Source organism: Salvelinus namaycush, chromosome 16, assembly GCF_016432855.1.
Source record: "Salvelinus namaycush isolate Seneca chromosome 16, SaNama_1.0, whole genome shotgun sequence".
In the NCBI taxonomy this organism is placed as follows: Eukaryota; Metazoa; Chordata; class Actinopteri; order Salmoniformes; family Salmonidae; genus Salvelinus; species Salvelinus namaycush.
This window is the reverse complement of record NC_052322.1, coordinates 43221778-43344801: the sequence shown is the minus strand read 5'-3', so window position 1 is coordinate 43344801 and position 123024 is coordinate 43221778. Positions and strand designations below refer to the sequence as shown.

At 46.7% G+C, this 123024-nt stretch overlaps 2 protein-coding genes across 7 annotated transcripts; both read left to right on the top strand.

Annotated features, from left to right (window-relative positions):
- Positions 1–1500: 1500 nt before the first annotated feature.
- Positions 1501–11796, top strand: LOC120061694 (FYVE, RhoGEF and PH domain-containing protein 1-like). Its single transcript, XM_039011588.1, has 5 exons — positions 1501–1512; positions 2112–2240; positions 3426–3584; positions 3686–3832; positions 10447–11796. The coding sequence occupies exons 1-5, from the start codon at positions 1501–1503 to the stop codon at positions 10714–10716; spliced, it is 717 nt and encodes a 238-aa protein (XP_038867516.1). The 3' UTR covers positions 10717–11796.
- A 6969-nt stretch (positions 11797–18765) lies between these two features.
- LOC120061461 (transcription factor E3-like) lies at positions 18766–65630 on the top strand. Of its 6 annotated transcripts, XM_039011286.1 has the most exons (11): positions 18766–19013; positions 19144–19311; positions 28841–28954; positions 32428–32668; positions 32854–33078; positions 40238–40333; positions 48418–48541; positions 49216–49272; positions 49396–49471; positions 52078–52246; positions 64538–65630. In XM_039011286.1, the coding sequence occupies exons 2-11, from the start codon at positions 19163–19165 to the stop codon at positions 64994–64996; spliced, it is 1710 nt and encodes a 569-aa protein (XP_038867214.1). In that variant the 5' UTR covers positions 18766–19013; positions 19144–19162; the 3' UTR covers positions 64997–65630. The 6 variants fall into 6 exon arrangements, with proteins under 6 accessions (XP_038867214.1, XP_038867217.1, XP_038867215.1 ...); XM_039011289.1 differs by having other exon boundaries at positions 18766–19311; positions 48418–48535; positions 52099–52246; XM_039011287.1 differs by having other exon boundaries at positions 18766–19311; positions 48418–48535.
- The last annotated feature ends 57394 nt before the right edge of the window (positions 65631–123024 follow it).

Sequence of the window (123024 nt, the reverse complement as noted above, 5' to 3'; positions counted from 1 at the left end):
CCCCTAACAACCCCAGCATAACCCCTAGCCCCTAGACACTAGCCCCTAGGCCCTAACCCCAGCATAACCCCTAGCCCCTAGACTCTAACCCCTAGCTCCTAGGCTCTAACCCCAGCATAACCCCTAGCCCCTAGGCTCTAACCCCAGTATAACCCCTAGCCCCTAGGTTCTAACCCCAGCATAACCCCTAATCCCTAGGCTCTAACCCCAGCATAACTCCTAGTCCCTAGGCTCTAACCCCAGCATAACCCGTAGTTCCTAGGTTCTAACCCCAGCATAACCCCTAGGCCCTAGCCTCTAACCCCAGCATAACCCCTAGGCCCTAGACTCTAACCCCAGCATAACCCGTAGTTCCTAGGTTCTAACCCCAGCATAACCCCTAGGCCCTAGCCTCTAACCCCAGCATAACCCCTAGGCCCTAGGTTCTAACCCCTAGCTCCTAGGCTCTAACCCCAGCATAACCCCTAGGCCCTAGACTCTAACCCTAGCATAACTCCTAGTCCCTAGGTTCAAACCCCAGCATAACCCCTAGCCCTAGACTCTAACCCCTAGCCCCTAGGCTCTAAACCCTAGCCCCTAGACTAAACCCTAGCCCCTAGACTCTAACCCCTAGCCCCTAGACTCTAACCCCTAGTCCCTAGCCTCTAACCCCAGCATAACCCCTAGGCCCTAGGTTCTAACCCCTAGCCCCTAGACTCTAACCCCTAGCCCCTAGGCTCTAAACCCTAGCCCCTAGACTAAACCCTAGCCCCTAGACTCTAACCCCTAGCCCCTAGACTCTAACCCCTAGTCCCTAGCCTCTAACCCCAGCATAACCCCTAGGCCCTAGGTTCTAACCCCTAGCCCCTAGACTCTAACCCCTAGCCCCTAGACTCTAACCCCTAGTCCCTAGCCTCTAACCCCAGCATAACCCCTAGGCCCTAGGTTCTAACCCCTAGCCCCTAGGCTCTAACCCCTAGCCCCTAGCCTCTAACCCCTAGCCCCTAGGCTCTAACCCCTAGCCCCTAGCCTCTAACCCCTAGCCCCTAGGCTCTAACCCCTAGCCCCTAGGCTCTAACCCCTAGCCCCTAGGCTCTAACCCCTAGCCCCTAGCCTCTAACCCCTAGTCCCTAGGCTCTAACCCCTAACCCCTAGCCCCTAGACTCTAACCCCTAGGCCCTAGGCTCTAACCCCTAACCCCTAGTCCCTAGGCTCTAACCCCTAACCCCTAGCCCCTAGCCTCTAACCCCTAGCCCCTAGCCTCTAACCCCTAGCCCCTAGCCTCTAACCCCTAACCCCTAGCCCCTAGGCTCTAACCCCTAGCCCCTAGGCTCTAACCCCTAGCCCCTAGGCTCTAACCCCTAACCCCTAGCCCCTAGCCTCTAACCCCTAGCCCCTAGCCCCTAGCCTCTAACCCCTAGCCCCTAGGCTCTAACCCCTAACCCCTAGCCCCTAGCCTCTAACCCCAGCATAACCCCTTACCTTATTAACACTATTCAATTCAACTCTTTAGCTTCTGAAATGCCTCCATCTGTGATCATCATATTGTATTTCTCCTGTCTCTCTCTCTGTCTCTGTCTCTCTCTCTCTGTCTCTGTCTCTCTCTCTCTCTCTCTCTCTCGCTCTCTCTCTCTCTCTCTCTCTCTCTCTCTCTCTCTCTCTCTCTCTCTCTCTCTCTCTCTCTCTCTCTCTGTGTCTCTGTCTCTCTCTGTCCCTGTCTCTCTCTGTCTCTCTCTGTCTCTGTCTCTGTCTCTGTCTATGTCTCTCTCTCTCTGTCTCTGTCTCTGTCTCTCTCTCGCTCTCTCTCTCTGTCTCTGTCTCTGTCTCTGTCTCTGTCTCTGTCTCTGTCTCTCTCTGTCTGTCTGTCTGTCTGTCTGTCTGTCTGTCTGTCTGTCTGTCTGTCTGTCTGTCTGTCTGTCTGTCTGTCTGTCTGTCTGTCTGTCTCTCTCTCTCTCTCTCTCTCTCTCTCTCTCTCTCTGTCTCTCTCTGTCTCTCTCTGTCTCTCTCTGTCTCTCTGTCTCTGTCTCTGTCTCTGTCTCTCTGTCTCTGTCTCTGTCTCTCTCTGTCTCTGTCTCTGTCTCTCTCTTCCTCTGTCTCTCTCTCTCTTCCTCTGTTCCTCTCTTCTCTCTCAGAACTGTAATGAGCTGGGGAAGCGTGCCCCCACTCCGATCCGGGAGAAGGAGGTGACTCTGTGTATGAAGTGCCAGGAGCCGTTCAACTCCATCACCAAGAGACGCCACCACTGCAAAGCCTGTGGACACGTACGTTTCCAATCAAGTCATGATGTTATGTACATGTGACCAGATTGTCAATCGGTCTAATGCTGAAGAATTAGACACAATTCAATATTAAAAAATTATTGATTTAAAGAGATTCTCTGGTACTTTTGAATACTTTTTAGTCAGTAGTTCTCAAAATAGGGCTCACGAGCCAAAAGTGGTCCCCGAAAATGGTGTACTATGTCACGTATGTTCAGACACAGTATGTGCACCACGCCCATTGCTTTCTCTCTCACTCTGTTGTGCGTGCATCTTGCTAGCTGTCATTTCAAATGGTGAGGGGTTGAAGCTCATTGGCTAGAACTCGAATTGCTTGGGGGCTGGCCCACGGTTGGGAAAATGGCACAGTAACAGCTTCCAGAAAAAACAGTCACTTTCAAACTATCGATTTCGTGGCTAATTGAGGTTCGACAGTATTTCTGCTCATAGATTATACATGTATGAAATACACATTGATACATCCAGCCCAAAGCGGGAGGTTTTTAAGAAAAAAATTATAAGTCGCTAAAGTTCTGGAGCATGTCTTTAAAAAAACTATTCATGTAATAAAATTTTTGAGTAATTTTGAGGAAGAGTTGAGCTTCTTCTGATGTCCATGTGGTTTTTGGCTGGACCTTGTGTCTGATTCTCTCACTGGTTGAAATGTTGTCCCCTCACCTCCACCCCCCAGCCAGAGAACTCCTCCCCCCCAGCCAGAGAACTCCTCCCCTCCAGCCAGAGAACTCCTCCCCTCCAGCCAGAGAACTCCTCCCCCCCAGCCAGAGAACTCCTCCCCTCCAGCCAGAGAACTCCTCCCCCCCCAAACAAAGAACTCCTCCCCTCCAGCCAGAGAACTCCTCCCCTACACCCCCAGCCAGAGAACTCCTCCCCTCCAGCCAGAGAACTCCTCCCCTCCAGCCAGAGAACTCCTCCCCTACACCCCAGCCAGAAAACTCCTCCCCTCCAGCCAAAGAACTCCTCCCCTCCAGCCAGAGAACTCCTCCCCTCCAGCCAGAGAACTCCTCCCCTCCAGCCAAAGAACTCCTCCCCTACACCCCCAGCCAGAGAACTCCTCCCCTCCAGCCAGAGAACTCCTCCCCCCAGCCAAAGAACTCCTCCCCTCCAGCCAAAGAACTCCTCCACTCCAGCCAGAGAACTCCTCCCCTAAATATTCTCTGTGTTTTCCAGGTGGTGTGTGGAAAGTGTTCAGAGTTCAGGGCCCGTCTACTCTATGACAACAACAGGGCTAACAGGGTGTGTATCGACTGCTACACCACCCTAGTCGGGGTTCCCCCCTCCCCCGCCAGTCTGACCAGCAGCGCATACAGAAGACGGTCAATATTAGAGGTATGTAGTTAAAGGAGAGACCAGAGATTATATGTATAGGTAAGATAACAGAACCTCTATAAAACAAATACTTCAGAAGGTTCTTCTTCTGTGGTCTACAGAAACAGGCGTCGGTGGCTGCAGAGAACAGTGTGATGTGTAGCTTCCTCCACCACATGGAGAAGGGAGCAGGCAGAGGCTGGCAGAAAGCCTGGTTTGTCATCCCAGAGAATGAACCACTGGTCCTGTACATATACGGTGCTCCTCAGGTGAGATGACCTGTTATTACACCCTCTATTAACCTGTTATTACACCTCTATTAACCTGTTATTACACCTCTGTTAACCTGTTATTACACCCTCTATTAACCTGTTATTACACCTCTATTAACCTGTTATTACACCCCCCTATTAACCTGTTATTACACCTCTGTTAACCTGTTATTACATCTCTATTAAACTGTTATTACACCCCCCTATTAACCTGTTATTACACCTCTGTTAACCTGTTATTACATCTCTATTAAACTGTGGTTAGACTTATTATACCACTATTAGACTGTTATGAGACTGTTGTCAGACTGTTGTCAGACTGTTGTTAGACTGTTGTCAGACTGTTGTCAGACTGTTGTCAGACTGTTGTCAGACTTGTCAGACTGTTGTTAGACTGTTGTTAGACTGTTGTCAGACTGTTGTCAGACTTGTCAGACTTGTCAGACTGTTGTTAGACTGTTGTTAGACTGTTGTCAGACTTGTCAGACTGTTGTTAGACTGTTGTCAGACTTGTCAGACTGTTGTCAGACTGTTGTCAGACTGTTAGACTGTTGTCAGACTGTTAGACTGTTGTCAGACTGTTGTCAGACTGTTGTCAGACTGTTGTCAGACTTGTCAGACTGTTGTCAGACTGTTGTCAGACTGTTGTTAGACTGTTGTCAGACTGTTGTCAGACTGTTGTCAGACTGTTGTCAGACTGTTGTCAGACTTGTCAGACTTGTCAGACTGTTGTTAGACTGTTGTTAGACTGTTGTCAGACTTGTCAGACTGTTGTTAGACTGTTGTCAGACTTGTCAGACTGTTGTCAGACTGTTGTCAGACTGTTAGACTGTTGTCAGACTGTTAGACTGTTGTCAGACTGTTGTCAGACTGTTGTCAGACTTGTCAGACTGTTGTCAGACTGTTGTCAGACTGTTGTCAGACTGTTGTCAGACTGTTGTCAGACTGTTGTCAGACTTGTTAGACTGTCGTCAGACTGTTGTCAGACTGTTGTTAGACTGTTGTCAGACTTGTCAGACTGTTGTTAGACTGTTGTCAGACTGTTGTCAGACTGTTGTTAGACTGTTGTCAGACTGTTGTCAGACTGTTGTCAGAATATTATTAGTCTGTTTATTTATTTAACCTTTATTTAACAAAATAGCCCCTAGGCTCTAAGCTCGAACAAAATAGCCCCTAGGCTCGAACAAAATCTTATTTACAATGACGGCCTACCGTTGTTAGACCGCTGTTAGACCGTTGTTAGACCGCTGTTAGACCCCTGTTAGACCCCTGTTAGACCGCTGTTAGACCGCTGTTAGACCGCTGTTAGACCCCTGTTAGACCCCTGTTAGACCGCTGTTAGACCGCTGTTAGACCGCTGTTAGACCCCTGTTAGACCGCTGTTAGACCGTTGTTAGACCGCTGTTAGACCCCTGTTAGACCCCTGTTAGACCGCTGTTAGACCGCTGTTAGACCGCTGTTAGACCCCTGTTAGACCCCTGTTAGACCGCTGTTAGACCGTTGTTAGACCGTTGTTAGACCGTTGTTAGACCGCTGTTAGACCGCTGTTAGACCGCTGTTAGACCGCTGTTAGACCGCTGTTAGACCGCTGTTAGACCGCTGTTAGACCGTTGTTAGACCACTGTTAGACCGCTGTTAGACCCCTGTTAGACCGCTGTTAGACCGCTGTTAGACCGTTGTTAGACCGCTGTTAGACCGCTGTTAGACCGCTGTTAGACCGCTATTAGACCGTTGTTAGACCGCTGTTAGACCGTTGTTAGACCGCTGTTAGACCGCTGTTAGACCGCTGTTAGACCGCTGTTAGACCGCTGTTAGACCGCTGTTAGACCGTTGTTAGACCGCTGTTAGACCGCTGTTAGACCGCTGTTAGACCCCTGTTAGACCGCTGTTAGACCGTTGTTAGACCGCTGTTAGACCGCTATTAGACCGTTGTTAGACCGTTGTTAGACCGCTGTTAGACCGCTGTTAGACCGCTGTTAGACCCCTGTTAGACCGCTGTTAGACCGCTGTTAGACCGCTGTTAGACCGCTGTTAGACCGCTGTTAGACCGCTGTAGGACCGCTGTTAGACCGCTGTTAGACCGCTGTTAGACCGCTGTTAGACCGCTGTTAGACCGCTGTTAGACCGCTGTTAGACCGTTGTTAGACCGCTGTTAGACCGCTGTTAGACCCCTGTTAGACCGCTGTTAGACCGCTGTTAGACCGCTGTTAGACCGTTGTTAGACCGCTGTTAGACCGCTGTTAGACCGCTGTTAGACCCCTGTTAGACCGCTGTTAGACCGCTGTTAGACCGCTGTTAGACCGTTGTTAGACCGTTGTTAGACCGTTGTTAGACCGTTGTTAGACCGCTGTTAGACCGCTGTTAGACCGCTGTTAGACCGCTGTTAGACCGTTGTTAGACCGCTGTTAGACCGCTGTTAGACCGCTGTAGGACCGTTGTTAGACCGCTGTTAGACCGCTGTTAGACCGCTGTTAGACCGCTGTTAGACCGCTGTTAGACCGTTGTTAGACCGCTGTTAGACCGCTGTTAGACCACTGTTAGACCGCTGTTAGACCGCTGTTAGACCGCTGTTAGACCGCTGTTAGACCGCTGTTAGACCGTTGTTAGACCGCTGTTAGACCGCTGTTAGACCGCTGTTAGACCGCTGTTAGACCGCTGTTAGACCGCTGTTAGACCGTTGTTAGACCCCTGTTAGACCCCTGTTAGACCGCTGTTAGACCGCTGTTAGACCGCTGTTAGACCCCTGTTAGACCCCTGTTAGACCGCTGTTAGACCGCTGTTAGACCGCTGTTAGACCGCTGTTAGACCCCTGTTAGACCGCTGTTAGACCGTTGTTAGACCGCTGTTAGACCGCTGTTAGACCCCTGTTAGACCGCTGTTAGACCCCTGTTAGACCCCTGTTAGACCGCTGTTAGACCGCTGTTAGAACGCTGTTAGACCGCTGTTAGACCGCTGTTAGACCGCTGTTAGACCCCTGTTAGACCGCTGTTAGACCCCTGTTAGACCGTTGTTAGACCGCTGTTAGACCCCTGTTAGACCGCTGTAGGACCCCTGTTAGACCGCTGTTAGACCCCTGTTAGACCCCTGTTAGACCGCTGTTAGACCACTGTTAGACCGTTGTTAGACCGCTGTTAGACCGCTGTTAGACCCCTGTTAGACCGCTGTTAGACCCCTGTTAGACCGCTGTTAGACCGCTGTTAGACCGCTGTTAGACCGCTGTTAGACCCCTGTTAGACCGCTGTTAGACCCCTGTTAGACCGTTGTTAGACCGCTGTTAGACCCCTGTTAGACCGCTGTAGGACCCCTGTTAGACCGCTGTTAGACCCCTGTTAGACCGCTGTTAGACCCCTGTTAGACCGTTGTTAGACCGCTGTTAGACCGCTGTTAGACCGCTGTTAGACCCCTGTTAGACCGCTGTTAGACCGCTGTTAGACCGCTGTTAGACCGCTGTTAGACCGTTGTTAGACCGCTGTTAGACCGCTGTTAGACCGCTGTTAGACCGCTGTTAGACCCCTGTTAGACCGCTGTTAGACCGCTGTTAGACCCCTGTTAGACCGCTGTTAGACCCCTGTTAGACCGTTGTTAGACCGCTATTAGACCCCTGTTAGACCGTTGTTAGACCGTTGTTAGACCGTTGTTAGACCGCTATTAGACCGCTGTTAGACCGCTGTTAGACCGCTGTTAGACCGCTGTTAGACCGTTGTTAGACCGTTGTTAGACCGCTGTAGGACCCCTGTTAGACCGCTGTTAGACCGCTGTAGGACCCCTGTTAGACCGTTGTTAGACCGTTGTTAGACCGCTGTTAGACCGTTGTTAGACCGCTGTAGGACCCCTGTTAGACCGCTGTTAGACCGCTGTAGGACCGTTGTTAGACCGTTGTTAGACCGCTGTAGGACCCCTGTTAGACCGCTGTTAGACCGTTGTTAGACCGCTGTAGGACCCCTGTTAGACCGCTGTTAGACCGCTGTAGGACCCCTGTTAGACCGCTGTTAGACCGCTGTAGGACCGTTGTTAGACCGTTGTTAGACCGCTGTAGAACCCCTGTTAGACCGTTGTTAGACCGCTGTTAGACCGTTGTTAGACCGCTGTAGGACCCCTGTTAGACCGTTGTTAGACCGCTGTTAGACCGCTGTTAGACCGCTGTTGGACCGTTGTTAGACCGCTGTTAGACCGCTGTTAGACCGCTGTTAGACCGTTGTTAGACCGTTGTTAGACCGCTGTAGGACCCCTGTTAGACCGCTGTTAGACCGCTGTAGGACCCCTGTTAGACCGTTGTTAGACCGTTGTTAGACCGCTGTTAGACCGTTGTTAGACCGCTGTAGGACCCCTGTTAGACCGCTGTTAGACCGCTGTAGGACCGTTGTTAGACCGTTGTTAGACCGCTGTAGGACCCCTGTTAGACCGCTGTTAGACCGTTGTTAGACCGCTGTAGGACCCCTGTTAGACCGCTGTTAGACCGCTGTAGGACCCCTGTTAGACCGCTGTTAGACCGCTGTAGGACCGTTGTTAGACCGTTGTTAGACCGCTGTAGAACCCCTGTTAGACCGTTGTTAGACCGCTGTTAGACCGTTGTTAGACCGCTGTAGGACCCCTGTTAGACCGTTGTTAGACCGCTGTTAGACCGCTGTAGGACCGCTGTTAGACCGCTGTTAGACCGTTGTTAGACCGCTGTTAGACCGCTGTTAGACCGCTGTTAGACCCCTGTTAGACCGCTGTTAGACCGCTGTAGGACCGTTGTTAGACCGCTGTTAGACCGTTGTTAGACCGCTGTTAGACCGCTGTTAGACCGCTGTTAGACCCCTGTTAGACCGTTGTTAGACCGCTGTTAGACCGTTGTTAGACCGCTGTAGGACCCCTGTTGGACCGTTGTTAGACCGCTGTTAGACCGTTGTTAGACCGTTGTTAGACCGCTGTTAGACCACTGTTAGACCGCTGTTAGACCGCTGTTAGACCGCTATAGGACCCCTGTTAGACCGCTGTTAGACCGCTGTTAGACCGCTGTTAGACCGCTGTAGGACCCCTGTTAGACCCCTGTTAGACCGTTGTTAGACCGCTGTTAGACCGCTGTTAGACCGCTGTTAGACCGTTGTTAGACCGCTGTAGGACCCCTGTTAGACCGCTGTTAGACCGCTGTAGGACCCCTGTTGGACCGTTGTTAGACCGCTGTTAGACCGTTGTTAGACCGCTGTTAGACCGCTGTTAGACCGTTGTTAGACCGCTGTAGGACCCCTGTTGGACCGTTGTTAGACCGCTGTTAGACCGCTGTTAGACCGCTGTTAGACCGTTGTTAGACCGTTGTTAGACCGCTGTTAGACCGCTGTAGGACCGTTGTTAGACCGCTGTTAGACCGCTGTAGGACCGTTGTTAGACCGTTGTTAGACCGTTGTTAGACCGCTGTTAGACCGCTGTAGGACCGTTGTTAGACCGTTGTTAGACCGCTGTTAGACCGCTGTTAGACCGTTGTTAGACCGTTGTTAGACCGCTGTTAGACCGCTGTTAGACCGCTGTAGGACCGTTGTTAGACCGTTGTTAGACCGCTGTTAGACCGCTGTTAGACCGTTGTTAGACCGCTGTTAGACCGCTGTTAGACCGCTGTTAGACCGCTGTAGGACCGTTGTTAGACCGTTGTTAGACCGCTGTTAGACCGCTGTTAGACCGCTGTTAGACCGTTGTTAGACCGCTGTTAGACCGCTGTTAGACCGCTGTAGGACCGTTGTTAGACCGTTGTTAGACCGTTGTTAGACCGCTGTTAGACCGTTGTTAGACCGCTGTTAGACCGCTGTAGGACCGTTGTTAGACCGTTGTTAGACCGCTGTTAGACCGCTGTTAGACCCCTGTTAGACCACTGTAGGACCACTGTAGGACCGCTGTAGGACCACTGTAGGACCGCTGTTAGACCGCTGTTAGACCGCTGTTAGACCGCTGTTAGACCCCTGTTAGACCACTGTAGGACCACTGTAGGACCGCTGTAGGACCACTGTAGGACCACTGTAGGACCGCTGTAGGACCGCTGTAGGACCGCTGTAGGACCACTGTAGGACCACTGTAGGACGGACCACTGTTAGACCGCTGTTAGACCGCTGTTAGACCGCTGTTAGACCCCTGTTAGACCACTGTAGGACCACTGTAGGACCGCTGTAGGACCACTGTAGGACCGCTGTAGGACCGCTGTAGGACCACTGTAGGACCGCTGTAGGACCACTGTAGGACCACTGTAGGACCACTGTAGGACCACTGTAGGACCGCTGTAGGACCACTGTAGGACCGCTGTAGGACCACTGTAGGACCACTGTAGGACCGCTGTAGGACCGCTGTAGGACCACTGTTAGACCGCTGTTAGACCCCTGTTAGACCGCTGTTAGACCGCTGTTAGACCGCTGTAGGACTCAGATAATGAACCACTGGTGCTCTACATATACGGTGCTCCTCAGGGGAGATGAGATGTGTGAGAAGCTTAGCTGTGTACATGTATGTATATATTTATCTTCCACTGAACATCCTGAATTAAGTTTCCTCTGGAAAAAGAAAGGGATTCTCATTCTGACTGTCCACTTTCTGTGTTCACCTTCATCCTCCTCCTCCTCCTCCTCCTCCTCCTCCTCCTCCTCCAGGATGTGAAAGCCCAGCGCTCTGTCCCTCTGATTGGCTTCGAGGTCTCCCTTCCTGAGTCATGTGACCGCATGGAACGCCGCTTTGCCTTCAAAATCAGCCAATCACACCTTACGCTCTACTTCAGCGCCGACGGGGAGGAGCTACAGCGCCGCTGGACAGAGGTCCTATCACGCGCAGGGAGAGGGGAGGAGCTACAGGCTCACGGCTCAATCATAGAGACGCTAGAGGAGGAAGGGGAGGAGACTGCAACCTCGGGAGAGAATACGTGATTGGTTAGAAGGCGTAAAATCAGTATTAGATCATCTGCTGTATACTCATAAAAACTACAAACTACAAACTACAAACTACAAACTACAAACTGTACAGATCATGAGCAGCACATACGCACAGTTTAAAACTTACAAACAAACACACACACACACACACACACACACACACACACACACACACACACACACACACACACACACACACACACACACACACACACACACACACACAGACAGACACGCACCTCTCTGTATTTAATGTCAGTGATCAGTCAGTTGCATGATAATCTGCAGGTCCGTTTCTTTCAGTCAGTGTATTGCTCATCGTCTCATTAGTGAACCAGTGTTTGCAATAACAAAACAATGGCAGTCAGAGTAAAGTGTTGCTCCCCTCCTCCCTTCAGAAGAAATACATTACATGAAGATTAGTGTGTCATAGTGATTTTACATCCTTTCATTCTGAGCACGGAACAGACGTCCTCCTCCGTACGTTTTTTCTCTGCCAAAATCCATGTTGACGATGTCATGTTTAGAACATTGAGTGGTTGCTATGCTGTCTGAGTGTTCTAGGGTTCTAGGGTTCTGAGTGTTCTATGGTTCTAGGGTTCTGAGTGTTCTATGGTTCTGAGTGTTCTATGGTTCTGAACGTGTGTAACTCTCCACAGAAGGAAGTAGAAAGGTGATTATACACTACAGCTGTGTTTCAGTGTCTGTTCCTCCGTGTGAAATGGCTGTTGTTTGGATGGTGATGGTGATTGTTGTCCTATCCTATCTGTTACTTTCTTCCTAATGCAATGAGATGATTCCTGAAGGGCTGGACAGTGTTGGAACGTGATAATGGACTGAGGGCTAACTGACCCCTGGACGGACGGACGGACAGAGACTGTCCCTGAATCCCTGGCCCCCTTTGGCTGAAGAGAAGAGGAAACAATATGGCTGCCTGCTACAGTCTGCTCCTGGGGATGTTAAGCTACAGATGGAGGATCATAATATGAGACAGTTTGCTACAGCTGGAATCCTGCAGAAACAGGACATGTGAATTATTATGTGGATTATAATAAATTAACCTTTTTTTTTTTAGTAGGGGTTGATAAAGAAAATCGTTACGCCAAATCAAGTCTGAATTTTAAAGTGATTGAAATTTTAAAGTGTAAATTACAAACCTTAGAAGCGTTTTTCAACTTTGAATATACTACAAGTTTGCACAAAAGAGTGATCAAATGAAGATCCTACATCTGTATAGCCTTTCACGTCTGCTCTGGGGGAATGTGTTACAGTCTTACAGTCTTACAGTCTCCAAGTGGTATCCTTCCTCCTCAAGCACTCTCTCTCGTCGGGTTCGGCTGTATAGAATTTAGAATATAGAATTCCCAATTTGAAACTGTCCCTTTTTATGGAAAACGGTTTGCTTAGTTCTTGTACGGGGCAAGTTGTTTTGTACAAAGAGGGTGTTGTTAAATTACCACAGGTAAAGACTATTGAAAGAAGATTAAAAATATATATATATATCATTTTTAGAGGTTTGACTCCAATTGAAAAAGTTAAGTTTCTGAGCCCGTTTCTCACTTTTTACAATTAGATTCAGTGTTTTTAACCTTTAAAAAATTCCCTTCGATGCCCATGTTATCTCTAGAGCCAAGAGACCAGTGATGAATAGAGGGATTGAACCCGTCTATAACTGAAAACATTCTTTATTGAAAAGCAGAGAGTTAGTTCCTGACTTGCAGAATCTTTCTGACTCCCTAAAGCTGAACGCTTAAAAAAATAAAAAAACATCGGTCCCAATGTCTTGACGAGTGTTATAACATACCCCTCTGCCACCTAGTGGAGACAGACTGTATTACACTAAGAGCGGCTGTAGAAAGCAGGGAATTAGTTACCGCCTTTTTGTCCCTGGAAGAGACAGGGTGAGGAGGTATAGAAAGACTGATGGAAAGACACGACTGTCCATAAAATCATTTCTCTTTCTAAAACATGGTAATATATGATGGAGCTTCTCATGTCAGAGATGGATTTATAATATTGTAAGTAACGAAGCCCTTATTAGAGACATTGACAACGTCGTCCCAATCTCCGTTGATCTGTTTAGGCTACGGTACTTTGGTATGGGGTTGTGCTGTTGAGTGAGAAAGCATGTTGTGTTGACAGATTTACAATAGAGAGAGAGAGTGAGAGAGAGAGAGAGAGTGAGAGAGAGCGAGAGAGAGAGAGAGTGAGAGAGAGAGGGAGAGAGAGAGAGCGAGAGAGAGAGACAGAGAGAGAGAGAGCGAGAGAGAGACAGAGAGAGAGAGAGAGAGACAGAGAGAGAGAGAGAGCGAGAGAGAGAGCGAGAGAGAGAGAGCGAGTGAGAGAGAGAGCGCGAGAGAGAGAGAGAGAGAGAGAGAGAGAGAGAGCGAGAGAGAGAGAGAGAGAGAGAGAGACAGAGAGAGAGAGACAGAGAGAGAGAGAGCGAGAGAGAGAGACAGAGAGCGAGAGAGAGAGAGAGAGAGAGAGAGAGAGAGAGCGAGAGAGAGAGAGCGGCGGGGGAAGGGGGGGGCGCTAAGAGATTCCAGAAATGGCTTGTGTTTGTATCATTCTAACCAGTGGTATCTGACTTTATGAGAGTGTTTTACTAGTTAATACAGAGTACAGAATGATACAGTATATATGAAACAGCAAAAAAAAAGTTGAGTATTTTAGATGTTTTGATGAATCTGGGTTGTATGTTTGAAAATACTTTTTTTATTTTTTTTATTTTTTACATGCATTTGCATTTGTAAATATAATTTATTCTCCTCTCGGCCCAGTTTTGTGGGTGAGCTGTAATGTGTTACATGTGTTATTGCTGTCATGTTGGTGCTGTCTAGATTGGACTTCAAATGATCGTGGTTGAACTACTTTTGGAAATCCCAGAACTTCTCAATGACCACTAACTACAGTATTAGTCTGAAGATGATGATGTTAAATGACGTAACGTAAAGGGGAATAGATACTAGCCTGGTACCAGGTCTGTTTGTGCTGTCTCGTCAACTCATCCATAACAACATCCATTGAAGTTGTCAAGACAGCACTAACAGATCTGGAACCAGGCTAAACTGCCACGTTGCCTTGGTTTTCACTCCTAAACTAGTAACTCAACGTGGTGATTGGTCGATTGAATGAATTCAAAAGGTATATATGTAATTTTTTTTTTTAAATACAGCTGAACAATTGTTTTTGGATTGCTATTGTTTTGTTATTGTTGCTCTTTGTTGTCTGAGAGAAACATTCGGTATCCCAGCAACAGTATAATAACGCCAGATAGACAAGACCGGACGTAAGGTGACGTGTGTAAATATTGACATTCCAGTGTGTACTTGACTTGCCGTCCATCCAGCCTCTAACCGTACCTAGCCTGGTCCCAGATCTGTTTGTGCTGTTTTACCCAACTCGGTGACAACTCTTGAGTTAGCAAGATAGCACAAACAGGTCTGAGACCAGGCCCGCCCACTTCACGTGCCAAGAACACCGATTCAGAGTGTTGGTTTAAATCTGAATAGCTATACGTTAGGGTTACGTTGATCCCCACGTCCCCTCGTCCCCCCCCCCACGTCCCCTCGTCCCCCCCCCACGTCCCCTCGTCCCCCCCCCCCCCCACGTTAGGGTTACGTTGATCCCCACGTCCCCTCGTCCCCCCCCCCCACGTTAGGGTTACGTTGATCCCCACGTCCCCTCGTCCCCCCCCCCCCACGTTAGGGTTACGTTGATCCCCACGTCCCCTCGTCCCCCCCCCCCACGTTAGGGTTACGTTGATCCCCACGTCCCCTCGTCCCCCCCCCACGTCCCCTCGTCCCCCCCCCCCACGTCCCCTCGTCCCCCCCCCCCCACGTCCCCTCGTCCCCCCCCCACGTCCCCTCGTCCCCCCCCCCCCACGTCCCCTCGTCCCCCCCCCCCACGTTAGGGTTACGTTGATCCCCACGTCCCCTCGTCCCCCCCCCCCCCCCACGTTAGGGTTACGTTGATCCCCACGTCCCCTCGTCCCCCCCCCACGTCCCCTCGTCCCCCCCCCCCCCCCACGTCCCCTCGTCCCCCCCCCCCACGTCCCCTCGTCCCCCCCCCCCACGTCCCCTCGTCCCCCCCCCACGTCCCCTCTATGGAAGAGCGTTCATGTTGAATTACAGCAGTGCCAGATCTACTTTTATCTATCTGCACTATAGAGTGTTGATGAGTGGCAGTCTTGTCTACAAAACAGCACAGACAACAGGACCATGACTGTCTGCACACATAACAACACTGTCGAATAAAGTTTATATCAATTAGTATGCTGGGACAGCTACTTCCTGTCTCGTTACATTACCGTGGTAACAGTTACAACATGCCTTACAGTGCAGTCTTATAGCTTCTTAGACATAATCCATCAACACCGCTTTATGTTACGTCTGCTTTTACCAATGTACACCAATGTACTACGATACGATTGAGGCTCTCAGTTCATATTTTTTATTTCATTATTTGTGTCTATCTAAGCGCTTTTAAAAAACAAAATAAATCTGCGGTTTGTGTTGATTTATTGGTTTTACTCCAAAGTATTGTTTGAATTCGCCTGATAGCCGGTAATATTGAACCCTCAGACAAATCCAAATTCAGGTTAAATAATTTGCCAGGACGATCTCTAGTAGGACATGGTGTACTGCTGGAATATATTCAGTAGTGGAATAAATCCTGGACTTTTCTTCAATCATGAATTCGGAAAATAAATTTGGATTTTTGTTTGTGTACAATTTAACTCCCTTTCCAGCTTTTCCACAACAGTCCCGTTGGAATACACTACGGTACGTTTTATTTATACGGATTCATTTCCCCAATACTTCCAAACATATTGTTGAACTGTAGTGTAAGACATCATTCTGTTTGTTTACAATTGTAAAGGTCATAAGACTAGAGGTACTCACGCGTTCAAGGACAACTGCTGTGTGCCTCGTGTGAAGATCAGGAATCTGCAATGTTTGGGGAATTTTAACAACTATATTTACTACAATATACAAAAAAAAAAAGGCTTTCATTGACATCTACATGAACTTGTTTGAACATTCTGTGAAATAATAATGAGACATACAAACATGCTACACACATGACATGTTACTGTAACTATGGGTGTTACCGTAACTATGGATGTTGCTGTAACTATGGGTGTTACTGTAACTATGGATGTTACTGTAACTATGGGGGTTACCGTAACTATGGGTGTTACTGTAACTATGGATGTTACTGTAACTATGGGTGTTACCGTAACTATGGGTGTTACTGTAACTATGGATGTTACCATAGCTATGGGTGTTACCGTAACTATGGGTGTTACTGTAACTATGGATGTTACCGTAACTATGGGGACGTGTATACAGTACACACATGTTACATGTTGCTCTTGAAGCGCTTTGAAATTCTATAAAATGTAATAAATTATTATTAGTGTTATTATTACATGATTGTTACCTTAACTATGATGGGATACACACAAGTTACATGTGTGTTAGTTTAACTCTGATGGGAGATGTGTAAACAAACACGTTACATGTGTGTTACTTTAACTGTGGTTACAGGTTTATACAAACATGTTGGAGTGTGATTGTTACTGTAAATTTACAGTAAATGGGATATACAGACAGACAGGTAGAAGCAGTGACTGGTGTGTTTACAGTAACGTCCTGTCATCAGCTTAGTGGCCTGTACACTGCCCTGCTCTAGTCTGCCTGGCACAGTAACGTCCTGTCATCAGCTTAGTGGCCTGTACACTGCCCTGCTCTAGTCTGCCTGGCACAGTAACGTCCTGTCATCAGCTTAGTGGCCTGTACACTGCCCTGCTCTAGTCTGCCTGGCACAGTAACGTCCTGTCATCAGCTTAGTGGCCTGTACACTGCCCTGCTCTAGTCTGCCTGGCACAGTAACGTCCTGTCATCAGCTTAGTGGCCTGTACACTGCCCTGCTCTAGTCTGCCTGGCACAGTAACGTCCTGTCATCAGCTTAGTGGCCTGTACACTGCCCTGCTCTAGTCTGCCTGGCACAGTAACGTCCTGTCATCAGCTTAGTGGCCTGTACACTGCCCTGCTCTAGTCTGCCTGGCACAGTAACGTCCTGTCATCAGCTTAGTGGCCTGTACACTGCCCTGCTCTAGTCTGCCTGGCACAGTAACGTCCTGTCATCAGCTTAGTGGCCTGTACACTGCCCTGCTCTAGTCTGCCTGGCACAGTAACATCCTGTCATCAGCGTAGTGGCCTGTACACTGCCCTGCTCTAGTCTGCCTGGCACAGTAACATCCTGTCATCAGCGTAGTGGCCTGTACACTGCCCTGCTCTAGTCTGCCTGGCACAGTAACGTCCTGTCATCAGCTTAGTGGCCTGTACACTGCCCTGCTCTAGTCTGCCTGGCACAGTAACGTCCTGTCATCAGCTTAGTGGCCTGTACACTGCCCTGCTCTAGTCTGCCTGGCACAGTAACATCCTGTCATCAGCTTAGTGGCCTGTACACTGCCCTGCTCTAGTCTGCCTGGCACAGTAACGTCCTGTCATCAGCTTAGTGGCCTGTACACTGCCCTGCTCTAGTCTGCCTGGCACAGTAACGTCCTGTCATCAGCTTAGTGGCCTGTACACTGCCCTGCTCTAGTCTGCCTGGCACAGTAACGTCCTGTCATCAGCTTAGTGGCCTGTACACTGCCCTGCTCTAGTCTGCCTGGCACAGTAACGTCCTGTCATCAGCTTAGTGGCCTGTACACTGCTCTGCTCTAGTCTGCCTGGCACAGTAACATCCTGTCATCAGCTTAGTGGCCTGTACACTGCCCTGCTCTAGTCTGCCTGGCACAGTAACATCCTGTCATCAGCTTAGTGGCCTGTACACTGCCCTGCTCTAGTCTGCCTGGCACAGTAACATCCTGTCATCAGCTTAGTGGCCTGTACACTGCCCTGCTCTAGTCTGCCTGGCACAGTAACATCCTGTCATCAGCTTAGTGGCCTGTACACTGCCCTGCTCTAGTCTGCCTGGCATTACTTTTTATATTGTTGTTATTCATCAACATCCAGGGTTGTGTCTGAAAGGCACCATGTTCCCTATATAGTATATACTGTAGGTATAGTATATATATAGTGCACTACTGTTGACCAGGGCCCATTGGGTCACCCATACAATTCTGTCACATTGGTCAAATGTAGTGCACTATGTAAGGGAACAGGTTTCCCATTTCGGACGCATCCCTCGGTCTCTGTTGAGAAAACCCTGATATGAACCATCAGAACGGTAGGAGGATCTTAGCATCGTTGTTACAGTGAACCAGAACGGCCTGGACACGGAAAAATACATTGGCAAAAAAAATATGCAAATAAATCTTTTTGGGAAATATGTTCTAGTCTCACTGAGTCTAAACGTCATAATGTGGGGTACAGTTATTTCCTCCTTTTTGTGAATGACACAGCGGTATATGTTTTTTTATTGTCGATAGGAATGAGTATCACTGCTATTATAATTATTATTAGGATCATTCTTATTACTAATAATATTAGTGGCAGGCCACTGGGTACCATTGTATGTCGATATAGAAAATTAAATCTGTGCAAGATAATAAAGATGAAATGTTTATGAGTTTAAAAAATAAATAAAAGGAAGACTACAGGTTTATGTGTCATTACGGTGTTTTTGGTTCTCTGAAACATAGGCCTATTCCATATTCAATCTGAATAGATTATCTAATTCAGTAATTCATCAAAATCAACATGACACCTTTCCGATGGGTGAAACTTCTGGACATTTATTCCACGTGTCATCAGTAGTCTTACATGAAAATAACATTTATTCCACGTCAGCAGTAAATAAGAGGATATAGCTTCTGGTATAGTTTTGTGATCTGTGAGCTTTGTGACAAGCAGATGAAATATTTGGTAAGTGAAAAACAACCTCTAAACTGGCCTATGTACATTCGTGGTTCTCTTTACGCAATCCTATTGGCTAAATAATATTCTAGCCCTGCCCACCCGGACCGTTCATTGGAAACCTGGCTTGTCCGTCAAAAGCTCGAACGATCCTTCGTTCGGTGTTGACGGATAAAAAAGGTATACGGACACTCCTAACCTGCAAGACCGATATTTAATTTGTTTTATATTTTAATTTGGTTAAACTTAGGTTAAGGTTACGGTTAAGGTAAGAGTCGTTTTACAGGTCAGGAGTGTCCTTATAGCCTCTCCCAGGTTGACGTCGGCGAGGATTTCTCCTACTTTCACCCCACTTCCCGTAATAGAACGGTTAGCAGAATGATTTGATCACGACTCCCCCCAAATCGAGCCCGCAGCAACACGGTACGAACACTGCTCATTCATTACGGTGTTTGCGCGGTGATAGTCTCTCTCTTTCCCTCTTTCTCTGGATTTGAAGCTGCAGTATCGATTCTTCGGCCCTGCTAAAATACTATCTTTGTTTGCAACTCAGCAACCGACTTGGTAGAGAAATGTCTACCTTTAACGAGGGGCAGAACCGCGAGGAAACGGGGACATTTGAGTCATATCAAAATCGCGTTTTGGTACAGCGAGCGCCTCACGAGCAGCAGCAGACCGTGTTCGTCATTCTAGACACAACCGAAACTCTGAATTTAATCAGGTGAGTCAAATATATATATATATATATATATATATCTTATATATATATCTTATATATATATATATATATCTTATATATATAACAGCTATTCTATTCCGTTGGATATAGCGTGCCATCTATTATCTCCCACTGGTCTACTTATAAAACCAGTAGAACTAACTTACTGGGCATTTTGACCTAATTTGTTGAGTAAATGTTCTGTAATGGCATCACTCTCTGTTATATATGCAGCTGCGGTATCAGAAAGGAAGTGTTCTCGTAGACAGAAAGCTCTCTGTCTAAGCAGGGTAATTAATAGACACACACACATGGGGTCACTAATTCTGCTGAGATGTGTAGGGTGAGTCATCTCCTTCAGCATTGGGCTTATCTGTTGTCTGCTAGACAGGATGACAGGTTATCGGGGCGGCAGGTAGCCTAGTGGACTAGTACCTGAAAGGTTGCTAGATCGAATCCCCCGAGCTGTCAAGTTAAAAATCTGTCGTTCTGTCCCTGAACAAGGCAGTTTAACCCACTGTTCCTAGGCCGTCATTTGTAAATAAGAATTAGTTCTCAACTGACTGTGTCAGAGGAACGATGGGAACCAATACAGCAAGTCAAGAGCAGTAACATGGAATGTGTGTTGTCTTTCATCAAGAACATATGCGTTCTACCATATAGCGTAATTCATTAGTAGGTGGCATGCCAGACAGCCCTGGCAAACTGGTTATCATCTGAGATTGTTTTGTAATGGAGGATTGCCGTTGGAAGTATTTATTATTTTAAGATAAGATCATAAAACAAATATCTGGCATGTATCAAAATAACCTGGGAATGCTATTTCCTGCATAGCACTTTGATCATGCCACTGGTCTGGAGGGGGGAGGAGGAGGAAAAAGGGTGGGTAGTATGTGCATCTGTATACCAATTAGCTACCTTCACCTGAAATGAAAAGCCAAAGTGTATTTGATTCCACATAGCTGTTAAGTTTGCATTCATGTTATAGTTGAAACAGACCTACTGAACTGTTCCTGTTATAGATGAAACAGACCTACTGAACTGTTCCTGTTATAGTTGAAACAGATCTACTGAACTGTTCCTGTTGTTATAGATGAAACAGACCTACTGAACTGTTCCTGTTATAGATGAAACAGACCTACTGAACTGTTCCTGTTATGGATGAAACAGACCTACTGAACTGTTCCTGTTATGGATGAAACAGACCTACTGAACTGTTCCTGTTATAGATGAAACAGACCTACTGAACTGTTCCTGTTATAGATGAAACAGACCTACTGAACTGTTCCTGTTATAGATGAAACAGACCTACTGAACTGTTCCTGTTATAGTTGAAACAGACCTACTGAACTGTTCATGTTATAGATGAAACAGACCTACTGAACTGTTCCTGTTATAGATGAAACAGACCTACTGAACTGTTCCTGTTATAGATGAAACAGACCTACTGAACTGTTCCTGTTATAGATGAAACAGACCTACTGAACTGTTCCTGTTATAGATGAAACAGACCTACTGAACTGTTCCTGTTATGGATGAAACAGACCTACTGAACTGTTCCTGTTATAGATGAAACAGACCTACTGAACTGTTCCTGTTATAGATGAAACAGACCTACTGAACTGTTCCTGTTATAGATGAAACAGACCTACTGAACTGTTCCTGTTATAGATGAAACAGACCTACTGAACTGTTCCTGTTATAGATGAAACAGACCTACTGAACTGTTCCTGTTATAGATGAAACAGACCTACTGAACTGTTCCTGTTATAGATGAAACAGACCTACTGAACTGTTCCTGTTATAGATGAAACAGACCTACTGAACTGTTCCTGTTATAGATGAAACAGACCTACTGAACTGTTCCTGTTATGGTTGAAACAGACCTACTGAACTTGGGATTGAATATATTGTATTTTGTTACACTTTCAATGTCCACATGTTGTTGCATAAAAAGGCAAGTTGCATAATGCTGAGTGATTTAACTATGATGATTTACTCGGGCTATAACTATAGCTGTAATTCAGTAAACTTTAACACTTCTTGAAAGTTACTCAATCTGTATTTTATGTTTTGAATGGGTTTTAAATTCCTGGACGGTTGTTATAACATACTCTCTCCGTGTGTGTGTGTGTGTGTGTGTGTGTGTGTGTGTGTGTGTGTGTGTGTGTGTGTGTGTGTGTGTGTGTGTGTGTGTGTGTGTGTGTGTGTGTGTGTGTGTGTGTGTGTGTGTGTGTGTGTGTGTGTGTGTGTGTGTGTGTGTGTGTGTGTGTCTGCCATGCGTGTGGACCTTGTGTCTGAGTGGAAATGACTCAGCAGAAATCTCCCTCTCAGCTCATTTTTATGGCTTCCTGTGGGTCACATTCCAAATGGCACCCTATTGCCTATATATTGCACTACTTTTGATGGTCCTTGATCTAAAGTAGTGCACTATATAGGGAATTTAGTCCCAAATGGCACCCTATCTACAGCCTGGTCTGGGATGAATGTAGATCTGCTGAGGGGTTGTTATTTAGTATGGTTTGACCAACTAAATGAAAACACATCTCCCCAATAACATCACACTGTGCTGGGTGGACTATTCCTACGATAACATCACACTGAGGGGCATGCTGGGTGGACTATTCCTACGATAACATCACACTGAGGGGCATGCTGGGTGGACTATTCCTAGGATAACATCACACTGAGGGCATGCTGGGTGGACTATTCCTAGGATAACATCACACTGAGGGCATGCTGGGTGGACTATTCCTAGGATAACATCACACTGAGGGCATGCTGGGTGGACTATTCCTACGATAACATCACACTGAGGGCATGCTGGGTGGACTATTCCTAGGATAACATCACACTGAGGGCATGCTGGGTGGACTATTCCTAGGATAACATCACACTGAGGGCATGCTGGGTGGACTATTCCTAGGATAACATCACACTGAGGGCATGCTGGGTGGACTATTCCTAGGATAACATCACACTGAGGGCATGCTGGGTGGACTATTCCTAGGATAACATCACACTGAGGGCATGCTGGGTGGACTATTCCTAGGATAACATCACACTGAGGGCATGCTGGGTGGACTATTCCTAGGATAACATCACACTGAGGGCATGCTGGGTGGACTATTCCTAGGATAACATCACACTGAGGGCATGCTGGGTGGACTATTCCTACGATAACATCACACTGAGGGCATGCTGGGTGGACTATTCCTAGGATAACATCACACTGAGGGCATGCTGGGTGGACTATTCCTAGGATAACATCACACTGAGGGCATGCTGGGTGGACTATTCCTAGGATAACATCACACTGAGGGCATGCTGGGTGGACTATTCCTAGGATAACATCACACTGAGGGCATGCTGGGTGGACTATTCCTAGGATAACATCACACTGAGGGCATGCTGGGTGGACTATTCCTACGATAACATCACACTGAGGGGCATGCTGGGTGGACTATTCCTACGATAACATCACACTGAGGGGCATGCTGGGTGGACTATTCCTACGATAACATCACACTGAGGGGCATGCTGGGTGGACTATTCCTACGATAACATCACACTGAGGGGCATGCTGGGTGGACTATTCCTAGGATAACATCACACTGAGGGCATGCTGGGTGGACTATTCCTAGGATAACATCACACTGAGGGCATGCTGGGTGGACTATTCCTAGGATAACATCACACTGAGGGCATGCTGGGTGGACTATTCCTAGGATAACATCACACTGAGGGCATGCTGGGTGGACTATTCCTAGGATAACATCACACTGAGGGGCATGCTGGGTGGACTATTCCTAGGATAACATCACACTGAGGGCATGCTGGGTGGACTATTCCTAGGATAACATCACACTGAGGGCATGCTGGGTGGACTATTCCTAGGATAACATCACACTGAGGGCATGCTGGGTGGACTATTCCTAGGATAACATCACACTGAGGGCATGCTGGGTGGACTATTCCTAGGATAACATCACACTGAGGGGCATGCTGGGTGGACTATTCCTAGGATAACATCACACTGAGGGCATGCTGGGTGGACTATTCCTAGGATAACATCACACTGAGGGCATGCTGGGTGGACTATTCCTAGGATAACATCACACTGAGGGCATGCTGGGTGGACTATTCCTAGGATAACATCACACTGAGGGCATGCTGGGTGGACTATTTCTACTTCCTGTACTTTTTATTTATTTAACCTTTATTTAACTAGGCAAGTCAGTTAATAGCAAATTCTTATTTACAATGACGGCCTACCAAAAGGTCTCCTGCGGGGTTGGGGGCTGGTATAAAAAATGTAAATACATTTAAATAAACATATAGGCCAAAACACACATCACCACAAGCCTACTTTATTTTATCCCTTTGGAATGTCGACTGTAGTCTACCGCGCTCGCGTCGGCCGTAGTCTACCGCGCTCGCGCCGGCCGTAGTCTACCGCGCTCGCGCCGGCCGTAGTCTACCGCGCTCGCGCCGGCCGTAGTCTACCGCGCTCGCATCGACCGTAGTCTGCCGCGCTCGAGTTGAGTTGTTTTTGTTGTAGTTTTTTATATAATGGTACAGATTAGAGACATCACTAAATGACCAGGTCGGTACAGATTAGAGACATCACTAAATGACCAGGTCGGTACAGATTAGAGACATCACTAAATGACCAGGTCGGTACAGATTAGAGACATCACTAAATGACCAGGTCGGTACAGATTAGAGACATCACTAAATGACCAGGTCGGTACAGATTAGAGACATCACTAAATGACCAGGTCGGTACAGATTAGAGACATCACTAAATGACCAGGTCGGTACAGATTAGAGACATCACTAAATGACCAGGTCGGTACAGATTAGAGACATCACTAAAGGACCAGGTCGGTACAGATTAGAGACATCACTAAAGGACCAGGTCGGTACAGATTAGAGACATCACTAAATGACCAGGTCGGTACAGATTAGAGACATCACTAAATGACCAGGTCGGTACAGATTAGAGACATCACTAAATGACCAGGTCGGTACAGATTAGAGACATCACTAAATGACCAGGTCGGTACAGATTAGAGACATCACTAAATGACCAGGTCGGTACAGATTAGAGACATCACTAAATGACCAGGTCGGTACAGATTAGAGACGTCACTAAATGACCAGGTCGGTACAGATTAGAGACGTCACTAAATGACCAGGTCGGTACAGATTAGAGACGTCACTAAATGACCAGGTCGGTCCAGATTAGAGACGTCACTAAATGACCAGGTCGGTACAGATTAGAGACGTCACTAAATGACCAGGTCGGTACAGATTAGAGACGTCACTAAATGACCAGGTCGGTACAGATTAGAGACGTCACTAAATGACCAGGTCGGTACAGATTAGAGACGTCACTAAATGACCAGGTCGGTACAGATTAGAGACATCACTAAATGACCAGGTCGGTACAGATTAGAGACATCACTAAATGACCAGGTCGGTACAGATTAGAGACATCACTAAATGACCAGGTCGGTACAGATTAGAGACATCACTAAATGACCAGGTCGGTACAGATTAGAGACATCACTAAAGGACCAGGTTGGTACAGATTAGAGACATCACTAAATGACCAGGTTGGTACAGATTAGAGACATCACTAAATGACCAGGTTGGTACAGATTAGAGACATCACTAAATGACCAGGTTTATACCAAGAAAAACATATTCATTAATTGTTTTCTTTGTGATCAATTAAAATAAGACTATAAACACAGATAAAATAATGAGACAGATATTTCACTTGATGTATAAATGTGACACATCCACTTCACGTTTCCACTCACGACCAAATATGGCCCAGTGGCTAGCTGTAGGAGAAGATGTATTTTGGCCAACATTCTGCTAATTTTCTCATTGATGAAAAGAGTTTTCTGTTCCCAAAACTAAAATCTGTTACGAACAGAGTGTACAAAGTTTTGTAGACTACCCTTTCCCAAAGTTTAAAATGTTTTTTGTTGTTTTGGAGTGCAGATGCAAATTGTAGTTATTATTGCACATTTCACAGAGTAGGCGTTCCCTAACGGAAATATGCAAGTATATGCTAGGACGGGCCAATGGGATCTCGCTAACTCGTGTCTGGCTATGCCCCTCCCTCCGTGCTTGTTCTGCCCACTATGACTCATTTGTTCCCGTTTGAAACGACAGACAGTGGTCTATCTTGGTTTAGTTATACAAATCTTTTACCACTAGGCTCCATTTGGTAGGATTTCGTTTAGACTCGGCTATTTTGACGAGAACATGTTATAATGTTTAATCTGCCTCCTTGTCTAATAACAGTAATATTGATACAATCTTTCCCCTGTCTATTGTGTTGTTACAATGGTTACACTACAATGTTCTACAGTCATTAACTACTGTTAGGCTACAATATTATAACGTTTCATTTGACAGAAAGTTGGTGCGTGATTTATAGTAGTCCGGGTAGTAATGGGTTTAGTTCACTAGCTTCCTATTTTTAGCAGCTCTACGGATGCCTGTCATTTTGTCGCGCTGTAGCCTAAGCAACTAATACGATGTAACAAGCCAATTTCTTAGGATGCAAAGGGCATTCTTCGATTTTATTGTCTTAACGGTCATTTGATCGCTGAGGCAAAAACATATATTTTTGGTGGGCCCTAGTTGAATGTTGATGAGGTTTCTATAAATGTTTTGTCGGTTTAACCGTTGAGCGGAGCAGAAGGCTACATTCTCCTCTTTATGATGACAACATGGCTTCCTATTCTATAAAATAAAAAACGACATTTTTGTTTTGACAAACTAATTCTCGTTTTTCTGCATAAACCTAATTGTGAGACTGGAATATTTTCCCACCAAGGACCGATTATGGAATTCCATTACTCGGGTTTCAAGCTAACGGGCTTTCAGTTATTTTTCTCCTGAAGGCAACGGGACTATTTATTCATTTATTGGTGAGTCGGATATATTATTGTTTTCGTATCATAATAGTCATAAAGACTAATATGAGCTCGTATATGGTTCTGTCGTCGCGTGTCATTCTTCGGTGGTAATTCTAGAACAAGACATCTTGGCGGCGTTTCCGTGTTTACATTCTGTGGACGTCTGCTTGGCATCCGGGTTTGGTGTTTTTGGATCTATTTTTCCCCTCAGCCTAGGCTACTGACGAGACCTGCTATAATGTATACTAAACAAAAATATATATATGTAACAATTAAAAATTTGTACTGAATTACAGTTATATAAGGAAATCAGTCAATTTAAATGAATTGATGAGGCCCTAATCTATGGATTTTACCTGACTGGGCAGGGGCGCATCCATGGGGAGCCAGGAGGCCCAGCCATTCAGAATGAGTTTTTCCCCACAAAAGGGCTTTATTACAGACATAAATAGCTTTATTACAGACATAAATGCTCCTCAGTTTCATCAGCTGTCCAGGTGGCTGGTCTCCAGCAGGTAGAGAAGCAGGATATGGAAGTCCTGGGCTGGCATGGTTACATGTTGCCCAGGGTTTTTAGTCTGGTTGTACTTAATGTAAATTCTCTAAAACAACGTTGGAGGCGGTTTATGGTAGAGAAATTAACATTCAATTCTCTGGCAACAGCTCTGGTGGACATTCCTGCAGTCAACATGCCATTTGCGAGCTCCTTCAAAACTTGAGACATCTGTAGCATTGTGTCGTGTGCCAAAACTGCACCTTTTAGTGGCCTTTTGTCTCCCAGCACAAGGTGCACCTGTGTAATGATCATGCTGTTTAATCAGCTTATTGATATTCCACACCTATCAGGTGGATATATATCTTGGCAAAGGAGAAATGCTCACTAACTGGGAAGAGAAATATGCTTTTTGTGAGTATGGAACATTTCTGGGATCTTTTATTTCAGCTCATGAAGCATGGATCAACACTTTACATGTTGTGTTTTATAGTTTTGTTCAGTAAATATACAGCGCCTTCAGAAAATATGCACAACCCTTGACTCTTTCCACATGGTTACGTTACAGCCTTATTCTAAAATGTATTATAGTTTTTCCCCCCTCATCAATCTACACACAATACCCTATAATGAAAAGCAAAAACACACACACATATATATATATATATATATATGTATGTTGTTGTATGTTACTGACCTGTAGTTGTATGTTATTGTATGTTACTGACCTGTAGTTGTATGTTACTGACCTGTAGTTGTATGTTACTGACCTGTAGTTGTATGTTACTGACCTGTAGTTGTATGTTACTGACCTGTAGTTGTGTGTTACTGACCTGTAGTTGTATGTTATTGTATGTTACTGACCTGTAGTTGTATGTTACTGACCTGTAGTTGTGTGTTACTGACCTGTAGTTGTATGTTACTGACCTGTAGTTGTATGTTACTGACCTGTATGTTACTGACCTGTAGTTGTATGTTACTGACCTGTAGTTGTAGTTGTATGTTACTGACCTGTAGTTGTAGTTGTATGTTACTGACCTGTAGTTGTATGTTACTGACCTGTAGTTGTAGTTGTATGTTACTGACCTGTAGTTGTAGTTGTATGTTACTGACCTGTAGTTGTATGTTACTGACCTGTAGTTGTATGTTACTGACCTGTAGTTGTATGTTACTGACCTGTAGTTGTATGTTACTGACCTGTAGTTGTATGCTACTGACCTGTAGTTGTATGTTACTGACCTGTAGTTGTATGTTACTGACCTGTAGTTGTATGTTACTGACCTGTAGTTGTATTATGTTGTATGTTACTGACCTGTAGTTGTATGTTCCTGACCTGTAGTTGTATGTTCCTGACCTGTAGTTGTATGTTCCTGACCTGTAGTTGTATGTTCCTGACCTGTAGTTGTATTATGTTGTATGTTACTGACCTGTAGTTGTATGTTACTGACCTGTAGTTGTATGTTGTTGTATGTTACTGACCTGTAGTTGTATGTTACTGACCTGTAGTTGTATGTTACTGACCTGTAGTTGTATGTTACTGACCTGTAGTTGTATGTTACTGACCTGTAGTTGTATGTTACTGACCTGTAGTTGTATGTTACTGACCTGTAGTTGTATGCTACTGACCTGTAGTTGTATGCTACTGACCTGTAGTTGTATGCTACTGACCTGTAGTTGTATGTTACTGACCTGTAGTTGTATTATGTTGTATGTTACTGACCTGTAGTTGTATGTTCCTGACCTGTAGTTGTATGTTCCTGACCTGTAGTTGTATTATGATGTATGTTACTGACCTGTAGTTGTATGTTACTGACCTGTAGTTGTATGTTACTGACCTGTAGTTGTATGTTGTTGTATGTTACTGACCTGTAGTTGTATGTTACTGACCTGTAGTTGTATGTTACTGACCTGTAGTTGTATGTTGTTGTATGTTCCTGACCTGTAGTTGTATGTTCCTGACCTGTAGTTGTATTATGTTGTATGTTACTGACCTGTAGTTGTATGTTACTGACCTGTAGTTGTATGTTACTGACCTGTAGTTGTATGTTGTTGTATGTTACTGACCTGTAGTTGTATGTTGTTGTTTTGTTTCCAGTGTGGAGCCTCTCCTACCTGAGTCGGGGATAGTAGCAGATATCGAGGTTGAGAGCATCCTCCCTTCAGACTCTGATACCTTCTACCAGCTGAAGAGCCAGCCCATCACTCTGAGGTGAATATATATATATATATATATACACTCACACTCACACAGACACACACACTGACACTGTTCTACACTCACTCACACACACACACTCACACTGACACACACACACACTTCTACACTCACACACACACACGCACACACTCACACTGTTCTACACACACACACACACACACACACACACACACACACACACACACACACACACACACTGTTCTACACTCACACACACACACACACACACACACTGTTCTACACTCACACTCACACTGACACTCACACTGAAACAGTCACGGACACTGACTCACACACACACTGTTCTAGGTCAGACCAGATACTATCTTCATGTCGGTCTAACCTCCCATTCTTGTCCTCCCCTGTCCATCATGTACACGGAACTGTTTTACCAAAACGTGTCTGTGCACTGCCTAGCTCAATCCAATCGAATTGTATTTGTTCACATGCGCCGAATACAACGGGTGTGGGCTTAACCGTGAAACGCTGGCTTTGACGAGCCCTTTAACAAACAAATGCAGAGTTTAAAAAAACCTTTATGATAGAAAGAAAAATAGTAACACGAGGAATAAGGAAATGATTTTCTCTGCTTCACGGAGAGACAGACGATCAGGTTACTGTTGTTTCTCCTCTTGTCTAAACCCCTGGGAAATCCCACAGTGTATTCACAGTGACTCAGCAACAATACACGGACACATCGAGGAGGATGAGAGTTGAAGGCAATGTTATTAGTCTCTTTTTTGGGGGTGGGGGGGGGGGGACGGACGGACAAGAGAGTAGGTGTTTGGAGTAGACAATCTGTTAGGACATTCTCCGGTAGTAATGGTAGTATTTTGTGTGACCTATTGAAAGACAAAATGTTTGATTTGATTGTTACTTGTAATGTGTTCAGTGACAGTGTTGGCATCTCGATAGGGGAACATTTACAATGCTTACAAAGATTTTATACATCTTCATTTCCACTTTGGAGAGGTTGTGTTCGATGCTGAGGGTTACAGTAGTAACTTCACACAACCTTCGTCATGTTGATCTAGATCTTAGACTCGCACAACCTTAGATAGTCATGTTAGTTCAAGCGTGATCATGTTGTGGGAACTTCTGACTGGGAAAGCCCTCCCAGGGTGAAGGTAAGGTCACTTCTGACTGGGAAAGCCCTCCCAGGGTGAAGGTAAGGTCACTTCTGACTGGGAAAGCCCTCCCAGGGTGAAGGTAAGGTCACTTCTGACTGGGAAAGCCCTCCCAGGGTGAAGGTAAGGTCACTTCTGACTGGGAAAGCCCTCCCAGGGTGAAGGTAAGGTCACTTCTGACTGGGAAAGCCCTCCCAGGGTGAAGGTAAGGTCACTTCTGACTGGGAAAGCCCTCCCAGGGTGAAGGTAAGCTGTAAGGTGACTTGGTTTGTAGTTTTGATTCCCTCGTCTCCTTGTGTGTATCCAGGGGCGACTGAGGAAGACGTTAACAGCAGAGGGTTTAGAGTGAAGGGTTTAGGCTGTAGGGTTTTAGTTCTTAGTGACTGATCTGGTATGGCTACTGGGTGTAGGGTTTAGGGTGTAGGGTTTTAGTTCTTAGTGACTGATCTGGTATGGCTACTGGGTGGGTTTAGGGTGGAGGGTTTAGGGTGGAGGGTTTTAGTTCCTAGTGACTGATCTGGTATGGCTACTGGGTGGAGGGTTTAGGGTGTAGGGTTTAGGGTGTAGGGTTTTAGTTCTTAGTGACTGATCTGGTATGGCTACTGGGTGGAGGGTTTAGGGTGTAGGGTTTAGGGTGTAGGGTTTTAGTTCTTAGTGACTGATCTGGTATGGCTACTGGGTGGAGGGTTTAGGCTGTAGGGTTTTAGTTCTTAGTGACTGATCTGGTATGGCTACTGTGTGGAGGGTTTAGGGTGGAGGGTTTAGGCTGTAGGGTTTTAGTTCTTAGTGACTGATCTGGTATGGCTACTGGGTGTTAGGTTTAGGGTGTAGGGTTTTAGTTCCTAGTGACTGATCTGGTATGGCTACTGGGTGGAGGGTTTAGGGTGTAGGGTTTTAGTTCTTAGTGACTGATCTGGTATGGCTACTGGGTGTAGGGTTTAGGGTGTAGGGTTTTAGTTCCTAGTGACTGATCTGGTATGGCTACTGGGTGGAGGGTTTAGGGTGTAGGGTTTTAGTTCCTAGTGACTGATCTGGTATGGCTACTGGGTGGAGGGTGTAGGGTTTAGGGTGTAGGGTTTTAGTTCCTAGTGACTGATCTGGTATGGCTACTGGGTGGAGGGTTTAGGGTGTAGGGTTTAGGGTGTAGGGTTTTAGTTCCTAGTGACTGATCTGGTATGGCTACTGGGTGGAGGGTTTAGGGTGTAGGGTTTAGGGTGTAGGGTTTTAGTTCTTAGTGACTGATCTGGTATGGCTACTGGGTGGAGGGTTTAGGGTGGAGGGTTTAGGGTGAAGGGTTTAGTTTCTAGTGGCTGATCTGGTATGGGTACTAGGACGATGACAGCAGAGTTAGACTCCCTGTGTGAAGCTACTAGGCTTTAGGGTGTAGGCTTTAGGGTGTAGGGTTTAGTTGAGTTCTAGGGGCTTCCCAGTGAGTCACTCAGCAGGATGGAAATATACTGTATCTCTATGTAACGACAGAGTCTTGTGAAAATAGTGTTCTGTACTTTCAGTTGTCCTCGTTGGAAACAGACTTGTAACGGTGCACAGCAATCTGAACCCGCGTACCTTAACCGCTACATATTGTACTATCTACATAGTATCATCGTCATCATCGTCGCTGCTCTTTCAATTCCCTGAGTTCTGCCTCTCTTCATCAAGGAGACTGGTCTTGAGAAAAACCTTCTGGTGCAGCGTTGACATTTAACAAACAAATGTATTTCCTGTTCCTGTTTGTTCTCTCCTGCTTATTTCACTGCATTTCTGTATTCTCAATGTATACATCATGTTTAATTTATGTTTTATATTGTATACAGTTTTTATACTGACCCTGCCCCCCCCCTCCCCCTGCAGCCCGTCTCTGTCCCCTCCCCCTGCAGCCCGTCTCTGTCCCCCCCCTCGCCCTGCAGCCCGTCTCTGTCCCCCCCCCCTCCCCCTGCAGCCCGTCTCTGTCCCCCCCCTCCCCCTGCAGCCCGTCTCTGTCCCCCCCCTCCCCCTGCAGCCCGTCTCTGTCCCCCCCCCCCCTCCCCCTGCAGCTGCCCCCTCCCCCTGCAGCCCGTCTCTGTCCCCCCCCTCCCCCTGCAGCCCGTCTCTGTCCCCCCCCTCCCCCTGCAGCCCGTCTCTGTCCCCCCCCCCCTCCCCCTGCAGCTGCCCCCTCCCCCTGCAGCCCGTCTCTGTCCCCCCCCCCCCTCCCCCTGCAGCTCGTCTCTGTCCCCCCCCCCCCCCCCTCCCCCTGCAGCCCGTCTCTGTCCTCCAATCAAATTGGGCACAATAAAGCTAATCATAGTGACGTGACTCTGTCCCCCCCCTCCCCCCCCCCCCCCCTCCCTCTCTCTGCAGCGTGTCCCAGCCCCCCTCTGACGCGGCGTCTCCCTCCTCCGGCTCGGTGATGACGTCCCGGGTGTTGATGAGGCAGGAGCTGATGCGCCAGCAGGCCAGGGACCAGGAGAGGAGAGAGGCCCAGCAGCAGGTCTCCTCGGCCCAGCTACGCACCACCGACTCCTCCCCAGCCATCTCCGTGGCCCCAGGGCATCCCGGGGCCAGACCTCCCCCTGCCCAGGTTCCTGTGGAGGTCCTCAAGGTAGGTCACGCCCCTGCTGGAGCGCTCTGACCATTGTATTTTGAGGAGGACTTGCGCATGCTCGTGACAACAAACGTCTTATCTGTTTGTGCTTATTAAAACGGAAGTCTTACAGTTCATTTATAACCAGATTATAATGCATTTAATCATTGACTAATCTGACCATCTCTCTCTCTCTCCTGTAGGTTCAGACCCACCTGGAAAACCCCACTTGGTATCACATCCAGGCCTCCCAGAGACAACAGGTTAAACACTACCTCTCCTCCACCCTCGGGAACAAAGTGACCAATCAGACGCTGGGCGCCTCCCCCTCGCCTCAGTCCGTATCCGCCCCCTCTCTCCAGCCTGCAGCCAGCAGCACTCCCAGCAGCCCATTGGCTGTGCTCAGCCTGAGCTCCAACAAAGAGGAGGTATATCACTGTTAGAAACATACAGATACAAAAATAATACTGTCTGTCTGTCTGACTGGAACTGGTCTGTCTGTCTGACGAACTGGTCTGACTGGAACTGGTCTGTCTGTCTGACTGGAACTGGTCTGACTGGAACTGGTCTGACTGGAACTGGTCTGTCTGGAACTGGTCTGTCTGTCTGACTGGAACTGGTCTGTCTGTCTCTGTCTGTCTGACTGGAACTGGTCTGTCTGTCTGACTGACTGGAACTGGTCTGTCTGTCTGACTGACTGGAACTGGTCTGTCTGTCTGACTGACTGGAACTGGTCTGTCTGTCTGACTGACTGGAACTGGTCTGTCTGTCTGACTGACTGGAACTGGTCTGTCTGTCTGACTGACTGGAACTGGTCTGTCTGTCTGACTGACTGGAACTGGTCTGTCTGTCTGACTGACTGGAACTGGTCTGTCTGACTGACTGGAACTGGTCTGTCTGACTGACTGGAACTGGTCTGTCTGACTGACTGGAACTGGTCTGTCTGTCTGACTGACTGGAACTGGTCTGTCTGACTGACTGGAACTGGTCTGTCTGTCTGACTGACTGGAACTGGTCTGTCTGTCTGACTGACTGGAACTGGTCTGTCTGTCTGTCTGACTGGAACTGGTCTGTCTGTCTGGTCTGTCTGACTGGAACTGGTCTGTCTGACTGGAACTGGTCTGTCTGTCTGTCTGACTGGAACTGGTCTGTCTGTCTGTCTGACTGGAACTGGTCTGTCTGTCTGTCTGACTGGAACTGGTCTGTCTCTGTCTGACTGGAACTGGTCTGTCTCTGTCTGACTGGAACTGGTCTGTCTGTCTGACTGACTGGAACTGGTCTGTCTGTCTGACTGACTGGAACTGGTCTGTCTGTCTGACTGACTGGAACTGGTCTGTCTGTCTGACTGACTGGAACTGGTCTGTCTGTCTGACTGGAACTGGTCTGTCTGACTGACTGACTGGAACTGGTCTGTCTGACTGACTGACTGGAACTGGTCTGTCTGTCTGACTGACTGGAACTGGTCTGTCTGTCTGACTGACTGGAACTGGTCTGTCTGTCTGACTGACTGGAACTGGTCTGTCTGTCTGACTGACTGGAACTGGTCTGTCTGTCTGACTGACTGGAACTGGTCTGTCTGTCTGACTGACTGGAACTGGTCTGACTGGAACTGGTCTGTCTGTCTGACTGACTGGAACTGGTCTGACTGGAACTGGTCTGTCTGTCTGTCTGGAACTGGTCTGTCTGGAACTGGTCTGTCTGGAACTGGTCTGTCTGTCTGTCTGGAACTGGTCTGTCTGTCTGACTGGAACTGGTCTGTCTGTCTGACTGACTGGAACTGGTCTGTCTGTCTGACTGACTGGAACTGGTCTGTCTGTCTGACTGACTGGAACTGGTCTGTCTGTCTGACTGACTGGAACTGGTCTGTCTGTCTGACTGACTGGAACTGGTCTGTCTGTCTGACTGGAACTGGTCTGTCTGTCTGACTGACTGGAACTGGTCTGTCTGTCTGACTGACTGGAACTGGTCTGTCTGTCTGTCTGTCTGGAACTGGTCTGTCTGGAACTGGTCTGTCTGGAACTGGTCTGTCTGTCTGGAACTGGTCTGTCTGTCTGGAACTGGTCTGTCTGTCTGACTGGAACTGGTCTGTCTGTCTGACTGGAACTGGTCTGTCTGTGATTGGAACTGGTCTGTCTGGAACTGGTCTGTCTGACTGACTGGAACTGGACTGTCTGTCTGACTGGAACTGGACTGTCTGTCTGACTGACTGGAATTGGTCTGTCTGTCTGACTGACTGGAATTGGTCTGTCTGTCTGACAGGAACTGGTTTGTCTGACTGACTGGAACTGGTCTGTCTGGAACTGGTCTGTTTGTCTGTCTGGAACTGGTCTGTCTGGAACTGGTCTGTCTGTCTGACTGGAACTGGTCTGTCTGTCTGTCTGGAACTGGTCTGTCTGGAACTGGTCTGTCTGGAACTGGTCTGTCTGGAACTGGTCTGTCTGGAACTGGTCTGTCTGGAACTGGTCTGTCTGTCTGTCTGGAACTGGTCTGTCTGTCTGACTGGAACTGGTCTGTCTGTCTGACTGGAACTGGTCTGTCTGACTGGAACTGGTCTGTCTGTCTGACTGGAACTGGTCTGTCTGTCTGACTGGAACTGGTCTGTCTGTCTGTCTGGAACTGGTCTGTCTGTCTGACTGGAACTGGTCTGTCTGACTGGAACTGGTCTGTCTGTCTGTCTGACTGGAACTGGTCTGTGTCTGTCTGTCTGTCTGGAACTGGTCTGTCTGTCTGACTGGAACTGGTCTGTCTGGAACTGGTCTGTTTGTCTGTCTGGAACTGGTCTGTCTGGAACTGGTCTGTCTGTCTGACTGGAACTGGTCTGTCTGTCTGTCTGGAACTGGTCTGTCTGGAACTGGTCTGTCTGGAACTGGTCTGTCTGGAACTGGTCTGTCTGGAACTGGTCTGTCTGGAACTGGTCTGTCTGTCTGTCTGGAACTGGTCTGTCTGTCTGACTGGAACTGGTCTGTCTGTCTGACTGGAACTGGTCTGTCTGACTGGAACTGGTCTGTCTGTCTGACTGGAACTGGTCTGTCTGTCTGACTGGAACTGGTCTGTCTGTCTGTCTGGAACTGGTCTGTCTGTCTGACTGGAACTGGTCTGTCTGACTGGAACTGGTCTGTCTGTCTGTCTGACTGGAACTGGTCTGTGTCTGTCTGTCTGTCTGGAACTGGTCTGTCTGTCTGACTGGAACTGGTCTGTCTGACTGGAACTGGTCTGTCTGTCTGACTGGAACTGGTCTGTCTGTCTGACTGGAACTGGTCTGTCTGTCTGACTGGAACTGGTCTGTCTGACTGGAACTGGTCTGTCTGTCTGTCTGACTGGAACTGGTCTGTCTGTCTGTCTGACTGGAACTGGTCTGTCTGTCTGACTGGAACTGGTCTGTCTGTCTGACTGGAACTGGTCTGTCTGACTGACTGACTGGAACTGGTCTGTCTGTCTGACTGACTGGAACTGGTCTGTCTGTCTGACTGACTGGAACTGGTCTGTCTGTCTGACTGACTGGAACTGGTCTGTCTGTCTGACTGACTGGAACTGGTCTGTCTGTCTGACTGACTGGAACTGGTCTGTCTGTCTGACTGACTGGAACTGGTCTGTCTGTCTGTCTGACTGACTGACTGACTGGAACTGGTCTGTCTGTCTGTCTGACTGACTGACTGACTGGAACTGGTCTGTCTGTCTGACTGACTGGAACTGGTCTGTCTGTCTGACTGACTGGAACTGGTCTGTCTGTCTGTCTGACTGACTGGAACTGGTCTGTCTGTCTGACTGACTGACTGACTGGAACTGGTCTGTCTGTCTGACTGACTGACTGACTGACTGACTGGAACTGGTCTGTCTGACTGACTGACTGGAACTGGTCTGTCTGACTGACTGACTGGAACTGGTCTGTCTGTCTGTCTGTCTGGAACTTGTCTGTCTGACTGGAACTGGTCTGTCTGTCTGTCTGACTGGAACTGGTCTGTCTGTCTGTCTGACTGGAACTGGTCTGTCTGTCTGTCTGACTGGAACTGGTCTGACTGGAACTGGTCTGTCTCTGTCTGACTGGAACTGGTCTGTCTGTCTGTCTGACTGACTGACTGACTGACTGACTGACTGACTGACTGACTGACTGACTGACTGACTGACTGACTGGAACTGGTCTGACTGACTGGAACTGGTCTGTCTGTCTGACTGGAACTTGTCTGTCTGTCTGTCTGACTGGAACTTGTCTGTCTGACTGGAACTGGTCTGTCTGTCTGTCTGACTGGAACTGGTCTGTCTGTCTGTCTGACTGGAACTGGTCTGTCTGTCTGTCTGACTGGAACTGGTCTGTCTGTCTGTCTGACTGGAACTGGTCTGTCTGTCTGTCTGACTGGAACTGGTCTGTCTGTCTGTCTGACTGGAACTGGTCTGTCTGTCTGTCTGACTGGAACTGGTCTGTCTGTCTGTCTGACTGGAACTGGTCTGTCTGTCTGTCTGACTGGAACTGGTCTGTCTGTCTGTCTGACTGGAACTGGTCTGTCTGTCTGTCTGACTGGAACTGGTCTGTCTGTCTGACTGGAACTGGTCTGTCTGTCTGACTGACTGGAACTGGTCTGTCTGTCTGACTGACTGGAACTGGTCTGTCTGTCTGACTGACTGGAACTGGTCTGTCTGTCTGACTGACTGGAACTGGTCTGTCTGTCTGACTGACTGGAACTGGTCTGTCTGTCTGACTGACTGGAACTGGTCTGTCTGTCTGACTGACTGGAACTGGTCTGTCTGTCTGACTGACTGGAACTGGTCTGTCTGTCTGACTGACTGGAACTGGTCTGTCTGTCTGACTGACTGGAACTGGTCTGTCTGTCTGACTGACTGGAACTGGTCTGTCTGTCTGACTGACTGGAACTGGTCTGTCTGTCTGACTGACTGGAACTGGTCTGTCTGTCTGACTGACTGGAACTGGTCTGTCTGTCTGACTGACTGGAACTGGTCTGTCTGTCTGACTGACTGGAACTGGTCTGTCTGTCTGACTGACTGGAACTGGTCTGTCTGTCTGACTGACTGGAACTGGTCTGTCTGTCTGACTGACTGGAACTGGTCTGTCTGTCTGACTGACTGGAACTGGTCTGTCTGTCTGACTGACTGGAACTGGTCTGTCTGTCTGACTGACTGGAACTGGTCTGTCTATCTGACTGGGGCTGGTCTGACTGGGGCTGGTCTGACTGGGGCTGGTCTGACTGGGGCTGGTCTGTCTGACTGTCTGACCCGGGGCTGGTCTGTCTGACTGTCTGACCCGGGGCTGGTCTGTCTGACTGTCTGACCCGGGGCTGGTCTGTCTGACTGTCTGACCCGGGGCTGGTCTGTCTGACTGTCTGACCCGGGGCTGGTCTGTCTGACTGTCTGACCCGGGGCTGGTCTGTCTGACTGTCTGACCCGGGGCTGGTCTGTCTGACTGTCTGACCCGGGGCTGGTCTGTCTGACTGTCTGACCCGGGGCTGGTCTGTCTGACTGTCTGACCCGGGGCTGGTCTGTCTGACTGTCTGACCCGGGGCTGGTCTGTCTGACTGTCTGACCCGGGGCTGGTCTGTCTGACTGTCTGACCCGGGGCTGGTCTGTCTGACTGTCTGACCCGGGGCTGGTCTGTCTGACTGTCTGACCCGGGGCTGGTCTGTCTGACTGTCTGACCCGGGGCTGGTCTGTCTGACTGTCTGACCCGGGGCTGGTCTGTCTGACTGTCTGACCCGGGGCTGGTCTGTCTGTCTGTCTGACCCGGGGCTGGTCTGTCTGACTGTCTGACCCGGGGCTGGTCTGTCTGTCTGTCTGACCCGGGGCTGGTCTGTCTGTCTGTCTGACCCGGGGCTGGTCTGTCTGTCTGTCTGACCCGGGGCTGGTCTGTCTGTCTGACCCGGGGCTGGTCTGTCTGTCTGACCCGGGGCTGGTCTGTCTCCTGCACCTTGCTCTTTGTGTGTTTGGCACCACAGCGTTCTGTTAAATACAACATCGGCCAGTCTAATAACCTCAGCACGCTTCACAATTCATACCAATATCACAGACACTTCAATTAAAGGTGTACTCCACTGCCTGTTGCTGTGTCAGTCTGTGTATTCACTTCTGGAGAAAAAACTCATTCATTTGTCCCTGAGGGGATGAATAAAGTTTAATTGAAATGTAATTGACCTGGAATTTTTAAAGTCAGTGTGTCGATAAAGCTCTTACTCAGACTTCTATGGTTCTAAAGGAGGGCTTGACTTGTAGCAAGGAATGAAATAATCTGAAGAATACATTTCATAATAAGAGTCTGAAGAAGACATTTCATAATAAGAGTCTGAAGAAGACATTTCATAAGGAATGAAATAATCTGAAGAAGACATTTCATAAGGAATTAATTAATCTGAAGAAGACATTTCATAATAAGAGTCTGAAGAAGACATTTCATAATAAGAGTCTGAAGAAGACATTTCATAATAAGAGTCTGAAGAAGACATTTCATCATAAGAGTCTGAAGAAGACATTTCATAATAAGAGTGTGAAGAAGACATTTCATATGAAGAGTGTAAAGAAGCCATTTTCTAGGAAGAGCGTGAGTCCGTTTCATTGTGGCTTGTGGTGCCTCATTCATAAAGTGCTGTGTGTGGAGTGTTTTCAGTGAGGTTTCCTATGAATGACTCACCCTGTCTAACGCGCTGGCTCAATCTGGCTGTATGTCTGGCCCAACGTGCCGGGAGACAAGGGACCATATGTATCAAGCACCTCAGACTAGGAGCACTGACCTGGGAGCACTGACCTGGGAGCACTGACCTGGGAGCACTGATCTGGGAGCACTGACCTGGGAGCACTGACCTGGGAGCACTGACCTGGGAGCACTGACCTGGGAGCACTGACCTGGGAGCACTGACCTGGGAGCACTGATCTGGGAGCACTGACCTGGGAGCACTGACCTGGGAGCACTGACCTGGGAGCACTGATCTGGGAGCACTGATCTGGGAGCACTGACCTGGGATCACTGATCTGGGATCACTGATCTGGGATCACTGATCTGGGATCAGGTTTGCCATTTAGCTGATCATGGAGGGAGGGAGGCTAGATTTTATTTATTTCACCTTTATTTAACCAGGTCTGCCAGTTGAGAACAAGTTCTCATTTGCAACTGCGACCTGGCCAAGATAAAGCATAGCAGTGCGACACATACAACACAGAGTTACACATGGAATAAACATGCATACAATCAATAATACAATAGAAAAAGGCTATATACAGTGTGTGCAAATGAGGTAGATGTGGGTGGGAGGGAGGGTAGATGTGGGAGGGTAGATGTGGGAGGGAGGGTAGATGTGGGAGGGAGGGAGGGTAGATGTGGGAGGGAGGGAGGGTAGATGTGGGAGGGAGGGAGGGTAGATGTGGGAGGGAGGGTAGATGTAGGAGGGAGGGTAGATGTAGGAGGGAGGGTAGATGTGGGAGGGTAGATGTGGGAGGGAGGGAGGGTAGATGTGGGAGGGAGGGTAGATGTAGGAGGGAGGGTAGATGTGGGAGGGAGGGAGGGTAGATGTGGGAGGGAGGGAGGGAGGGAGAGAGATGTGCATCATGTCACCTCTTCCTCTACTGACCCCAGAGCTGTTTGTATTTCAGATGGAAGATGTGATCGATGACATCATCAGTCTTGAATCCAGTCTTAACGATGAGTTCTTTACGTTGATCGATCCTGGACTACAGGTGGCCAACACGGTATGTATTTAAACATACATTATCTAAACCTTATATACTCTCGTCTACAGGGTACGTATTTAAACATAGTACCCAGGACATATGACGATGCGTTCACTCCTGGGGATGAATGAATCATCTGTAAACCCGCTTCTTGAAAATGAAACTGATGTATGTGAATTGATACCGCTGCAAGCAGCCGCTTTATAAGGGAGTCCTCTTCGATCTTCTCCAGAGGCGGTCACTGAAAGGTGACCTTTGCTCTTATTGGGCTTATCAACACATTGTCTTTTGTGTCTCAGTTGAGTGTCCATGGTGTTTTGTGTTGTCGGAGATCATTGATTTGTAAAAAAAAAAATTTTTGGGGGGGGGGAAGCAGGGTAGTTAGATGTCAAGTCAGAGACAGTGGAATCCATCCTGGCGATGACAGTCAACATAGTAGTCTGACAGTGGTCAGGGCAGAGTGGGGTGTGGCCAGGACAGAGTGGGGTAGAGTGGGGTGTGGTCAGGACAGAGTGGGGTAGAGTGGGGTGTGGTCAGGACAGAGTGGGGTAGAGTGGGGTGTGGTCAGGACAGAGTGGGGTAGAGTGGGGTGTGGTCAGGACAGAGTGGGGTAGAGTGGGGTGTGGTCAGGACAGAGTGGGGTAGAGTGGGGTGTGGTCAGGACAGAGTGGGGTAGAGTGGGGTGTGGTCAGGACAGAGTGGGGTAGAGTGGGGTGTGGCCAGGACAGAGTGGGGTAGAGTGGGGTGTGGTCAGGACAGAGTGGGGTAGAGTGGGGTGTGGTCAGGACAGAGTGGGGTAGAGTGGGGTGTGGTCAGGACAGAGTGGGGTAGAGTGGGGTGTGGTCAGGACAGAGTGGGGTAGAGTGGGGTGTGGTCAGGACAGAGTGGGGTAGAGTGGGGTGTGGTCAGGACAGAGTGGGGTAGAGTGGGGTGTGGTCAGGACAGAGTGGGGTAGAGTGGGGTGTGGTCAGGACAGAGTGGGGTAGAGTGGGGTGTGGTCAGGACAGAGTGGGGTAGAGTGGGGTGTGGTCAGGACAGAGTGGGGTAGAGTGGGGTGTGGTCAGGACAGAGTGGGGTAGAGTGGGGTGTGGTCAGGACAGAGTGGGGTAGAGTGGGGTGTGGTCAGGACAGAGTGGGGTAGAGTGGGGTGTGGTCAGGACAGAGTGGGGTAGAGTGGGGTGTGGTCAGGACAGAGTGGGTTAGAGTGGGGTGTGGTCAGGACAGAGTGGGGTGTGGTCAGGACAGAGTGGGGTGTGGTCAGGACAGAGTGGGGTGTGGCCAGGGCCGAGTGGGGGTGTGGCCAGGGCCGAGTGGGGGTGTGGCCAGGGCCGAGTGGGGGTGTGGCCAGGGCCGAGTGGGGGTGTGGCCAGGGCCGAGTGGGGGTGTGGCCAGGGCCGAGTGGGGGTGTGGCCAGGGCCGAGTGGGGGTGTGGCCAGTCAACCTGCATGGTGTTGGAGGATAGACAGAGGGGGGCTGTGTGTAGAACGCTGATAGCTTAACTGTGTAGACTAAAGGTTAGCTAACCGTGGATCAGAGAGAGAGGTGTTTCCCCCCCCCCCCCCCCCCCCCGCCGCTGCTGAAGACGTTTGTCCATTTCTCAACTGTCTGTTCGGAGAGAAAGGAGAAGTTGTCGGAGCGGTTTGGCAGGAGAAAGATGAGGATTTTAGTTGTTCTGCAGCATGATAACAAGAGGTAAAATACATGTCCTTGTTGTGTGGAATCTGTATGAAATGAATTAGAATGGTTTTGTGTTTTGAAGAGGTTAGATGAGATGTGGGTTTTGTGTTTTGAAGAGGTTAGATGAGATGTGGGTTTTGTGTTTTGAAGAGGTTAGATGAGATGTGGGTTTTGTGTTTTGAAGAGGTTAGATGAGATGTGGGTTTTGTGTTTTGAAGAGGTTAGATGAGATGTGGGTTTTGTGTTTTGAAGAGGTTAGATGAGATGTGGGTTTTGTGTTTTGAAGAGGTTAGATGAGATGTGGGTTTTGTGTTTTGAAGAGGTTAGATGAGATGTGGGTTTTGTGTTTTGAAGAGGTTAGATGAGATGTGGGTTTTGTGTTTTGAAGAGGTTAGATGAGATGTGGGTTTTGTGTTTTGAAGAGGTTAGATGAGATGTGGGTTTTGTGTTTTGAAGAGGTTAGATGAGATGTGGGTTTTGTGTTTTGAAGAGGTTAGATGAGATGTGGGTTTTGTGTTTTGAAGAGGTTAGATGAGATGTGGGTTTTGTGTTTTGAAGAGGTTAGATGAGATGTGGGTTTTGTGTTTTGAAGAGGTTAGATGAGATGTGGGTTTTGTGTTTTGAAGAGGTTAGATGAGATGTGGGTTTTGTGTTTTGAGAGGTTAGATGAGATGTGGGTTTTGTGTTTTGAAGAGGTTAGATGAGATGTGGGTTTTGTGTTTTGAAGAGGTTAGATGAGATGTGGGTTTTGTGTTTTGAAGAGGTTAGATGAGATGTGGGTTTTGTGTTTGAAGAGGTTAGATGAGATGTGGGTTTTGTGTTTTGAAGAGGTTAGATGAGATGTGGGTTTTGTGTTTTGAAGAGGTTAGATGAGATGTGGGTTTTGTGTTTTGAAGAGGTTAGATGAGATGTGGGTTTTGTGTTTTGAAGAGGTTAGATGAGATGTGGGTTTTGTGTTTTGAAGAGGTTAGATGAGATGTGGGTTTTGTGTTTTGAAGAGGTTAGATGAGATGTGGGTTTTGTGTTTTGAAGAGGTTAGATGAGATGTGGGTTTTGTGTTTTGAAGAGGTTAGATGAGATGTGGGTTTTGTGTTTTGAAGAGGTTAGATGAGATGTGGGTTTGTGTTTTGAAGAGGTTAGATGAGATGTGGGTTTTGTGTTTTGAAGAGGTTAGATGAGATGTAGGTTTTGTGTTTTGAAGAGGTTAGATGAGATGTGGGTTTTGTGTTTTGAAGAGGTTAGATGAGATGTGGGTTTTGTGTTTTGAAGAGGTTAGATGAGATGTGGGTTTTGTGTTTTGAAGAGGTTAGATGAGATGTGGGTTTTGTGTTTTGAAGAGGTTAGATGAGATGTGGGTTTTGTGTTTTGAAGAGGTTAGATGAGATGTGGGTTTTGTGTTTTGAAGAGGTTAGATGAGATGTGGGTTTTGTGTTTTGAAGAGGTTAGATGAGATGTGGGTTTTGTGTTTTGAAGAGGTTAGATGAGATGTGGGTTTTGTGTTTTGAAGAGGTTAGATGAGATGTGGGTTTTGACTGGATTTCTTTTGGTTTCTCACTGAGTTGATTTTGACATTGTAGCTTTCTACAGGCTCTGGCTTGTCTGGTGGACATGCTAACGTAGTTGTTACTGTACTCTTAACGTAGTTGTTACTGTACTCTGTTAATGAAACAGAGATGTGGACATGCTAACGTAGTTGTTACTGTACTCTGTTAATGAAACAGAGATGTGGACATGCTAACGTATTTGTTCCTGTACTCTGTTAATGAAACAGAGATGTGGACATGCTAACGTAGTTGTTACTGTACTCTGTTAATGAAACAGAGATGTGGACATGCTAACGTAGTTGTTACTGTACTCTGTTAATGAAACAGAGATGTGGACATGCTAACGTATTTGTTCCTGTACTCTGTTAATGAAACAGAGATGTGGACATGCTAACGTAGTTGTTACTGTACTCTGTTAATGAAACAGAGATGTGGACATGCTAACGTATTTGTTCCTGTACTCTGTTAATGAAACAGAGATGTGGACATGCTAACGTATTTGTTACTGTACTCTGTTAATGAAACAGAGATGTGGACATGCTAACGTAGTTGTTACTGTACTCTGTTAATGAAACAGAGATGTGGACATGCTAACGTAGTTGTTACTGTACTCTGTTAATGAAACAGAGATGTGGACATGCTAACGTATTTGTTCCTGTACTCTGTTAATGAAACAGAGATGTGGACATGCTAACGTATTTGTTACTGTACTCTGTTAATGAAACAGAGATGTGGACATGCTAACGTATTTGTTCCTGTACTCTGTTAATGAAACAGAGATGTGGACATGCTAACGTAGTTGTTACTGTACTCTGTTAATGAAACAGAGATGTGGACATGCTAACGTATTTGTTCCTGTACTCTGTTAATGAAACAGAGATGTGGACATGCTAATGTATTTGTTACTGTACTCTGTTAATGAAACAGAGATGTGGACATGCTAACGTATTTGTTACTGTACTCTGTTAATGAAACAGAGATGTGGACATGCTAACGTATTTGTTACTGTACTCTGTTCATGAAACAGAGATGTGGACATGCTAACGTATTTGTTACTGTACTCTGTTAATGAAACAGAGATGTAGACATGCTAACGTATTTGTTACTGTACTCTGTTAATGAAACAGAGATGTGGACATGCTAACGTATTTGTTACTGTACTCTGTGGCTCCCGTTGTGAATATTAGCTAGTGTTGGTCATGTTGACCGTGGCGAGATAATGTAATCAAATGGTGCACAATCAGCATGGTGTCTGTCTTTTAAAGGGACATTTCACCGTTTTCAACTTCACGTTCGTCATCTTCAGCATCACGACAACATCAACATTGTGTGTAAATGGGATGCGCGCCTATTCCTGTAAGACGCCTCGGATAAAAGCGGCTGCTAAATGGCAGTATATTTACTAAATCATTCTATAGAAAACCGCCATTTTAATATGTTTTTCCATGTTTCCGCTCTGTAAGCATGGGCCACAGTGGGGACGACAGGACAAAAGGTTTTTAATCGACACAGGGGTCGCAAATTTCCAGTAATTTCCCCCAAATTTAGCAGCCGCGTTTTCTAGAAATCCAGGTTAGAGTATTCCAGATGTCCTCCTGATTCCCCTCCTGATTCCCCTCCTGATTCCCCTCCTGATTCCCCTCCTGATTCCCCTCCTGATTCCCCTCTTGATTCCCCTCTTGATTCCCCTCTTGATTCCCCTCTTGATTCCCCTCTTGATTCCCCTCTTGATTCCCCTCTTGATTCCCCTCTTGATTCCCCTCTTGATTCCCCTCTTGATTCCCCTCTTGATTCCCCTCTTGATTCCCCTCCTGATTCCCCTCCTGATTCCCCTCTTGATTCCAGGACTCTTCCAACCAGGATTTATGGAGAACCAGCAGGGAATCTGGGGAAAGATATTGGAATTTTGCAACCCTCATCTTGTCTGTTACGTAGACATCTAGAAGGGGGAAAAAAAAGTCTGGAATTCACATTATCAACGTTCCAGGGAGGTTATCAGTGTCCTGGTTTGTTGAGACTCACCAATAATCAATGTAGCTCTTAGACCTCTGATGTCACAACATATTCTGTTTGTACTGCGTGTTCAATGGGCTTCATAGTCACTTTAAAAATGACCTGGATTAACCTGTACCCCTGCACATTGACTCGGTACCGGTACCCCCTGTATAGAGCCTCCACATTGACTCTGTACCGGTACCCCCTGTATAGAGCCTCCACACTGACTCTGTACCGGTACCCCCTGTATAGAGCCTCCACATTGACTCTGTACCGGTACCCCCTGTATAGAGCCTCCACATTGACTCTGTACCGGTACCCCCTGTATAGAGCCTCCACATTGACTCGGTACCGGTACCCCCTGTATAGAGCCTCCACACTGACTCTGTACCGGTACCCCCTGTATAGAGCCTCCACACTGACTCTGTACCGGTACCCCCTGTATAGAGCCTCCACACTGACTCGGTACCGGTACCCCCTGTATATAGCCTCCACACTGACTCGGTACCGGTACCCCCTGTATATAGCCTCCACACTGACTCGGTACCGGTACCCCCTGTATAGAGCCTCCACACTGACTCGGTACCGGTACCCCCTGTATATAGCCTCCACATTGACTCTGTACCGGTACCCCCTGTATATAGCCTCCACATTGACTCTGTACCGGTACCCCCTGTATATAGCCTCCACATTGACTCTGTACCGGTACCCCCTGTATATAGCCTCCACATTGACTCTGTACCGGTACCCCCTGTATATAGCCTCCACATTGACTCGGTACCGGTACCCCCTGTATATAGCCTCCACATTGACTCGGTACCGGTACCCCCTGTATATAGCCTCCACATTGACTCTGTACCGGTACCCCCTGTATATAGCCTCCACATTGACTCTGTACCGGTACCCCCTGTATATAGCCTCCACATTGACTCTGTACCGGTACCTCCTGTATATAGCCTCCACACTGACTCAGTACCGGTACCTCCTGTATATAGCCTCCACACTGACTCAGTACCGGTGCCCCTGTATATAGCCTCCACATTGACTCTGTACCGGTACCCCCTGTATATAGCCTCCACATTGACTCTGTACCGGTACCCCCTGTATATAGCCTCCACATTGACTCTGTACCGGTACCCCCTGTATATAGCCTCCACATTGACTCTGTACCGGTACCCCCTGTATATAGCCTCCACATTTGACTCTGTACCGGTACCCCCTGTATATAGCCTCCACATTGACTCTGTACCGTAACACCCTGTATATAGCCTCCACATTGACTCTGTACCGGTACCCCCTGTATATAGCCTCCACATTGACTCTGTACCGGTACCCCCTGTATATAGCCTCCACATTGACTCTGTACCGGTACCCCCTGTATATAGCCTCCACATTGACTCTGTACCGTAACACCCTGTATATAGCCTCCAGATTGACTCTGTACCGTAACACCCTGTATATAGCCTCCACATTGACTCTGTACCGTAACACCCTGTATATAGCCTCCACATTGACTCTGTACCGTAACACCCTGTATATAGCCTCCACATTGACTCGGTACCGGTACCCCCTGTATATAGCCTCCACATTGACTCGGTACCGGTACCCCCTGTATATAGCCTCCACATTGACTCTGCACAGGTACCCCCTGTATATAGCGTCCACATTGACTCGGTACCGGTACCCCCTGTACATAGCCTCCACATTGACTCTGTACCGGTACCCCCTGTACATAGCCTCCACATTGACTCTGTACTGGTACCCCCTGTATATAGCCTCCACATTGACTCTGTACCGGTACCCCCCTGTATATAGCCTCCACATTGACTCTGTACCGGTACCCCCCTGTATATAGCCTCCACATTGACTCTGTACCGGTACCTCCTGTATATAGCCTCCACATTGACTCTGTACCGGTACCCCCTGTATATAGTCTCCACATTGACTCTGTACCGGTACCCCCTGTACATAGCCTCCTACATCTGTTGTATTCGGCATTTCACGGTAAGGTACCCGTTGTATTCGGCATTTCACGGTAAGGTACCCGTTGTATTCGGCATTTCACGGTAAGGTACCTGTTGTATTCGGCATTTCACGGTAAGGTACCCGTTGTATTCGGCATTTCACGGTAAGGTACCCGTTGTATTCGGCATTTCACGGTAAGGTACCCGTTGTATTCGGCATTTCACGGTAAGGTACCCGTTGTATTCGGCATTTCACGGTAAGGTACCCCGTTGTATTCGGCATTTCACGGTAAGGTACCCCGTTGTATTCGGCATTTCACGGTAAGGTACCCGTTGTATTCGGCATTTCACGGTAAGGTACCCCGTTGTATTCGGCATTTCACGGTAAGGTACCCCGTTGTATTCGGCATTTCACGGTAAGGTACCCCGTTGTATTCGGCATTTCACGGTAAGGTACCCGTTGTATTCGGCATTTCACGGTAAGGTACCCGTAGTATTCGGCATTTCACGGTAAGGTACCCCGTAGTATTCGGCATTTCACGGTAAGGTACCCCGTAGTATTCGGCATTTCACGGTAAGGTACCCCGTTGTATTCGGCATTTCACGGTAAGGTACCCCGTTGTATTCGGCATTTCACGGTAAGGTACCCCGTTGTATTCGGCATTTCACGGTAAGGTACCCGTTGTATTCGGCATTTCACGGTAAGGTACCCGTTGTATTCGGCATTTCACGGTAAGGTACCCGTTGTATTCGGCATTTCACGGTAAGGTACCCGTTGTATTCGGCATTTCAAGATAACATTTGATTTGGATGAATGAGATAGTTGGCTGCATTAGTACTACATTTGGGAGTTGTCGATGACCTCTGAACGCTTGTTTTATAATGTTGTTCTTTACATGTTGTGACTGTTGTGTGTATGCAGCTGCCGGTGTCAGTGAACATGCTGGATGTGTACAGCAGTGGAGGGATGGCTGTTCCTAACGTCACCGTCTCCAACTCCTGTCCTGCTGACCTGCACAATGTCAAGACTGAGTTACCCGGTACCGGTAAATAATTCTAGTCTAAAACACACTTAACACTAAAGATTAAATCGCTCGCTCTCGATCTCTCCTTCTCTCTTTCTGTCTGTAAAAAAGTTCCTCTCCTAAATCACACTCAATATCACCTGTCTGTCCTGTCTATCCTGTCTGTCTGTCTGTCTGTCTGTCTGTCAACTTTCTGACTCTGACTCTGTCCCTGTGTCTGTCTCTCTCTCTGACTCTGTCCCTGTGTCTGTCTCTCTCTCTGACTCTGTTCCTGTGTCTGTCTCTCTCTCTGACTCTGTCCCTGTGTCTCTCTCTGACTCTCTCTGACTTCTATCTCCTCCCCCCTCGCTCTCTTTTCTTTTTAAAGGTCTTACTCAGCATTGCTCACCCCCAACTTCCCCTGTCCAGTCAGTCAGTCACACCCTGTTCCTCATTACAAAGCCTTGCCTTAGAACCCTGCTCACTTATTCCCTCTTCCCTGTTTCACAATTTCATCTCACCGAGTAAAATCTCTGCGGCATATAACTTGGAACTATAGTCTAATAACTTGTTGAACATTCTGAACATATTACTGTTTTTAAATCTGATGTTTTTATTGACGTTTCAAGCGGTCTTTAGCAAACCCCCCTCCCCCCCCCCCCGCAATATACTGATATCGTGGCGCTAAATGTTGATTTTGAAATTGTGTCTTGTAGAGGTGGAGGTTAAAGCTATGATGAAGGAGCGACAGAAAAAGGACAATCATAATCAGAGTGAGTATAGATTTTAAATACTTGGATACCACAATGGGATACCTATACTTTAAATGTACTTTTGTATTAGGGTTTAACAGTTGGTGAGCACCTTGGTGACGATGTTGACATGTTACTTCCTAGTTGAGAGACGCAGGAGGTTCAATATCAACGATCGCATCAAGGAACTGGGAGCTCTCATCCCCAAGTCGAGTGACCCGTGAGTAGCCCCCCCCCTCCCACTGCTACTGTATATACACTGCTCAAAAGAATAAAGGGAACACTAAAATAACACATCCTAGATCTGAATGAATGAAATATTCTTATTAAATACTTTTTTCTTTACATAGTTGAATGTGCTGACAACAAAATCACACAAAAATTATCAATGGAAATCAAATTTATCAACCCATGGAGGTCTGGATTTGGAGTCACACTCAAAATTAAAGTGGAAAACCACACTATAGGCTGATCCAACTTTGATGTAATGTCCTTAAAACAAGTCAAAATGAGGCTCAGTAGTGTGTGTGGCCTCCACGTGCCTGTATAACCTCCCTACAACGCCTGGACATGCTCCTGATGAGGTGGCGGATGGTCTCCTGAGGGATCTCCTCCCAGACCTGGACTAAAGCATCCGCCAACTCCTGGACAGTCTGTGGTGCAACGTGGCGTTGGTGGATGGAGCGAGACATGATGTCCCAGATGTGCTCAATTGGATTCAGGTCTGGGGAACGGGCGGGCCAGTCCATAGCATCAATGCCTTCCTCTTGCAGGAACTGCTGACACACTCCAGCATTGTCTTGGTTTAGGAGGAACCCAGGGCCAACCGCACCAGCATATGGTCTCACAAGGGGTCTGAGGATCTCATCTCGGTACCTAATGGCAGTCATGCTACCTCTGGCGAGCACATGGAGGGCTGTGCGGCCCCCCAAAGAAATGCCACCCCACACCATGACTGACCCACCGCCAAACCGGTCATGCTGGAGGATGTTGCAGGCAGCAGAACGTTCTCCACGGCGTCTCCAGACTCTGTCACGTCTGTCACATGTGCTCATGTGCTCAGTGTGAACCTGCTTTCATCTGTGAAGAGCACAGGGCGCCAGTGGCGAATTTGCCAATCTTGGTGTTCTCTGGCAAATGCCAAACGTCCTGCACGGTGTTGGGCTGTAAGCACAACCCCCACCTGTGGACGTCGGGCCCTCATACCACCCTCATGGAGTCTGTTTCTGACCGTTTGAGCAGACACATGCACATTTGTGGCCTGCTGGAGGTCATTTTGCAGGGCTCTGGCAGTGCTCCTCCTGCTCCTCCTTGCACAAAGGCAGAGGTAGCGGTCCTGCTGCTGGGTTGTTGCCCTCCTACGGCCTCCTCCACGTCTCCTGATGTACTGGCCTGTCTCCTGGTAGCGCCTCCATGCTCTGGACATTACGCTGACAGACACAGCAAACCTTCTTGCCACAGCTCGCATTGATGTGCCATCCTGGATGAGCTGCACTACCTGAGCCACTTGTGTGGGTTGTAGACTCCGTCTCATGCTACCACTAGAGTGAAAGCACCGCCAGCATTCAAAAGTGACCAAAACATCAGCCAGGAAGCATAGGAACTGAGAAGTGGTCTGTGGTCACCACCTGCAGAACCACTCCTTTATTGGGGGTGTCTTGCTAATTGCCTATAATTTCCACCTGTTGTCTATTCCATTTGCACAACAGCATGTGAAATTTATTGTCAATCAGTGTTGCTTCCTAAGTGGACAGTTTGATTTCACAGAAGTGTGATTGACTTGGAGTTACATTGTGTTGTTTAAGTGTTCCCTTTATTTTTTTGAGCAGTGTATTTCACCATCTCATTGTTCCTTTCTCCTCACTGACCCCCCCTGCTACAACATAGTATCTAATCATGCCGCTGTTCCTTTCTCCTCACTGACCCCCCCTGCTACAACATGGTATCTAATCATGCTGCTGTTCCTTTCTCCTCACTGACCCCCCCTGCTACAACATGGTATCTAATCATGCCGCTGTTCCTTTCTCCTCACTGACCCCCCCTGCTACAACATGGTATCTAATCATGCTGCTGTTCCTTTCTCCTCACTGACCCCCCCCCTGCTACAACATAGTATCTAATCATGCTGCTGTTCCTTTCTCCTCACTGATCCCCCCCTGCTACAACATAGTATCTAATCATGCTGCTGTTCCTTTCTCCTCACTGACCCCCCCTGCTACAACATAGTATCTAATCATGCTGCTGTTCCTTTCTCCTCACTGACCCCCCCTGCTACAACATAGTATCTAATCACCTCGCTGTTCCTTTCCCCTCACTGACCCCCCCTGCTACAACATGGTATCTAATCATGCTGCTGTTCCTTTCTCCTCACTGACCCCCCCTGCTACAACATGGTATCTAATCACCTCGCTGTTCCTTTCTCCTCACTGACCCCCCCCTGCTACAACATGGGATCTAATCATGCTGCTGTTCCTTTCTCCTCACTGACCCCCCCTGCTACAACATGGTATCTAATCACCTCGCTGTTCCTTTCTCCTCACTGACCCCCCCTGCTACAACATGGTATCTAATCATGCTGCTGTTCCTTTCTCCTCACTGACCCCCCCTGCTACAACATAGTATCTAATCATGCTGCTGTTCCTTTCTCCTCACTGACCCCCCCCCTGCTACAACATGGTATCTAATCATGCTGCTGTTCCTTTCTCCTCACTGACCCCCCCCCTGCTACAACATAGTATCTAATCATGCCGCTGTTCCTTTCTCCTCACTGACCCCCCCTGCTACAACATGGTATCTAATCATGCTGCTGTTCCTTTCTCCTCACTGATCCCCCTGCTACGGAGACAGGGAGACGCGTTGGAATAAGGGCACCATCCTGAAGGCGTCTGTGGACTACATCAGGAGGCTGCAGAAGGAGCAGCAGAGAGCCAAGGAGGTGGAGACCAGACAGAGGAAACTGGAGCACAGCAACCGTAACCTACTGCTACGTATACAGGTAATACTGACAGTAACCTACTGCTACCTATACAGGTAATACTGACAGTAACCTACTGCTACCTATACAGGTAATACTGACAGTAACCTACTGCTACGTATACAGGTAATACTGACAGTAACCTACTGCTACCTATACAGGTACTACTGACAGTAACCTACGTATACAGGTACTACTGACAGTAACCTACTGCTACCTATACAGGTAATACTGACAGTAACCTACTGCTACGTATACAGGTAATACTGACAGTAACCTACTGCTACCTATACAGGTAATACTGACAGTAACCTACTCCTACCTATACAGGTAATACTGACAGTAACCTACTGCTACGTATACAGGTAATACTGACAGTAACCTACTGCTACCTATACAGGTAATACTGACAGTAACCTACTGCTACCTATACAGGTAATACTGACAGTAACCTACTGCTACCTATACAGGTAATACTGACAGTAACCTACTGCTACCTATACAGGTAATACTGACAGTAACCTACTGCTACCTATACAGGTAATACTGACAGTAACCTACTGCTACCTATACAGGTAATACTGACAGTAACCTACTGCTACCTATACAGGTAATACTGACAGTAACCTACTGCTACCTATACAGGTAATACTGACAGTAACCTACTCCTACCTATACAGGTAATACTGACAGTAACCTACTGCTACCTATACAGGTAATACTGACAGTAACCTACTGCTACCTATACAGGTAATACTGACAGTAACCTACTGCTACCTATACAGGTAATACTGACAGTAACCTACTGCTACCTATACAGGTAATACTGACAGTAACCTACTGCTACGTATACAGGTAATACTGACAGTAACCTACTCCTACCTATACAGGTAATACTGACAGTAACCTACTGCTACCTATACAGGTAATACTGACAGTAACCTACTGCTACCTATACAGGTAATACTGACAGTAACCTACTGCTACCTATACAGGTAATACTGACAGTAACCTACTGCTACCTATACAGGTAATACTGACAGTAACCTACTGCTACCTATACAGGTAATACTGACAGTAACCTACTCCTACCTATACAGGTAATACTGACAGTAACCTACTGCTACCTATACAGGTAATACTGACAGTAACCTACTGCTACCTATACAGGTAATACTGACAGTAACCTACTGCTACCTATACAGGTAATACTGACAGTAACCTACTGCTACCTATACAGGTAATACTGACAGTAACCTACTCCTACCTATACAGGTAATACTGACAGTAACCTACTGCTACCTATACAGGTAATACTGACAGTAACCTACTGCTACCTATACAGGTAATACTGACAGTAACCTACTGCTACCTATACAGGTAATACTGACAGTAACCTACTGCTACCTATACAGGTAATACTGACAGTAACCTACTGCTACGTATACAGGTAATACTGACAGTAACCTACTGCTACCTATACAGGTAATACTGACAGTAACCTACTGCTACCTATACAGGTAATACTGACAGTAACCTACTGCTACCTATACAGGTAATACTGACAGTAACCTACTGCTACCTATACAGGTAATACTGACAGTAACCTACTGCTACCTATACAGGTAATACTGACAGTAACCTACTGCTACCTATACAGGTAATACTGACAGTAACCTACTGCTACCTATACAGGTAATACTGACAGTAACCTACTGCTACCTATACAGGTAATACTGACAGTAACCTACTGCTACGTATACAGGTAATACTGACAGTAACCTACTGCTACCTATACAGGTAATACTGACAGTAACATACTGCTACCTATACAGGTACTACTGACAGTAACCTACTGCTACCTATACAGGTAATACTGACAGTAACCTACTGCTACCTATACAGGTAATACTGACAGTAACCTACTGCTACGTATACAGGTACTACTGACAGTAACCTACTGCTACCTATACAGGTAATACTGACAGTAACCTACTGCTACCTATACAGGTAATACTGACAGTAACCTACTGCTACCTATACAGGTACTACTGACAGTAACCTACTGCTACGTATACAGGTAATACTGACAGTAACATACTGCTACCTATACAGGTACTACTGACAGTAACCTACTGCTACCTATACAGGTAATACTGACAGTAACCTACTGCTACCTATACAGGTAATACTGACAGTAACCTACTGCTACGTATACAGGTACTACTGACAGTAACCTACTGCTACCTATACAGGTAATACTGACAGTAACCTACTGCTACCTATACAGGTAATACTGACAGTAACCTACTGCTACCTATACAGGTAATACTGACAGTAACCTACTGCTACCTATACAGGTAATACTGACAGTAACCTACTGCTACGTATACAGGTAATACTGACAGTAACCTACTGCTACCTATACAGGTAATACTGACAGTAACCTACTGCTACCTATACAGGTAATACTGACAGTAACCCACTGCTACGTATACAGGTAATACTGACAGTAACCTACTGCTACCTATACAGGTAATACTGACAGTAACCTACTGCTACCTATACAGGTACTACTGACAGTAACCTACGTATACAGGTAATACTGACAGTAACCTACTGCTACCTATACAGGTACTACTGACAGTAACCTACGTATACAGGTAATACTGACAGTAACCTACTGCTACCTATACAGGTAATACTGACAGTAACCTACTGCTACGTATACAGGTAATACTGACAGTAACCTACTGCTACCTATACAGGTAATACTGACAGTAACCTACTGCTACCTATACAGGTAATACTGACAGTAACCTACTGCTACCTATACAGGTAATACTGACAGTAACCTACTGCTACGTATACAGGTAATACTGACAGTAACCTACTGCTACCTATACAGGTAATACTGACAGTAACCTACTGCTACGTATACAGGTAATACTGACAGTAACCTACTGCTACCTATACAGGTACTACTGACAGTAACCTACTGCTACCTATACAGGTAATACTGACAGTAACCTACTGCTACGTATACAGGTAATACTGACAGTAACCTACTGCTACCTATACAGGTAATACTGACAGTAACCTACTGCTACCTATACAGGTAATACTGACAGTAACCTACTGCTACCTATACAGGTACTACTGACAGTAACCTACTGCTACCTATACAGGTAATACTGACAGTAACCTACTGCTACCTATACAGGTAATACTGACAGTAACCTACTGCTACCTATACAGGTAATACTGACAGTAACCTACTGCTACCTATACAGGTAATACTGACAGTAACCTACTGCTACGTATACAGGTACTACTGACAGTAACCTACTGCTACCTATACAGGTAATACTGACAGTAACCTACTGCTACCTATACAGGTACTACTGACAGTAACCTACTGCTACGTATACAGGTAATACTGACAGTAACCTACTGCTACCTATACAGGTAATACTGACAGTAACCTACTGCTACCTATACAGGTAATACTGACAGTAACCTACTGCTACGTATACAGGTAATACTGACAGTAACCTACTGCTACCTATACAGGTAATACTGACAGTAACCTACTGCTACCTATACAGGTAATACTGACAGTAACCTACTGCTACGTATACAGGTAATACTGACAGTAACCTACTGCTACGTATACAGGTAATACTGACAGTAACCTACTGCTACCTATACAGGTAATACTGACAGTAACCTACTGCTACCTATACAGGTAATACTGACAGTAACCTACTGCTACGTATACAGGTAATACTGACAGTAACCTACTGCTACCTATACAGGTAATACTGACAGTAACCTACTGCTACCTATACAGGTAATACTGACAGTAACCTACTGCTACGTATACAGGTAATACTGACAGTAACCTACTGCTACCTATACAGGTAATACTGACAGTAACCTACTGCTACGTATACAGGTAATACTGACAGTAACCTACTGCTACCTATACAGGTAATACTGACAGTAACCTACTGCTACCTATACAGGTAATACTGACAGTAACCTACTGCTACCTATACAGGTAATACTGACAGTAACCTACTGCTACCTATACAGGTAATACTGACAGTAACCTACTGCTACCTATACAGGTAATACTGACAGTAACCTACTGCTACGTATACAGGTAATACTGACAGTAACCTACTGCTACGTATACAGGTAATACTGACAGTAACCTACTGCTACCTATACAGGTAATACTGACAGTAACCTACTGCTACCTATACAGGTAATACTGACAGTAACCTACTGCTACCTATACAGGTAATACTGACAGTAACCTACTGCTACCTATACAGGTACTACTGACAGTAACCTACTGCTACCTATACAGGTAATACTGACAGTAACCTACTGCTACCTATACAGGTAATACTGACAGTAACCTACTGCTACCTATACAGGTAATACTGACAGTAACCTACTGCTACGTATACAGGTAATACTGACAGTAACCTACTGCTACGTATACAGGTAATACTGACAGTAACCTACTGCTACCTATACAGGTAATACTGACAGTAACCTACTGCTACCTATACAGGTAATACTGACAGTAACCTACTGCTACCTATACAGGTACTACTGACAGTAACCTACTGCTACGTATACAGGTAATACTGACAGTAACCTACTGCTACCTATACAGGTAATACTGACAGTAACCTACTGCTACCTATACAGGTAATACTGACAGTAACCTACTGCTACCTATACAGGTAATACTGACAGTAACCTACTGCTACCTATACAGGTACTACTGACAGTAACCTACTGCTACCTATACAGGTAATACTGACAGTAACCTACTGCTACCTATACAGGTAATACTGACAGTAACCTACTGCTACCTATACAGGTAATACTGACAGTAACCTACTGCTACGTATACAGGTAATACTGACAGTAACCTACTGCTACCTATACAGGTAATACTGACAGTAACCTACTGCTACCTATACAGGTAATACTGACAGTAACCTACTGCTACGTATACAGGTAATACTGACAGTAACCTACTGCTACCTATACAGGTACTACTGACAGTAACCTACTGCTACCTATACAGGTAATACTGACAGTAACCTACTGCTACGTATACAGGTAATACTGACAGTAACCTACTGCTACGTATACAGGTAATACTGACAGTAACCTACTGCTACCTATACAGGTAATACTGACAGTAACCTACTGCTACCTATACAGGTAATACTGACAGTAACCTACTGCTACCTATACAGGTAATACTGACAGTAACCTACTGCTACCTATACAGGTAATACTGACAGTAACCTACTGCTACCTATACAGGTAATACTGACAGTAACCTACTGCTACCTATACAGGTAATACTGACAGTAACCTACTGCTACCTATACAGGTAATACTGACAGTAACCTACTGCTACCTATACAGGTAATACTGACAGTAACCTACTGCTACGTATACAGGTAATACTGACAGTAACCTACTGCTACCTATACAGGTAATACTGACAGTAACCTACTGCTACCTATACAGGTAATACTGACAGTAACCTACTGCTACGTATACAGGTAATACTGACAGTAACCTACTGCTACCTATACAGGTAATACTGACAGTAACCTACTGCTACCTATACAGGTAATACTGACAGTAACCTACTGCTACGTATACAGGTAATACTGACAGTAACCTACTGCTACCTATACAGGTAATACTGACAGTAACCTACTGCTACGTATACAGGTACTACTGACAGTAACCTACTGCTACCTATACAGGTAATACTGACAGTAACCTACTGCTACCTATACAGGTAATACTGACAGTAACCTACTGCTACGTATACAGGTAATACTGACAGTAACCTACTGCTACCTATACAGGTAATACTGACAGTAACCTACTGCTACGTATACAGGTAATACTGACAGTAACCTACTGCTACCTATACAGGTAATACTGACAGTAACCTACTGCTACGTATACAGGTAATACTGACAGTAACCTACTGCTACCTATACAGGTAATACTGACAGTAACCTACTGCTACGTATACAGGTAATACTGACAGTAACCTACTGCTACCTATACAGGTAATACTGACAGTAACCTACTGCTACCTATACAGGTAATACTGACAGTAACCTACTGCTACGTATACAGGTAATACTGACAGTAACCTACTGCTACCTATACAGGTAATACTGACAGTAACCTACTGCTACCTATACAGGTAATACTGACAGTAACCTACTGCTACCTATACAGGTAATACTGACAGTAACCTACTGCTACCTATACAGGTACTACTGACAGTAACCTACTGCTACCTATACAGGTAATACTGACAGTAACCTACTGCTACGTATACAGGTAATACTGACAGTAACCTACTGCTACCTATACAGGTAATACTGACAGTAACCTACTGCTACCTATACAGGTAATACTGACAGTAACCTACTGCTACGTATACAGGTAATACTGACAGTAACCTACTGCTACCTATACAGGTAATACTGACAGTAACCTACTGCTACCTATACAGGTAATACTGACAGTAACCTACTGCTACCTATACAGGTAATACTGACAGTAACCTACTGCTACCTATACAGGTAATACTGACAGTAACCTACTGCTACCTATACAGGTAATACTGACAGTAACCTACTGCTACCTATACAGGTAATACTGACAGTAACCTACTGCTACCTATACAGGTAATACTGACAGTAACCTACTGCTACCTATACAGGTAATACTGACAGTAACCTACTGCTACGTATACAGGTAATACTGACAGTAACCTACTGCTACCTATACAGGTAATACTGACAGTAACCTACTGCTACCTATACAGGTAATACTGACAGTAACCTACTGCTACCTATACAGGTAATACTGACAGTAACCTACTGCTACCTATACAGGTAATACTGACAGTAACCTACTGCTACCTATACAGGTAATACTGACAGTAACCTACTGCTACCTATACAGGTAATACTGACAGTAACCTACTGCTACCTATACAGGTAATACTGACAGTAACCTACTGCTACCTATACAGGTAATACTGACAGTAACCTACTGCTACCTATACAGGTAATACTGACAGTAACCTACTGCTACCTATACAGGTAATACTGACAGTAACCTACTGCTACGTATACAGGTAATACTGACAGTAACCTACTGCTACCTATACAGGTAATACTGACAGTAACCTACTGCTACCTATACAGGTAATACTGACAGTAACCTACTGCTACCTATACAGGTAATACTGACAGTAACCTACTGCTACGTATACAGGTAATACTGACAGTAACCTACTGCTACCTATACAGGTAATACTGACAGTAACCTACTGCTACCTATACAGGTAATACTGACAGTAACCTACTGCTACGTATACAGGTAATACTGACAGTAACCTACTGCTACCTATACAGGTAATACTGACAGTAACCTACTGCTACCTATACAGGTAATACTGACAGTAACCTACTGCTACGTATACAGGTAATACTGACAGTAACCTACTGCTACCTATACAGGTAATACTGACAGTAACCTACTGCTACCTATACAGGTAATACTGACAGTAACCTACTGCTACCTATACAGGTAATACTGACAGTAACCTACTGCTACGTATACAGGTAATACTGACAGTAACCTACTGCTACGTATACAGGTAATACTGACAGTAACCTACTGCTACCTATACAGGTAATACTGACAGTAACCTACTGCTACGTATACAGGTAATACTGACAGTAACCTACTGCTACCTATACAGGTACTACTGACAGTAACCTACTGCTACCTATACAGGTACTACTGACAGTAACCTACTGCTACCTATACAGGTAATACTGACAGTAACCTACTGCTACGTATACAGGTAATACTGTCAGTAACCTACTGCTACCTATACAGGTAATACTGACAGTAACCTACTGCTACCTATACAGGTAATACTGACAGTAACCTACTGCTACCTATACAGGTAATACTGACAGTAACCTACTGCTACCTATACAGGTAATACTGACAGTAACCTACTGCTACGTATACAGGTAATACTGACAGTAACCTACTGCTACCTATACAGGTAATACTGACAGTAACCTACTGCTACCTATACAGGTAATACTGACAGTAACCTACTGCTACCTATACAGGTAATACTGACAGTAACCTACTGCTACGTATACAGGTAATACTGACAGTAACCTACTGCTACCTATACAGGTAATACTGACAGTAACCTACTGCTACGTATACAGGTAATACTGACAGTAACCTACTGCTACCTATACAGGTAATACTGACAGTAACCTACTGCTACCTATACAGGTAATACTGACAGTAACCTACTGCTACCTATACAGGTAATACTGACAGTAACCTACTGCTACCTATACAGGTACTACTGACAGTAACCTACTGCTACCTATACAGGTAATACTGACAGTAACCTACTGCTACCTATACAGGTACTACTGACAGTAACCTACTGCTACCTATACAGGTACTACTGACAGTAACCTACTGCTACCTATACAGGTAATACTGACAGTAACCTACTGCTACCTATACAGGTAATACTGACAGTAACCTACTGCTACCTATACAGGTAATACTGACAGTAACCTACTGCTACCTATACAGGTAATACTGACAGTAACCTACTGCTACCTATACAGGTAATACTGACAGTAACCTACTGCTACCTATACAGGTAATACTGACAGTAACCTACTGCTACCTATACAGGTAATACTGACAGTAACCTACTGCTACCTATACAGGTAATACTGACAGTAACCTACTGCTACGTATACAGGTAATACTGACAGTAACCTACTGCTACCTATACAGGTAATACTGACAGTAACCTACTGCTACCTATACAGGTAATACTGACAGTAACCTACTGCTACCTATACAGGTACTACTGACAGTAACCTACGTATACAGGTACTACTGACAGTAACCTACGTATACAGGTACTACTGACAGTAACCTACCTATACAGGTAATACTGACAGTAACCTACTGCTACCTATACAGGTAATACTGACAGTAACCTACTGCTACCTATACAGGTACTACTGACAGTAACCTACGTATACAGGTAATACTGTCAGTAACCTACTGCTACGTATACAGGTAATACTGTCAGTAACCTACTGCTACGTATACAGGTAATACTGACAGTAACCTACTGCTACCTATACAGGTAATACTGACAGTAACCTACTGCTACCTATACAGGTAATACTGACAGTAACCTACTGCTACGTATACAGGTAATACTGACAGTAACCTACTGCTACGTATACAGGTAATACTGACAGTAACCTACTGCTACCTATACAGGTAATACTGACAGTAACCTACTGCTACCTATACAGGTAATACTGACAGTAACCCACTGCTACGTATACAGGTAATACTGACAGTAACCTACTGCTACCTATACAGGTACTACTGACAGTAACCTACGTATACAGGTAATACTGACAGTAACCTACTGCTACCTATACAGGTAATACTGACAGTAACCTACTGCTACCTATACAGGTAATACTGACAGTAACCTACTGCTACGTATACAGGATATACTGACAGTAACCTACTGCTACCTATACAGGTAATACTGACAGTAACCTACTGCTACCTATACAGGTAATACTGACAGTAACCTACTGCTACCTATACAGGTAATACTGACAGTAACCTACTGCTACCTATACAGGTAATACTGACAGTAACCTACTGCTACCTATACAGGTAATACTGACAGTAACCTACTGCTACCTATACAGGTAATACTGACAGTAACCTACTGCTACCTATACAGGTACTACTGACAGTAACCTACTGCTACCTATACAGGTAATACTGACAGTAACCTACTGCTACCTATACAGGTAATACTGACAGTAACCTACTGCTACCTATACAGGTAATACTGACAGTAACCTACTGCTACCTATACAGGTAATACTGACAGTAACCTACTGCTACCTATACAGGTAATACTGACAGTAACCTACTGCTACCTATACAGGTACTACTGACAGTAACCTACGTATACAGGTACTACTGACAGTAACCTACGTATACAGGTAATACTGACAGTAGCCCACTGCAACGTATACAGGTAACACTCACACCTAGGTAGACTGGGAGGGAAGTGTTCGGATCGGGAGACTGGGAGGGAAGTGTTCGGATCGGGAGACTGGGAGGGAAAGGGTCGGGAGACTGGGAGGGAAGGGGTCGGGAGACTGGGAGGGAAGGGGTCGGGAGACTGGGAGGGAAGGGGTCGGGAGACTGGGAGGGAAGGGGTCGGCAGACTGGGAGGGAAAGGGTCGGGAGACTGGGAGGGAAAGGGTCGGGAGACTGGGAGGGAAAGGGTCGGGAGACTGGGAGGGAAAGGGCTATTATGGTCGGGAGACTGGGAGGGAAAGGGTCGGGAGACTGGGGAGACTGGGAGGGAAAGGGTCGGGAGACTGGGAGGGAAAGGGTCGGGAGACTGGGAGGGAAGGGGTCGGGAGACTTGGAGGGAAAGGGCTATTATGGTCGGGAAAGGGTCGGCAGACTGGGAGGGAAGGGGTCGGCAGACTGGGAGGGAAGGGGTCGGGAGACTGGGAGGGAAGGGGTCGGGAGACTGGGAGGGAAGGGGTCGGGAGACTGGGAGGGAAGGGGTCGGGAGACTGGGAGGGAAAGGGTCGGGAGACTGGGAGGGAAAGGGTCGGGAGACTGGGAGGGAAAGGGTCGGGAGACTGGGAGGGAAGGGGTCGGGAGACTGGGAGGGAAGGGGTCGGCAGACTGGGAGGGAAAGGGTCGGCAGACTGGGAGGGAAAGGGTCGGCAGACTGGGAGGGAAAGGGTCGGCAGACTGGGAGGGAAAGGGTCGGGAGACTGGGAGGGAAAGGGCTATTATGGTCGGGAGACTGGGAGGGAAAGGGTCGGGAGACTGGGAGGGAAAGGGTCGGGAGACTGGGAGGGAAGGGGTCGGGAGACTTGGAGGGAAAGGGCTATTATGGTCGGGAGACTGGGAGGGAAAGGGTCGGGAGACTGGGAGGGAAGGGGTCGGGAGACTGGGAGGGAAGGGGTCGGGAGACTGGGAGGGAAGGGGTCGGGAGACTGGGAGGGAAAGGGTCGGGAGACTGGGAGGGAAAGGGTCGGCAGACTGGGAGGGAAGGGGTCGGCAGACTGGGAGGGAAGGGGTCGGGAGACTGGGAGGGAGGGGGGGGGGAGACTGGGAGGGAGGGGGAGACTGGGAGGGAGGGGGAGACTGGGAGGGAAAGGGTCGGGAGACTGGGAGGGAAAGGGTCGGGAGACTGGGAGGGAAAGGGTCGGGAGACTGGGAGGGAAGGGGTCGGGAGACTGGGAGGGAAGGGGTCGGGAGACTGGGAGGGAAGGGGTCGGGAGACTGGGAGGGAAGGGGTCGGGAGACTGGGAGGGAAAAGGGTCGGGAGACTGGGAGGGAAAAGGGTCGGGAGACTGGGGGGAAAGGGTCGGGAGACTGGGAAGGAAGGGGTCGGGAGACTGGGAGGGAAAGGGTCGGGAGACTGGGAGGGAAGGGGTCGGGAGACTGGGAGGGAAGGGGTCGGGAGACTGGGAGGGAAGGGGTCGGCAGACTGGGAGGGAAGGGGTCGGCAGACTGGGAGGGAAGGGGTCGGGAGACTGGGAGGGAAAGGGTCGGGAGACTGGGAGGGAAAGGGTCGGGAGACTGGGAGGGAAAAGGGTCGGGAGACTGGGAGGGAAAAGGGTCGGGAGACTGGGAGGGAAAAGGGTCGGGAGACTGGGAGGGAAAAGGGTCGGGAGACTGGGAGGGAAAAGGGTCGGGAGACTGGGAGGGAAAAGGGTCGGGAGACTGGGAGGGAAAAGGGTCGGGAGACTGGGAAGGAAGGGGTCGGGAGACTGGGAAGGAAGGGGTCGGGAGACTGGGAGGGAAAGGGTCGGGAGACTGGGAGGGAAAGGGCTATTATGGTCGGGAGACTGGAAGGGAAAGGGTCGGGAGACCCTTTCATATCTCTTTGGAAGGTAAATGGTAAATTGTCTCAGGGAAAAATCAATCAACTCTGGCGTTCCCCAGGGCAGTGTTCCAGGGCCTCTACTATTTCTACTGTACTATAATTAAGCAATAAGGCATGAGAACCTGTGCATTAATAATCATATCTAAGGGCTGTTTTTAGGCTTAACGCCAATAGTTTAAGTGTTGACTATTTTTGTCTGTTGTTTTTCTCCACAGGAGCTTGAGATGCAGGCCCGCCTCCACGGCCTCTCCACCCCCGCCTCTTCCTCCCAAGGCAGCTCCTCCTCACACCTAAGCCTATCACAGTCCCTGGACCCCAGCACGGGCGACGCCCTCTCCAGGACCCTCCTCTCCCTGAGTGGTGGCCAAGGCCTCCAGGCTGCCTCCCCCTCCTTCCTGTCTCCACCCCCCTCGGCCTCTCCGGTTGGTCTGATGACTATGGGCAGCCCCTTGGATCTGGACTCTCTGAGCTTCTCTGACCTGGATGACCCGTCGGCCGCAGCCTTCCACGCCTCCCTGCTGCCGGACATGGGTCTGGGGGACATCCTGATGGACGACAGGGGGCTGGGGATGTCCTCTGTTGGGGGCAGAGACCCCCTGCTCTCCTCCGTCTCCCCAGGAGTCTCCAAGACCTCTAGTCGCAGGAGCAGCTTCAGCATGGAGGAGGATTTGTGACTGTTATAAACCCTAGACCCTTACACCCTAGCCCCTACACTGCTAGGCAGGAACAGATTCAGCATGAAGGAAGACTTGTGACTGATATAAAGGGACTCTAGATCCTAATCCATAGCCCTTACACCCTAGACCCTACACTGCTAGGCAGGAACATAATCAGCATGGAGGAAGACCTGTGACTGGGCTGAGTCCCAAACCAACTCCTAGACCCTACACCCTAGACTAAACCCTATACCCTTAGACAGTTAATGTAAATCTGAGAGATTTGGAAAATAGTAATCATGGCAAATCATTCCAGCCAGTAGAATCATACCAGAGTGTTTATATCAATCCCCCATCCTTTCAGATTTACAGGAGTGACTGGAGAGTAGTTTTTGGGGGATTCAGCAGAAGAGGGTTCAGGATTCACTGCTTATTGTCTTCTGGTTCTACGAATCTTCCAACTGGGATTTCTGGAAGAAAAAAGAAAAAAACATGGGAATTTTGGGAAAGTTGAAGGGAATTTTTTTGCAACCCTAATTTTAGTTTCTTAGATACCAGCCTATTTTATATTTATTTTATAGTTCTGTGAATAGTAATTATGATAGAGGTAGATATATATAGGGGGAAGGGAACAGGGATACTGGAGTGATGGAGGTAGATATATATAGGGGGAAGGGAACAGGGATACTGGAGTGATGGAGGTAGATATATATAGGGGGAAGGGGACAGGGATACTGGAGTGATGGAGGTAGATATATATAGGGGGAAGGGAACAGGGATACTGGAGTGATGGAGGTAGATATATATAGGGGGAAGGGAACAGGGATACTGGAGTGATGGAGGTAGATATATATAGGGGGAAGGGGACAGGGATACTGGAGTGATGGAGGTAGATATATATAGGGGGAAGGGGACAGGGATACTGGAGTGATGGAGGTAGATATATATAGGGGGAAGGGAACAGGGATACTGGAGTGATGGAGGTAGATATGTATAGGGGTAAAGTGAGTATATACAGGGTCAGTACCATATTAACAATGTACAGGGATACTGGAGTGATGGAGGTAGATATGTAGAGGGTTAAGGTGACTATATACGGGGTCAGTTCCATATTAACAATGTACAGGGACACTGGAGTGATGGAGGTAGATATGTATAGGGGTAAGGTGACTATATACAGGGTCAGTACCATATTAACACTGTACAGGGATACTGGAGTGATGGAGGTAGATATGTATAGGGGTAAGGTGACTATATACAGGGTCAGTTCCATATTAACACTGTACAGGGATACTGGAGTGATGGAGGTAGATATATATAGGGGGAAGGGAACAGGGATACTGGAGTGATGGAGGTAGATATATATAGGGGGAAGGGAACAGGGATACTGGAGTGATGGAGGTAGATATATATAGGGGGAAGGGGACAGGGATACTGGAGTGATGGAGGTAGATATATATAGGGGGAAGGGGACAGGGATACTGGAGTGATGGAGGTAGATATATATAGGGGGAAGGGAACAGGGATACTGGAGTGATGGAGGTAGATATGTATAGGGGTAAAGTGAGTATATACAGGGTCAGTACCATATTAACAATGTACAGGGATACTGGAGTGATGGAGGTAGATATGTAGAGGGTTAAGGTGACTATATACGGGGTCAGTTCCATATTAACAATGTACAGGGACACTGGAGTGATGGAGGTAGATATGTATAGGGGTAAGGTGACTATATACAGGGTCAGTACCATATTAACACTGTACAGGGATACTGGAGTGATGGAGGTAGATATGTATAGGGGTAAGGTGACTATATACAGGGTCAGTTCCATATTAACACTGTACAGGGATACTGGAGTGATGGAGGTAGATATGTATAGGGGTAAGGGGACAGGGATACTGGAGTGATGGAGGTAGATATGTATAGGGAGAAGGGGACAGGGATACTGGAGTGATGGAGGTAGATATGTATAGGGAGAAGGGGACAGGGATACTGGAGTGATGGAGGTAGATATGTATAGGGGTAAGGTGACTAGGCAACAGGATATATGATAAACAGAGTAGTGGCAGCTTGTATGTGAGTGTGGGTGTGTAGAGTCAGTATAAATGTATGCATATTATGTGTTGGAGTGACAGTGTGTAGACTAAACAGGGCCTTGTGACATTGTGCATAGAAACTGAAATAAAAGGGTAAACTCAATCCGTGTAGCTATTTAGTGTAGCTATTTATTTACTTAGCTATTTAGTGTAGCTATTTAGTGTAGCTATTTAGTTAGCTATTTAGTGTAGCTATTTAGTGTAGCTATTTAGTGTAGCTATTTAGTGTAGCTATTTAGTTAGTGAGCTATTTAGTGTAGCTATTTAGTTAGTGAGCTATTTAGTGTAGCTATTTAGTGTAGCTATTTCTCAGTAGTATAGTATTGATAGAAGCTGTTCCAGAGCCTGTTGGTGTCAGACCTGATGCACCGGTACCTCTTGCCGTGCAGCGGCAGAGAAAAAGAGTCTGTGGCTTGAATGGTTGAGGTCTTTGATGATTTTCCGGGCCTTTCTTTTCAAACCGTCTGATGTAGAGGTCCTGGATGGCAGAGAGCTCGGCCCCAGTGATGTACTGGGCTGTCCTCACCACCCTCTGGTATAGAGGTCCTGGATGGCAGGGAGCTCGGCCCCAGTGATGTACTGGGCTGTCCTCACCACCCTCTGGTATAGAGGTCCTGGATGGCAGGGAGCTCGGCCCCAGTGATGTACTGGTCTGTCCTCACCACCCTCTGATATAGAGGTCCTGGATGGCAGGGAGTTCGGCCCCAGTGATGTACTGGGCTGTCCTCACCACCCTCTGTAGCGCCGTGCGATCGAGGGCGGTGCTATTGCCATGCCACGTAGGGGAAGAGGTACTGTCGCGCCTTCTTCGCGACTGTGCGTGTGTGTTTTGGACCATTTTAAGTCTTTTAATGATTTAAATACCGAGGAATATGAAGCTGTCTACCTGCTCCAGTGCCGCCCCTGTCGATGTGGATGGGGGCGTTCTTGTTTCCTGTAGTCCTACGATCTGCTCCTTGGTCTTACTGACACTCAGGGAGAGGTTGTTGTTCCGGCACCACACTGTCAGGTCTCTGACCTCCCTGTAGGCTGACTCATCGTTGGAGTCGTGCCCTGGCCACGCAGTCGTGGGTGAACAGGGAGTACAGGAGGGGACTAAGCACACACCCGTGTGGGTCCCCCCCCATGTTGAGAGTCAGCATAGCGGAGATGATGTTGCCTACCACTCACCACCTGGGATCGGCTCGTCAGGAAGTCCAGGATCAAGTTGCAGAGGAAAGTGTTCAGATCCAGAGTCCTGAGCTGGGTGACAAGCTTGGAGGGGACAATAGTGTTGAACGCAGAGCTGTAGTAAATGAACAGGATTGCCATTTTATAACGATTAAAATGAAGCACCTTTTATTGGTAAACATGTTGTATAATCCAGTTGAACGGTGTGTGTTGGTATGCTATTAAAGTGTGTCAAGAGTCACTCGGGAAAACGAGGTTGAGCAGCCAGCCGTACCGTAGGCTAAACAGTTACAATACTGTGTTTTGTCGGCACATTGTTCTATAGTCCTCAATAGCAAGACCGTTAATAGTGGCTCTCAACTTTATCTACGAGATTTTATCACTCTGTGTTCCTGCCTCTCTGTGTTCCTGCCTCTCTGTGTTCCTGCCTCTCTGTGTTCCTGCCTCTCTGTGTTCCTGCCTCTCTGTGTTCCTGCCTCTCTGTGTTCCTGCCTGGGTCAATTCAGTTCAGGAATTCAGGAATACATTTTTTTTTAAACTCACAGAATGCGATGCGACATTTAAAAAAAAATATATGTATTAAAGCTGCAATATGTCACTTTTTGGGCCACTTGACCAAATTCACATAGAAATGTGAGTTATAGATCTGTCATGCTCGTTGAAAGCAAGTCTAAGAAGCGGTAGATCTGTTCTATGTGCACTATTTCTATGCTTCCTATTCTTACATTTAGTTTTTGCATCTTTTACATTCATTCATACTATGACAGATACTTAACATCGTTTTATGTTTGTTTAATTTAGTCTGTTTCCAACCTCATATGACGGCGTTTCACCCATAGAGTTAGAGGACTCTTGATAGATATAACCCGGAATGACACAGATACAGAGATGAGTCATCTATCTAACTCTATGGTTTCACCATGGGTTCACAGTCTGTTATATATATATATATATATAAAAAACAGACTGGCTGAACCCATGGTGAAACCATAGAGTTAGATAGATGACTCATCTCTGTATCTATATATATAACCCACGGGCTGGATGGTCACTGACTACTGTGCACACTTTACTCTTGTCACTTATTTTCATAGAAAAGCAATATGTAGGTGGTTGAGTAGAATTGACTATAGTCACTTATTACAGCCCTGTAAGATACAGTATATGGATTAAGCATTAGGGAATGATGGTGAATAATATGTTTTATAACTGACGTTTAGGTTCTGCCATATGCATATTAAATCTGTATTGTGTTTACTTTATGTATGTATGTAAATAGAAATGGTATATAATAACTCGATTATAGCATCATGTTCTGGAACAATACATTTATTAACAAATATTTTCTGTGTAATGTACACATTATATGCCATATATTATGTAAAAACATTGCATATATTTGGACTTAATTAGTTTTGTTTTTTTAATGAAATATATACTTTCTTTTACCGGTAATCATTTTCTCTTTTAAATATATGTGAGTCTGAGGGTGTGTGTGTGTGTGAGTGTATCATGCGTAAATGCTGCTCATTTCAACTCATTTCTTTATATCTCCCCTGGTAGAGCGATGCAGGTTTATATCTCCCCTGGTAGAGCGATGCAGGTTTATATCTCCTCTGGTAGAGCGATGCAGGTTTATATCTCCTCTGGTAGAGCGATGCGGGTTTATATCTCCCCTGGTAGAGCGATGCGGGTTTATATCTCCCCTGGTAGAGCGATGCGGGTTTATATCTCCCCTGGTAGAGCGATGCGGGTTTCTATCTCCCCTGGTAGAGCGATGCGGGTTTATATCTCCCCTGGTAGAGCGATGCGGGTTTATATCTCCCCTGGTAGAGCGATGCGGGTTTATATCTCCCCTGGTAGAGCGATGCGGGTTTATATCTCCCCTGGTAGAGCGATGCGGGTTTATATCTCCCCTGGTAGAGCGATGCGGGTTTATATCTCCCCTGGTAGAGCGATGCGGGTTTATATCTCCCCTGGTAGAGCGATGCGGGTTTATATCTCCTCTGGTAGAGCGATGCGGGTTTATATCTCCCCTGGTAGAGCGATGCGGGTTTATATCTGCTCTGGTAGAGCGATGCAGAAGCCAATAGCCATTCAGCAGTAGTCCGTTTTTCCCTGGTCACTTTTACTGTTCAGTGATTGGCTAGCAGCTCAATACAGTCTTGTAGCTCTTTTGTGAGGATATGACTGCATGGATACATCCCAAATGGAACCCTATTCCCTATATAGTGCCCTACTTTTGACCAGAGCCATATAGAACCCTATTCCCTATATAGTGCCCTACTTTAGACCAGAGCCCTATGGCACCCTATTCCCTTTATAGTGCACTACTTTTGCCCAGAGCCCTATGGCACCCTATTCCCTTTATAGTGCCCTACTTTAGACCAGAGCCCTGTGGGGGAATTAGCCTGGAGAAATCCAGTCAGTTTTGAGCTAACATTCCTCTCCTTAACACTCCTTTTGTGGGGGAGGGGGTGGGATTACAGGAGTGTACAAGAAGTGGAATGTTAGCACAAAACAGGTTCTGTATTTCAGGTTTATGGCGGATTGGGTGTCATTTGAGACATAGTCCATGTCTTCCCTCTCTACACGTGTCCTACTGGCGAACACTCAGTAGCAAACTATGGAAGATTTGGCTGAGATGTACACGGACTATAGCAAACATTAAGAACACCTTCCTAACATTGCTTTGTACCACCCTTTGTCCTCAGAACAGCCTCAATTCGTCGGGGGGCATGGACTCTACAAGGTGTTGAAAGCGTTCCACAGGGACGCTGGTCCATGTTGACTCCAATGCTTCCCACAGTTGTGTCAAGTTGGCTGGATGTCCTTTTGGGTGGTGGTCCATTCTTGATACACACGGGGGAAACTGTTGAGTGAAAAACCCAGCAGCGTTGCAGTTCTTGACAAGCCGGTGTGCCTGGCATCTACTACCACACCCCGTTCAAAGGCATTTCAATATTTTGTCTTGCCATTCACCCTCTGAATGGTACACATACGCAATTCATGTCTCAATTTTCTCAAGGCTTAAAAATCTTTCTTTAACCCGTCTCCTCCCCTTCATCTACATTTTACAAGTAACATCAATAAGGGATCATAGCTTTCACCTGGATTCACCTGGTCAGTTTGTCAAGGAAAGAGCAAGTGTTCATGTTTTGTATACTCGGTGTATATAAATCTGTCTCGGTTCAATGTCACTCAATCATGACAAATATAATCAGTCTTACGGCTTCTCCATATCAGGTATTTTTTTGCTTTTCAAAGCAAAACACAGTCTTGTTATAATTTGTTTTCCAAGTTATTTAATTTGACACATTTCACTTTGTGATATGTTTGGTTGTACTGTAGGTGTACAGCAATAATCAGACACAGGGAAACCAGTTAAGTGTTATGTTTATCAAAAATCCCTCCAGCCACTGTGGATGATTGGTCTTCATCAGGATACACCAGATCAGGATACATCAGATCAGGATACATCAGATCAGAATACAGATCAGATCAGGATACATCAGATCAGAATACATCAGATCAGAATACAGATCAGATCAGGATACAGATCAGGATACAGATCAGGATACAGATCAGATCAGGATACACAAGTCACTCTGTAGAAATGGGATCATGAAAGGGATGTTTACTCCTCGTCAACAACATTGGCATATTGCATGTAGTCATAAGTTTGACATATTGTTTTCTTTCACCTCTTTAGAAAACTAAGAAACATACTTATGATTGTCTCATTTTTAATAATCATCTTTGTTAAATAATGATAAAACATTTTATAAAAACCCGAACAGCTGTTTAGTGTTTTTTTTTCTGATGTCGTTACCCTCATTTGATCCCCTATTCTTCATGTACTGCACTACTCTGGTCAAAAATAGTGCACTACAGATGTCGGATCCTAATATGACCCATTTCGTCGCAGGATGAAAATAATCCTACAGCAGGAGGATTTGAATTAACTATTTAAAATGTATAATCGCAGCCCAAAGGGACAGCTGGAAGCGGTGTTTTGTAGGCTATATGCAGTACCGTACCCAAGGGGGCTATGACTTCGAGAAGGCTCTGCAAACCAACCGACCTCATACCATCAAGTCTTTTCACGGCATGCTAGATAGAGCATTGTGAACTGTTGTCGTACAAGTGGTCTGAGCAGCACACTTCAGCTGTGAGCAGCATGAGTTCACACCCAGTGAGTGCTGGGCAATCGTTTTTGACACTTTGTTTGAATGGAAACACATGTTGGCGTAGCATACTGTTATTATTTAACCAATCCAAAGGTTGCTGTCCGTCTTCCTCTAAAGGCACATGCTAATGCTAGGTTACTGCCATTTGGGAACGGGATTCGAAGGCAGCATCACGTAACAACACATTCACATTCCACGAAGTAGTGGTGAGGAAGAGAAGTCTACCGTGTCCGGGAAACGACTTCACCATTCATTTTCTGGATTCACGTTCAATCAAACATCATTTTAAGCTTTGTTTTACAATTGACAGTTACAGCTGATTTCCGGAATGTATGTTGATTTACTCTCCTTAAATATTTGTCATCTGATGTATTCGTTTCAGTCTCTGAATTGTTTAATCAAACTTTTCGCAACCACCTCCTGATCTCAGCGCATAAAAACTACAATCTGTACTGAATTAGCCTAGTGCGCATGTGCAACCAGCGCCTGTTTTTCCCTGGCTACAACTTGCTGGCTTTCATCAAACGTCATAAATACTGCATCCTCAACTTAAACTCCCTAACTAGTTATAAAATCACGTAACTAAGACATTTACTCGAAAAATAAACGTTGAAATGATTTATTGTTTTGTTGAATAGTCATCACTGGTTCGAGCTATCTTGTCGCGTCGTAAGACAACGGGGGTGAAGGATATCAGTGCTACTTAACGCGGATCCAAGGTCAGTTTTGAGGCCCTCCAGCGTTGCGTTTAGCTGGACGTTTCTGACTAGTCTTGGAACCGTGACAACGGGCAGCCTCCCCCGCTTGGCTGGACGGAATATATAATGATTTTGCCAACACAGACAGATACGTCTAATCTTGTACCTTTAACCTTTTTTAAACTGACGGTCATATTTGTTGACGTTATTAGTATAAATAGTTAAGGTTAGGGTTTAGGATAGGGACGTCCCAATGATCCGTGCTTCTACACCTGCATTGCTTGTACAGCACTTTGTGACATCAGCTGATGTAAGAAGGGCTTTATAAATACATTTGATTTGATTTGATCCCGTCCACGGAGCTCCTCCTCACCACTCTATTGTAGCCCCTGTAGCAGCGTTAGCAACTAATGCTAGCAATTCAGTGAACAACGATCCCAAAATGGTAATATCTGACACGAATAACAAGGTAAACAAATAACATAATCGATATCCTCAGAAAACTGTTTCCGAATATAGTTGACAGCGACCAGAATAATGATCCTACGGTACAGGGGTCCTCCTCTCACGTATTTGCTTGGTCTGCTGCTCCATCGACGTGGATATGACAGGTAACCTTGCATGCATGATATACACGCTAAGATTTTTTTTGAGATCGCTATTTTACTGACTGTTTAAGAACAATTAATGGTCAGAATAGTGGTGTTTCACAGTGAAGCTGATATTGTATTAGAGTTGGTGTTTCTTTTCCAATGAGTAGGCTTGCACTGTGAATAATTCATACACATCACACCTGTGCGTATTGTTAAATGATACCAATGTTCAAGATAGCATGGTTTTATATTTGTTAAATAACTAGTATTGAATTGGATGCATTGGATACAAAATGAATACAGTGCCTTGCAAAAGTATTCATCCCCCTTTGGCGTTTTTCCTATTTTGTTGTGTTACAACCTGTAATTTAAATTGACTTATTTGGATGTCATGTAATGGACATAAACAAAATAGTCCAAATTGGTGAAGTGAAATGAAAAAAAAATATATACTTGTTTCAAAAAATTCAAAAAAATTGGAAAGTGGTGCGTGCATATGTATTCACCCCCTTTGCTATGAAACCCCTAAATAAGATCTGGTGCAACCAATTACCTTCAGAAGTCACATAATTAGTTAAATAAAGTCCACCTGTGTGCAATCTAAGTGTCACATGATCTCAGTATATATACACCTGTTCTGAAAGGCCCCAGAGTCTGCAACACCACTAAGCAAGTGGCACCATGAAGACCAAGGAGCTCTCCAAACAGGTCAGGGACGAAGTTGTGGAGAAGTACAGATCAGGGTTGGGTTATAAAAAAATATCAGAAACTTTGAACATCCCACAGAGCACCATTTAAATCCATTGTTAAAAAATTGAAAGAATATGGCACCACAACAAATCAAGGAGGGCATTAATCAGAGAGGCAACAAAGAGACCAACGATAACCCTGAAGGAGACAGCGGAGATTGGAGTATCTGTCCATAGGACCACTTTAAGCCGTACACTCCACAGAGCTGGGCTTTACTACGGAAGAAGAGTGGCCAGAAAAAAGCCATTGCTTAAAGAAAAAAAACAACAAGCAAAAACACGTTACTGCTGAAGCAACACTCGAGTATTGACTCAGGGTTGTGAACACTTATGTAAATTAGATATTTCTGTATTTCATTTCCAATAAATTTGCAAAAATTTCTAAAAACATGTATTCACTTTGTCATTATGGGGTATTGTGTGTAGATGAGTGAGAGACAAATAATATTGGATCCATGTTGAATTCAGGCTGTAACACGACATAATGTGGAATAAGTCAAGGGGTAGGACTACTTTCTGAAGGCTCTGTATATCCGTTTTCAGAAATATTGGTAAATTATCTTTTACTGTTTAAAGAAAATATGAAAGAGATTGGTGTGTTTTTTTACTATCTAAATGTGGCATGGGGTTGGATAGTTAATGATAGACATGTATTTGTTTAAAATCTATCACTTGGATGGTTTCATTTTTCCGAGAGACAAATCAATGCAAAATTCTATATATCCGCCTCACTCTCAGAGATATAAGTAGTACTGCTAGGTTTTACACAGTCAAATGTAACTGTACAAATGATACACTTGTGACGTCAATATAACATTTGATAACATGTAATTCAGTAATATGATATCTGTATGTAAAACAAACGTTTTAGTAATTTAGTGGATGCTTTTATCCAGAGCGACTTACAGTCAGTGCATTCATCTTAAGATAGCTAGGTGAGACAACCACATATCACAGTAGTTAATATATTCAGATAGCTAGGTGGACAACCACATATTACAGTAGTTAGTATATTCAGATAGCTAGGTGGGACAACCACATATCACAGTAGTTAGTATATTCAGATAGCTAGGTGAGACAACCACATATTACAGTAGTTAGTATATTCAGATAGCTAGGTGGACAACCACATATCACAGTAGTTAGTATATTCAGATAGCTAGGTGGGACAACCACATATCACAGTAGTTAGTATATTCAGATAGCTAGGTGGGACTACCACATATCACAGTAGTTAGTATATTCAGATAGCTAGGTGAGACAACCACATATCACAGTAGTTAGTATATTCAGATAGCTAGGTGAGACAACCACATATTACAGTAGTTAGTATATTCAGATAGCTAGGTGAGACAACCACATATTACAGTAGTTAGTATATTCACCTTCAGATAGCTAGGTGGGACAACCACATATCACAGTAGTTAGTATATTCAGATAGCTAGGTGAGACAACCACATATCACAGTAGTTAGTATATTCAGATAGCTAGGTGAGACAACCACATATCACAGTAGTTAGTATATTCAGATAGCTAGGTGAGACAACCACATATTACAGTAGTTAGTATATTCATCTTAACATAGGTAGGTGAGACAACCACATATCACAGTAGTTAGTATATTCAGATAGCTAGGTGAGACAACCACATATCACAGTAGTTAGTATATTCAGATAGCTAGGTGGGACAACCACATATCACAGTAGTTAGTATATTCAGATAGCTAGGTGGGATACCACATATTACAGTAGTTAGTATATTCAGATAGCTAGGTGGGACAGCCACATATCACAGTAGTTAGTATATTCAGATAGCTAGGTGGGACAACCACATATTACAGTAGTTAGTATATTCAGATAGCTAGGTGAGACAACCACATATTACAGTAGTTAGTATATTCAGATAGCTAGGTGAGACAACCACATATTACAGTAGTTAGTATATTCAGATAGCTAGGTGAGACAACCACATATTACAGTAGTTAGTATATTCAGATAGCTAGGTGAGACAACCACATATTACAGTAGTTAGTATATTCAGATAGCTAGGTGAGACAACCACATATTACAGTAGTTAGTATATTCAGATAGCTAGGTGAGACAACCACATATCACAGTAGTTAGTATATTCAGATAGCTAGGTGGGACAACCACATATCACAGTAGTTAGTATATTCAGATAGCTAGGTGAGACAACCACATATTACAGTAGTTAGTATATTCACCTTCAGATAGCTAGGTGGGACAACCACATATTACAGTAGTTAGTATATTCAGATAGCTAGGTGAGACAACCACATATTACAGTAGTTAGTATATTCAGATAGCTAGGTGAGACAACCACATATTACAGTAGTTAGTATATTCAGATAGCTAGGTGAGACAACCACATATTACAGTAGTTAGTATATTCACCTTCAGATAGCTAGGTGGGACAACCACATATCACAGTAGTTAGTATATTCAGATAGCTAGGTGAGACAACCACATATTACAGTAGTTAGTATATTCAGATAGCTAGGTGGGACAACCACATATCACAGTAGTTAGTATATTCAGATAGCTAGGTGAGACAACCACATATTACAGTAGTTAGTATATTCATCTTAACATAGCTAGGTGAGACAACCACATATCACACTAGTTAGTATATTCAGATAGCTAGGTGAGACAACCACATATTACAGTAGTTAGTATATTCATCTTAAGATAGCTAGGTGGGACAACCACATATCACAGTAGTTAGTATATTCAGATAGCTAGGTGGGACAACCACATATCACAGTAGTTAGTATATTCAGATAGCTAGGTGGACAACCACATATCACAGTAGTTAGTATATTCATCTTAAGATAGCTAGGTGAGACAACCACATATTACAGTAGTTAGTATATTCAGATAGCTAGGTGAGACAACCACATATTACAGTAGTTAGTATATTCAGATAGCTAGGTGGACAACCACATATCACAGTAGTTAGTATATTCAGATAGCTAGGTGAGACAACCACATATCACAGTAGTTAGTATATTCAGATAGCTAGGTGGGACAACCACATATTACAGTAGTTAGTATATTCAGATAGCTAGGTGGGACAACCACATATCACAGTAGTTAGTATATTCAGATAGCTAGGTGGGACAACCACATATTACAGTAGTTAGTATATTCAGATAGCTAGGTGGGACAACCACATATCACAGTAGTTAGTATATTCATCTGAAGATAGCTAGGTGGGACAACCACATATCACAGTAGTTAGTATATTCAGATAGCTAGGTGGGACAACCACATATCACAGTAGTTAGTATATTCAGATAGCTAGGTGGGACAACCACATATCACAGTAGTTAGTATATTCAGATAGCTAGGTGAGACAACCACATATCACAGTAGTTAGTATATTCATCTTCAGATAGCTAGGTGGGACAACCACATATTACAGTAGTTAGTATATTCAGATAGCTAGGTGGGACAACCACATATTACAGTAGTTAGTATATTCAGATAGCTAGGTGGGACAACCACATATTACAGTAGTTAGTATATTCATCTTAAGATAGCTAGGTGGGACAACCACATATCACAGTAGTTAGTATATTCATCTTAAGATAGCTAGGTGAGACAACCACATATCACAGTAGTTAGTATATTCAGATAGCTAGGTGAGACAACCACATATCACAGTAGTTAGTATATTCATCTTCAGATAGCTAGGTGAGACAACCACATATCACAGTAGTTAGTATATTCAGATAGCTAGGTGGGACAGCCACATATCACACTAGTTAGTATATTCAGATAGCTAGGTGGGACAACCACATATCACAGTAGTTAGTATATTCATCTTAAGATAGCTAGGTGAGACAACCACATATCACAGTAGTTAGTATATTCATCTTAAGATAGCTAGGTGGGACAACCACATATCGCAGTAGTTAGTATATTCAGATAGCTAGGTGGACAACCACATATCACAGTAGTTAGTACACTGCTCAAAAAAATAAAGGGAACACTTAAACAACACAATGTAACTCCAAGTCAATCACACTTCTGTGAAATCAAACTGTCCACTTAGGAAGCAACACTGATTGACAATAAATTTCACATGCTGTTGTGCAAATGGAATAGACAAAAGGTGGAAATTATAGGCAATTAGCAAGACACCCCCAAAAAAGGAGTGATTCTGCAGGTGGTGACCACAGACCACTTCTCAGTTCCTATGCTTCCTGGCTGATGTTTTGGTCACTTTTGAATGCTGGCGGTGCTTTCACTCTAGTGGTAGCATGAGACGGAGTCTACAACCCACACAAGTGGCTCAGGTAGTGCAGTTCATCCAGGATGGCACATCAATGCGAGCTGTGGCAAAAAGGTTTGCTGTGTCTGTCAGCGTAGTGTCCAGAGCATGGAGGCACTACCAGGAGACAGGCCAGTACATCAGGAGACGTGGAGGAGGCCGTAGGAGGGCAACAACCCAGCAGCAGGACCGCTACCTCCGCCTTTGTGCAAGGAGGTGCACTGCCAGAGCCCTGCAAAATGACCTCCAGCAGGCCACAAATAGCCAGGTCGGGTCAAACACAGTTGAATTGTTCTCGGTATTTTCGTAGGCACACACATACAAGTTCAAATCTTAAGCTACGTCTTGCTCAGACAGTCAGTGTTTTCCACTACACAGATACATTGTTTCTTTAATCTGCAACATGTTTCATAATTTTCTGCGAGCCTAACCGTTTCTCCCCTCCACGGGTGGTGACAGAATGTCCTGTAAGGAACACAGTAGTACAACTCGTCTGTCGATAGCTCCTCTTATCACTTGTTTCAAACTTGCACCCTGCTTACATACTATACAGGAACAAAAGGTCCTTGTTCTAATTCTGACTAAAACTACACACATCATCAGATTATAGTTTTATGATTCTAATACATTTCATACAATTATATGATTTCAGGGTGGAATATTTTTAGTCATTATCTTAAACAAATAAATCATTTAGTCATTATCTTACCAGTACCTTAGAAATTCATATGATTTATATGTTTATCATATCAGGTACCCAAAAGCAATCATTTCGGATTTGAAAACAAACGAACAGAATGTATGTGAACAATTGGTGGGCTTTGGAAATAAACTCTTCAAATGATCTAAATATATTGAATCGTTGTGAACTGACAGGTGTGTGTGTGTGTTTTAAACAAAGTTTTCTATGGGCTGATTCTTATTTAACATGTTCCATTTGTCATATGCAATGTCTATTCTTATTTTCTAAGTTTGTATGTTCACTTAAGGCTATTTTATATTTATGTTGTCTTCCCGACTTGGATCGTGACACTGAATCAATCCAAAACCCCCTGATCAATCTGTTTATTATTCATAACCTAGGCCTACAGGTCTGCTTGAATAGGCTACTAAAATTAAAATCAACTGAACTTTTAACAAACCGTTATAGGCTGTAATTGTTCATGAAAGTGCACAAATTAAGTCATCTAGGGCTATGACGTATTATATCATCATTATCCGTCTTTTCCAACGGACAAGATGATATGAAAAACGAATTGCGTTTGATTTAAACATCTTTAAAAAAAATGCGTACAGAACTAGCACATTCAAAAACAATTCTTAGACTACTATTGTGAAAATACCAACGAAATATGCTTACCAGGAACTTAAAGTGTGCGAGTCTCACCAAGGGTGATTGTTAAATTTTTTTCAACTATCGGATAAATTTGACATTCCTCTACATTCTGTTGGTAATAATAGGCTAGTCACGTGTTTCGTTCCAAAACCAGCTGCGATTGGATTGACAGAGACGTTGTAACCAACAGGAAAATAGTTTTGGTGCTTTCCTGTCGGAATGATCGTAGATACTCGTTTCACTCGAACAACACCCCAACCGGTAATCACAAGTGTGAAAGTCTGAGAAAATGTTGATACCCAAGGTTCCGAGTTGGGACGTTTCCTCACTGACCTTTTCAACAAATCCGTTTGTGACAATTACCTAAACATTTGTGGATAGTGTAGCTAATTTGTCCATATTGTCAAATGTTAAGCAAGCTAGCTAAATTTATTATTAGCAACGGTAAACTAGCTCAAATCTTATTGGTTGAAGAAGTTATCCGACTTCAAAAGCACTTTCATGTCAGATTTACGACTTCTTAACTGTAAAGTTTGCCTCTTCCTGCGAGCACACGAAGGTAGCAAAGACAAGACGGGTAACGGGATCGAGCGTCATCAGAAAGACCACCTCCACTTCCTCTCCCACAGTGAGAAACTACTGCAACTGACACTACTGAAGGCACAATGAATTACAGTCAATCTGTTCAAGTCATTTAAGGTAAGTAAGAGATTTGTCTTTCTAGACAGCTGTTGAATATTTGACGTACTGGGCGTCGACTATCCCCGATGCTTCTCCCTCTTTTTCCCCTGCCCCGCTACAAAGTTTCTCCCTGCAGGCAGTCACTGAGTCCGAGGTGCTAAAGGAGCTCCTTAAACTTGACCCACAAAAACCATCTGGGTCAGATGGTTTAGACCCTTTCTTCTTTAAGGTTGCTGCCCCTATCATCGCCAAGCCTATCTCTGACCTTTTTAATCTGTCTCTCCTTTCTGGGGAGGTTCCCTTTGCTTGGAAGGCAGCCACAGTTCGTCCTTTATTTAAAGGGGGAGATCAATCTGATCCTAACTGTTATAGGCCTATTTCTATTTTGCCTTGTTTATCAAAAGTATTGGGAAAACTTGTCAATAATCAACTGTCCGGCTTTCTTGATGTCTATGGTATTCTCTCTGGTATGCAATCGGGTTTCCGCTCAGGTTATGGATGTGTCACTGCAACCTTAAAGGTCCTCAATGATGTCACCATCGCCCTTGATTCTAAGCAATATTGTGCTGCTATTTTTATTGAATTGGCCAAAGCTTTTGATACGGTAGACCATTCCATTCTTGTGGGCTGGCTAAGGAGTATTGGTGTCTCTGAGGGGTCTTTGGCCTGGTTTGCTAACTACCTCTCTCAAAGAGTGCAGTGTATAAAGTCAGAAAATCTGCTTTCTCAGCCACTGCCTGTCACCAAGGCTCGATCCTAGGTCCCATGCTCTTCTCAATTTACATCAACAACATAGCTCAGGCAGTAGGAAGCTTTCTCATCCATTTATATGCAGATGGCCTGCCCAGGGACTGCGGTTGAAAATTAGCCGGCTGGCTAAAACCGGCACTTTTACTGAAACGTTGATTAATGTGCACTGTCCCTGTAAAAATAAACTCAAACTCAGAACTCAGATGATACAGTCTTATACTCAGCTGGCCCCTCTCTGGATTTTGTGTTAAATGCTCTACAACAAAGCTTTCTTAGTGTCCAACAAGCTTTCTCTGCCCTTAACCTTGTTCTGAACACCTCCAAAACAAAGGTCATGTGGTTTGGTAAGAAGAATGCCCCTCTTCCCACAGGTGTTATTACTACCTCTGAGGGTTTAGAGCTTGAGGTAGTCACCTCATACAAGTCCTTGGGAGTATGACTAGACGGTTCACTGTCCTTCTCTCAGCACATATCAAAGCTGCAGAATAAAGTTAAATCTAGACTTGGTTTCTTCTATCGTAATCGCTCCCCTTTCACCACAGCTGCCAAACTAACCCTGAGTCAGATGACCATCCTACCCATACTAGATTACAGAGACATCATTTATAGATCGGCAGGTAAGGGTGCTCTCGAGCGGCTAAATGTTCTTTACCATTCGGCCATCAGATTTGCCACCAATGCTCCTTATAGAACACATTACTGCACTCTGTACTCCTCTGTAAACTGGTCATCTTTGTATACCCGTCGCAAGACCCGCTGGTTGATGCTTATTTATAAAACCCTCTTAGGCCTCACTCCCACCTATCTGAGATATCTACTGCAGCCCCCTCATCCTCCACATACAACACCCGTTCTGCCAGTCACATTCTGTTAAAGGTCCCCAAATCACACACATCCCTGGGTCGCTCCTCTTTTCAGTTCGCTGCAGCTAGCGACTGGAACAAGCTGCAACAAACACTCAAACTGGACAGTTTTATCTCCATCTCTTCATTCAAAGACTCAACCATGGACACTCTTACTGACAGTTGTGGCTGCTTTGTGTGATGTATTGTTGTCTCTACCTTCTTGACTGTTGTGTTACCTTGTGCTGTTGTCTGTGCCCAACAATGCTCGTACCATGTTTTTGTGCTGCTACCATGTTGTTGTCATGTTGTGTTGCTACCATGCTGTGTTGCTACCATGTTGTGTTGCTACCATGCTGTGTTGCTACCATGTTGTGTTGCTACCATGTTGTGTTGCTACCATGTTGTGCTGCTACCATGTTGTGTTGCTACCATGTTGTGTTGCTACCATGTTGTGTTGCTACCATGCTGTGTTGCTACCATGTTGTGTTGCTACCATGTTGTTGTCATGTTGTGTTGTCATGTTGTGTTGCTACCATGTTGTGTTGTCATGTTGTGTTGCTACCATGTTGTGTTGCTACCATGCTGTGTTGCTACCATGTTGTGTTGCTACCATGTTGTTGTCATGTTGTGTTGTCATGTTGTGTTGCTACCATGTTGTGTTGTCATGTTGTGTTGCTACCATGTTGTGTTGCTACCATGCTGTGTTGCTACCATGTTGTTGTCATGTTGTGTTGCTACCATGCTGTGTTGCTACCATGTTGTGTTGCTACCATGTTGTGTTGTCATGTGTTGCTGCCTTGCTATGTTGTTGTCTTAGGTCTCTCTTTATGTAGTGTTGTGTCTCTTGTGATGTGTGTTTTGTCCTATATTTATATAGTATTTTTATTTTATTTTATCCCAGGCCCCGTCCCCGCAGGAGGCCTTTTGCCTCTTGGTAAGCCGTTATTGTAAATAAAAATGTGTTCTTTACTGACTTGTCTAGTTAAATAAAACAAAATAAATATAATTAGGCTTTGCCTATATTTCCAAAACATTGAACATATAAAAAAATACACCTTCTGACTATTTTTACATATTTGTGTTATGTGGGCAGTTTAAACCATTATTAGGCCTGTGCTGAATACCTCATTCAAGAGGAAACATCTCATCCAGCTACATTTGTCTTTATATTTTTTTACACGTATTCCCAGAACATGCATCAGTTCTGCTCAGGTGTTATGAAGTCTTTTATACAATCCTGCCAGCTAGTGGAGACTTGGGAGATTGAAGACCTCTCTGTCGTGTCATAACAGGCTATAACCACTAGGTGGCAGACAAAACACATACAACTCCTCAGTCCTTGATGTCACTGCTGTCGCCTGTTCATATTTCAGAATTTCTAGAGAAGTGGACTAGGTGATAGTAGTGACATCACAATAGCCTTATCAAACCCCCAGTAGTGACATCACAACAGCCTTGTCAAACCCCCAGTAGTGACATCCCAACAGCCTTATCAAACCCTCAGTAGTGACATCACAACAGCCTTATCAAACCCCCAGTAGTGACATCCCAACAGCCTTGTCAAACCCTCAGTAGTGACATCACAACAGCCTTATCAAACCCTCAGTAGTGACATCCCAACAGCCTTGTCAAACCCCCAGTAGTGACATCCCAACAGCCTTATCGAACCCCCAGTAGTGACATCACAACAGCCTTATCGAACCCCCAGTAGTGACATCACAACAGCCTTGTCAAACCCCCAGTAGTGACATCACAACAGCCTTGTCAAACCCTCAGTAGTGACATCCCAACAGCCTTGTCAAACCCTCAGTAGTGACATCCCAACAGCCTTATCGAACCCCCAGTAGTGACATCACAACAGCCTTATCGAACCCCCAGTAGTGACATCACAACAGCCTTGTCAAACCCCCAGTAGTGACATCACAACAGCCTTGTCAAACCCTCAGTAGTGACATCCCAACAGCCTTGTCAAACCCCCAGTAGTGACATCCCAACAGCCTTGTCAAACCCCCAGTAGTGACATCACAACAGCCTTGTCAAACCCTCAGTAGTGACATCCCAACAGCCTTGTCAAACCCCCAGTAGTGACATCCCAACAGCCTTATCAAACCCTCAGTAGTGACATCACAACAGCCTTATCGAACCCCCAGTAGTGACATCACAACAGCCTTGTCAAACCCCCAGTAGTGACATCACAACAGCCTTGTCAAACCCTCAGTAGTGACATCCCAACAGCCTTGTCAAACCCCCAGTAGTGACATCCCAACAGCCTTGTCAAACCCCCAGTAGTGACATCCCAACAGCCTTATCAAACCCTCAGTAGTGACATCCCAACAGCCTTATCGAACCCTCAGTAGTGACATCACAACAGCCTTATCGAACCCCCAGTAGTGACATCACAATAGCCTTATCGAACCCCCAGTAGTGACATCACAATAGCCTTATCAAACCCCCAGTAGTGACATCACAACAGCCTTGTTGAACCCCATGTAGTGACATCACAACAACCTTGTCAACCCTCAGTAGTGACATCACAACAGCCTTGTCAAACCCTCAGTAGTGACATCACAACAGCCTTGTTGAACCCCATGTAGTGACATCACAACAACCTTGTCAACCCTCAGTAGTGACATCACAACAGCCTTGTCAAACCCCCAGTAGTGACATCCCAACAGCCTTGTCAAACCCTCAGTAGTGACATCACAACAACCTTGTCAACCCTCAGTAGTGACATCACAACAGCCTTGTCAAACCCTCAGTAGTGACATCACAACAGCCTTATCGAACCCTCAGTAGTGACATCACAACAGCCTTGTTGAACCCCATGTAGTGACATCACAACAGCCTTGTCAAACCCTCAGTAGTGACATCCCAACAGCCTTGTCAAACCCCCAGTAGTGACATCCCAACAGCCTTATCGAACCCTCAGTAGTGACATCACAACAGCCTTATCGAACCCTCAGTAGTGACATCACAACAGCCTCTCTCGTTCACTCAAGACAGAACAAGGTGCAGTAGTCTGACTGACCAGCCCTGACCAGCCCTGACCAGCCCTGACCAGCTCTGACCAGCTCTGACCAGCCCTGACCAGCTCTGACCAGCCCTGACCAGCCCTGACCAGCCCTGACCAGCTCTGACCAGCCCTGACCAGCCCTGACCAGCTCTGACCAGCCCTGACCAGCCCTGACCAGCCCTGACCAGCCCTGACCAGCCCTGACCAGCTCTGACCAGCTCTGACCAGCCCTGACCAGCTCTGACCAGCCCTAGTCAGACAGGCAGACAAATTGTGTGTGTGAGAGAGAGACACAGAGATGGGGTGTCTATCCATCTCCATCCTCTCCTGGTTCCTGCTCCTCCTCTACCTGTCCAGTCCCTAACCCCATGTCTGTTGCTGACCTGTCCAGTCCCTAACCCCCTGTCTGTTGCTGACCTGACCTGTCCAGTCCCTAACCCCCTGTCTGTTGCTGACCTGACCTGTCCAGTCCCTAACCCCCTGTCTGCTGCTGACCTGACCTGTCCAGTCCCTAACCCCCTGTCTGCTGCTGACCTGTCCAGTCCCTAACCCTAACCCCCTGTCTGTTGCTGACCTGACCTGTCCAGTCCCTAACCCCCTGTCTGCTGCTGACCTGTCCAGTCCCTAACCCCCTGTCTGCTGCTGACCTGTCCAGTCCCTAACCCTAACCCCCTGTCTGCTACTGACCTGTCCAGTCCCTAACCCTAACCCCATGTCTGCTGCTGACCTGTCCAGTCCCTAACCCCCTGTCTGTTGCTGACCTGTCCAGTCCCTAACCCCCTGTCTGCTGCTGACCTGTCCAGTCCCCAACCCTAACCCCCTGTCTGCTGCTGACCTGTCCAGTCCCTAACCCTAACCCCCTGTCTGCTGCTGACCTGTCCAGTCCCTAACCCCCTGTCTGCTGCTGACCTGTCCAGTCCCTAACCCCCTGTCTGCTGCTGACCTGTCCAGTCCCTAACCCCCTGTCTGCTGCTGACCTGTCCAGTCCCTAACCCTAACCCCCTGTCTGCTACTGACCTGTCCAGTCCCTAACCCCCTGTCTGTTGCTGACCTGTCCAGTCCCTAACCCCCTGTCTGCTGCTGACCTGTCCAGTCCCCAACCCTAACCCCCTGTCTGCTGCTGACCTGTCCAGTCCCTAACCCCCTGTCTGCTGTTGACCTGTCCAGTCCCTAACCCCCTGTCTGCTGCTGACCTGTCCAGTCCCTAACCCCCTGTCTGCTGCTGACCTGTCCAGTCCCTAACCCCCTGTCTGCTGCTGACCTGTCCAGTCCCTAACCCCCTGTCTGCTGCTGACCTGTCCAGTCCCTAACCCCCTGTCTGCTGCTGACCTGTCCAGTCCCTAACCCCCTGTCTGCTGCTGACCTGTCCAGTCCCTAACCCCCTGTCTGCTGCTGACCTGTCCAGTCCCTAACCCCCTGTCTGCTGCTGACCTGTCCAGTCCCTAACCCCCTGTCTGCTGCTGACCTGTCCAGTCCCTAACCCCCTGTCTGCTGCTGACCTGTCCAGTCCCTAACCCCCTGTCTGCTGCTGACCTGTCCAGTCCCTAACCCCCTGTCTGCTGCTGACCTGTCCAGTCCCTAACCCCCTGTCTGCTGCTGACCTGTCCAGTCCCTAACCCCCTGTCTGTTGCTGACCTGTCTAGTCCCTAACCTCCTGTCTGCTGCTGACCTGTCTAGTCCCTAACCCCCTGTCTGTTGCTGACCTGTCCAGTCCCTAACCCCCTGTCTGTTGCTGACCTGTCCAGTCCTAACCCTAACCTCCTGTCTGCTGCTGACCTGTCTAGTCCCTAACCCCCTGTCTGCTGCTGACCTGTCCAGTCCCTAACCCTCTGTCTGCTGTTGACCTGTCCAGTCCCTAACCCCCTGTCTGCTGCTGACCTGTCCAGTCCCTAACCCCCTGTCTGCTGCTGACCTGTCTAGTCCCTAACCCTAACCCCCTGTCTGCTGCTGACCTGTCCAGTCCCTAACCCCCTGTCTGCTGCTGACCTGTCCAGTCCCTAACCCCCTGTCTGCTGCTGACCTGTCCTGTCCCTAACCTCCTGTCTGCTGCTGACCTGTCCAGTCCCTGACCCTAACCCTAACCCCCTGTCTGTTGCTGACCTGTCCAGTCCCTAACCCCCTGTCTGCTGCTGACCTGTCCAGTCCCTAACCCCCTGTCTGCTGCTGACCTGTCCAGTCCCTAACCCTAACCCCCTGTCTGCTGTTGACCTGTCCAGTCCCTAACCCCCTGTCTGCTGCTGACCTGTCCAGTCCCTAACCCCCTGTCTGCTGCTGACCTGTCTAGTCCCTAACCCTAACCCCCTGTCTGCTACTGACCTGTCCAGTCCCTAACCCTAACCCCCTGTCTGCTGCTGACCTGTCCAGTCCCTAACCCCCTGTCTGCTGCTGACCTGTCCAGTCCCTAACCCCCTGTCTGCTGCTGACCTGTCTAGTCCCTAACCCTAACCCCCTGTCTGCTACTGACCTGTCCAGTCCCTAACCCTAACTCCCTGTCTGCTGCTGACCTGTCCAGTCCCTAACCCCCTGTCTGTTGCTGACCTGTCCAGTCCCTAACCCCCTGTCTGTTGCTGACCTGTCCAGTCTCTAACCCTAACCCCCTGTCTGCTGCTGACCTGTCCAGTCCCTAACCCCCTGTCTGCTGCTGACCTGTCCAGTCCCTAACCCCCTGTCTGCTGCTGACCTGTCCAGTCCCTAACCCCCTGTCTGCTGCTGACCTGTCCAGTCCCTAACCCCCTGTCTGCTGCTGACCTGTCTAGTCCCTAACCCCCTGTCTGCTGCTGACCTGTCCAGTCCCTAACCCCCTGTCTGCTGCTGACCTGTCCAGTCCCTAACCCCCTGTCTGCTGCTGACCTGTCCAGTCCCTAACCCCCTGTCTGCTGCTGACCTGTCCAGTCCCTAACCCTAACCCCCTGTCTGCTGTTGACCTGTCCAGTCCCTAACCCCCTGTCTGCTGCTGACCTGTCCAGTCCCTAACCCCCTGTCTGCTGCTGACCTGTCTAGTCCCTAACCCTAACCCCCTGTCTGCTACTGACCTGTCCAGTCCCTAACCCTAACCCCCTGTCTGCTGCTGACCTGTCCAGTCCCTAACCCCCTGTCTGCTGCTGACCGGTCCAGTCCCTAACCCCCTGTCTGCTGCTGACCTGTCTAGTCCCTAACCCTAACCCCCTGTCTGCTACTGACCTGTCCAGTCCCTAACCCTAACTCCCTGTCTGCTGCTGACCTGTCCAGTCCCTAACCCCCTGTCTGTTGCTGACCTGTCCAGTCCCTAACCCCCTGTCTGTTGCTGACCTGTCCAGTCTCTAACCCTAACCCCCTGTCTGCTGCTGACCTGTCCAGTCCCTAACCCCCTGTCTGCTGCTGACCTGTCCAGTCCCTAACCCCCTGTCTGCTGCTGACCTGTCCAGTCCCTAACCCCCTGTCTGCTGCTGACCTGTCCAGTCCCTAACCCCCTGTCTGCTGCTGACCTGTCTAGTCCCTAACCCCCTGTCTGCTGCTGACCTGTCCAGTCCCTAACCCCCTGTCTGCTGCTGACCTGTCCAGTCCCTAACCCCCTGTCTGCTGCTGACCTGTCCAGTCCCTAACCCCCTGTCTGCTGCTGACCTGTCCAGTCCCTAACCCTAACCCCCTGTCTGCTGTTGACCTGTCCAGTCCCTAACCCCCTGTCTGCTGCTGACCTGTCCAGTCCCTAACCCCCTGTCTGCTGCTGACCTGTCTAGTCCCTAACCCTAACCCCCTGTCTGCTACTGACCTGTCCAGTCCCTAACCCTAACCCCCTGTCTGCTGCTGACCTGTCCAGTCCCTAACCCCCTGTCTGCTGCTGACCTGTCCAGTCCCTAACCCCCTGTCTGCTGCTGACCTGTCTAGTCCCTAACCCTAACCCCCTGTCTGCTACTGACCTGTCCAGTCCCTAACCCTAACTCCCTGTCTGCTGCTGACCTGTCCAGTCCCTAACCCCCTGTCTGTTGCTGACCTGTCCAGTCCCTAACCCCCTGTCTGTTGCTGACCTGTCCAGTCTCTAACCCTAACCCCCTGTCTGCTGCTGACCTGTCCAGTCCCTAACCCCCTGTCTGCTGCTGACCTGTCCAGTCCCTAACCCCCTGTCTGCTGCTGACCTGTCCAGTCCCTAACCCCCTGTCTGCTGCTGACCTGTCCAGTCCCTAACCCCCTGTCTGCTGCTGACCTGTCTAGTCCCTAACCCCCTGTCTGCTGCTGACCTGTCCAGTCCCTAACCCCCTGTCTGCTGCTGACCTGTCCAGTCCCTAACCCCCTGTCTGCTGCTGACCTGTCCAGTCCCTAACCCCCTGTCTGCTGCTGACCTGTCCAGTCCCTAACCCTAACCCCCTGTCTGCTGTTGACCTGTCCAGTCCCTAACCCCCTGTCTGCTGCTGACCTGTCCAGTCCCTAACCCCCTGTCTGCTGCTGACCTGTCTAGTCCCTAACCCTAACCCCCTGTCTGCTACTGACCTGTCCAGTCCCTAACCCTAACCCCCTGTCTGCTGCTGACCTGTCCAGTCCCTAACCCCCTGTCTGCTGCTGACCTGTCCAGTCCCTAACCCCCTGTCTGCTGCTGACCTGTCTAGTCCCTAACCCTAACCCCCTGTCTGCTACTGACCTGTCCAGTCCCTAACCCTAACTCCCTGTCTGCTGCTGACCTGTCCAGTCCCTAACCCCCTGTCTGTTGCTGACCTGTCCAGTCCCTAACCCCCTGTCTGTTGCTGACCTGTCCAGTCTCTAACCCTAACCCCCTGTCTGCTGCTGACCTGTCCAGTCCCTAACCCCCTGTCTGCTGCTGACCTGTCCAGTCCCTAACCCCCTGTCTGCTGCTGACCTGTCCAGTCCCTAACCCCCTGTCTGCTGCTGACCTGTCCAGTCCCTAACCCCCTGTCTGCTGCTGACCTGTCTAGTCCCTAACCCCCTGTCTGCTGCTGACCTGTCCAGTCCCTAACCCCCTGTCTGCTGCTGACCTGTCCAGTCCCTAACCCCCTGTCTGCTGCTGACCTGTCCAGTCCCTAACCCCCTGTCTGCTGCTGACCTGTCCAGTCCCTAACCCTAACCCCCTGTCTGCTGTTGACCTGTCCAGTCCCTAACCCCCTGTCTGCTGCTGACCTGTCCAGTCCCTAACCCCCTGTCTGCTGCTGACCTGTCTAGTCCCTAACCCTAACCCCCTGTCTGCTACTGACCTGTCCAGTCCCTAACCCTAACCCCCTGTCTGCTGCTGACCTGTCCAGTCCCTAACCCCCTGTCTGCTGCTGACCTGTCCAGTCCCTAACCCCCTGTCTGCTGCTGACCTGTCTAGTCCCTAACCCTAACCCCCTGTCTGCTACTGACCTGTCCAGTCCCTAACCCTAACTCCCTGTCTGCTGCTGACCTGTCCAGTCCCTAACCCCCTGTCTGTTGCTGACCTGTCCAGTCCCTAACCCCCTGTCTGTTGCTGACCTGTCCAGTCTCTAACCCTAACCCCCTGTCTGCTGCTGACCTGTCCAGTCCCTAACCCCCTGTCTGCTGCTGACCTGTCCAGTCCCTAACCCCCTGTCTGCTGCTGACCTGTCCAGTCCCTAACCCCCTGTCTGCTGCTGACCTGTCTAGTCCCTAACCCCCTGTCTGCTGCTGACCTGTCCAGTCCCTAACCCCCTGTCTGCTGCTGACCTGTCCAGTCCCTAACCCCCTGTCTGCTGCTGACCTGTCCAGTCCCTAACCCCCTGTCTGCTGCTGACCTGTCCAGTCCCTAACCCTAACCCCCTGTCTGCTGTTGACCTGTCCAGTCCCTAACCCCCTGTCTGCTGCTGACCTGTCCAGTCCCTAACCCCCTGTCTGCTGCTGACCTGTCCAGTCCCTAACCCCCTGTCTGCTGCTGACCTGTCTAGTCCCTAACCCTAACCCCCTGTCTGCTACTGACCTGTCCAGTCCCTAACCCTAACCCCCTGTCTGCTGCTGACCTGTCCAGTCCCTAACCCCCTGTCTGCTGCTGACCTGTCCAGTCCCTAACCCCCTGTCTGCTGCTGACCTGTCTAGTCCCTAACCCTAACCCCCTGTCTGCTACTGACCTGTCCAGTCCCTAACCCTAACCCCCTGTCTGCTACTGACCTGTCCAGTCCCTAACCCCCTGTCTGCTGCTGACCTGTCCAGTCCCTAACCCCCTGTCTGTTGCTGACCTATCCAGTCCCTAACCCCCTGTCTGTTGCTGACCTGTCCAGTCTCTAACCCTAACCCCCTGTCTGCTGCTGACCTGTCCAGTCCCTAACCCCCTGTCTGCTGCTGACCTGTCCAGTCCCTAACCCCCTGTCTGCTGCTGACCTGTCCAGTCCCTAACCCCCTGTCTGCTGCTGACCTGTCCAGTCCCTAACCCCCTGTCTGCTGCTGACCTGTCTAGTCCCTAACCCCCTGTCTGCTGCTGACCTGTCCAGTCCCTAACCCCCTGTCTGCTGCTGACCTGTCCAGTCCCTAACCCCCTGTCTGCTGCTGACCTGTCCAGTCCCTAACCCCCTGTCTGCTGCTGACCTGTCCAGTCCCTAACCCTAACCCCCTGTCTGCTGTTGACCTGTCCAGTCCCTAACCCCCTGTCTGCTGCTGACCTGTCCAGTCCCTAACCCCCTGTCTGCTGCTGACCTGTCTAGTCCCTAACCCTAACCCCCTGTCTGCTACTGACCTGTCCAGTCCCTAACCCTAACCCCCTGTCTGCTGCTGACCTGTCCAGTCCCTAACCCCCTGTCTGCTGCTGACCTGTCCAGTCCCTAACCCCCTGTCTGCTGCTGACCTGTCCAGTCCCTAACCCCCTGTCTGCTGCTGACCTGTCCAGTCCCTAACCCCCTGTCTGCTGCTGACCTGTCCAGTCCCTAACCCCCTGTCTGCTGCTGACCTGTCCAGTCCCTAACCCCCTGTCTGCTGCTGACCTGTCCAGTCCCTAACCCCCTGTCTGCTGCTGACCTGTCCAGTCCCTAACCCCCTGTCTGCTGCTGACCTGTCCAGTCCCTAACCCCCTGTCTGTTGCTGACCTGTCTAGTCCCTAACCCTAACCTCCTGTCTGCTGCTGACCTGTCTAGTCCCTAACCCCCTGTCTGCTGCTGACCTGTCCAGTCCCTAACCCTCTGTCTGCTGTTGACCTGTCCAGTCCCTAACCCCCTGTCTGCTGCTGACCTGTCCAGTCCCTAACCCCCTGTCTGCTGCTGACCTGTCTAGTCCCTAACCCTAACCCCCTGTCTGCTGCTGACCTGTCCAGTCCCTAACCCCCTGTCTGCTGCTGACCTGTCCAGTCCCTAACCCCCTGTCTGCTGCTGACCTGTCCTGTCCCTAACCTCCTGTCTGCTGCTGACCTGTCCAGTCCCTGACCCTAACCCCCTGTCTGTTGCTGACCTGTCCTGTCCCTAACCCCCTGTCTGCTGCTGACCTGTCCAGTCCCTAACCCCCTGTCTGCTGCTGACCTGTCCAGTCCCTAACCCTAACCCCCTGTCTGCTGTTGACCTGTCCAGTCCCTAACCCCCTGTCTGCTGCTGACCTGTCCAGTCCCTAACCCCCTGTCTGCTGCTGACCTGTCTAGTCCCTAACCCTAACCCCCTGTCTGCTACTGACCTGTCCAGTCCCTAACCCTAACCCCCTGTCTGCTGCTGACCTGTCCAGTCCCTAACCCCCTGTCTGCTGCTGACCTGTCCAGTCCCTAACCCCCTGTCTGCTGCTGACCTGTCTAGTCCCTAACCCTAACCCCCTGTCTGCTACTGACCTGTCCAGTCCCTAACCCTAACTCCCTGTCTGCTGCTGACCTGTCCAGTCCCTAACCCCCTGTCTGTTGCTGACCTGTCCAGTCCCTAACCCCCTGTCTGTTGCTGACCTGTCCAGTCTCTAACCCTAACCCCCTGTCTGCTGCTGACCTGTCCAGTCCCTAACCCCCTGTCTGCTGCTGACCTGTCCAGTCCCTAACCCCCTGTCTGCTGCTGACCTGTCCAGTCCCTAACCCCCTGTCTGCTGCTGACCTGTCCAGTCCCTAACCCCCTGTCTGCTGCTGACCTGTCCAGTCCCTAACCCTAACCCCCTGTCTGTTGCTCATCTGACCTGTCCAGTCCCTAACCCCCTGTCTGCTGCTGACCTGTCCAGTCCCTAACCCCCTGTCTGCTGCTGACCTGTCCAGTCCCTAACCCCCTGTCTGCTGCTGACCTGTCCAGTCCCTAACCCCCTGTCTGCTGCTGACCTGTCCAGTCCCTAACCCTAACCCCCTGTCTGCTGCTGACCTGTCCAGTCCCTAACCCCCTGTCTGCTGCTGACCTGTCCAGTCCCTAACCCCCTGTCTGCTGCTGACCTGTCCAGTCCCTAACCCTAACCCCCTGTCTGCTGCTGACCTGTCCAGTCCCTAACCCCCTGTCTGCTGCTGACCTGTCCTGTCCTAACCCTAACCCCCTGTCTGTTGCTGACCTGTCCAGTCCCTAACCCCCTGTCTGCTGCTGACCTGTCCAGTCCCTAACCCCCTGTCTGCTGCTGACCTGTCCAGTCCCTAACCCCCTGTCTGCTGCTGACCTGTCCAGTCCCTAACCCCCTGTCTGCTGCTGACCTGTCCAGTCCCTAACCCCCTGTCTGCTGCTGACCTGTCCAGTCCCTAACCCCCTGTCTGCTGCTGACCTGTCCAGTCCCTAACCCCCTGTCTGCTGCTGACCTGTCCAGTCCCTAACCCTAACCCCCTGTCTGCTGCTGACCTGTCCAGTCCCTAACCCCCTGTCTGCTGCTGACCTGTCCAGTCCCTAACCCCCTGTCTGCTGCTGACCTGTCCAGTCCCTAACCCTAACCCTCTGTCTGCTGTTGACCTGTCCAGTCCCTAACCCCCTGTCTGCTGCTGACCTGTCCAGTCCCTAACCCCCTGTCTGCTGCTGACCTGTCTAGTCCCTAACCCTAACCCCCTGTCTGCTGCTGACCTGTCCAGTCCCTAACCCCCTGTCTGCTGTTGACCTGTCCAGTCCCTAACCCCCTGTCTGCTGCTGACCTGTCTAGTCCCTAACCCCCTGTCTGCTGCTGACCTGTCCAGTCCCTAACCCCCTGTCTGCTGCTGACCTGTCCTGTCCCTAACCCCCTGTCTGCTGCTGACCTGTCCAGTCCCTAACCCTAACCCCCTGTCTGTGGCTGACCTGTCCAGTCCCTAACCCCCTGTCTGCTGCTGACCTGTCCAGTCCCTAACCCCCTGTCTGCTGTTGACCTGTCCAGTCCCTAACCCCCTGTCTGCTGCTGACCTGTCCAGTCCCTAACCCCCTGTCTGCTGCTGACCTGTCTAGTCCCTAACCCTAACCCCCTGTCTGCTACTGACCTGTCCAGTCCCTAACCCTAACCCCCTGTCTGCTGCTGACCTGTCCAGTCCCTAACCCCCTGTCTGCTGCTGACCTGTCCAGTCCCTAACCCCCTGTCTGTTGCTGACCTGTCCAGTCCCTAACCCTAACCCCCTGTCTGCTGCTGACCTGTCCAGTCCCTAACCCCCTGTCTGCTGCTGACCTGTCCAGTCCCTAACCCTAACCCCCTGTCTGTTGCTGACCTGTCCAGTCCCTAACCCTAACCCCCTGTCTGCTACTGACCTGTCCAGTCCCTAACCCCCTGTCTGCTGCTGACCTGTCCAGTCCCTAACCCTAACCCCTTGTCTGCTGCTGACCTGTACAGTCCCTAACCCTAACCCCCTGTCTGCTACTGACCTGTCCAGTCCCTAACCCCCTGTCTACTGCTGACCTGTCCAGTCCCTAACCCTAACCCCTTGTCTGCTGCTGACCTGTCCAGTCCCTAACCCTAACCCCCTGTCTACTGCTGACCTGTCCAGTCCCTAACCCCTGTCTGCTGCTGACCTGTCCAGTCCTAACCCCCTGTCTGCTGCTGACCTGTCCAGTCCCTAACCCTAACCCCCTGTCTGCTGTGACCTGGAGGACGTGGTGGCTGTCCCAGCAGAGGTCATTGTCTACAGCTCTCCCTGCAGCACCACCTGCGGTCTGGTTTTGCTCACCCAGGAGCTGGGAGGGTCAGCTCGATGAGGGGAAGAACTGCTGCGTCCGTAAGGTCCGCTGTCTGGTCTCAGTGTAGTCTTCAGGGGAGTCGTCTTGTATTACAAAAAAACTAAAACGAAAGTAATTGGGACCACACTGGAAATGTCTCAGATTTTATTACGCTCTCCTGGTCACATTTCTTGAAATGCATGTACTGTGTGTCTTTAAAATAAAAAAATACTGACAAATAAAATCCATCAATCAGTAAATCCCTTATCAATGATTTACCAAGTCTTGTTCGTGTAGTAGAGGTTAGAGAGTAGCCTCGACTAGAGAGGCTGGTTCGAATCCCAGGTCTGTTGCTGGAGAGGGGTTTTCATCAGTATGCACTGGCAGTGGAGGCTCCTCAGAGGAGGAAGGGGAGGACCATCCTCCTCAGTGAATTTCATAAAAAAATGTAAAATAGTGAAACATTTAAAAAGTTATTATTTTTAGATAAAACTGTACTAAATATATTCACGTCACCAAATAATTGATTAAAACACACTGTTTTGCAAAGAAGGTCTACAGTAGCCTCAACAGCACTCTGTAGGGTAGCACCATGGTGTAGCTGGAGGACAGCTAGCTTCCGTCCTCCTCTGGGTACATTGACTTCAATACAAAACCTAGGAGGCTCATGGTTCTCACCCCCTTCCATAGACTTACACAGTAATTATGACAACTTCCAGAGGACCTCCTCCAACCTATCAGAGCTCTTTCAGCATGAACTGACATGTTGTACACCCAATCAAAGGACCAGAGAATGAATCTAGTACTGAAAGCATAAGCTACAGCTAGCTAGCACTGCAGTGTATAAACACGGGTGAGGGTTTCGTCGGTCGCCAGAGGGTTTCATCACTATCATAGATGCTATCTCCTGTGGTTCTGCCCTTAAATGATTATCTATTCTGCTTCTCTTGCCACCTGCTCTCGCTCCTCTTCTCCGCCTCCTCCTCCGTTACAGTGCTTGCTGGTCAGCGGTTGAAGCTGGACTGTCTAGGTGAGGTGATGGAGGCCATGGGTCGCTTCTCCGTCCAGGTGTCCTGGCGCTATGCCCTGAGAGTGGTGTCATCAGATGACTTTGTACTGGGATGGCTCCAGGTTAATTATAATTATTCTTTATTTTTGTAATAAAAATAAAAAAAAGTATTTATTTTCTTGTGTAAAATAAGAAGAAACAATTACATCACATTACAGATAATTGCATAAATAATAGTGAAAAAAAGGGGGCCTGCAGGGACGAGGATTCCCGTGGTAACATCACCGTGGTGAAAGAAGGAAGCCTTGGGTTCGCAGGGGGTCACAGTGGCGCTGTTCTTCCTGGGTATTGTAGCATGATCTACTACAGTACCCATAATGCCTTGTAACTAGGCTTACAAAATAATTTCCCCAAAATGTCCAGGTTTTCCAGATATTTTGTGGTTGGGAAATTTCGAGTGTCAGCAGGGAATAAACAGGAAATCCAGAATCCTCCAACCAGGCTCTTCCAACCAGGCTCTTCCAACCAGGCTCTTCCAACCAGGCTCTTCCAACCAGGCTCTTCCAACCAGAATCCTCCAACCAGGCTCTTCCAACCAGAATCCTCCAACCAGGCTCTTCCAACCAGAATCCTCCAACCAGGCTCTTCCAACCAGAATCCTCCAACCAGGCTCTTCCAACCAGAATCCTCCAACCAGGCTCTTCCAACCAGGCTCTTCCAACCAGAATCCTCCAACCAGGCTCTTCCAACCAGAATCCTCCAACCAGGCTCTTCCAACCAGAATCCTCCAACCAGGCTCCTCCAACCAGGCTCTTCCAACCAGGCTCTTCCAACCAGAATCCTCCAACCAGGCTCTTCCAACCAGGCTCCTCCAACCAGGCTCCTCCAACCAGGCTCTTCCAACCAGGCTCTTCCAACCAGAATCCTCCAACCAGGCTCTTCCAACCAGGCTCCTCCAACCAGGCTCTTCCAACCAGGCTCTTCCAACCAGGCTCTTCCAACCAGGCTCTTCCAACCAGAATCCTCCAACCAGGCTCTTCCAACCAGGCTCCTCCAACCAGGCTCCTCCAACCAGGCTCTTCCAACCAGGCTCTTCCAACCAGGCTCTTCCAACCTGGTTCTTCCAACCAGAATCCTCCAACCAGAATCCTCCAACCAGGCTCTTCCAACCAGGCTCTTCCAACCAGGCGCTTCCAACCAGAATCCTCCAACCAGGCTCTTCCAACCAGGCTCTTCCAACCAGGCTCTTCCAACCAGGCGCCTCCAACCAGAATCCTCCAACCAGGCTCTTCCAACCAGAATCCTCCAACCAGGCTCTTCCAACTAGGATTTCCATCTGATACTGGGAATTTCCCAACTACAATATCTGGAAAACCTGGGATCTGTAACCATCTTTTCTACAGCTAACAGTATAGTGTCCCATCTGTCATCCTATTTATGAACACAGGTATGTACAGGAAATAGGCCCTGGCCTGTCTGTGTATGGACCTCTCAATGGTTCCCTTCTCCCTAACCGTGACAGAAACCTTTTCTCCGGTAATACTACGACCCCGCCAGCAGGGGGCCCTGTTGGTCTACATGTGTACTGTTGCTGATAAATACAAATACATGGCATGTGGGCTACTACTACTATGCAGAAACAGAATTGTTGCTTTTACTAATACTCTTTTTCGTGGAGACAAAAATCGACCAATATGAAAGTCACTCCACATGACACTTAAACGTGTGTGACAGCAGATTGGAAAACATGTCGAGACATATATTATATATCTATATATCCATATTTACATAGATGATAAAGACAGACAGATTTCACGGAGGCGTTTTTCAGTTTATCTGACCCTTATGTCAGAAAGGAGGGAATTAATTGGTACCTTGAAAAGTATTTGTGACGGATTAACCTTTTGAGGATCTGGGGACCCATGCCAAATCTTTTCAGTCTGCTGAGAGGGAAAAGGTTTTGGGGTGCCCTCTTCACGACTGTCTTGGTATGTTTGGACCATGATAGTTCATTGTTGATGTGGACACCAAGGAACTTCAAACTCTCGACCCGCTCCCCGTCAATGACAATGGGGGCCTGTTCGGCCCACCTTTTCCTGTAGTCCACGATCAGCTCCTTTGTCTTGCTCACATTGAAGGAGAGGTTGTTGTCCTGGCACCACACTGCCAGTTCTCTGACCTCCTCCTTAAGAAGGACATCAAGTTGTTTTCTGGAGAAAGTTAGAGTAGATTGTTCTTACTGTAAGATGGTACGAGTACATTCCAATCAATGCTAAATACATTATCTTTTAAAAAGAAGTGACGGTTAGACTCAACACTGGCTAATTAATCACAATTACCATGAATCTCAAAGGATTCCCCGTACGTAGACAAACCGTATAATTTAAGTCAGTCCCTTTTTACTTTTATTCACAAAACAAGCTCAAATTAAATTAAATTCCTCATCGACCACCACACTCTTGTCTACCTATTAGCATCTACAACTATGATATTCAATGTATTTTGAATATTTAGGCTACTGAAAATATCCCCATGGTGCTATTGTGATTATAGTGTATATATACTGTATATATATATATATATATTTTTTTTTTATACCACTGACCTGCCACTGGCATTAAACAAAACATGTGTGTCCATGTATGCTGATGATTCAACCATATACGCATCAGCAACCACAGCTAATGAAGTCACTGAAACCCTTAACAAAGAGTTGCAGTCTGTTTTAGAACGGGTGGCCGGTAATAATCTGGTCTTGAACGTCTCTAAAACTAAGAGCGCTGTATTTGGTACGTATCATGCCCTAAGTTCTAGACCTCAGCGGCATCTAATAATGGCGTTACCTTAGATCGTAAACTGTCACGGTCAAAACATATAGATTCAATGGTTGTAAAGATGGGGAGAGGTCTGTCCGTAATAAAGAGATGCTCTGCTTTTTTGAAACCACACTGTAAAAAGCAAGTTCTGCAGGCTCTAGTTTTGTCCAATCTTGATTATTGTCCAGTTGTGGTCCAGTGCTGCAAGGAAAGACCTAGTTAAACTGCAGCTGGCCCAGAACAGAGTGGCACATCTTGCTCTTCGTTGTAATAAGAGGGCTGGTATAAATACTATGCATGTCAGTCTCTCTTGACTAAGAGTTGAGGAGAGACGGACTACATCACTTCTTCTTTTTATAAGAAACATTGTGTTGAAAATCCAAAATTGTTTGCATAGTCAACGTACACACACCTCTGACACACAGACGAATCCCACCAGACATGCCACCAGGGGTCTTTTCACAGTCCCCAAATCCAGAACAAATTCAAGAAAGCGTACAGTATTATATAGAGCCCTTATTGCATGGAACTTCCTTCCATCTCATATTGCTTTAAATAAACAGCAAACCAACACCTCTCCCCTATTTGACCTAGATAGTTTGTGTGTATCGATTGATATGTAGGCTACGTGTGCCTTTATAAATGTATGTAGTTCTGTCCCTGAGCTGTTCTTGTCTATTGATGGTCTGTATAATGGCATGTTTCATGTTTGGTGTGGACCCCAGGAAGAGTAGCTGCTGCTTTTGCAACAAGGGGTGTGTCACACCCTGGCCTCTGTTATATTGATTTTCTTTATTAGTTTAGTTAGGTCAGGGTGTGACATGGGGGATGTTTGTGTGTTTTGTCTAGTTTAGGGTGTGTGTATTGTTTAAGGGGTTTTTAGTATGTATGGGGTTGTGTTCAGTGTAGGTGTTTAGGAAAGTCTATGGTTGCTTGATTTGGTTCTCAATCAGAGACAGCTGTTTATTGTTGTCTCTGATTGGGAGCCATATTTAAGGCAGCCATAGGCTTTAGGTGTTTGTGGGTAATTGTCTATGTTGAACGTTTGTAGCTTGTGTATGCACTTACGTTTGTAGCTTCACGGTTGTTTTGTTTTGTAAAAGTGTTCGTTTCGTCATCTTTAATAAAAGAAGATGTCTTCATATCCCGCTGCGCCTTGGTCCGCTTATTATGACGATCGTGACAGGGTGGCAGGTAGCTTAGTTGTTAGAGCGTTGGCCCTGTAACCGAAAGATCCAATCCCCGAGCTGACAATGTAAAAAATCTGTCGTTCTGCCCCTGAATAAGGCTGTTAACCCACTGTTCCCCGGTAGGCCGTCATTGTAAATAAGAATGTGTTCTTAACTGACTTACCTAGTTATATAAAGGTAAAAATATAGAATAAAATATGGGGATCCTAACAAAATACCAAATCCCTTTTAGACAACTTCCTGGTTTAATAGTTTGTATTGGTATTGATATGAACGCAACGTGTGCCTTTTTTAAAATAGATTTTTTAAATTGTAGTTATTTTTTTTCTTGTGTGTGTGTGAACACCGTGCGTTCTCCTAAACACAACCCAACCAAGCCGTACTGCTTCTTGACACAATGCCCACTTAACCCGGAAGCCAGCTGCGTTTGCTTGTGCGCGATGGGACAAGGACATCCCTGCCGGCCAAACCCTCCCCTAACCCGGACGATGCTGGGCCAGTTGTGCACTGCCCCATAACTGATGTAATTCTGTCCTTGAGCTGTTCTTGTCTATTGATGTTCTGTATTACGTCATGTTTCATGTTTCGTGTTCTGTGTGGACCCCAGGAAGAGTAGCTGCTGCTTTTGCAGCAGCTAATGGGGATCCTAATAAAATACCAAATACCAAAATAGGCTTTCAAAGATTTCAACAGCCATACTACCACAGCTATAAATGCAGCCATACTGTGTGCTGTTGAGATAATCACTTTTCCAGGATAGTGAGTCTGTCTGATATAATCTCTTCCAGGATAGTGAGTCTGTCTGATATAATCTCTTCCAGGATAGTGAGTCTGTCTGAGATAATCTCTTCCAGGATAGTGAGTCTGTCTGAGATAATCTCTTCCAGGATAGTGAGTCTGTCTGAGATAATCTCTCCCAGGATAGTGAGTCTCTGATATAATCTCTTCCAGGATAGTGAGTCTGTCTGAGATAATCTCTTCCAGGATAGTGAGTCTCTGATATAATCTCTTCCAGGATAGTGAGTCTGTCTGAGATAATCCCTTCCAGGATAGTGAGTCTCTGATATAATCTCTTCCAGGATAGTGAGTCTGTCTGAGATAATCCCTTCCAGGATAGTGAGTCTCTGATATAATCTCTTCCAGGATAGTGAGTCTGTCTGAGATAATCTCTTCCAGGATAGTGAGTCTGTCTGAGATAATCTCTTCCAGGATAGTGAGTCTGTCTGATATAATCTCTTCCAGGATAGTGAGTCTGTCTGAGATAATCTCTTCCAGGATAGTGAGTCTGTCTGATATAATCTCTTCCAGGATAGTGAGTCTGTCTGAGATAATCTCTTCCAGGATAGTGAGTCTGTCTGAGATAATCTCTTCCAGGATAGTGAGTCTGTCTGAGATAATCTCTTCCAGGATAGTGAGTCTGTCTGATGATCAAAGGAAATGTGGATAACTGTCCAGACAATCAGACAATAGTGTCTCTCATTACATCGCCGCTCTTTCCGACTCTGGGGTCAAATTACCCTCCTATTAAATCATACGCGTCATCACGTAGTTTTCCTTTACCAGAGGAGCTTTAATTAATGAATGTCAATTACTTTCACAACTGTGTGCCAAAATAGCACAATATTCCCAATATGGTGCACTACTTTTGACCAGAGGCCCAGGTCAAAAGTAGTTCACTACTCTGGTTAAATGAAGTGCACGATATAGGGAATAGTGTGCTATTTGGAAAGCTACCACATAATCCATGCTCCAAGTCTCCAACCATTTTCCCCAAAATATCACCAACATGTCTCCTGCCCCACAGGAGGATCCAGTGTGCTTGATCATATGTACACAAACATCCATAACACGTACAATGCCATCCCACGCCCGCAATGGGTGTGGCTGAAATACCCAAATCTAATCATTTGAAGGGGTGTACACACACATTTGTATATATAGTGTATGTTCAAAGATTCATCCACCCATGACTCATCCATCAGCATTAAGGAATATACATCTTTAAGTCACAGGCTTCATTAGGAAATGATGTGGTACTCACAATAACATTCCGGACATACCCCAACCAAAAACCTTGGATGAAAGGAGAAATCCGTACCATGTTGAGATCCCGTACTGCAGCATTCAATGTCAGCAGAACGAACCCTGATGACTCGGTGGCAGCGAACACGTACAAGGCAAGCAGGTACGAGCTCCGCAAAACCATTAGCAAAAAGACAATACAGACTCAATCTTGAATTAATGTTTGACCACTCAGACTTGCGTTGCATGTTGCAAGGATAACAGACTATCAAAGACTACAAAGGGGAATCCAGCTATGTGGTGCCTACCAAAGCCTCATTCCCAGACGAGCTAAACACATTCTACGCTCGCTTCGAGGCAGACAATACCGAGCCGTCCAGGAAAACTCTTGTTACCCTGGACGGCCAGGTGCTTTCACTTTCCAAGGCTGACGTAAGGAAAACTCTCGAAAGAGTGAATACTCAAAAAAGCAGCCAGCCCAGATGGCGTCCTCAGAGGAGGGAACATGGCCAGATCCACATCAATGGCATCAGCAGTAGAGAAAGTCAAACATTTTACGTTTCTCTGCGTCCACATCACTAAGGACTTGTCATGGACCGACACCACCACTCTTGTCAAGAGGGCGCAACAGCACCTCTACTTCCGAAGGTGACTGAAGAAATTCGGCATACTGCCTCAGGTCCTCTCCAATTACTACCGCTGCACCATCGATCCAAGATGGCGTGGCAGTGTAGGCGTGTTTTGTCCGTCCTCCCGTGTACTTTAGTAATTTTCGTATTTTTTGTATATATTTAAAAAAAAAAAAATCTATCTCTTTTCGATTTTTAATTCGATTATACCTTCCGGTAACCTGCCTCACCCAACGTGATACGGAATCGCTATTATTTTTAACTTTGGAACACATTCAAGAACCTCCAGTAGCTAACTAGCTAATCAGCTACAAGCTATTTAGTCACTTTTACCTTCTGCACAGACACCAGCCCTGTTCTTAGCCTGGATATTACTCGCCAATCTACCAGCATCGGACTGTCTCTCCACAACAATGCCGGATTCCTGCCGTAATCCCTGAGCCACTACTTCTGATCCTCACAGCTAGCTTGCAGCTCACCGTGGCACCCAGTACCGAAGCTATCCCCTAACGCCACTGCCACGAAGCTAGCACCAGTTAGCAAACAAAATTCTACAATACCTCTTTCGCCATCTGGCTTGGATTCTCTGTCGACACGGCGCCCCGCCGCACCACCACGTCTGGTCTGCCGACGAATACTCCATCCGCTGTGCCCTCAACCGGCCTCCGTCTGAGCAGACCACCCCCGGGCTACTAACTTTAAACACCGCGTGCAAGCGTGGTGACGGCTTCCCTGCTCCATCCACTGCTCCCCCCTGGACACTATGATCACTTGGCTACATAGCTGATGCCTGCTGGACTGTCCATTAATCACGGTACTCCATTCTGTTTATTTGTGTTTATCTGTCGGCCCCAGCCGCGAACTCAGGCTCTGTGTGTAGTTAATCCGACCCTCTCTGCCTAGTCATCGCCATTTTACCTGCTGTTGTTGTGTTAGCTGACTAGCTGCTGTTGTCTCACCTGTTGTTTTAGCTAGCTCTCCCAATCAAGACCTGCGACTACTTTATGCCTTACTACATGTCTCTCTCGAATATCAATATGCCTTGTATACTGTTGTTCGGGTTAGTTATCATTGTTTCAGTTCACAATGGAGCCCGTAGTTCCACTCCTAATACCTCTGATACCTCCTTTGTCCCACCTCCCACACATGCGGTGACCTCACCCATTATAACCAGCATGTCCAGAGATACAACCTCTCTTATCATCACCCAGTGCCTGGGCTTACCTCCGCTGTACCCGCACCCCACCATACCCCTGTCTGCACATTATGCCCTGAATATATTCTACCACGCCCATAAATCTGCTCCTTTTATTCCTTGTCCCCAACGCTCTAGGCGACCAGTTTTGATAGCCTTTAGCAGCACCCTCATCCTACTACTCCTCTGTTCCTAGGGTGATGTGGAGGTAAACCCAGGCCCTGCATGTCCCCAGGCACCCTCATTTGTTGACTTCTGTGATTGAAAAAGCCTTGGTTTCATGCATGTCAACATCAGAAGCCTCCTCCCTAAGATTGTTTTACTCACTGCTTTAGCACACTCTGCCAACCCTGATGTTCTTGCCGTGTCTGAATCCTGGCTTAGGAAGGCCACCAAAAATTCTGAGATTTCCATACCCAACTATAACACTTTCCGTCAAGATAGAACTGCCAAAGGGGGAGGAGTTGCAATCTACTGCAGAGATAGCCTGCAAAGTTCTGTCATACTTTTCAGGTCTATGCCCAAACAGTTCGAACTTCTAATTTTAAAAATGAATCTCTCCAGAAATAAGTCTCTCACTGTTGCCGCCTGCTACCGACCCCCCTCAGCTCCCAGCTGTGCCCTGGACACCATCTGTGAATTGATCGCCCCCCATCTAGCTTCAGAGTTTGTTCTGTTAGGTGACCTAAACTGGGATATGCTTAACACCCCGGCAGTCCTACAATCTAAGCTAGATGCCCTCAATCTCACACAAATCATCAAGGAACCCACCAGGTACAACCCTAAATCCGTAAACATGGGCACCCTAATAGACATTATCCTGACCAACTTGCCCTCCAAATACACCTCTGCTGTCTTCAATCAGGATCTCAGCGATCACTGCCTCATTGCCTGTATCCGCTACGGGTCCGCGGTCAAACGACCACCCCTCATCACTGTCAAACGCTCCCTAAAACACTTCTGCGAGCAGGCCTTTCTAATCGACCTGGCCCGGGTATCCTGGAAGGATATTGACCTCATCCCGTCAGTTGAGGATGCCTGGTCATTCTTTAAAAGTAACTTCCTCACCATCTTAGACAAGCATGCTCCGTTCAAAAAATGCAGAACTAAGAACAGATATAGCCCTTGGTTCACTCCAGACCTGACTGCCCTCGACCAGCACAAAAACATCCTGTGGCGAACTGCAATAGCATCGAATAGTCCCCGCGATATGCAACTGTTCAGGGAAGTCAGGAACCAATACACGCAGTCAGTCAGGAAAGCAAAGGCCAGCTTTTTCAAGCAGAAATTTGCATCCTGTAGCTCTAACTCCAAAAAGTTCTGGGACACTGTAAAGTCCATGGAGAACAAGAGCACCTCCTCCCAGCTGCCCACTGCACTGAGGCTAGGTAACACGGTCACCACCGATAAATCCGTGATAATCGAAGACTTCAACAAGCATTTCTCAACGGCTGGCCATGCCTTCCTCCTGGCTACTCCAACCCTGGCCAACAGCTCCGCCCCCCCCGCTGCTACTCGCCCAAGCCTCCCCAGCTTCTCCTTTACCCAAATCCAGATAGCAGATGTTCTGAAAGAGCTGCAAAACCTGGACCCATACAAATCAGCTGGGCTTGACAATCTGGACCCTCTATTTCTGAAACTGTCCGCCGCCATTGTCGCACCCCCTATTTCCAGCCTGTTCAACCTCTCCTTCGTATCATCTGAGATCCCCAAGGATTGGAAAGCTGCCGCGGTCATCCCCCTCTTCAAAGGGGGAGACACCCTGGACCCAAACTGTTACAGACCTATATCCATCCTGCCCTGCCTATCTAAGGTCTTCGAAAGCCAAGTCAACAAACAGATCACTGACCATCTCGAATCCCACCGTACCTTCTCCGCTGTGCAATCCGGTTTCCGAGCCGGTCACGGGTGCACCTCAGCCACGCTCAAGGTACTAAACGATATCATAACCGCCATCGATAAAAGACAGTACTGTGCAGCCGTCTTCATCGACCTGGCCAAGGCTTTCGACTCTGTCAATCACCATATTCTTATCGGCAGACTCAGTAGCCTTGGTTTTTCTAATGACTGCCTTGCCTGGTTCACCAACTACTTCGCAGACAGAGTTCAGTGTGTCAAATCGGAGGGCATGTTGTCCGGTCCCCTGGCAGTCTCTATGGGGGTACCACAGGGTTCAATTCTCGGGCCGACTCTTTTCTCTGTATATATCAATGATGTTGCTCTTGCTGCGGGCGATTCCCTGATCCACCTCTACGCAGACGACACCATTCTGTATACTTCTGGCCCTTCCTTGAACACTGTGCTATCTAACCTCCAAACGAGCTTCAATGCCATACAACACTCCTTCCGTGGCCTCCAACTGCTCTTAAACGCTAGTAAAACCAAATGCATGCTTTTCAACCGGTCGCTGCCTGCACCCGCACGCCCGACTAGCATCACCACCCTGGATGGTTCCGACCTAGAATATGTGGACATCTATAAGTACCTAGGTGTCTGGCTAGACTGCAAACTCTCCTTCCAGACTCATATCAAACATCTCCAATCCAAAATCAAATCGAGAGTCGGCTTTCTATTTCGCAACAAAGCCTCCTTCACTCACGCCGCCAAACTTACCCTAGTAAAACTGACTATCCTACCGATCCTCGACTTCGGCGATGTCATCTACAAAATAGCTTCCAATACTCTACTCAGCAAACTGGATGCAGTTTATCACAGTGCCATCCGTTTTGTTACTAAAGCACCTTATACCACCCACCACTGTGACCTGTATGCCCTAGTCGGCTGGCCCTCGCTACATGTTCGTCGTCAGACCCACTGGCTCCAGGTCATCTACAAGGCTATGCTAGGTAAAGCGCTGCCTTATCTCAGTTCACTGGTCACGATGGCAACACCCACCCGTAGTACGCGCTCCAGCAGGTGTATCTCACTGATCATCCCTAAAGCCAAAACCTCATTTGGCCGCCTTTCCTTCCAGTTCTCTGCTGCCTGCGACTGGAACGAATTGCAAAAATCTCTGAAGTTGGAGACTTTTATCTCCCTCAACAACTTTAAACATCTGCTATCTGAGCAGCTAACCGATCGCTGCAGCTGTACATAGTCCATCGGTATATAGCCCACCCAATTTACCTACCTCATCCCCATACTGTTTTCATTTATTTACTTTTCTGCTCTTTTGCACACCAGTATCTCTATTTGCACATGATCATCTGATGATTTATCACCCCAGTGTTAATCTGCTAAATTGTAATTATTCGCTCCTATGGCCTATTTATTGCCAACCTCCTCATGCCTTTTGCACACACTGTATATAGATTCTCTTTTTTTTCTTTTCTTTTTTTCCTACTATGTTATTGACTTGTTTATTGTTTACTCCATGTGTAACTCAGTGTTGTTGTCTGTTCACACTGCTATGCTTTATCTTGGCCAGGTCGCAGTTGCAAATGAGAACTTGTTCTCAACTAGCCTACCTGGTTAAATAAAGGTGAAATAAAAAAAAATTGAGAGAATCCTGACCGGTTGCATCAAGGCCCTGGTACGCAAATTGCTCCGTCCACGACAGCAAGGCCCTCCAGTGGGTGGTTAAGACTGGGACCGTGACATCTACTCGAAACGGTGCCTGAGGGAGTCACGCAACATCATCAAGGACCCCTCACACCCCTCACACCCCAGCCACAAGCTGTTCTCTCCATTACCGTCGGGCAGACGGTATCGGAGCATGTCTGATACCAACAGGTTTCAGAAACAGTTTCTATCTACAAGCCATTAGACTGCTGAACACTTGTACTGGCCTGACCACCTGCTCTGATTCTCTGCACCTTAGCACACATGCATGTAAAATAACGCTGCCAATGAATCGGTTTTGTACAGCTGTATTGTCTATAGCTACGGTCCGTGGTTACGACGAATAACTGAAATTTGTCTTCATGCTCTCTTCATTTCGAAAACTACACAGACACACAGTTGAGAGGAGCACAGGGTGAAGCTGCAGTGCAGCAGCCCTGGATGGAGAGCATGTTGTGGGCTTAAGGGCCTTGCTCAAGGGCCCGATTGTTGTTAGGATATGAACCCAGCAGCCCTGGATTGAGACATGTTGTGGGCTTAAGGGCCTTGCTCAAGGGCCCGATTGTTGTTAGGATATGAACCCAGCAGCCCTGGATTGAGACATGTTGTGGGCTTAAGGGCCTTGCTCAAGGGCCCGATTGTTGTTAGGATATGAACCCAGCACCCCTGGATGGAGAGCATGTTGTGGGCTTAAGGGCCTTGCTCAAGGGCCCGATTGTTGTTAGGATATGAACCCAGCAGCCCTGGATGGAGAGCATGTTGTGGGCTTAAGGGCCTTGCTCAAGGGCCCGATTGTTGTTAGGATATGAACCCAGCAGCCCTGGATTGAGACATGTTGTGGGCTTAAGGGCCTTGCTCAAGGGCCCGATTGTTGTTAGGATATGAACCCAGCACCCCTGGATGGAGAGCATGTTGTGGGCTTAAGGGCCTTGCTCAAGGGCCCGATTGTTGTTAGGATATGAACCCAGCAGCCCTGGATGGAGAGCATGTTGTGGGCTTAAGGGCCTTGCTCAAGGGCCCGATTATTGTTAGGATATGAACCCAGCAGCCCTCCAGTTGACAGATCAATTTCACCCCTTTTTGACCCAAGTTGGCATTTATTGGGACGACTCATGTCCTGGAGGCAGCTCTGCAGGGTGGTCACTAGCTGGAACATCCAAAAAGTCATCAAATCAGATTTTAAATCTAACCGTAACCCTAACCTTAACCACACTGCTAACCTTATGTCTAACCCTAATGTTCAATTACGACCAATAAATGTATTTTTGTTTTCATAAAATGTTTACTAAATTATATAGCCAATTTTGACCTCGCGGCTGGCTCATCTAGCAGAAACCACTCAGCTCTGCCTCCAGGTCAAGATTCATCCCAATAAACGTCAACCTGTCTTTTTTCCAGCGCCCGGGCCAGGATTCAAACAGGCAACCTTTCAGCTACAGGTCCAACTCCTTAGTGGCTGGGCGACCCACCTACATAGACATTAGCACAACTTGATCTAACAAGAATTGATTGGTCACTTTCTGCTCTCTTCTTATGTCTACGCTCTGATTGTTCATTTTCTTCACTCATGTCTCTGCTGTGATTGGTCATTTTCTTCACTCTTCTTATGTCTCCGCTGTGATTGGTCACGTTCTGCTCTCTTCTTATGTCTCCGCTGTGATTGGTCACATTCTGTTCTCTTCTTAGTTGCCACTGTGATTACAAGCTGCACTAACGAGAGAAAAACTCAATCTCCTTAAGGTTGAAGAGCTTCTGAACGATTGTACCATTCCTTCCACTGATGTAAAGGTTGTGGGCATCATTAGGACACCCACCGTCACGCCTTGGGGCCATCATTAGGACACCCACCAGCACGCCCTAGGGTCATCATTAGGACACCCACCAGCACGCCCTGGGGCCATCATTAGGACACCCACCACCACGCCCTGGGGCCATCATTAGGACACCCACCACCACGCCCTGGGGCCATCATTAGGACACCCACCAGCACGCCCTGGGGCCATCATTAGGACACCCACCTGCACGCCCTGGGGCCATCATTAGGACACCCACCGGCACGCCCTGGGGCCATCATTAGGACACCCACCGGCACGCCCTGGGGCCATCATTAGGACACCCACCGGCCCGCCCTGGGGCCATCATTAGGACACCCACCGGCACGCCCTGGGGCCATCATTAGGACACCCACCGGCACGCCCTGGGGCCATCATTAGGACACCCACCAGCACGCCCTGGGGCCATCATTAGGACACCCACCACCACGCCCTGGGGCCATCATTAGGACACCCACCAGCACGCCCTAGGGTCATCATTAGGACACCCACCACCACGCCCTGGGGCCATCATTAGGACACCCACCACCACGCCCTGGGGCCATCATTAGGACACCCACCACCACGCCCTGGGGCCATCATTAGGACACCCACCAGCACGCCCTGGGGCCATCATTAGGACACCCACCTGCACGCCCTGGGGCCATCATTAGGACACCCACCGGCACGCCCTGGGGCCATCATTAGGACACCCACCGGCACGCCCTGGGGCCATCATTAGGACACCCACCGGCCCGCCCTGGGGCCATCATTAGGACACCCACCGGCACGCCCTGGGGCCATCATTAGGACACCCACCGGCACGCCCTGGGGCCATCATTAGGACACCCACCAGTACGCCCTGGGGCCATCATTAGGACACCCACCGGCCCGCCCTGGGGCCATCATTAGGACACCCACCGTCACGCCCTGGGGTCATCATTAGGACACCCACCAGCACGCCCTGGGGCCATCATTAGGACACCCACCGTCACACCCTGACCGGCATCACTCATTGTGGAACAACAGGTGTTCCAATCTGTAAACAATAACTTCAAATCATTTTTAAAATCTTGATCTTCTCTGTGAGTTTCAGAAATAGAAATAGACGTGTCTGTGATGAACGACTGAGGAAAGTACACTGAGTTAATTACTCTTACCGCACTGTGGGGGATAATCTGCCCTGTTACTGCCTTTGTTTCAGCCACCCAGACAAGAGTGTGTGTGTGTGTGTGTGTGTGTCAAAGATTAGAGAAGCTCATTACGTTGGCGAGGTAGGAGAGAGTCTATGTCTTCAGTCACTACCTCTCCATGGTAACCCAACTAATGATCTTGGTAATATTGTAGCGACCTTAACCCAACGCCTAGCAGCCTCATCAAGAGGATCGGTTAAGGTGTTGGCTTGACAGTTCTGGACCCACCATCCTCGACCGCAAGGCCCTACATGGGGGGGGGGGGGGGGGGGGGTATAAAAAGGTAGGTATGAAAAGCTCTTAGAGACTTGCTGAAGGTGATTCCTTAAGTACAGAGCATTCAGAAAGTATTCAAACCCCTTGACCTTTTTCCACATTTGTTACATTACAGCCTTATTCTAAAATGGATCAAACACAACATTTTCCTCATCAACTTACACACAATACCGCCATAATGACAGAACGAAAACAAACAGGTTTTTAGAAATGTTTGCAAATGTATTCAAAATAAAAAACATAAATACCTTATTTAAATAAGTATTCAGACCCGTTGCTATGAGACTCAAAATTGAGCTCAGGTGCATCCTGTTTCCATTGATCATCCTTGAGATGTTTCTACAAATTGATTGGTGTCCACCTGTGGTAAATTCAATTGATTGGACATGATTTGAAAAAGGCACACACCTGTAAGGTCCCACAGTTGACAGTGCATGTCAGAGCAAAAACCAATCCATGAGGTCAAAGGAATTATCCGTAGAGCTCCGAGACAGGACTGTGTTGAGGCACAGATCTGGTGAAGGGTACCAAAACATTTCTGCAGCATTGAAGGTCCCCAGGAACACTGTGGCCTCCATCATTCTTAAATGGAAGAAGTTTGGAACCACCAAGACTCTTCCTAGAGCTGGCCACCCGGCCAAATTTAGCAGTCGGGGGAGAAGGGCCTTGGTCACGGAGGTGACTGACAGAGCTCCAGATTTCCTCTGTGGAGATGGGAGAACCTTCCATCTCTGCAGCACTTCACCAAGCAGGCTTTTAAGGTAGAGTGGCCAGACGGAAGCCACTCCTCAGTAAAAGGCACATGACAGCCTGCTTGGCATCTAAAGGACTCTCAGACCATGACAAACAAGATTCTCTGGTCTGATGAAACCAAGATTGAACTCTTTGAAAATAGCTGTGCAGTGACTCTCCCCATCCAACCTGACAGAGCTTGAGAGGATCTGCAGAGGAGAATGTGAGAAACTCCCCAAATACAAGATTATACCGTCATACCCAAGAAGACTCGAGGCTGTAATCGCTGCCAAAGCTGCTTCAACAAAGTACTGAGTAATGGGTCTGAATACTTATGTAAATGTGGTATTTCATTTATTTATTTTTCATAATAAATTAGCAAAAATGTCTGAAAACCGGTTTTTGCTTTGTCATTATGGGATATTGTGTGTAGATTGATGAGGGAAAAAACCCAAAGGCTGTAACATAACAGAATGTGGAAAAAGTCGTGGGGTCTGAATAGACTTGCTGCGTTACAAGTGTTACCAATGAATTCCGAATACACTGTAAATTATATTTTTCTGTTTTTAATATTCAGTAAATTTGCAAAAAATGTATAAGAACATGTTTTCACTTCATTACGGGGTATTGTGTGTGTGTGTGTGTAGATGGGAGAGAAATAATAATTTAATCCATTTTGAATTCAGGCTGTAACACGGCGAACATGTTGAATAAAGTTAAAGGAGTTTGAATACTTTCTGAAGACAGATGTAGATTTTGGATCAATGGCTGTGTGGAGATTATTTTTTATTTTTTTCAGACAACGTTAATACACACTAAAACGTTTTGAATGTAAAACTTGCTGTGTTAACAGTTTGGAGTTGTGTACTAAGAGTTCACCACGTTCTTGTTAAAATAGCACCAAAACGTAATAGACCTTTTTTGTAGGGGTTGATCTGTTTTTTGTTGTTGTTGGGGGCAATTCAAGTCTGATATTTTAAAAAGTGGAAATTACACATTGTCACTACAGTACTGGCACTGACCCTGTATATGCTGTAGCTTGCACCCCCCCCCCTCCCCCAGAAGTATTTATTATTTTGTAGTTCTTGTGTGTTTTCTTACTTGTTATTAATACTTCATATTATTTCCTCTCACCTTGATAGTGGAATACTGCATTGTTGGAAAAAACAAGTGTCTTTTACTGTTTTACACCTTCTGTATCCTGTACAAATAAACGTTGAAACTTGAAATACGGGATCGAGTCCCGATCGGGATTATCCCCTGAATTGGTTCATTGGTGTCAGAAGTGGCATGGTGCACGTGTGGCCATCGGAGAGGCGTGTACATGTGTAGGTCTTGGTATAGAAAAGCGTAGGGACACGCTCTCCCGAAGGAAGAGTGGCCACTTTAACCTACAGTAGCTACCTCGTCAAGAAGATCGGACCTCTTGGTGTATAAATTGGCAGTGATGGCTTGACAATCGCTGGACCTGAATTTGAGTCCCGGTCAGATCTACCTACAATATTGTCATTTTAATAATAATTGAAGGATCTACTGAATGTGTCTGGTTTCTGTACTAACCTGATGATTGACGACTTTACTCATCTGCATCACTGGATTCACATGTATTTTTATATGAAAAAAGAAAATATGAATGTTATCTCTCAATGCAGTTATAATCAAGTGTTTTCTGCTTCTATTCTTCTTGTTCTTCTCGTAACCAAGGGGGTTTTCATGTGGATTGATGCGGACAGAGCAAATCACCCACACACCTATTCTGTTCCATAGAGAGATAAACCACATAGAGACATTAGCTGGTCAATTCATCCAGAAATGTCGGATTAATAAAGCTAAGGTCCGTAAAATCCCTGAAATTTTAATTGAGGAAATTGAACAGTATGACCCATGACAGTGAGGCATGGAAGATCAAGGGCGGTATTTTCTGTGTGCAAAAGAATTGTGCCCAGTACAAAAAAAAAGGAACATAAATCGTATTATAAATTGAAAGTGTGATTTGAAACTTTTCTTTGAAATAAAACAAACATTGTTGAAGAAAAGTTTCAAATTGAATTAAGATGCCACATTATAATGAGGTTTTTGATCGTTCTTCTATTCTGCACCCCCAAGTGTTCCTGCCTGTATGCGATTTACTCTTTTTGTTGGTTTGCTGGCCCACTCTTTTCAGAGGGCCCCTACTTCTACGTAATTCCTGTTCTAGAGCCCTGAAACAACAAGCTTTCTCTGCCCTTAACCTTGTTCTGAACACCTCCTAAACAAAGGTCATGTGGTTTGGTAAGAAGAATGCCCCTCTCTCCACTGGTGTGATTACTACCTCTGAGGGTTTAGAGCTTGAGGTAGTCACCTCATACAACTACTTGGGAGTATGGCTACACGATGCACTGTCCTTCTCTCAGCACATATCAAAGATGCAGGCTAAAGTTACATCTAGACTTGGTTTCCTCCATCGTAATAGCTCCCCTTTCACCCCTGCTGCCAAACTAACCCTGATTCAGATGACCATCCTACCCATGCTAGATTACATAGATGTAATTTATAGATTGGCAGGTGTTCTTTACCATTCGACCATCAGATTTGCCACCAATGCTCCTTATAGGACACATCACTGCACTCTGTACTCCTCTGTAAACTGGTCATCTCTGTATACCCGTCGCAAGACCCACTGGTTGATGCTTATTTATAAAACCATCTTAGGCCTCACTCCCCCCTATCTGAGATATCTACTGCAGCCCTCATCCTCCACATACAACAACCGTTCTGACAGTCACATTCTGTTAAAGCTCCCCAAAGCACACACATCCCTGGGTCGCTCCTCTTTTCAGTTCACTGCAGCTAGCGACTGGAACGAGCTGCAACAAACACTCAAAATGGACAGTTTTATCTCCATCTCTTCATTCAAAGACTCAATCATGGACACTCTTACTGACAGTTGTGGCTGCTTCGCGTGATGAATTGTTGTCTCTACCTTCTTGCCCTTTGTGCTGTTGTCTGTGCCCAATAATGGTTTACCATGTTTTGTGCTGCTGCCATGTTGTGCTGCTACCATGTTGTGCTGCTGCCATGTTGTGCTGCTGCCATGTTGTGTTGTCATGTGTTGCTGCCATGTTGTGCTGCTGCCATGTTGTGCTGCTGCCATGTTGTGCTGCTGCCATGTTGTGCTGCTGCCATGTTGTGCTGCTGCCATGTTGTGCTGCTACCATGTTGTGCTGCTGCCATGTTGTGCTGCTGCCATGTTGTGCTGCTGCCATGTTGTGCTGCTGCCATGTTGTGCTGCTGCCATGTTGTGCTGCTACCATGTTGTGCTGCTACCATGTTGTGCTGCTGCCATGTTGTGCTGCTGCCATGTTGTGTTGTCATGTGTTGCTGCCATGTTGTGCTGCTACCATGTTGTGCTGCTGCCATGTTGTGCTGCTGCCATGTTGTGCTGCTGCCATGTTGTGCTGCTGCCATGTTGTGCTGCTGCCATGTTGTGCTGCTGCCATGTTGTGCTGCTGCCATGTTGTGCTGCTATGTGTGTTGCTGCCTTGCTATGTTGTTGTCTTAAGTCTATCTTTATGTATGTGTTTTTTTCCCACGTTATTTGTAACTTATTTTGTACGTAATGTTTCTGCCACCGTATCTTACGGCAATAAAGAGCTTCTGGATATCAGGACAGCGATCACTCACCTCGGATTAGACAACAATTTTTCCCTCAACAAGCAGGAAGCACAGGATATACTGCTAACACCCGACAAGGCCAACATCCCCGTCAATGGCAAGAGAAAGAGGCGCAGGTACAGAGGACACAGAGTGGGGTGCCTCGTAAGGATCCGGAGAAGGCGAGTGGGAAAGCTGCCGTTACCGTCAATATTACTCGCCAAAGTACAATCATTGGACAATAAATTAGACGAGGTAAGATCATGAATATCCTACCAACGGGACATCAAAAACTGTAATATCCTATGTTTCACGGAATCGTAGCTGAATGATGACATGGATATTCAGTTAGCTGGATATGCGCTGCACCGGCTAGACAGAACAGCACACTCCGGTAAGACGAGTGGGGGCGGTCTGTGCATATTTGTAAACAAAAGATGGTGCACGAAATCTAAGGAAGTCTCTAGATTTTGCTCACCTGAAGTAGAGTATCTTATGATAAACTGTAGACCACACTATTTGCCAAGAGAGTTTTCATCTATACTATTCGTGGCTGTTTATTCACTAAGCTAAGGATCCTGGGACTCAACACCTCCCTCTGCAACTGGATCCTGGACTTCCTAACGGGCTGCCCTCAGGTGGTGAGGGTAGGTAGCAACACATCTGCCACGCTGATCCTCAACACTGGAGCCTCTCAGAGGTGCGTGCTCAGTCCCCTCCTGTACTCCCTGTTCACCCACGACTGCGTGGCCAGGGCACGACTCCAACACCATCATGAAGTTTGCAGACGACACAACAGTGGTAGGCCTAATCACCACCAACGACGAGACAGCCTATAGGGAGGAGGTCAGAGACCTTGCCGTGTGGTGCCAGAATAACAACCTCTCCCTCAACGTAACCAAGACTAAGGAGATGATTGTGGACTACAGGAAACGGAGGATCGAGTACGCCCCCATTCTCATCGACGGGGCTCTAGTGGAACAGGTTGAGATCTTCAAGTTCCTTGGTGTCCACATCACCAACAAACAATCATGGTCCAAACACACAGTCATAAAGAGGGAATGACAAAGCCTATTCCCTCTCAGGAAACTAAAAAGATTTGGCATGGGTCCTCAAAAGGTTCTACAGCTGCAAAATCGAGAGCATCCTGACTGGTTGCATCACTGCCTGGAATGGCAACTGCTCACCCTCCGACCGCAAGGCACTACAGAGGGTAATGCGTACTGCCCAGTACATCACCGGGGCTAAGGTGCCTGCCATTCAGGACCTCTCCACCAGGTGGTGTCAGAGGAAGGCCCTAAAAATTGTCAAAGACTCCACCCACCCCAGTCATCTCTCTACGTTATTATCACACTTTTACCACCAAGCCATAAGACTCCTGAACAGCTAATCAAATGGCTACCTGGACTATTTGCATTGTGTTGTCCCACCCGCCAACCCCCTCAACCCCTCTTTACACTGCTGCTACTCTCTGTTTACCATGTATGCATATTCACATTAACTATACATTCATCTACATACTACCTCAATTAGCCCGACTAAACGGTGCCCCCGCACATTGGCTACCCGGACTATCTGCATTGTGTCCCGGCACCCACCAACCCCTCTTATACACTACTGCTACTCTCTGTTTCTCATAAACTTAGCAAAAAAATAAACATCCCTTTTTTAGGACCCTGTCTTTCAAAGATAATTTGTAAATATCCAAATAACTTCACAGATCTTCATTGTAAAGGGTTTAAACACTGTTTCCCATTGTCATGACGTTGCCCTCTTTGGGTACAGCGAGCACCATCCCCCTCTCTCTGTCTCCTACACTCAGGCTGCTGCGACCTCAGGTCGTAAATTCCTGGAGGAGATTATGTCCTCATGGCCACAGTATAGAGACAGAGTGAGTTTTCATTGAGAGAACAAAGGAATTTCTTCCACTTCACAGAACTTGAGGTCCGAACAACATTTATGTTCTAGAGAAGGTATTAAAGATCGGTGAAGAATCCAGCTACCAACTGGTCCGTTTGGTACAATTTTGTGAAACTCATGGGAGACAATACGGCCACATTACCATAACGCTGTTTATATAATAGCCTCAGTTATGAGGCTTACATCTAATTGTTATATAAGATGAATGAGTGAGTATGAAACTGTTTGTGAAATTGTGTAATGTGATTCTGGACTGTTTAATGAAGGAAACTCCAATTCCCTTTGGAGTTTAAAACCTCTTGACGCTAGGGGTCAAATCTTTATTTTATTTTTAAATAACGTTCCCAAGGTAAACGGACTATTTCTCAGGTCCAGAACATAGAATATGCATATAATTTACAGATTAGGATAGAAAACACTCCAAAGTTTCCAAAACTGTCAAACTATTGTCTGTGAGTATAACAAAACTGATTCTGCAGGCGAAAACCTGAGGAAATCTAACCCGGAAGTGATTTTTAAAAATTTAAATCTGTGTTTCCTGGCCCGTCTTTCTTCCATTTAAAGGGGTATCAACCAGATTCTTTTTCCAATGGCTTCCCCAGGCTGTGACCAGGCTTTAGACATAGTTTCAGGCTTTTATTTTGAAAAATGAGCGAGATTTTTCAAAACTAGTCAGGTGTCCTCTGATTAATTCCTGCGCGCGAGAGGTGTAGCTCTCCATTTTCTTTCTCTCTTTTATTGAATAGGTTACGGTCCGGTTGAAATATTATCGATTATTTTTGTTAAAAACAACCTTAGGATTGATTATAAAAAACATTTGACATGTTTCTACAAACATTACGGATACTTTTTGGAATTTTCGTCGAACGGAACGACGCTTTGGTTTTCTGAACATAACGTGCAACCCAAATGGCGTTTTTTTGTTATAAAAGTAATATTTATCTAACAAAAATAACATTTGTTGTGTAACTGGGAGTCTCGTGAGTGCAAACATCCGAAGATTATCAAAGGTAAGCGATTAATTTTATTGCTTTTCTGACTTTCGTGACCATGCTAATTTGGGGCTAGCTGTTGTAGCATTGATTGATACACTCACAAAAGCTTGGATTGCTTTTGCTGCAAAGCATATTTTCAAAATCTGACACGATAGGTGGATTAACAACAAGCTAAGCTGTGTTTTGGTATATTTCACTTGTGATTGCATGATTATAAATATGTTTAGTAATATTTTTGAATCTGATACGTTTGGGAATTTTCTTCTGCCTTTCAGGACCGGAAAGAGGCTGTAGTTTTCTGAACATAACGCGCAACCCAAATGGCGTTTTTTTGTTATAAAAGTAATATTTATCGAACAAAAAGAACATTTATTGTGTAACTGGGAGTCTCGTGAGTGCAAACATCCGAAGATTATCAAAGGTAAGCGATTAATTTTATTGCTTTTCTGACTTTCGTGACCATGCTAATTTGGGGCTAGCTGTTGTAGCATTGATTGATACACTCACAAAAGCTTGGATTGCTTTCGCTGCAAAGCATATTTTCAAAATCTGACACGATAGGTGGATTAACAACAAGCTAAGCTGTGTTTTGGTATATTTCACTTGTGATTGCATGATTATAAATATTTTTAGTAATATTTTGCGCCCTGCAATTCAGCGGTTGTTTAGGAAAATTATCCCGTAAAAGGGATCCGTAGCGCAGTTAACGAAGCGAAGTTAACTAAATCAGAGGACCGCCCATGAGCACAGTTATGGTCGGGCATCCTGGGACAGGCCTTTTTCTGTTCTTCCGGGGGAAAAAAAACACCCGTGTTTTCTATCATACCATAAACCTGAGTATAAGCTAAGGTTTGAGTAGATTGCTGAATCTTTTAACCATACCACGTGGTTAAACTCTTAGACTATCGATACCGACAGAATAAGAACAAGTCTTTGATATTAATTACTAGTCTGCAGCTAGGAATTCGGTATCATTGAACGTGAAGACCGACAACCGCCGAAACACCTAATCTATAACGACATGAATGAATATCACTCTGAACTATCCATTCTAACCACGACAGAGACAGAGAGAGGGCGGACAAACTCTCCAACAGAAACAAACTTTTCAACAGAGATCCCGACGACACACTGAGCGTAAATATATATATTGATTGCAATTATTCCCGAATGAGTGAGCGTTCATGTGAAAAGGATTAGCATTTCAATTGTTATAATTATCATCTGTGTGTTGTCTTATCTCAGTCGACCCCCACTTCCCTTTTGTACACCAAGCCGCCAAACAACTGTTTGTTTATGCATTTCTGTGAATTACCTAGTTAGTAAGTACTTAGGTCGTAAGTTAGTACTACTGTATATAGCCTCACTACTGTATATTATTCACTGTCTTTTTACTGTTGTTTTTATTTCTTTACTTATCTATTGTTCACCTAATACCTATTTTTTACTTAAAAGCATTTCACTGTAAGGTCCACTACACCTGTTGTGTTCGTCGAACGTGACAAATAAACTTTGATTTGATTTGGTTTTATGTAGTGTTGCGTTGTCTCTCTTGTCTCTTCTTGTCTCCCCGCGGGAGGCCTTTTGCCTTTTTGGTAGGCCGTCATTGTAAATAACAATTAGTTCTTAACTGACTTGCCTGGTTAAATAAAGGTTCAATAATATACATATAAAACAAATGAGGCCTCTGCAGCAATCTCTGACATTCAGTTAATCTCTGGAGCTTCTAGAAACAGATTGACCTATTCCCTTTAGTGAGCTTCATTTAAAAGTAATTCCACAAAGCACTTGTAGCATAAAAAGGGCAAGGAATTCACTCATCATTGGAACACATGCTCAGAGGATCTGTGAACTGTTTGAGTGGCATTCTATCATTTATTTTTGTACCACAAAGAGAAAGAGAGAGAGAGAGAGAGAGAAACAGTAGGTAGACTGTTTGAGTGGCATTTCATAGCTGTGTTTTCTTTAACCGCTTAAATGTAGGGTCCCCTAAATAGGGGACCTTCAATAAATGTTTTAGTCAATGTAATCTAAAATGAGAACGTTAGCCCCTATCCATGAATACAGGTTGTCTCCTGAAAGCTGGAGATCTTGGCTTTCCAGCCGTAACATACAATCTTTGGCGCGACTTAGTACCGTATATGGGCATATGGCCATAAAAGGGCAGGTCACACCCACGAGCCCATTTCAAGATGGTTGCAACTCACGGTGGAGAAGTTAAAACTACACTGACCAAAACTATAAAAGCAACATGTAAAGTGTTGGTCTCGTGTTTCATGGGCTGAAATGAAAGATCCCAGAAATGTTCCATACTCACAAAAAGATTATTTCTCTAAAATGTTGTGCACAAATTTGTTTACATCCCTGTTAGTGATTATCTCTCCTTTGTCAAGATAATCCACCAACCTGACAGGTGTGGCATATCAAGAAGCTGATTAAACAGCATGATCATCCTGTCTATCAGGTGTCCTGTCCTGTGTAGTCTATATCCTGTCTATCAGGTGTCCTGTGTAGTCTATATCCTGTCTATCAGGTGTCCTGTCCTGTGTAGTCTATATCCTGTCTATCAGGTGTCCTGTGTAGTCTATATCCTGTCTATCAGGTGTCCTGTCCTGTGTAGTCTATATCCTGTCTATCAGGTGTCCTGTGTAGTCTATATCCTGTCTATCACGTGTCCTGTCCTGTGTAGTCTATATCCTGTCTATCAGGTGTCCTGTGTAGTCTATATCCTGTCTATCAGGTGTCCTGTGTAGTCTATATCCTGTCTATCACGTGTCCTGTCCTGTGTAGTCTATATCCTGCCTATGAGGTGTCCTGTCCTGTGTAGTCTATATCCTGCCTATCACGTGTCCTGTCCTGTGTAGTCTATATCCTGTCTATGAGGTGTCCTGTCCTGTGTAGTCTATATCCTGCCTATCACGTGTCCTGTGTAGTCTATATCCTGTCTATGAGGTGTCCTGTCCTGTGTAGTCTATATCCTGCCTATGAGGTGTCCTGTCCTGTGTAGTCTATATCCTGCCTATCACGTGTCCTGTCCTGTGTAGTCTATATCCTGTCTATTATTCCACAGTAGTTACACATTGTATATATATCGCACATTAGTTTGCCTGTAAAAGTTTTATATATTCTGTGTAACTTTTGAAGTGGCCCCCAAATTCTCATGGCCGTTGTTACTTAGTCTCTAAAGGATAGGTTACCTGTGTCCTCTTGTTTCTATTTTATAAGCTAGTGTATTGCTTTTACATTACAGTAATGTTGTTTAACTATAGTTTGTGTGTTTTGGATTGCGTGTGTAACTTACACTTACAATGTTCCCTAAAATGTATTTTTGCACTGAGCAAATTTAATAAGGTCTGCTGAGCGCAAACTTCAACACTGTTAAAATTCTGTACAACTTTCAGTGCGCGTTTTACTGTGAACACTGAGGCTGTACCCACTTTAAGTTACAGTTTTACTGTGAACACTGAGGCTGTACCCACTTTAAGTTACAGTTTTACTGTGAACACTGAGGCTGTACCCACTTTAAGTTACAGTTTTACTGTGAACACTGAGGCTGTACCCACTTTAAGTTACAGTTTTACTGTGAACACTGAGGCTGTACCCACTTTAAGTTACAGTTTTACTGTGAACACTGAGGATTCACCCGCTTTAAGTTACAGTTTTACTGTGAACACTGAGGCTGTATCTGCTTTAAGTTACAGTTTTACTGTGAACACTGAGGCTGTAGCTGCTTTAAGTTACAGTTTTACTGTGAACACTGAGGCTGTACCCACTTTAAGTTACAGTTTTACTGTGAACACTGAGGCTGTACCCACTTTAAGTTACAGTTTTACTGTGAACACTGAGGATTCACCCGCTTTAAGTTACAGTTTTACTGTGAACACTGAGGCTGTATCTGCTTTAAGTTACAGTTTTACTGTGAACACTGAGGCTGTACCCACTTTAAGTTACAGTTTTACTGTGAACACTGAGGCTGTACCCACTTTAAGTTACAGTTTTACTGTGAACACTGAGGCTGTACCCACTTTAAGCTACAGTTATAACAGTGGTCAAGTAGGCTACTGTGGCTGTTTGATCATAATGTAGTTCTACCAGAGTGACCTACCATCAAAAACAATGGAGAAAATGCGTCCCATAACATTTTAACATGGAAATAGCTGTTCTACCATTCAGCCTACAGTAGCAGTCAATGTGCGGTGTTCAAGGTAGGCCTACATTCCATGATATTGTCACGCCCTGACCATAGTCTGCGTTGTTTGTTTCTATGTTTTGTTTGGTCAGGGTGTGATCTGAGTGGACATTCTATGTTGTATGTCTAGTTTGTCTATTTCTATGTGTTTGGCCTGATATGGTTCTCAATCAGAGGCAGGTGTTAGTCGTTGTCTCTGATTGGGAACCATATTTAGGTAGCCTGTTTTGTATTGTGGGTTGTGGGTGATTGTTCCTGTTTTATGTGTACTTGTGTTCACGTTACGGGACTGTTTCGTCGTCGTCGTTTGTTTGTTTGTTTGTTGGTTTTTTGTTTTTGTTTTGTTCAAGTATTCTATTAAAATGAATACTCACCACGCTGCATCTTGGTCCTCCTCTCTTTCGCCCGACGAAGATCGTGACAGATACTTCTGAAAGAATACTTTGACATTAGCATGTGGATCCACTTGTCCTTCAGGAGGTGACGGAAAGTGTTGATGCAAGAAACCAC

What these genes read in the sequence shown, in the direction of transcription:
- LOC120061461 (XM_039011286.1), top strand. Translation starts at nt 19,163, where the DNA reads ATGTCTACCTTTAACGAGGGGCAGAACCGCGAGGAAACGGGGACATTT. An exon ending in GACTGAGTTACCCGGTACCG is followed by an intron (nt 48,542 to 49,215) that starts GTAAATAATTCT and finishes TGTGTCTTGTAG; the next exon opens with AGGTGGAGGTTAAAGCTATG. An exon ending in AAAGGACAATCATAATCAGA is followed by an intron (nt 49,273 to 49,395) that starts GTGAGTATAGAT and finishes GTTACTTCCTAG; the next exon opens with TTGAGAGACGCAGGAGGTTC.
- LOC120061694 (XM_039011588.1), top strand. An exon ending in GAAGACGGTCAATATTAGAG is followed by an intron (nt 3,585 to 3,685) that starts GTATGTAGTTAA and finishes TGTGGTCTACAG; the next exon opens with AAACAGGCGTCGGTGGCTGC. An exon ending in ACATATACGGTGCTCCTCAG is followed by an intron (nt 3,833 to 10,446) that starts GTGAGATGACCT and finishes CTCCTCCTCCAG; the next exon opens with GATGTGAAAGCCCAGCGCTC.